At 42.9% G+C, this 144,179-nt stretch overlaps 3 protein-coding genes and 1 long non-coding RNA gene across 6 annotated transcripts; 3 read left to right on the forward strand and 1 right to left on the reverse strand.

Annotated features, from left to right (window-relative positions):
* Positions 1 to 7,116: 7,116 nt before the first annotated feature.
* Positions 7,117 to 24,993, reverse strand: LOC106562828 (TBC1 domain family member 13). Of its 2 annotated transcripts, XM_014127850.2 has the most exons (13): positions 24,590 to 24,857; positions 24,454 to 24,500; positions 21,964 to 22,037; positions 21,836 to 21,876; positions 13,755 to 13,816; positions 12,933 to 13,032; positions 12,679 to 12,761; positions 12,264 to 12,423; positions 10,977 to 11,187; positions 9,159 to 9,322; positions 8,713 to 8,873; positions 8,403 to 8,460; positions 7,117 to 8,291 (listed from the first exon to the last, which is right to left on the reverse strand). In XM_014127850.2, exons 2-13 carry the CDS (start codon positions 24,474 to 24,476, stop codon positions 8,226 to 8,228), a joined length of 1,203 nt encoding a protein of 400 aa, XP_013983325.1. In that variant the 5' UTR covers positions 24,477 to 24,500; positions 24,590 to 24,857; the 3' UTR covers positions 7,117 to 8,225. The 2 variants fall into 2 exon arrangements, with proteins under 2 accessions (XP_013983325.1, XP_045545775.1); XM_045689819.1 differs by lacking the exons at positions 24,454 to 24,500; positions 24,590 to 24,857 and adding an exon at positions 24,920 to 24,993.
* An 8,369-nt stretch (positions 24,994 to 33,362) lies between these two features.
* Positions 33,363 to 109,721, forward strand: LOC100195713 (protein zer-1 homolog). Of its 2 annotated transcripts, none has more exons than XM_014127846.2 (16): positions 33,363 to 33,512; positions 36,336 to 36,677; positions 36,993 to 37,143; positions 72,602 to 73,047; positions 73,423 to 73,590; positions 76,883 to 76,997; positions 81,202 to 81,348; positions 81,667 to 81,840; positions 86,586 to 86,801; positions 86,937 to 86,978; positions 87,283 to 87,402; positions 87,604 to 87,719; positions 88,041 to 88,229; positions 107,729 to 107,826; positions 108,091 to 108,193; positions 108,430 to 109,721. In XM_014127846.2, the coding sequence occupies exons 2-16, from the start codon at positions 36,511 to 36,513 to the stop codon at positions 108,485 to 108,487; spliced, it is 2,310 nt and encodes a 769-aa protein (XP_013983321.2). In that variant the 5' UTR covers positions 33,363 to 33,512; positions 36,336 to 36,510; the 3' UTR covers positions 108,488 to 109,721. The 2 variants fall into 2 exon arrangements, with proteins under 2 accessions (XP_013983321.2, XP_013983322.2); XM_014127847.2 differs by having other exon boundaries at positions 33,364 to 33,512; positions 36,339 to 36,677.
* LOC123725177 (uncharacterized) lies at positions 39,660 to 42,971 on the forward strand. The gene is made up of 4 exons (XR_006757595.1): positions 39,660 to 40,076; positions 40,253 to 40,357; positions 40,783 to 40,855; positions 42,631 to 42,971. It is a non-coding gene; the product is annotated as an uncharacterized lncRNA (long non-coding RNA).
* An 18,741-nt stretch (positions 109,722 to 128,462) lies between the features above and the next one.
* Positions 128,463 to 133,160, forward strand: LOC106562827 (glutathione S-transferase theta-3). The gene is made up of 5 exons (XM_014127845.2): positions 128,463 to 128,757; positions 131,111 to 131,198; positions 131,393 to 131,543; positions 132,043 to 132,219; positions 132,669 to 133,160. The coding sequence occupies exons 1-5, from the start codon at positions 128,646 to 128,648 to the stop codon at positions 132,864 to 132,866; spliced, it is 726 nt and encodes a 241-aa protein (XP_013983320.1). The 5' UTR covers positions 128,463 to 128,645; the 3' UTR covers positions 132,867 to 133,160.
* The last annotated feature ends 11,019 nt before the right edge of the window (positions 133,161 to 144,179 follow it).

A 144,179-nucleotide genomic window follows, 5' to 3' on the forward strand; every position in this document is an offset into this window, starting at 1 on the left:
ATGATTTCATTAACCTTATTTCTAAGGCTACATATATCATAATGGGCTATTTTGAGCCCTTTCCTGGGTAGCTTATCAGGGATAGACATCATATTGAAAAGAGCAGACAAAGCAAGATAAAAAAATCTATACATTCAGCAGTTGGTGTTGGTATTAATCAATTGGTGTGTGTGTGTGTGCTGCCGGGTTGAGGCTTCTGGGAGGGAGGGTGGACAATGAGCCTGTCGTAGCGGATGTACGCAATGTCCCCGCGCGAACTGGCTGCTTTCATGGCTGGAATCAGTTCTTTCCTCTTCTTGCGCACAGCTTCAGAATAGTCCTCGTTGAGGAAGATATACGTTCCTCTCAAGTTCTTCACTCTTTCTAGAACAGCTACCTTGCCCTTGAACCTCAGGAACTTTAGCACTATTGGCCTGGGCCTATCACCTGGGCCGGTGGTGGGTTTTCCAGTCCTGTGGGCGCGCTCCACCTCAATCTTCCTGTGGTCCATCTTCAATTTCTTGGAGATCATTTCCCTCACTTTGTCCTCAGACTCCATCCAGGTCTCATGTGGAGATTCTGCAATTCCGTCCACAACCATGTTGCTTCGCCTTGATTGTCCCTCGAGATAGTCTGATTTATCTGTCATTGTTATCATGGATTCACACACAGAACTGATGTCCTCTCTCAATGACTTAGAGATTGCTGTCATCTTGCCGTTCTCCTGTTTCAACTCGTCGAGCTGACCCTAGGAGAACTGCAAACTGTTCTTCAGGTCCTGGGTCAGGTCGTCCATTCTTTTATTAGTAGAATCCACAAGCATTTGGACAAAACACTTGAAACTATTTTCTTGTTGTTGTAACAACTGCTAATCTGTTTTTGTTTGTTTAAAAGATCCTTCACATGTGACAGAGACCATTGGCACTGTCCTCAACGGTACTCCCGCCGGCTTTGGTCTTTGTCATGGTAGCTAGCAACGTATGTTAGGCTGTTACTCCTCTCAGTTCCAGACAGGGCAGGTCAAGGGGAAAATTGAAAACAACAAACAGCAGGGATCTAGACAGCCACAAACCCGGAACAATCCGCGGTCCCAGCCACAACGGCTAACCGCGTTGCGGACTGCGTTCAAGAACACCTCACTAGCTTGATGTCCAGCTAGCTAGCAGCTAGGCTAGATGCGATGTCAAATAGCTCCTCAGACCCGACCTTGGTCAGCAAGATCACTGTAAAGATACAAGCAGTCCCAGCAACTGATGCCAACTGCGTCGTGGGATCCAACATAAGAAGCTAGGTTATAGTATGGGCAGGCATAAGCTACGGACAACGAACACAATTTAATTTTATCGATGGCAATTTGAAATGCACAGAGATACCGTGACGAGATCCTGAGGCCCATTGTGAGGTCCATTCTTTTTTAAGGTATCTGTGACCAACAGATGCATATCTGTATTCCCAGTCATGTGAAATCCATAGATTAGGGCCTAGTGAATATTTAAATTGACTGATTTCCTTATATGAACTGTAACTCAGTCAAATCTTTGAAATTGTTGCATGTTGCGTTTATATTTTTGTTCAGTGTGTGTGTGTATGTATATATACAGTTGAAGTCGGAAGTTTACATACACTTAGGTTGGAGTCATTAAAAATCTTTTTCAACCACTCCACAAATTTCTTGTTAACAAACTATAGTTTTGGTAAGTCGGTTAGGACATCTACTTCGTGCATGACACAAGTAATTTTTAATTTGGAGGTACACCTCCAATTGACTCATATTATGTCAATTAGCCTATCAGAAGCTTCTAAAGCCATTACATAATTTTCTGGAATTTTCCAAACTGTTTAAAGGCACAGTCAGTTTAGTGTATGGTAACTTCTGACCCACTGGAATTGTGATAGTGAATTATAAGTGAAATAATCTGTAAACAATTGTTGGGAAAAATACTTGTGTCATGCACAAAGTAGATGTCCTAACCGACTTGCCAAAACTATAGTATGTTAACAAGACAATTGTGGAGTGGTTGAAAAACAAGATTTAATGACTCCAACTTAAGTGTATGTAAATTTCCGACTTCAACTGTATACATGTATGTATGTATGTATGTATGTATGTATGTATGTATGTAACAGTGAAAATGTCAGGTAGACCTCACAAATATTTTATTTAAACTGTAAATTAAATATTTATTGTGCATTTGCAAACATTGTAAAAACATGTATAGAATTTCCACCAAAACTGTATAATCATGCAAGAATTTTTTTTGAGAACTGTCTTACAGACACAAGCATACACACACACACACACATAGAGCAGAGTACACATGAAAAAGAACAAACACTTATCAGGGGTGGACGCTTCTGATCCCTGCTTGAAAAAGCTACTTCAGTTTACGACATCCCTTCATCCAATGATGTCCAAGGCTCAAATTTATAACATGACAGCAATAAAAATAATTATTAGAAAGAGACAGAGTAAAGCTTGGTGTTAAGTAACCAGAGACGCTGGTGTTTTCCACCACACAAATACAAAACAAGTTAGACAATCAAGAAGAAAATGTATTTTTATGCTAGACATTCATTCCGACTCGCTTTCTCACTCATCCCATCCGCCTCCCTAAAAAAAACGTAAAAAACTGGGAAATGAAAAAAAAAAAGAAGACTAAAATCATTCTCTTGCAATTTTTGTTCAGGCACATGTGAGATGAGCACCAAAAAAAAAAGAAGCACCAAAAAAGTACTGCTACAAGTTTACAAGAGCCTGCATGATGTTTTTGAATTGAGTGAATTGAAATTCATGGTTTTGTCCTTTCAGCTCTGTGAACACAGACGAGGTAGGAGGTAAGGACAAAAAATGAATAATGCTGAAACAAACATAATGAGTGTTGACTTGCTTTGCCCTTCAATAAATTCCTCTACAACAATTTGAGGGTCTTAAACCACTTCTTTTATTCAGTTGCTTCCTTTATCTAATTTCCTTCATGTACGCTGATCTGAGGACTTCTTAGAAGAAACAATATTGTGGAAACCTATCCGGTCCGTTCACCAATCAGCATAAGGAAAGAAGACATTTCATGGCAAGGAAGGGATTTAAGTTCATTGGAACTCAGCCAATCCCTCCAGTTTGCCAGGGAAGATGCAGCTGGGATTAAGTCTCCCTTAGCTAAGAGCACTTCAAGCACAAATTATCAATCTAAACATGACGTCCCTCTCTTCTCCAGTCTCTCCAATTTCACGAGCTATTAAACGGAAGGGGTGGGAGGAAGGCGTTCGTTTCAGAAACATTAGTACAGAAACATTGGTTGTGCCAGGCAAGTAGACACATGCCACGATGCCATGCTGCTATCCACCATGGTCACCAACTAACCACAATGCACTCTGATAAATCTTGTTGTTGGGTGAGAGGAGTGGCCATTTTGTCTGCATCACCCAGTCAGTCAACCAATCAGAATGATCATGACTGTAAACAAAAATAAAGGTTGCTACGGTTTTTCACTGGAAACCCTTTTGACTGGTAGCGCTTCTCTTATGTAAAGGATTTTAAAGTTAGCAGGAGAGCAGCTGAACTTTCTGACCGGTCAGTTGTCTGCAAATGGGCCATAATGTCATGAAGTTATGATACCCATTACCAAGAACCAAATGGACAAAGTTCACATGGCTTTTTTAAAATAATTTTTATTGCGAAAGCAAATTACTCCCCAACACCAAAACCAACTTTGAAAATGGTTGAACTACTAGTGTTCTGCTTTTCCTAACCCACTTGTCTGCTATTCTTATACTTTGTATCGACTATGCATACTCTCCCTCTCTAGCCCTGTTATCCCACAATTATAGGAGCTTTTTGCCACATATAGGCTATACTGGCTCCCATCAAATAGTTGGCAGAGATGAGAGACCAGAGGCCGCGAGCTGCCTTCTGAAACAGTCTCCATATTGCTGTAAAACAGATTTTGTTTGAAGTCCAGAAAGGCGAGAGCCAAGGGAATGATGAAAGAAGGAAAAAAATAAATCCCAATGGAGCAAGATAAGAATGAGAAAAAGATGGAGAACGATAAATCATTAATCGTTGACAACAGACATTTGTGAATTACAGGAAGATGAGACTATCCTTCTTTGTCATTGGTGAGTCTCCAAGGGGGAATGTGTCACTGTTTATATACACAACGCCTTCAGAAAGTATGCACAGCCCTTTACTTTTTCAACCTTGTTTTGCTTGACAGCCTGAATTTAAAATAGATTCAATTTAGATTTTGTGTCACTGATCTACACACAACACCCCATAATTTCAAAGTGGAATTTTGTTAATAGAACACTAAATGAATCAGTCAATAAGTATTCAACCCCTTTGTTACGGCAAGCCTAAATAAGTCAGGAGTAAATGTGTGCTTAACAAATCACATAATAAGTAGCATGGACTCACTGTGTGCAATAATAGTGGTTAACATCATTTTTGAGTGACTACCTAATTTCTGTACCCCACACATACAATTAATTGTAAGGCCCCTCAAATCGAGTAGTTAATTTCAAGCACACATTCAACCACAAAGACCGGGGAGGTTTTTCAATGCCTCGCAAAAATGGGCTCCAATTTATATAAAAAATCTAAATAAATAACCAGATGCTGAATTTCCCTTTAAGCATATTAAGCTTTGGATGGTGTATCAACACACCCAGTCACTACAACGATACAGGCGTCCTTCCTAGCTCAGTTGCCGGAGAGGAAGGAAACGGCTCAGGGATTTCACCATGAGGCCAATGGGGATTTTAAAACAGTTACAGAATGTAATGGCTGCAATCATAGAAAACGGAGGATGGATCAACAACATTGTAGTTACTTCACAATACTAACCAAAATGACAGAGTGAAAAAAAGGAAGCCTGTACAGAATAAAAATATCCCAAAACATGTATCTTGTTTGCAACAAGGCACTTAAGTAATGCTGCAATAAATATGGCAAATAAATGAACTTTTTGTTCTGAATACAAAGAGTAATGTTTGGAGAAAATCCAACACAACACTGAAAGCCACTCTCAGCAAAGGGGAAGCCAACTCCATATTAATACCCATGATTTTGGAATGAGATGTTCGACGACCAGGTGTCCACATACATTTGGTCATGTAGTGTAGTATCCCTTAGCACCTCACTTTAGTACAATAATGCTACATTGAATTATAGCTAGTCACAGACTGTTAATTTGTACAAATTCCTGCCTAGGGGATTTGTCAGTTGGAGGATACCATCTTGCCAATGAAATAGCGTTAGAATGTATAGTGCCATCGGAAAGTATTCAGATCCCTTGACTTTTTCCACATCTTGTTACGTTACAGCCTTATTCTAAAATGGATTAAATAAAAATAAATCCTCAGCAATCTACACACAATACCCCATAATGACAAAGTCGAAAACAGGTTTTGCAAATGTATTACAAATAAAAAACAAATACATTATTTACTTAAGTATTCAGCCACTTTGCTATGAGACTTGAAATCCTGTTTCTATTGATCATCCTTGAGATGTTTCTACAACTTGATTGGAGTCCACCTGTGGTAAATTCAATTGATTGGATATGATTTGAAAAGGCACACACCTGTCTATATAACACTGTCCCACAGTTGACAGTGCACGTCAGAGCAAAAACCAAGCCATGAGGTCAAAGGAATTGTCCATAGAGCTCTGAGACAGGATTTTGTTGAGGCACTGATCTAGGGAAGGGTACCAAAAAAATGTCTGCAGCATTGAAGGTCTCCAAGAACACAGCGACTTCCATCATTAATAAAACGGAAGAAGTTTGACCACCAAGACTCTTCCTAGAGCTGTCCGCCCGGCCAAACTGAGCAATCATGGAGAAGGGACTTGGACAGGGAGATAACCAAGAACCCGATGGTCACTCTGGTAGAGCTCTAGAGTTCCTCTCTGGAGATGGGATAACCTTCCAGAAGGACAACCATCTCCACAGCACTCCACCAATCAGGCCTTTATGGTAGAGTGGCCAGACGGAAGCCACTCCTCAGTAAAAGGCACAACAGCCCACTTGGAGTTTACCAAAAGGCAACTAAAGACTCTCAGACCATGAGAAATAAGACTCTCTGGTCTGATGAAACCAAGATTGAACTCTTTGGCCTGAATGCCAAGCGTCACGTCTGGAGGAAACCTGGCACCATCTCTACGGTGAAGCATGATGGTGGCAGCATCATGCTGTGGGGATGTTTTTCAGCAGCAGGGACTGACTAGTCAGGATCGAGGCAAAGATGAACGGAGCAAAGTACAGAGAGATCCTTGATGAAAACGTGCTCCAGAGCGCTCAGGACCTCAGACTGGGCCGAAGGTTCACCTTCCACCCTAATCACACAGCCAAGACAACGCAGGAGTGACTTCGGGACAAGTCTCTGAATGTCTTTGAGTGGCCCAGCCAGAGCCCGGACTTGAACCCGATTGAACATCTCTGGAGAGACCTGAAAATAGCTATGCAGAAACGCTCCCCATCCAACCTGACAGAGCCTGAGAGGATCTGCAGAGAAGAAAGTGAGAAACTCCTCAAATACAAGTGTGCCAAGCTTGTAGCATCATACCCAAGAAGACTCGAGGCTGTAATCGCTGCCAAAGGCGCTTCAACAAAGTACTGAGAAAAGGGTCTGAATAGTTATGTAAATGTGATTCAACAAATGCATTTGCAAACATTTCTAAAAACCTGTTTTTGCTTTGTCATTATGGGGTATTGTGTGTTGATTGAGGGGGAAAAAAACATTTAATCAATTTTAGAATAAGGCTGGAACGTAACAAAATGTGGATAAAGTTAAGGGGTCTGAATACTTTCCGAATGTACTATAGACCGAAATGGATGGCAATACTTGGGAGTGCCAATAAAACTGAAACGCAAACAGTAAAAAGGTAACTGTTTTTTGAGCTGAATCATTCTCACAATAATGATTATCATTACAAAGCAAGCCATTCTCTGTGTACTTAACGAAGTATCACATTATTATGTAGGTCCTACAGTTTGAAAAGGTACATTTCAATGGTGTATTAACTTTGTGGTAACTGTTAGCGTTTTGAGAATTTATTTTTTATCAATAACACATTAAATGTTAGTGATTTTCAGTTGTCAACTGTAATCTGTCAATTCCATTATCTGAGTACAGAAATGTTATCGTAGCATTTTAATGTCATTAATTATACATATTTAGTTATTATTATCAATAATTTGTTCTCTAATTATCCAACAGTATGCAGAGCAAAATGTGTTATTCTTCACTTAACATGTCATTAATGTTCAACTTATTATGCTTTACATGTGAACCACTTTATTCTAATGCGACCAGAAATGACTAAAAATATATTAAGAAATTACTCAAAATATATTAAAAACTTGAATGCCCAATTGAATGACTGTTTTGTTTGCAAAGTAATGCCCTTACAATAAAATAGACCATCATTATCATCACTGTATCAATTTCCCCCTAAGGCTAGATTTAAGACAATCAAGGGTTAATTTAGCGTTTCCTTCCTGCCTGTTGCTTCATTAGCTTTTGGGCTAATGTATAAGCATGCACTTTGGATTAGTGAGTAAGGTACAGGTTTCACACCCCATTCATTTGATACCAACATTTGCGAAACACATTAATATTGGAGATTCAAGAGAGAGGATACAACTGTCTGGCTTTAAACTGGGCAGACTGAGTTTAACCGAAAACAAACAGAGGACCTTCACGTTTCAATTGCCCATTACCAAAGGCATATGATCCTAGTAACAATCTATACTTATTTTTTGTTGTGGTTAGACTTTACACGGTAGTATTATATTTCGTCTTTCGTACGAGCTACACAATAAAAAATAACCATATTCACATGTAAAAAAACAAAAAAACGGAAAAAAAATTAAAAAAACTTAGTTTTAAAATAACCTAGGAGTGTTATAATAGCACTGACACACTTTATAATGACGCTGTTGTATGGGTAACTGGTTTCTCTGCTTCATATATGTAGATTGTCATTTTTTCAAGTGTTCAGTGCAAAAATAAATAGATTGAGCCCACACACCCTCTCTGAGAGAGTGGAAATACTGTCGGGCTGTGAGAGTGAGACAAAAAGTCAAAGTATTGAGTTTGGTTGCTTTGACCAACCGTGCACCACACCGGCACCAGGTGGCTTCCTCTCCCTCCCAGGGTGCAATGGGGCCTTGTTGTCACCTAGGGTTACCAGTTTCAATGGTGCATCCCCAAAATCCAGGAGAGGGAGATAGGGGGAGGGGTGGCTATGAGCCACCCTGAAGCTCCTTGGCCTTGGCCAGGATGGTGTGGACATCTGAGATGGGGTAGTCCTGAAGAAGAACATGGACAATCAGTCAAACGTCAAATAAAACCTCCTTAGTTGCCCAAGCATGACCTATATTAGCCCCACTATTTGGATAGATGCTTTTAGATGATCTTACCTGCAGCAGTCTCATGTTGACCGTGAAGTCTCCTGCCAGCAACTGATCTCGAATCAGTCTGAAACCACACAGGACAAGCATGCCAATCAGGACAGAAATAACAAACATAATACATTATACGGTAAGATCAAATTCCTATCCAAATCCATCCAAATTCAAGTCAATTCAGGAATTGCATTGCATTCCTAAAAAAATAAAAATAAATAAACAGACTTGGGGAATTGGGTATGGGGTCAATCTGGGGTTATGGATGCGGGTTTGTCCAGGGGGTAGTGGTTCATTGCTGGGCAGGCCAGAAGGGGGAACTCACACGAGCATGGCGCAGCAGACCAGGATGAGGAAGTCGAAGCGGTCCTGGTCGGAGAAGAGCGTGTCCCAGATGCGGATGACGTCGGGCAGGAGGAACTCCTGGGACAGCAGCAGGGTTAGCCAGCGGAAGGTGAAGTACTGCGGCTTGATGTTCTGCTCCTGCTGTTAGAGAGAAGGAAAGAGGTTGAAAAATTTAACTAGCCTCCATCATTACTACAAACAAAACATTAGCCCACTAAATGAAGTCCTTTAACTAAATCCAACACACTTTTTGTAATTACATGAAAATAAATAAATGTGTGCACCTGTCACCTTTTGCAAAATCTAACCCCCTCACCTATCCATACGAACTTGTATCCTTTCAGAGCCGTGAAGGGCAGTCAACAAGGGCCTAGGGAAAGGGCCAAGGGATGGTTTTGGGACTGGGCCCAGGAGGCCTTTGCTCACCAGTTTCATATAGAGGTCCATGTCCTTCTCTTTGAGCATGGAGTAGACGCTCTCCATCTTGTAGGTGATGCCGCACTGCGAGTCGTCCAGGCTCTTGATGAACATGTCCCGGTTCTCTGACATCAGGTTGGTGAAACAGAAGAAGGTGTCTGCCTCGGCGTGCTCTGATTGGTTGGACAGGCAAATCAATCAGTCGATCAATCATGCCCTACCTAGTGTCAATTGTTTCTGTCTGTTCAACGACTGCCAGTCAATCAAATATATTATAGACAGTCACCATGTTTCCATCAACAGTTTTTATGCAAGTAAAGTCATACCATATAAAAACAAATCAAGACAGCTGTGATGGAAATAGGAAGTGTCGGTACAATTTAAAAAATGTCAGGCCTCCTGAGTGGCATAGTGGTCTAAGGCACTGCATCACAGTGCTAGCTGTGCCATTAGAGATCCTGGTTCGAGTCCAGGCTCTCTCACAGCCGGCCGCGACCGGGAGACCCATGGGGCGGTGCACAATTGGCCCAGTGTCGTCCGGGTTAGGGGAGGGTTTAGCAGGCAGGGATGTTTTTGTTCCATCATGCACTAGCAACTCCTGTGGCGGGCCGGGCGCAATGCACGCTGACACGGTCGCCAGGTGTACGGTGTTTCTTACGACACATTGGTGCGGCTGGCTTCCGGGTTAAGCGGGCGTTGTGTCAAGAAGCAGTGCGACTTGGCTGGGTTTCAGAGGACGCACGGCTCTCGACCTTCGCCTCTCCCGAGTCCGTATGGGAGTTGTAGCGATGGGACAAGACTGTAACTACCAATTGGATACCACGAAATTGGGGAGAAAAAGGGGTAAAAAATTTATAAAAAATAAATTAATAAAAAGCGCCAGATAATTTGTTCGTTCGACATTGTGGGATCTTTTTGTGTCTGTAAAATGAATTATGCGACAAATTGGGGTGAAAACGATTTCTTGTGCAATTGTTGATAGAATAACTATCATGTCGAGGTAGATTTGCAGTCACGCGATGCTAAGTTGTGTGGTGGTCCGACTACGACTTGAAAAAGCATTCCGTTTATAAGGCTACAGATGAACTAGTTATGATGAACTTCATAGGGTGGTGAAAGTACACAGTGATGAGCTTGATGCTCATTTCCAATAAATATCCTGGGTCTTAATTTGTATGTTAGTGACATGATGATCGGTGATTAGCATCCAATTAAGAAATAAGAATGATGTTGATCTTATCCATCTCATCATACAACCTAACCTGTCCACTTTATCGGTGAACTGTTGTCTAGAGAGAAGACTCGGCAAGTTTGCCATTTATTTGCCAACAGTTTGTGACAAAACCATAGATAGAGTGGAAACTGCAATGGAAACAAACCGATTTTTTCTCTCTCGTTGCATTAGAACTTTAGAGCAAAAGTGGTTTTTATGTGCATTACGTCATCACGCATAGCCTTTTTAATAATATTTGCATGAAAATCTGTCGCAAATTGGACTGAAATCTAGCTAGTAAAATACTTCTTTAGAGGTGGCACAATAAAAATCTGAAGATGAGATGGAAGCATATGAAATGTTGGCCATCCCTCATTTGTCCTGTAATGCTGACTCAGCTTGATCCATTCCATCACAGAACATTAGCCTTCTGATGCAGAATACAGTGGAATGGGACTAAAAGAAGGAAGTAGCAGCAGGCAGCAGCAGATTGGGCTGATGTTTGCGTTTAATACAATAGGAATTTATTTGTCCATCTGCACTAGTGACGAAAATGTGTCTTCTGCTATGCTCCTAAAATACACACGCACGCACACATCCCCTCCTGCACCCACCTTTCCACTCGTTGTTGGGGTCGGTGGCAAAGGTGTAGTAGATAGGGCCCACCACCTCGTTCATGCCCTGCACGTAGGCGATGCCCGGGTTGAGCTTGGCGTAGATGAACAGGATTCGCTCCACCACCTCCCAGTGGGCCTCGCAGCCGCTGGGCAGCACCTCGTACTCGTTGGACGGGTACAGGTTAAGGGCCTTGCCCGGGGAGCTCACCTGGAGATGGGGAGCGGAAGACAGAGGAAAGAATTAGGACCGGATGAGAAACAAGTCCTAGTTCTGAAAGGATTGGATTAGGTATACACAATATGGCCAAATTTCCACCACGCCTTTCAGAGGGTAACCTAACGTAGCATGAGTAAAATAAATGCCTGAAACTATATCCCCTAGATACTGGTCTTGATGAGAAAAAAAAACTGCTGGGGGAGGTTCTCTTCTGCACTGTTCAACCAATCCAGTAAATGTAGAAGAGGAGTTAAGATGGAGTGTCGCGGATGTCACGTCACAGGCTCATTCCATTTCCCCTGAAAACCGGAATATCCAGTTGTTGGGGTCTCAGCAGAGGCTAATCAGAGGGCAACATGGATCTACTACCATATTGCTTAGAATGACAAAACAGATTTAAGCCACTCTTGAGAGTTCTTAAAGCAGTTGAAGCATTACAGCTCTCGGCCATAGAAGACCATTGGAGGGGCATCGAGTCAATTGTTATGGGATGGAAATGGGAACAAACTGAAAACACCCATAAGTAAAATAAGGTTATCGACCCATCATCGTCAAGCCAATACACTCACCTGGACCTTGCAGTACACACGCACCACCGCGTGCACATCATGACTGCATTGCTTAAAGCAGGAGAGGGGGATTGAACATAACACAGGGTGGTAGAGTCAGCCCATCTGAATAGTGTTTCCCCTAGCATTACCAAAAGAAGGTCACCCTGCTGCCTCTGGAAGTGGAGGCATTATCATTGACTGACCAACAGCTTCCATCTCCATGCCATCAGACTATTAAATTGTCACCACTAGCCGGCCTCTGTCCAGGGCCTTCCCTGTGGCTCAGTTGGTAGAGCATGGTGTTTGCAACGCCAGCATGGTGTGTGCAATGCCAGGGTTGTGGGTTCGATTCCCACGGGGGGCCAGTACAAAAAAATGCATGAAATGAAATGTATGCATTCACTACTGTAAGTCGCTCTGGATAAGAGCGTCTGCTAAATGACTAAAATGAAATGAATATGTCTGTTCATACACATTAAAAAAAAAACGTACACGACTCTCCCCCCTCTCACTCACATTGGTGACCCCGCTGCGGTTGCGGTCCACAGTTTGGGCCTTGAGGGTAGTCTGTTCCACACGGCGCCTGAGTGTCTCGTAGTCGTTCTGGGGATCCAGGATCAGCTGGCAGGGGTAGTCTGTGGGCCGCTGGAAGAACGCCATGTCGGGGTACAAGCGCCTGCCGTCATGAAATACACTAGTTAGTGTATTCCTATGTGGAACATAAGGCTTCCACGAGAGAGCCACTGCTTCCAATCTTCTGCCTTTTTGGAGATGGTATTACATGACTGGGTACTGGAATACATTAATAGAATTTAACCATCAGTCAAGTTGCTCGCCCCTGCTCTAAAGGATGAGTGACTTAAAATACATGGAGATGAACTTCAGTCAGCCAAAGAAGTACCTAGCTTGTTGCCCAGGCAGTCAGACCTACCGGACATCTTTATCAATCTGTAGCAGCACCTCGTTGTCTCTGAAGTAGTTGTTCCACTTGCTGTCTGGGTTGGGGTTGAGAGGCTGAGAGAGCGAGAAAGACAGAAAGAGGGCATGAAAATGAATATATGGGAGACTGATCTGTGAAATCTGTGAAAAATCATATATGCATTAGCTCAGACAGTCCAGCAGTGTGTATTAGAGTAAGAAATGTTAATATTTTGAGGGCAAAAAATAGGGAGAGGGGAAACTCACGTGGTCCTCCATAGTCACGTCCTCTCTGGAGAGGCCCAGGTTGGCCTTAGCGATGCCTGGTTGGATGATCATCTCCTTTAGGAACTGGGAATACACCTCCCTGTGGCCCACAAATAAATACCATAATCTCTATGTCTGTGGGTAACCGCAAGAGACAGGGACCATCGGAGGTCTGAAACGCCTAGTAGTTTCCTTTAAGGAGCTCAATTTGACTTGATTTTGACTTAGAGGGAAAAGTCCTCAAAGATACAGCCATGATATCATGGAGATAGTAACATATTTCTTATACTGACCCAATCCTCTCTGGTTTACATGAATTGACTAGGGGCTAGGCATTGTTTCTTGACAGGGCCAGTAAAGGTACTTCAGGCAGGATCAACCAAACACTTGAAGTATTTTAAGTATTTGAATAATGTGAGGAGAGAGCCAATAGAAGCAGCAGACAAGCATGACTTATCACCATCGCTGTTTCCCAGTCCGAGCAGACCTGATATAGCTGTCCGGTGCTGGGTGTTGTGTTTTAGTATGAGATTTTAATGGGTCAGGTTCCATTATGACTCAGCTGTTTGTCTAGAAACACTTGGTAAAATCTGAAGGATTCAAAAGTAAACTCCAGTGGGACAGGAGGGATATACTTGACTAAGAACTGGTTAGTTACCAAGGTATAATTCAGGCATAGATGGAAGGACACACGCAGTGGCTAAGTCTTGAGCAGTAGATGTTTTCATGCACTTTATACACTGAGAGTACATAACATGTCCATTCATCTCCTCCTGTTGATAAAGAATTGATGTCCACCAGCACTGTTGGAAACATTTTTACCTCTGCTTTTTGAGGAAGGAGTCCCATATCATCTGGTCCAAAGGCAGGTAATTGAGCAGGACCTGGAAACATTGAAGCAAGTCATCAGAAATAAGAATCCCAACCATTCACAGATAAGATTAGAACAACAGGCTTAACCTGTTGGGTCTAGGGGGCAGCATTTGCACGTCTGGATAAAAAAAATGTACCCGATTTAATCTGGTTACTAATCCTACCCAGTAACTAGAATATGCATATACTTATTATATATGGATAGAAAACACTCTAAAGTTTCCAAAACTGTTTGAATGGTGTCTGTGAGTATAACAGAACTCATTTGGCAGGCAAAACCCTGAGACATTTTCTGACAGGAAGTGGATACCTGATGTGTTGTATTGACTTTAAAGCTATCCCATTGAAAAACACAGGGGTTTAGGAATATTTTGGCACTTCCTATTGCTTCCACTAGATGTCACCAGCCTTTACAAAGTGTTTTGAGTCTTCTGGAGGGAGATCTGACCGAACAAGAGCCATGGAACGGTGATGTCCCATTAGACACCTGGCGCGCTACTTCATGTTGGGTACCCTCGTTCCAATACGTTATAAAAGGCTATGCATTCGTCCACCTTGAATATTATTCATGTTCTGGTTAAAAAGGCCCTAATGATTTATGCTATACAACGTTTGACATGTTTGAACGAACGGAAATATATTTTTTCCCCTCGTTCACGACGAGAAGTCCGGCTGGCTTACATCATGTGCTAACGAGACGGAGATTTTTGGACATAAATGATGAGCTTTTTTGAACAAAACTACATTCGTTATGGACCTGTGATACCTGGAAGTGACATCTGATGAAGAGAATCAAAGGTAATGGATTATTTACATAGTATTTTCGATTTTAGATCTCCCCAACATGACGTCTAGTCTGTATCGCAACGCGTATTTTTCTGGGCACAGTGCTCAGATTATTGCAAAGTGTGATTTCCCAGTAAGGTTATTTTTAAATCTGGCAAGTTGATTGCGTTCAAAAGATGTAAATCTATAATTCTTTAAATGACAATATAATATTTTAACAATGTTTTCTAATTTTAATTATTTAATTTCTGACGCTGACTTGACTGCCGGTTATTGGAGGGAAACGATTTCCTCAACATCAATGCCATAGTAAAACGCTGTTTTTGTATATAAATATGAACTTGATAGAACTAAAAATGCATGCATTGTCTAACATAATGTCCTAGGAGTGTCATCTGATGGAGATTGTAAAAGGTTAGTGTATCATTTTAGCTGGTTTTATGGTTTTGGTGACCCTGTCTTTGACTTGACAAAACATTACACACAACTCTTGTAAATGTACTGTCCTAACATACTCTAAATTTATGCTTTCGCCGTAAAACCTTTTTGAAATCGTAAAACGTGGTTAGATTAAGGAGATGTTTATCTTTCAAATGGTGTAACATAGTTGTATTTTTGAAAAATTTGAATTTTGACATTTATTTGGATTCAAATTTGCCGCTCTTGAAATGCACCTGCTGTTGATGGAGTGCACCACAGGTGGCACGCTAGCGTCCCACCTAGCCCCAAGAGGTTAAACTATTACTAAAACTAAGGCTAATGCTACATACTGTAGATCACGTGTCAAACAAAAGGCCTGCAGGCTGAATCCGGCCCGTGACACATTTCCATCCTGCCCGCGCAATTTTTTGGGTTGTCAATTCATTTTGGCCCGCCTCCATACCACCCCCGATGCACTGCATTGCGAACGTGCTGCACGCCAAAGGCAGTGCATTGCCACAGACACACTCCTCCTCCCAGATCCACACACAAGCCAGTGCGCTGCATCATATCATCGCTAATGGCACTGATCAAAAAAAGTTATAAAATAAAACATTCACACATGGGTACACCTTACTACTAAAGGACAATAGGACACACACACACGTGTGTAAATGAGTCAACAGTTGAGTCAACAGTTGACAGAAAATTACAGCCTGATGCACTCGCATCTGTGAATTCAATGTCAATTGAGCTACTTTTGTGTGTCCCGTTTACAGCGGGCAGCGGAGGGAAAATGTACATAAACTGTACATACACATGCCACAGTCCTAGGCTACTAAAATGTTGCAGTCTGGCTTCGGTTTTTAAAGCTTGACAATGAATATCCAGAAAACTAAACTTGCAACAAAACACCATGCAAGGAGAAACATGTAGGCCTATTACAGCAACATTTGAACAGTAGCCTATACTAAATTACAAGTTGTCAATGTGCGGGTGTAGAGGTTAGTTAAGGTAATTTGTACATGTAGGTAGGGGTGAAGTGACTATGCATAGATAATAAACAGTGAGTAGCAGCAGTGTAAAAACAAATGGAGGGGGAGGGTGTCAATGTAAATAGTCTGGGTGGCCATCTGATTAATTGTTCAGCAGTCGTATGGCTTGGGGGTTGAAGCTGTTAAGGAGCCTTTTGGTCCTAGACTTGGCGCGCCGGTACCGCTTGCTGTGCGGAAGCAGAGAGAACAGTCTATAACTTGGTTGACTGTAACCTTTGACAATTTTTTGGACCTTCCTCTGACACCGCCTAGTATAGAGTCCCTGGATGGCAGGAAGCTTGGCCCCAGTGATGTACTGGGCCGTAGACACAACCCTCTGTACTGCCTTCCGGTCAGATGCTGATCAGTTGCCATACCAGGCGGAAATACAACCGGTCAGAATGCTTTCGATGGAGCAGCTGGAGAACTTTGAGGATCTGGGGACCATTGCCAAATCTTTTCAGTCTCCTGAGGGGGAAAAGGTGTTGTCGTGCCCTCTTCACAACTGTCTTGGTGTGTTTGGACCATGATAGTTTGTTGGTGATGTGGAATCCAAAGAACTTGAAACTCTCGACCCGTTCCACTTGAGTCCTGTCGATGTTAATGGTGGCCTGTACGGCCCTCCTTTTCTTATAGTCCACAATCAGCTCCATTGTCTTGCTCACATTGAGAGAGCGGTTGTTGTCTCCGGCCTCCTCCCTGTAGGCTGTCTCATCGTTGTTGGTGATCTGGCCTATGACTGTTATGTCATCAGCAAACTTAATGATTCGAATTTGGCCACACAGTCGTGGGTGAACAGGGAGTACAGGTGGGGACTAAGCACGCACCCGAGGGGCCCCAGTGTTGAGGATCAGCGTGGCAGATGTGTTGTTGCCTACCCTTACCACCTGGGGGTGGCGCGTCAGGAAGTCCAGGATCCAGTTGCAGAGGGAGGTGTTTAGTCCCAGTGTCCTTAGCATAGTGATGAGCTTTTTGGGCACTATGGTGTTGAACGCTGAGCTGTAGTCAACTAACAGCATTCTCACATAGGTGTTCCTTTTGTCCAGGTGGGAAAGGGCAGTGTGGAGTGCAATTGAGACATCTGTGGATCTGTTGGGGTGGTATGCGAATTGGAGTGGGTCTAGGGTTTCTGGCATGATGGTGTTGATATGGGCCATGACAAGCCTTTCAAACCACTTCATGGCTACCGAGGGGAGTGCTACGGGGCGGTAATCATTTAGGCAGGTTAGAGTCGCTATTTTGGGCACCTGGGACTATGGTGGTCTGTTTGAAACGTAGGTATTACAAACTTGGCCAGGGAGAGGTTGAAAATGTCAATGAAGACACTTGCCAGTTGGTCCACGCATACTTTGAGTACACATCCTGGTAATCCGTCTGGCCCCGCGAGCTTTGTGAATGTTGACCTGTTTAAAGGTCTTGCTCACATTGGCTACAGAGAGTGTGATCACACAGTCGTCCGGAACAGCTGATGCTCTCATGCATGCTTCAGTGTTGCTTGCCTCAAAGCGAGCATGAAAGGCATTTAGCTCGTCTGGTAGGCTCGCGTCACTGGGCAGCTCGCAGCTGGGTTTCCCTTTGTTGTCCGTAATAGTTTTCAAGCCCTGCCACATCCGACGACCGTCAGAGCCGCTGTAGCAGGATTCATACTTAGTCCTGTATTGACGGTTAGATGGTTTGTTTGAGGGCATAGCTGGTTTTCTTATAAGCATCCGGATTAGTGTCCCGCTCCTTGAAAGCGGCAGCTCTACACTTTAGCTCGGTGTGGATGTTGCCTGTAATCCATGGCTTCTGGTTGGGAAATGTACATACGGTCACTGTGGGCACGACATTGTCGATGCACTTATTGATGAAGCTGGCAACTGAGGTGGTATACTCCTTAATGCCATTGGATGAATCCCGGAACATATTCCAGTCTGTGCTAACAAAACAGTCCTGTAGCGTAGCATCTGTGTTAGAGGTTGACCGATTAATCGGCATGGCCGATTACATTGCAATCCACGAGGAGACTGCGTGGCAGGCTGACCATCTGTTACACGAGTACAGCAAGGAGCCAAGGTAAGTTGCTAGCTAGCATTAAACTTCTTATAAAAAAATAAATCTTAACATAATCACTAGTTAACTACACATGGTTGATGATATTACTAGTTTAAATAGCTTGTCCTGCGTTGCATATAATGAATGTGGTGCCTGTTAATTTATCATTGAATCACAGCCTACTTCGCCAAACGGGTGATGATTTAACAAAAGTGCATTTGCGAAAAAAAGCACATTCGTTGCACCAATGTACCTAACCCTCAATACCTTTCTTAAAATCAATACACAAGTATATTTTTTTAAACCTGCATATTTAGTTAAAAGAAATTCATGTTAGTGGGCAATATTATCTAGGGAAATTGTGTCACTTCTCTTGCGTTCCAGTGCAAGCAGTCAGGGGATATGGAACAGTTTAGGACACCTGGCTCGTTGCGAACTGTGTGAAGACCATTTCTTCCTAACAAAGACTGTAATTCATTTGCCAGAATTTTACAAAATGACATAACATTGAAGGTTGTGCAATGTAACAGCAATATTTAGACTTAGGGTTGCCACCCGTTCGATAAAAAACGGAACGGTTCTGTATTTCACTGAAAGAATAAATGTTTTGTTTTTGAAATGATAGTTTCTGGATTTTACCATATTAATGACCTAAGGCTCGTATTTCTGTGTTTATTATAATTAAGTCTATGATTTGATATAGCAGTCTGACTGAGCGTTGGTAGGCAGCAGCAGGCTCAAACAGCACTTTACTGCGTTTGCCAGCAGCTCTTCGCAATGCTTGAAGCATAGCGCTGTTATTGACTTCAAGCCTATCAACTCCCGAGATTAGGCTGTCAATACTATAGTGCCTATAAGAACATCCAATAGTCAAAGGTATATGAAATACAAATGGTATAGAGAGAAATAGTCCTATAATTCCTATAATAACTACAACCTAAAACTTCTTAAACTGGGATTATTGAAGAACTGGGAATATTGAACCACCAGCTTTCTTATGTTCCCATGTTCTGAGCAACGAACTTAAACGTTAGCTTTTTTACATGGCACATATTGCACTTTTACTTTCTTCTCCAACACTGTGTTTTTGCATTATTTAAACCAAATTGAACATGTTTCATTATTTATTTGAGACTGAATTGATTTTATGTATTATATTAAGTTAAAATAAAAGTGTTCATTCAGTATTGTTGTAATTGTCATTAATAAAACACACATATACATACATACATATATATATACATACATACATACATACATACATACATACATACATACATACATATATATATATATATATTTAAAAAAAATTGGCATCTGCTTTTTTTGGTCCTCCAATAAATCGGTATCGGCTTTGAAAAATCAGAATCGGTCGACTTCTAATCTGCGTCATCTGACCACTTCTGTATTGAGCGAGTCACTGGTACCTCCTTCTTTAGTTTTTGCTTGTAAGCCGGAATCAGGAGGTTAGAATTCTGGTCAGATTTGCCAAATGGAGGGCGAGGGAGAGCTTTTTATGCGTCTCGTGTGTGTGGAGTAAAGGTGGTCTAGAGTTGTATTTCTCCTCTGGTTACACGTGACATGCTGGTAGAAATTAGGTCAAATGGATTTAAGTTTGCCTGCACGGGACATTATAAACTGTATTATGTTTCGCCGAGACTTGGCTGAACGATGACACAGACAATAGAGCTGGCCGGCTTCTCCGTTTTTCGTCAGGACAGAGCAGCTTTGTCTGGTAAGACGAGGGGCGGGGGGTGTGTGTCTATTTGTCAGTAATTGCTGGTGGTGCCCAATGTCTAATATTAAAGAAGTCTCGAGGTATTGCTCGCCTGAGGTAGAATACCTCATGATAAGCTCTAGACCACACTATCTACCAAGAGAGTTCATGTCTATATTATTCGTAGCCATCTATTTACCACCACAAACCGCTTCTGGATGATCTTTTTCTTGTTTGCTTATGGCCTTATACAGCTCGTTGAGTGCGGTCTTAGTGCCAGCATCGGTTTGTGGTGGCAAATAGATAGCTACGAATAATATAGACTGTCTTGGTAGATAGTGTGGTCTAGAGCTTATCATGAGGTGTTCTACCCCAGCTCTGTATTGTCCGTGTCATCGTTGAGCCAGGTCTCGGTGAAACATAAGATACAGTTTATAATGTCCCGTTTGTAGGATAGTTTTAGTCGTAGATCGTCCAGTTTGTTTTCCAATGATTGCAAGTTGGCCAATAATACGGAGGGTAGTGGTGGTGTACTCACTCGCCGATTAATTCTCACAAGGCACCCAGACCTCCGCCCCCGGTATTTACATCTTTTCTTCACACGAATGATGGGGATTTGGGCCTTGTCTTGACAAAGCAGTATATCCTTCGCGTCAGAAATCTTCATCCAGTTTGAGGTGAGTAATCGCTGTTCTGATGCCCAGAAGCTCTTTTCGGTCATAAGAGACGGTAGCAGCAACATTATGAACAAAATGAGTTACAAGAAATTGGAAAAACAAACAAAATAGCACAGTTTGTTAGGACCCTGTAAAACGGCAGCCATCCCCTCCGGCGCCATTATCATCTACAAATTGAGCTCAGGTGCATCCTGTTTCCATTGATCATCCTTAAAATGTTTCTACAACTCGGAGTCCTGTGGTAAATCCAATTGATTGGACATGACTTGGAAAGGCACACACCTGTCTATATAAATCCGCAGTTTACAGTGCATGTCAGAGTAAAAACCAAGCCATGAGGTCAAAGGAATTGTCCGTAGAGCTCTGAGACAGGATTGTGTCGAGGCATAGATCTGGGGAAGGTACCAACATTTTTCTGCAGCATTGAAGGTCCCCAAAACACAGTGGCCTCCATCATTCTTAAACGGAAGAAGTTTGGAATCAAAAAGACTCTTCCTAGAGCTGGCCGCCCGGGCAAACTGAGGGGAGAAGTGCCTTGGTCAGGGAGGTGACCAAGAACCCAATGGTCACTCTGACAGAGGTCCAAAGTTCCTCTGTGGAGATGGGAGAACCTTCCAAAAGGACAATCTTCTCTGCAGTACTCCACTAATCAGGCCTTTATGGTAGAGTGGCCAGACGAAAGGCACATGACAGCCTGCTTGGAGTTGCCAAAAGGCACCTAAAGGACTCTCAGACCATGAGAATTAAGATTATTTGGTCTAATGAAACAAAGATTGAACTTTTGGGGCTGAATGCTAAGCGTCACGTCTGGAAGAAACCTGGCACCATCCCTACGGTGAAGCATGGTGGTGGCAGCATCCTGCTGTGGGGATGTTTTTCAGCGGCAGGGACTGCAAAGTACAGAGAGAGATCCTTGATGAATACTTGCTCCAGAGCGCTCAGGATCTCAGACTGGGGCGAAGGTTCACCTTCCAACAGCACAACGACCCTAAGCACACAGCCAAGATAACAAACATGTAGCTTCGGGACAAGTTTCTGAATGTCCTTGAGTGACCCAGCCAGAGCCAGGAGAAACTCCCCAAATTCAGGTGTCAAGCTTGTAGCATCTTACCCAAGTAGACTCAAGGCTGTAATCACTTCCAAAGGTGCTTCAATAAAGTACAGAGTAAAGGGTCTGAATACGTATGTAAATTTGATATCAGTTTTTTTGCTTTGTCATTATGGGGTATTGTGTGTAGATTGATGAAAAATTATTTCATCAATTTTAGAGTAAGGCTGTAGCGTAACAAAATGTGAAAAAAGTCAAGGGGTCTGAATACTTTCCGAATGCACTCTGTCTATTAAAAGGCTGGAGCAACTCACTTTCCAGCAAAGTGCACGGATGCCTCCTTCAAACGGGATACCTGGAGAGAGATAGGAAACATGAAAATGTGTTAATAAAATATGTAAAAATACATTTGTTTTATGGTGAAAGCAAAGTTCTTGCTTACCGCTGAAGCAAAGTTCCCGAAGCACCTTTAAGTCAAGCTTCTCTTCACTCAAGGCCACCTTGAAATCCTGGATCCTTCATTTGCACAAGAAAGGGAAAAATAACATCTCAAAGTAGGTTGTGTTGTAAGAGGCATATTGTTTGTTGCATTCATGGTAGATCATAAAATAATGCCTCCCATCAAGAAAGAGGAAGGTAACATTCCTATAATGCCTCATTCAGATTATTACACATGCAGCAGACAGACATAAACAATATAGGACTGGATGTTCTGAGTGGGTAGACTAATATGTTTACTGTGACAACCACAAATAAAGGAGGAGGAAAGGATCCAAAAGATTGCAAAACACATTATTTTGTGTCACAATCTACAAAGGGCTGCACAGTTCCATTTGTTTACCTTGTGCATTGACTGTGTGTGTGTGTGTGTGTGTGTGTGTGTGTGTGTGTGGGGGGGGGTCAAATCATGTGCCCAGAAAAGGAGGGGGGTGACCAAAATACCCTCCCCCTAACTTGGTACCTATAGCCATAGACCCCTATAGCAACATCGTTAAGTAGTTCAACTTCCACCCTAGAGAACTGCTAAGTATACGGTCTTTGACATTCTGATTTACCAACACAACCTGCTCCAACTGTTCTTATGGTACAACATAACATATTCAATGGAGGGACTTGGTCAAAGTGCCAATTTATTGTTTTTTAACACTGTTGAATTACTCATTCAAACTGGAGTTCTGCCACTAGCCTATTCACTGAAACATCCTTCTTTCAGCTGGACTGCATGGAGACAGTGACACCTATGTGCTCCCATGATCAATGCAGGCTGTCCTGCTGTTATGATCAGCTGAAGATCCAGCCAAATAACAGGACCCATTGATGTGGTGGTTAGGCTACATTACCACTACCAGGAAAAGAAGTATTGATTCTCCCAGAGGAACTCAAAATAGATCGGGCGGCCTGATTGTGAATGATTTAGCCCAAAAAACTCAAAGGCCTAGTCTATACAGCAGACCGTAGGTTATAGGTCTTATAGAAAGAAGTGTGTGTAGAACTGACAGGATTGGCTATTCAGTGATTCAACATCAGAGAGTTGTGTCCATTCTTCATACACCATATCTGTGATATTCAGATTTTGTTCTAACCTACTGAACAGAACCAACCTACTGAACAGAACCAAATAAAAAGTTATTTGATTTCAATCTAGTATGCCTTTCTCCTATAATAGCAATTTCTCTTTCCTATTCTCTTTCCTTGACTTCACCGGCAGCTACATCCTGTTTGTCATGGCTCTCTGGAAAACTGCAGATGATCAGCAAAGTTACTCGGCTTGGGGCAATTCAAAGGGAAAACAGTTCATCTGTTTTTTATCAAACACCAGCGCTCACGAGACACCAGCCCTGACCTCAGATCATTAACGAACACCAGGCAAAAGTGCTTTGCTGTCACAGTTAAACCATAACTTTGATTGCCCTTCATAACATAGGATCCAGTCTTTTCCTGGAACAAGAAAGTCCAGAAGCATGAGTGAATAGTAGCCTAAACGCCAGGAAAGCTTTATAATGAATAACCTTCAGCTTCTTGCAACTAAGCCTTGCAGCAAAATTTCAGCCATCAAAGAAAATAGGTTACTGTAGTAGGCATTTGAACCGTTTTATTTACAAAGAGTCTGCATTTTCTTGGCTACTGTTTGATACACTCCCGCTATTTGGCAGTAAATATATTTAATACAAGTGAATTAGTGCGTCCTGCTTTGAACTGCCCTTGTCTCGCAAGAATTTAAAAGGTTGTCCTGTTAGTATGCCCATTGCATAGGCCAAATGTTATTCAATAGGCTATATAGCAACATTGCATCTTGAGTAGACTAGTTTGTACTTCTCCCTGTATTTGGGGCTTATAATTAACATGAAGTCAAATACAATGCACAGGTTTGACTGTCTCGTTTAAAAGGGTCTCAAGTTTGTTTTGATAATTTCATCAGTGGAGAATGTGTGCATGATGTTAGCAACCTTGCTTAGTTGCATAATTGTATTTAAGGAATTAGGTAGCTAGCACCAGTTCTGCATTCTCTTAGTCCTTCCTAATGTTTGCCACTACATCGTTCATTAAAACCTCGAATTAAATGCTCCTTTAGGGGGTGGACTGCTTGAGTCTATGAATGAGCTAGCTAGCTAGAGCAGATAGCTAGGAAAAATGTTTTCCATTCAAGCGGATAGGAATTTAAAAACATTGTCTGCAGTGTAGTACAGTACAATGAAGCTGACATTTTCATCGATGTTGCTAGCAGATGATTTCCCATTTCCTCGAGACAACGCAACCGGCTGAGTTAGCTAGTTAACGTCAGCCTACAGGGCTTTCAGAGTCCACCACGTCATAATCCACGATCGGGAACGCATCACATGAGATTTACGATTGACAAACATAGCTATATCACATTTAATCGAATGTGTTATTATGGCCTACTTTCCATTTATAAATCAAATATGCATCTCACCTGATTCTGTAAGAACTAGACATGTTGGACGAATCCAAAAGCAAGACCTGTGTGCCACAAGAAAAATACTCCGATGGTGAAACATCCGCAACGACACTTGGGAAAGATTACTTTGCTGTTTGTTTTCTGATCTCACCTGCCTGTATTTCTCTTGAAATCAACCTTATAAAAGTTTGACTGAAAATATGAACATTAATATTTGAAAACCACTATTTCTGACTGTTCTCTCACTGTAAACTACATCAGCATTTGGCAGTGTGGGATCATTTTAGCTCTTAAGAACGCAAGGGGGCTGGCTCCACTGAGGTACAGGAATGGCTGGCTCCATGTGAACTACAATCCCGACGCTCTGTTTTAACGTTTAAAACGTTAATAATCCTCGCTTGCGATACGGTTTTGGAACCCTTTGGAACATAACTGTCATACCAGCGAGAGAAAAAAAATCAAATACAAAAGATACACTTACTGTACGCAGTTTAGCAAAGTTGCACCCAGGCTGTTTTTCAATTGGACCATTCCACATTTTCGGTCGGAAGTATGAGTTACTCAAAACACAACCTGTTGCAACTTCGCTAAACTGCATATAGCGTGCAGAAAAGGGCTAGAGAGGCCCAAATATATAAAAGTACTCATAATGTCTCTTATGCAGAGGCTGCAAGGCAGATTGGTGAACTATTAGGTTGAATGATGGAGATAATAGGGTTACTCCTGGAATAAGTGGAATAATAGGGTTACTCCAGGAATAAGTAGGACATTCTGCTTTTGTTGGTCCAGACACAGATACGAGACCTGGTCAGAAATCCTGCTCTCACAAATGTGTTGTTTCAAAGGACACCTTAATAGTTAATCAGATTGACTTAATAGCCTTCATTGGAAAGGTCGTCAACCTGACTGCGTCTATGGAAAGAAAAACAGCAGAGTTGAAAATCATTGTGGAAGCAGCAACAAGAGTTTTTAGGAGTAACAGATGCTACAGTCGCCATGATTGTTGACTCCTAATAGTACTAATGATGGAATGTCTAAATATGATATTAATTAGAGTTATGGTTTTTGTTATCCTTCAGTGGAATGCCAGAAGCCTTATTGCTAACAGTCAGGAGTTTAAGAAATATGTAATACATTTAAAGATCAAACCTGATGTGATATGTGTTCAAGAAACATGGCTTAGACCACATCTTGATTTTATTATTTGTGGTTATTGTTCAATAAGATGTGAAAGATCAATAGGACAGGGCGGTTGGTGTGCTATGTTCATAAAGGAAGGTATTGTATATTATGATATAACTGTCCCATCTGAATATGAATATGTGATGGTGGAAATCTACAGTGCAGGTGGTAATATTAAGTTACACAATTTGTACAACCCTCGTCATCAACTATCATTAACGATGTTTGATGAAATATCAGGAGAATTGGGCTCTAGAGAGATATGGTGCAGCGACTTTAATGCACATAGTAGTTTATGGGGAAGCACACATACAGATGCTAATAGTACTATTGTGGAAGATATGATGAAAACAAGCTTTACTATGTCTTAACAATGGATGTTGTACAAGAGTTGATGTTGTTAGAAGGGTTACGTCCTGCCTGGACTTCACACTGGCTTCTAACTCTATTGCATGTGTGAATGGAATGTAATGAATGATTCTACTGTTGGAAGTGATCATTTCCCGATTTCATGTACCAGGAACTTTGATGTTACTATTCCAGATAGGGTACCATTCAGAAGAAAAGTTTGGTGATCATTGCTTAAAGTCTGTTGGAGAGTTGTCTTTAGAGAGGCCGGTTGATATTTGTGCTTCCTCTGTGACCTCTCTGATTTTGAGTGCTGCGAATTTATACGTACCAGTGAATGAAGTGGGTGAGAAAAGGAAGGTGGTTCCACGGTGGATTGAAGAGTGCACTGCAGCTATTCAATAAAGAAATAGGGCTTACAGAGTGTTGCGTAGAAATATGACTCCTGAGAATCTACTTGATTTCCAAAGGAAGAGAGCTTTAATACGTAGGGTCATTAAGTCTGTCAAGAGAAATGCATGGAGACAGTTCTGCTCTGCAATAGGCAGGTGTATTGAGCTGTCGGATGTATGGTTTATGTTGAAGAAGATAACTGGAAGATGCAAGTTCACTTGAATTCCAGTTTTGGTTGTGGGTCAAAAAATGGCCGTAACTGATAAAGAAAAAGATTACTTGTTGGGGAAGACATTTGCTAGGGTACATAGTGGGGTTACTTTGGATGAAGTATATAAGCAACGCAGGTGTGAGATTTTAAATGCTCACGTTAATGTGTATAAGAAAAGGGACACTGTTGACTATTCTTTAGATGCTGTCTTTACCATACATGAGATGCGTTCATCCTTAATAGGCTGTGGATATATACAGCCCCAGGTCATGGTCAGTTGTGCTATGTAATGTTTAAGCATCTACCTGATGAGGTCATACATGTTCTCCTGGGATTATTTAATACGAGTTGGAGTGAGGGGGTTATACCTTCTGGTTGGAAACGTGCAGTAATATTACCTTTTGTAAAGCCTGGCAAGGCCTTTTCATGTGTTGATAGTTATAGACTAATAGCACTGACCTCTAACTTGTGTAAACTGATAGAAAATATGATAGTCAATAGATTGTAATATTTCCTGGAACATAGAGGTTTATTGATTCAATGGCAAAGGCTATTCCGTAAAGGTAGATCTACTTTGGATGCATTTGTAAAGGTGAGTAATGATGTTGAAAAACTCTGATAATAAAATAAGTAATGGCTACTGTCTTTTTTGACATTGAAAAGGCTTCTGACACTATGTGGAGAGAAGGTCTACTGATTAAGATGAAAGACTTGGTATTGGTGGGAGATTATATAACTGAGTTTTGGCCTTATTTAATCGCTCTTTTCGAGTTAAAATAGGATCCATTTTATCTGATGCCTATGGAGTTGACAATAGTATTCCTCAAGGCAGTGCTATCAGTCCTATTATGATTAACGATGTGTATATGCTGATGATGGAGCTATTTGGAAGAGGGGAAGGAATGTCTCTCGTGATCAAATCTATTCAACAAGCTATAGTGGATGTTGAAAGATGGTCGATTGTTGTATGTTCTTCTCAAAGAACAAAGTTGCTGATAATATACAGTTGTTTCTATATGGACAGCCTATGGGGAGGGTTTCTAAGTACAAATATTTGGGTCTATGGTTCAGTGAGCGATACACATGGAAAGATCATGTCATAAATGTTGAAACAAAGTGTAAGAAGGTGGTGAATCTTATGCGCTCGGTCTCTAGTTATGAATGGGGTGCTGACAGACAATCGTTGATGGATATTTATAGAGCTCTGATAAGGACGACAATTGATTACGGGTATATATTTTATGGAACAGCTGCAAAGACTTGTCTTCAGAAGCTGGACAGAATCCAGTATATAGCTTTAAGGATATGTATTGGTGCATTTAAATCAACATCTGGAGTTAGGTGAGATGCCTTTGGATATATGGCGTAAAAAAATGTCATTAGCTTATTGGGTTAGGTTGAAAGGCTATGAGGTTGAGCATCCCACTGCTACTGTTCTAGATGACTGTTGAGAATATACTACTAGACAAGGCAGTGGTTTTGGCTGGACAGTTGGAAAGCTTGCTGAAGAGAGTGGTTTGAAGGAGTTGGAGGTTGGCCCAGATAGTGGGCGCACAGGAGCAGGCATTTACGTTCCTGAATTTTATGTTTGCGATAATAGTTGTCCTCCAGTGGGTGGAGGACGTACAATCTGTTAGAATTATAGTATGCTCAGATTCTCTGTCTGTATTAAATAGTTTATAATCTAGTAAATCTAATAGGAGTGACCTACTATTAGAGGTATTAATGTTATTATGGAGAATTGAGAGAATGGGTGTAGTAGTGAGATTCTGCAGGGTCCCAGCACATTTGGGTGTGGAAGGGAATGAAATTGTAGACCAGTTAACCAAAAGAGCTTTGAAACGAGATATAATTGATATTAATGTTTCACTGGGTAGATTTGAGGCTAAATGTAAGATCAGAGCCATTTTGATAGATGTGTGGCAGAAGAGATGGGACTCTGAGCCCAAGGGCCGGCATTTATATGCCCTCCAAATAAAGGTCGGTGGACCAAGATTCAAAAGTCAAACTATGGAGGAAGTGGTGGTGTTTGTTCGATTGCGCTTAGGACATTGTACGTTGAACCCGTTATTACATCTGGTTGGCAAGTATGTGAATGCTTTGTGTCTGGATAATATGGTTGATGAAACGGTGGAGCATGTGTTGTTATATTGTTGTAAGTATGTTGAAGAGAGGTAAAGATTGAAGTGTAGGGTCATTGAAGTGGGACGGGGTTGGGGGCGTTTGGAAGGGATTTGGGGGATGGGGAGGGTCTATTAGAGGGCCTATAAGTTAGTTGGGCTCTTTTTGTTGAGTTGGGTAGGAGGATTTAGAAATGTTGTAAACCGTGATTGACCATACACTTCAGCACAGTAGGTGGCGGCATACACCTTTAACGTTGGTTTGCGGACCGCCATTATATCATAGAAGAAGAAGAAACTGCATAAAGTTTGTAAGTGTATCTTTTTTTGTATTTGAAAAATAATTTATCCTTCATATGAAAGTTATGTTCCAAACCATTACAAAACTGTATACCATGCAAGGCATATTTGCGTTTGGACAGAGCATTTGGGCAGTGTTGAAGTGTCACGGCAAAACTATATCCATCCTGCCCTGCCTTTCTAAAGTCTTCAAAAGCCAAGTGAACAAACAGATCACCGACCATCTCGAATCCCACCGTACCTTCTCCGCTATGCAATCCGGTTTCCGAGCTGGTCACAGGTGCACCTCAGCCACGCTCAAGGTCCTAAATCATATCATAACCACCATCGATAAAAAACAGTACTGTGCAGCTGTATTCATCGACGTGGCCAAGGCTTTCGACTCTGTCAATCACCGTATTCTTATCGGCAGACTCACCAGCCTTGGTTCCTCTAATGACTGTCTCGCCTGGTTCACTAACTACTTCTCAGACAGAGTTCAGTGTGTCAAATCGGAGGGCCTGTTGTCCGGACCTCTGGCAGTCTCTATGGGGGTGCCACAGGGTTCAATTCTCGGGCAGACTCTTTTCTCTGTATATATCAATGATGTCGCTCTTGCTGCAGGTGATTCTTTGATCCACCTCTACGCAGACAACACCATTCTGTATACATCTGGCCCTTCTTTGGACACTGTGTTACCAAACCTCCAAATGAGCTTCAATGCCATACAACTCTCCTTCCGTGGCCTCCAACTGCTCTTAAATGCTAGTAAAACTAAATGCATGCTCTTCAACCAATCGCTGCCCTCGGCCGACCGCCCGCCTAGCATCACTACTCTGGATGGTTCTGACTTAGAATATGTGGATAACTATAAATACCTAGGTTTCTGGCTAGACTGTAAACTCTCCTTCCAGACTCATATTATGCATCTCCAATCCAAAATTAAATCTAGAATCGGCTTCCTATTACGCTACAAAGCCTCCTTCACTCATTCTGCCAAACATACCCTCGTAAAACTGACTATCCTGCCGATTCTTGACTTCAGCGATGTCATTTACAAAATAGCCTTCAACACTCTACTCAGCAAATTGGATGCAATCTATCACAGTGCCATCCGTTTTGTCACCAAAGCCCCATATACTACCCACCATTGCAACCTGTATGCTCTCGTTGGCTGGTCCTCGCTACATATTCGTCGCCAAACCCAATGGCTCCAGGTCATCTATAAGTCTTTGCTAGGTAAAGCTCCGCCTTATCTCAGCTCACTGGTCACCATAGCAACACCCACCCGTAGCACGCGCTCCAGCAGGTATATTTCACTGGTCATCCCCAAAGCCAACACCTGGCCGTCTTTCCTTCCAGTTCTCTGCTGCCAATGACTGGAACTAATTGCAAAAATCACTGAAGTTGGAGACTTATATCTCCCTCACTAACTTCAAGCATCGGCTGTCAGAGCAGCTTACTGATCGCTGCAGCTGTACACAGCCCATCTGTAAATAGCCCATCCAACCAACTACCTACCTCATCCCCATTTTTGTTTTTTTTCTGCTCTTTTGCACACCAGTATTTCTACTTCCACATCTGCACATCTATCACTCCAGTGTACTTTTGGCGCCGACAGAGATGGCCGCCTCGCTTCGCGTTCTTAGGAAACTATGCAGTATTTTGAACCCTGTTCACCCACGACTGCGTGGCCATGCACGCCTCCAACTCAATCATTAAGTTTGCAGACGACACTACAGTGGTAGGCTTGATTACCAACAACGATGAGACGGCCTACAGGGAGGAGGTGAGGGCCCTCTGAGTGTGGTGTCAGGAAAATAACCTCACACTCAACGTCAACAAAACAAAGGAGATAATCGTGGACTTCAGGAAACAGCAGAGGGAGCACCCCCCTATCCACATCGACGGGACAGTAGTGGAGAGGGTAGAACGTTTTAAGTTCCTCGGCGTACACATCACGGACAAACTGAAATGGTCCAACCACACAGACAGCGTGGTGAAGAAGGCGCAGCAGCGCCTCTTCAACCTCAAGAGGCTGAAGAAATTCGGCTTGTCACCAAAAACACTCACAAACTTTTACAGATGCACAATCGAGAGCATCCTGTCGGGCTGTATCACCGCCTGGTACCACAACTGCTCCGCCCATAACCGTAAGGCTCTCCAGAGGGTAGTGAGGTCTGCACAACGCATCACCGGGGGCAAACTACCTGCCCTCCAGGACACCTACACCACCCGATGTCACAGGAAGGCCAAAAAAATAATCAAGGACAACAACCACCCGAGCCACTGCCTGTTCACCCCGCTATCATCCAGAAGGCGAGGTCAGTACAGGTGCATCAAAGCAGGGACCGAGAGACTGAAAAACAGATTATATTTCAAGGCCATCAGACTGTTAAACAGCCATCACTAACATTGAGAGGCTGCTGCCAACATACTGACTCAACTCCAGCCACTTTAATAATGGAAAAATGTATGTAATACATGTATCACTAGCCACTTTAAACAATACCACTTCATATAATGTTTACATATCCTACATTACTCATCTCATATGTATATACTGTACTCTATACCATCTACTGCATCTTGCCATCTTGATGTAATGTATCACTAGCCACTTTAAACAATGCCACTTTTATATGTTTACATATCCTACATTACTCATCTCATATGTATATACTGTACTCTATACCATTCACTGCATCTTGCCTATGCCGTTCTATACCATCACTCATTCATATATTTTTTTATGTACATATTCTTATTCATTCCTTTACACTTGTGTGTATAAGGTAATTGTTGTGAAATTGTTAGGTTAGATTACTTGTTAGATATTACTGCATTGTCGGAACTAGAAGCACAAGCATTTCGCTACACTCGCATTAACATCTGCTAACCATGTGTATGTGACAAATAAAATTTGATTTGTTAATTGCTAAATTGTAATTACTTCGTCACTATGGCCTTACCTCCTTACTTAATTTGCACACACTGTATACATATTTTCTATTGTGTTATTGACTGTACGTTTGTTTATCCCTTGTGTAACTCTATGTTGTTGTTTTTGTCGCACTGCTTTGCTTTATCTTGGCCAGGTCTCCGTTGTAAATGAGAACTTGCTCTCAATTAGCCTACCTGGTTAAATAAAGGTGAAATAAAAAAAAATATTAAAAAAAAACTGTACCAATGGCCTAACGGAATTTTACTTATGAATTAGGGCAAGGATTACCTCTGCTATTTTTTTTGTTATGCCATGTCACCATAATCAATCGTTACTCTTCTATTTTGCATTATTTTATGTAAATAATAATTAGAATAGCTTATTTCAGTAACTATGCACATATTTTGTGTAGTGTATGCTATGTCAGACCTGGCTACAAGTTCATTAAAACTCATCAGTTTGAGATAGCTAATAAAAACAAATTGTATTACCGTGAAATGCTTACTTAGGAGCCCTTAACCAACAATGCAGAGTTTAAAAAAAAGTAAGACAAATTTGCTAAATAAACAAAAGGAAACTAGTAACACAATAAAAATACATTCACTTAGATATTACCTCAATTAGCCCGACTAACCAGTGCCCCCCGCACATTGGCTACCCGGACTATTTGCATTGTGTCCCCCCCACCCGCCAACTCCCTCATTTATGCTGCTGCTACTCTCTGTTTATCATCTATGCATAGTCATTTTAACTATATCTACATGTACATGTTACCTCAATTAGTCCGACTAACCGATGCCCCCGCACATTGACTCTGTACCGGTACCACCTGTATATAGCCATGCTAATGTTATTTTCACTGTCATTTATTTTATTTTGTATTTCTTTACTCATCTATTGTTTACCTAATACCTATTTTTTTACTTAAAAATTGCACTGTTGGTTAGGGCTTGTAAATAACAAATAAACTTTGATTTGAAATAACAATAACGAGGCTATATAGAAGTGGTACCTGTACCGAGTCAATGTGCAGGAGTACAGGGTAGTCGAGGTAATTGTTCATGTAGGTAGGGGTAAATTGACTATGCATAGATAATAAACAGAGTGCGCGTGTGTCTGTGTTTCCGTGGAGGCTGCTGAGGGGAGGAATGGTATCAAACACATCAAAGATGTGGTTGATACCACTCCATTGACTCCATTCCAGCCATTACTATGAGCCGTCCTCCTCTCAGCAGCCTCCACTGGACAGTGTGTGTGGTTAGAGTCAAGTGAGTGTACATCAAGCCAGTGCAAAAAATAATAATAGATAAGAATAAAATAAGGGTGTCAATGCAAATAGTCCGCTACCTTCCTTATCCAAAATGTGGAGAGGATTTAACTAACAGTGATCATGCAATAATATGCTTTCTTAAAATTCGATGGGAAATAATTAACATAACCTTCCCCTGAAGCAGGAAGCAATTCATAACAACACAGATGAACCGGAAGAGGAGGTTGTTTTGTTGACATCAGACGAACACAAGAAACAGGAGAATATAAATGATAAAACAATAAATTAATTGAATCAACCAAAGAACTACCCGTGTGCAAAGCTAAGGTATGACAGTGTCCGATAAACTGCAAATGAGCAATGTTGACAAATCCTGTATAAAGTAGGTAGATCGCCAAACATTTATTCACTAACTAGCTAATGAATCTAATTAACGCGAGTTATAGTAGCTGCGCTAGCCAGCAATGGATTTGATGTAGCTAACTAACGTTATTTAGCAAATAGCTATATGTCATGGTTGCAGGTTACACTACATAAATATACATTCGTACTTGACACTTTTGATACAGCTAACGTTACAGTAGTTAGTTAGCCGGCCATAGCGCACTGTACGCTCATCTAGGTGAGGTCAGGACCGAACTCTCAACTCCGTTGCGCGATTTGCTAGCAACAACATTGAGTCCCTAGTCGATACTTGTAAGCGTTTTCAGAATTGTAATTTTTACATGTACTTATTTTGGTCCTGTACAACTGAGGCCGTTTTGCGGGTTGCTGCAATTCATACTTCTAATAAGATATTTTATCGAATACAAGCACCGACTTTGTCCTAATTGGTTTTGCTCAAATGGAGACATAACGGCTTGAAAGTACTATGTAAGCTGAGATTCAATTGGCGCCGAGTTGAACAACACAAATGAGGAAAAAGTTATCAATAACGTTACTCAACTCCGCCTCGATATACGAGAATTGAGTTGAGCGTTCCTCAGCTAGCTCATATACACTGCTAAAAAAAATAAAGGGAACACTTAAACAACACAATGTAACTCCAAGTCATTCACACTTCTGTGAAATCAAACTGTCCACTTATGAAGCAACACTGATTGACAATAAATTTCACATGCTGTTGTGCAAATGGAATAGACAACAGGTGGAAATTATAGGCAATTAGCAAGACACCCCCAATAAAGGAGTGGTTCTGCAGGTGGTGACCACAGATCACTTCTCAGTTCCTATGCTTCCTGGCTGATGTTTTGGTCACTTTTGAATGCTGGCGGTGCTTTCACTCTAGTGGTAGCATGAGACGGAGTCTACAACCCACACAAGTGGCTCAGGTAGTGCAGCTCATCCAGGATGGCACATCAATGCGAGCTGTGGCAAGAAGGTTTGCTGTGTCTGTCAGCGTAGTGTCCAGAGCATGGAGGCGCTACCAGCAGACAGGCCAGTACATCAGGAGACGTGGAGGAGGCCGTAGGAGGGCAACAACCCAGCAGCAGGACCGCTACCTCCGCCTTTGTGCAAGGAGGAGCAGGAGGAGCACTGCCAGAGCCCTGCAAAATGACCTCCAGCAGGCCACAAATGTGCATGTGTCTGCTCAAACGGTCAGAAACAGACTCCATGAGGGCCCGACGTCCACAGGTGGGGGTTGTGCTTACAGCCCAACACCGTGCAGGACGTTTGGCATTAGCCAGAGAACACCAAGAATGGCAAATTCGCCACTGGCGCCCTGTGCTCTTCACAGATGAAAGCAGGTGTGCACATGTGACATACGTGACAGAGTCTGGAGACGCGGTGGAGAATGTTCTGCTGCCTGCAACATCCTCCAGCATGACCGGTTTGGCGGTGGGTCAGTCATGGTGTGGGGTGGCATTTCTTTGGGGGGCCGCACAGCCCTCCATGTTCTCGCCAGAGGTAGCCTGACTGCCATTAGGTACCGACATGAGATCCTCAGACCCCTTGTGAGACCATATGCTGGTGCGGTTGGCCCTGGGTTCCTCCTAATGCAAGACAATGCTAGACCTCATGTGGCTGGAGTGTCAGCAGTTCCTGCAAGAGGAAGGCATTGATGCTATGGACCACCCGTTCCCCAGACCTGAATCCAATTGAGCACATCTGGGACATCATGTCTCGCTCCATCCACCAACGCCACGTTGCACCACAGACTGTCCAGGAGTTGGCGGATGCTTTAGTCCAGGTCTGGGAGGAGATCCCTCAGGAGACCATCCGCCACCTCATCAGGAGCATGCCCAGGCGTTGTAGGGAGGTCATACAGGCACGTGGAGGCCACACACACTACTGAGCCTCATTTTGACTTGTTTTAAGGACATTACATCAAAGTTGGATCAGCCTGTAGTGTGGTTTTCCACTTTAATTTTGAGTGTGACTCCAAATCCAGACCTCCATGGGTTGATAAATTGGATTTCCATTGATTATTTTTGTGTGATTTTGTTGTCAGCACATTCAACTATGTAAAGAAAAAAGTATTTAATAAGATTATTTAATTCATTCAAATCTTGGATGTGTTATTTTAGTGTTCCCTTTATTTTTTTGAGCAGTGTAGTTGCCTTAGCAAAAATGTTTTGACTTCACCCCTTCCATGACGTGGCTAGCTGACATACTCATTTGAACTTGATCAATTTGTCGGTGTTTGTAGTTCGGTAACTTAGTTAAGTACTGCCATCAAATGTAGCTAGCTAACGTTAATGATTCAGAAGTAGCTAAGCAGTTAGCTATCTAGCTAAATATTTAAGCTTGTTACCGCAAACATTCTTAATTGAAAGAACCACGTTAATGTTATGGAAGCGAAGCTTGTCATTACATGTGTTGCCATTTGGATTTTCCTAAATCCATTTAGTTTGGCCATGTAGCAGACAAACTGGTACGAATTTCACCTGCCAAGTCCCACTTGTTTAGGTGTTGCTCAAATGGAAACGCTTGCTTTATTTAGCGAACTATCTAGCCAAATACTTTGTTTACAGTCTTAATCATACATTTTTATGACACGATTTACAGTGTTAACAATGAGTTTATGATAATAACGTGCATCGTTAGACTGTAATTGCCATTTCCCTAAACATGAAGTATATACTTTTTGATATTTCTATCAAAGCAATGTCAAGTCTCCTAATGAGAACAACTTGTCTTTGTCTCCAGCAGCTTCTTGTAGACCTAACCCCGGAGTTGGGGAGGTCTTGAGCACACTGCCTCTTCTGTGACCACCTCATCTATCCCGATGCTTACCCTTTGAGAGCTGCCCGGCACCTACCTCCTGAGGCCACCTGCTTTGCCCTGTTGTCAAACAGAGGGGAAGTGAGAAGCAGCAGCCGACATGGCAGCCAAGGCAGGGGACAACCCCGACAGCCTCATGGCACTGACCACAGCCTTCTGCCTGAGGAACCTGAGGAGGACCATGTGCTACCTGGGAGAGAGGAACAAGCTCTGCCTGTGCTCAGACATCTTCCTGCCCAGCGAGATCTGTGACAAGCTGGTCAACACGTACGTATAATTGGGATTTGTAATGGGTGCTAATCCTAATGTTCAATTAAGCAATGTCAGACTGGTTTTGCTTGTTGGTTTGTCTAATTTTTCACATTATGTTGCTATGGTCTTATGAGGTGTCAAGGGTGCTTTCACGATCAATCACTTTATTAGCAGCAGCTCATGAGCACTGATTTATGACTTGCTTCAAATCTCAATGTATAATGTATGTAAATGAATTGTCAAATGCCAACCATAGTTTGATACTGTATATCAATTTGATCTTATGTCTTGAATAATTATTTTTCTGCTGTTTTATGTATTCATCTTCAGATACATGGAGCTGGTCCATATGGACAGTAACTTTGAGCCGCAGGACGGCTTCTTCCAGCTGTTCTCGGACCCGCACAGCACCAGGCTCACCCGGGTACAGCTGAGGGAGGACTTTGTGCGTGACAGGGACCTGGAGGGCATTGGGAAACAGGTGGGACATTGTGGAGGTAGATTAGTCTGGTCCCAGTTCTGTTTGTTCTGTATAGCCCCTGTGGACCATAGGAGTTGGCTATACAGTACAAATAGATCTGAGAGCAGGCTATAGGTAGAATAATGGTGAATAAAAAAAATACATTGAAATCCCACAAGTGCCCCTGCTGTGTTTTTCATGCATGAAACAGGTGGGGTGGCAGTGTTTCCTTCTGGAGGGCATTGGAATGGTTTCTCCAAGTACCTTAGGCGTAAGCTAACCTCTAAACAAATAAGCCATGACAATACCTTCTTTCTAATCAGGACCAAAACAACAGCCAGGCGCACTGATGCAGAAAAAGTATAATTATGTCCAATGACAAAATTTTACTAATTCAAAAAAAAGCACATACAATGAGTGAACAAAGCATTAAGAACACCTGCTCTTTCTATGACAGACTCACCAGGTGAATCCGGGTGAAAGCTATGATCCCTTATTGATGTCGCCTGTTAAATCCACTTTCATCAGTGTAGATGAAGGGGAGGAGACAGGTTAAAGACATGGTTTGTGTATTCATCCATTCAGAGGGTGGATGGGCAAAACAAAATATTTAAATGCCTTTGAATGGGGTATGGTACAGTGGTTCCTCCTTTAAACGTTGCGAAACACCTTGCATGCTGCCACAGAATTCTGTGGCACGTCATTAAATTGTCAGCCATTTTTTTATTACTGCAAGTTATTTCTAGTTTGACCACCAGAGGGCATCTTTGAGAAGCATTTGATACTATTCCGTATTGGCATTACCGGAGAATTTAAAACCTTTTTTGTAATAACATAGTATATGGGATTGATTTGAAGAAATTTGGCTTAATTAATTTGATTAACATTATGGTGTTTCTATTCAGAGAAAAACGAAACCCTCAGGGTTTCCGTTAGGATGGAATGGAAAATATGGCGCTGTACAACGTGACGGTAGGGAGTAGGCTACAGGATTGGAGGATTCTAAATTGTTTACCTTCAAGAGACAACTTTGTTCCAATATTTCTGTAAATCAGTGATATTTATTCCCATAGTAATTCGTTTTGGATCCATAACTAAATAAACATCTGCAATTTGAAAGAGTTTTTTTTTTTTTTTACGAAATGTGTTTATTTGTTTATTAGGCTACTCTGCAGTCTACAATGCATACTGTAGTAAACATGGGAAAGTACCTAATTCCTTACATAAGGGAGAGCAGGCCATGTCTGTACTACAGAATGCAGGGCACACGGGAGACCGGTGTTTTCATAGTTGTGATGTCTTCACTATTATTCTACAATGTAGAAAATAGTAAAAATACTGGAATGAGTAGGCGTGTCCAAACTTTTGACTGGTACTTGCTTAATTAATTTGATTAATATTACGGTGATTCTATTCTATGAAAAACCCTCTGCGTTACCGTTAGGATGGAACAGAAAATATGGCGCTGTACAACGTGACGCTCATAAATTCTGAGCGTTGTCAGTTTGTAAATTCAGACTGTTGAGCTCTCGGTGCGCGCACTGGACGTTCAGGCCGAGGAGTAGGGTTGATTTGAGCATTCTGGCCTTACAATGGCAGTCAAGCACCCAAGCTAACGTTGGCTAGCTACTTCCAGACACAAATTTACTCGCCCTAGCAGAGCTAGTCAGGCAGTTTTCGTGTTAACCGGAGCGTTGGTGACTGTGCTGCTGGAAACAATGCTTTTTTGCCGACTTTACTGACACCGGCCATATTCAACCGGTGTTGAGTAAGTTCATTATCCTGTGCTCTGGTACACTCAGATGAGAGTGCTCTGAAATTAGTGTAGATAGCCAGAGCAAATTTACGAAAGCACCCAAATGTCCATTGAGAACGCACACCGACTATACCATTTAGCTAGACTAAGAATGACGGGAATAATCAAGTCAATAAACGTTGGGTAGTCAGATAGCCTATAGTTAATTTTCTGTCAAGTTTGTATAACTACTAACGTTAGGTAGGTAGCTAACATACCGGTACATACTGCTGTAATGATATGCTATGTGGTTCGTAAGGACAGTGTAGCTAACAAATTGTCAGCCAACATAACGTGTAAGGTAACTTATTTGAAAAGTCATTACTTTATTACATTGAGTAGCAAGCTATCCCTTGGTCATTAGGGCAAATCTGGTCTGTGACAGGAGTTTTTTTTTCACACCTACCTCGGCTATTAGACTAGACTATGCAACCTTCACTAAAGAATATTGTTCAGCTATTAGCCAACTTGCAACAAATTGTTGTTGTTCCCATCTAGTTCCTTTGCCTCTTCCACCCGTCATCATTCTGTGGCTCAGTTGTGGGCATGCTGGCAGGATATGGCAGCATCTTCGGTTGTGCGTCAAAAATTCTGCATACAGTAGCACGTTTGTATGAAGGTGTGGTTATTCACAGGCAAATTGTTATATGCTATGGAGGTACAGTTGTCTTTTTGTCGAGAGCAAAACTTTATTTTCAATCAAAAATAATTATTCTGAAAGCAACTTTTTTCCGACACAAAGGAAGTCATAGCGGACACCTACGAAGAAGGACTGTGTGATGATGGCATCTCAGGTAAGCAGCACTGGGCGTTCTTCTGTCTAACTTTTACATAGCTAGTAGTTAGCTCCTATGATTCAGTATATGTTCATAACATTCTACTATATTACATACATGCATACCATAGAATCATAAACCATGCAATTATTATTCTCAAGCTAATCAGGCGTTCGTAGCTAAATGCTTTTGTTCTCGCCATTTTCAATTGAATTATTTTAACTTTCTTTCATGGCAACTCATAAGCAGGCCATGTCCTATTTGTTTCATAGTCAATATATAATCATATTTCATGACAGTGTAACGGTTAGCTTTTTTTTACAGATGGATGAAAGAACACTATGTCTGTCACAAAGAGTTTTTGCAGCGTGTAGATGGTGCAGGTATCATTGCATTTTTCCCACCACCTCATGAACAACCACAATACTAGTCTGATGTTAAGCTTTCTGTGCTGCGTTGATGTATCCTGAAAATGACATCTGCTGCTTTATATTGAACGGTCATATCTCAGCTTATTTTTTGTAGATATGAAAACAATAACTATTTTCTTTACTTTCAGAGAGCGAGCTGATCAAGGGGTCAAAAATGTAGATATTTCCAGAGGTTCACTGTCCGAGGAACAGGCCGTGGAAGCTTTATTGCTGGCAAGTGTCCACAACCAGAGGTAAATAAACTGTTCTGTGTTCTTTTTCTCTCTCCATCTCTGCCTGTCTTGTTGTACATGGAACCTGTCTCACATGCATTAATAAAAAACCCTTAAGATGTCAGCTGCTAATTTTCAGATTTACACCACAAAAACACAACCATTTTCACAGGACTATCTGTTGCTGCCAAGTCATGATTTCCCTGGGGTTAGCCTTGCAATAACCAAGTGGGGAGACACATAGCCCTCTATTTAAATGTTTCACGTACACTCCGATAGGTGTCTGCGTCACATACAGTATCTTCTATTGTTTGTCCTCGTGTGTCTTTTTCAGCATAAAGTACTCTGTAGCCACTTAGTGTGGACACCAGGTGAGACCACACACACACAATAACAGTCTCTCTAATTCACTTCATCCCTCTCCCCCTTCTCCCTAAATCCTCTAGGTTATATCAGCTGTTTTGGTGAACCCCTCCTGCATCTGAACTGGCTGACACAGAGGGCACAGCATGATCATAGGTGAGGTCACTTGGTCGGGTCAACAGGAAGTATTACACTGCTCAAAAAAATAAAGGGAACACTTAAACAACACAATGTAACTCCAAGTCAATCACACTTCTGTGAAATCAAACTGTCCACTTAGGAAGCAACACTGATTGACAATAAATTTCACATGCTGTTGTGCAAATGGAATAGACAACAGGTGGAAATTATAGGCAATTAGCAAGACACCCCCAATAAAGGAGTGGTTCTGCAGGTGGGGACCACTTCTCAGTTCCTATGCTTCCTGGCAGATGTTTTGGTCACTTTTGAATGCTGGCGGTGCTTTCACTCTAGTGGTAGCATGAGACGGAGTCTACAACCCACACAAGTGGCTCAGGTAGTGCAGCTCATCCAGGATGGCACATCAATGCGAGCTGTGGAAAGAAGGTTTGCTGTGTCTGTCAGCGTAGTGTCCAGAGCATGAAGGCGCTGCCAGGAGACAGGCCAGTACATCAGGAGACTTGGAGGAGGCCGTAGGAAGGCAACAACCCAGCAGCAGGACCGCTACCTCTGCCTTTGTGCAAGGAGGAGCAGGAGGAGCACTGCCAGAGCTCTGCAAAATGACCTCCAGCAGGCCACAAATGTGCATGTCTGCTCAAACGGTCAGAAACAGACTCCATGAGGGTGGTATGAGGGCCCGACGTCCACAGGTGGGGGTTGTGCTTACAGCCCAACACCGTGCAGGACGTTTGGCATTAGCCAGAGAACACCAAGATTGTCAAATTCGCCACTGGCGCCCTGTGCTCTTCACAGATGAAAGCAGGTTCACACTGAGCACATGTGACAGACGTGACAGAGTCTGGAGACGCGGTGGAGAACGTTCTGCTGCCTGCAACATCCTCCAGCATGACCGGTTTGGCGGTGGGTCAGTCATGGTGTGGGGTGGCATTTCTTTGGGGGGCCGCACAGCTCTCCATGGGCTCGCCAGAGGTAGCCTGACTGCCATTAGATACCGAGATGAGATCCTCAGACCCCTTGTGAGACCATATGCTGGTGCGGTTGGCCCTGTGTTCCTCCTAATGCAAGACAATGCTAGACCTCATGTGGCTGGAGTGTGTCAGCAGTTCCTGCAAGAGGAAGGCATTGATGCTATGGACTGGCCCGCCCGTTCCCCAGACCTGAATCCAATTGAGCACATCTGGGACATCATGTCTCGCTCCATCCACCAACGCCACGTTGCACCACAGACTGTCCAGGAGTTGGCGGATGCTTTAGTCCAGGTCTGGGAGGAGATCCCTCAGGAGACCATCCGCCACCTCATCAGGAGCATGCCCAGGCGTTGTAGGGAGGTCATACAGGCACGTGGAGGCCACACACACTACTGAGCCTCATTTTGACTTGTTTTAAGGACATTACATCAAAGTTGGATCAGTCTGTAGTGTGGTTTTCCACTTTAATTTTGAGTGTGACTCCAAATCCAGACCTCCATGGGTTGATAAATTGGATTTCCATTGATTATTTTTGTGATTTTGTTGTCAGCACATTCAACTATGTAAAGAAAAAAGTATTTATTAAGATTATTTAATTCATTCAGATCTAGGATGTGTTATTTTAGTGTTCCCTTTATTTTTTTGAGCAGTGTATTAAGGAGATGCTTTACATTGAAATACAGACAGAGATGTAGTAGTCCCAGAGTTAATGATCCAAGGTCAGTTTTGCATTTCACCTGATGATTATGATGACTGACCGTGTTAGAATAAAAACAAGGCTTAATCATGCTCTCTCTCTATCCACCTGTCTCTCGTCTGCAGGTATGTTTTGATGTGAGAGAGGAAGCCAGTCCGGTCATTGCCACCTCACCCGCTCTTAAGATAACCTTTGGGCCAACTGGGTGCCCAAGGCTGGTTATGAACTGAGAGAATATTAGGGTAGCACTGTAATTCATTAATCGTATGCCGTCTGCCGCTGTTCTTACCTATTTCCCTTTCTGTCTTCTACACCTCTCTCTTCCTCGTTTTATAATACACACCATATGTGCATTGAAGTACAGATTGAACTTGTATTTATAATATTACAATTATCATAATTATAATGCATGTATTTATAACACCTGGATCATGAACTTCTTTCAATAAAGCGTTTCACATTCTCCACTGGTTGAAATTAAGTATCTCATTGAAATACTATCCTGTGTCCTCAGATTAATGCAAATGGAGTTAGATATGCATAGTTTTTATTCTGTATATATGAATTACAAATCAGCCTTTACTTAAATCATGTTTCCAGTCTATTGCATAGTTACAATGTGTAATCATTGATGTCCCAGGAGCAGGAGTGGTAAACACTGTTGAAGTGTATAATTGTAATACATACAGTGCCTTGCGACGTATTCGGCCCCCTTGAACTTTTCGACCTTTTGCCACATTTCAGGCTTCAAACATAAAGATATAAAACTAATTTTTTGTGAAGAAACAACAACAAGTGGGACACACTCATGAAGTGGAACAAAATTTATTGGACATTTCAAACCTTTTTAACAAATAAAAAAACTGCAAAATTGGGCGTGCAAAATTATTCAGCCCCCTTATTAAGTTAATACTTTGTAGCGCCACCTTTTGCTGCGATTACAGCTGTAAGTCGCTTGGGGTATGTCTCTATCAGTTTTGCACATCGAGAGACTGAAATTTTTGCCCATTCCTCCTTGCAAAACAGCTCGAGCTCAGTGAGGTTGGATGGAGAGCGTTTGTGAACAGCAGTTTTCAGTTCTTTCCACAGATTCTCGATTGGATTCAGGTCTGGACTTTGACTTGGCCATTCTAACACCTGGATATGTTTATTTGTGAACCATTCCATTGTAGATTTTGCTTTATGTTTTGGATCATTGTCTTGTTGGAAGACAAATCTCCGTCCCAGTCTCAGGTCTTTTGCAGACTCCATCAGGTTTTCTTCCAGAATGGTCCTGTATTTGGCTCCATCCATCTTCCCATCAATTTTAACCATCTTCCCTGCCCCTGCTGAAGAAAAGCAGGCCCAAACCATGATGCTGCCACCACCATGTTTGACAGTGGGGATGGTGTGTTCAGGGTGATGAGCTGTGTTGCTTTTACGCCAAACATAACGTTTTGCATTCTTGCCAAAAAGTTCGATTTTGGTTTCATCTGACCAGAGCACCTTCTTCCACATGTTTGGTGTGTCTCCCAGGTGGCTAGTGGCAAACTTTAAATTACACTTTTTATGGATAGCTTTAAGAAATGGCTTTCTTCTTGCCACTCTTCCATAAAGGCCAGATTTGTGCAGTATACGACTTATTGTTGTCCTATGGACAGAGTCTCCCTCAGCTGTAGATCTCTGCAGTTCATCCAGAGTGATCATGGGCCTCTTGGCTGCATCTCTGATCAGTCTTCTCCTTGTATGAGTGGACATTTTAGAGGGACGGCCGGGTCTTCGTAGATTTGCAGTGGTCTGATACGCCTTCCATTTCAATATTATCGCTTGCACAGTGCTCCTTGGGATGTTTAAAGCTTGGGAAATCTTTTTGTATCCAAATCCGGCTTTAAACTTCTCCACAACAGTATCTCGGACCTGCCTGGTGTTCCTTGTTCTTCATGATGCTCTCTGCGCTTTAAACGGACCTCTGAGACTATCACAGAGCAGGTGCATTTATACGGAGACTTGATTACACACAGGTGGATTCTATTTATCATCATTAGTCATTTAGGTCAACATTGGATCATTCAGAGATCCTCACTGAACTTCTGGAGAGAGTTTGCTGCACTGAAAGTAAAGGGGCTGAATAATTTTGCACGGCCAATTTTTCAGTTTTTTATTTGTTAAAAAAGTTTGAAATATCCAATAAATTTCGTTCCACTTCATAATTGTGTCTCACTTGTTGTTGATTCTCCACAAAAAATTACAGTTTTATATCTTTGTTTGAAGCCTGAAATGTGGCAAAAGGTCAAAGTTCAAGGGGGCCGAATACTTTCGCAAGGCACTGTACATGCAGACACGGCATCATTCAAATAATGGAGTTTGAAATGACTGAAAAAGAATGTCTCAGAGATTCACACCTTTATTTGCCAAGGAAGAGTACATTATCAGTGAATATATTCAATGTACAGGCTACAATGTGGGAATCTCATGCGTGGTAATAACTACAGTACATGTATATAGGACTTGCATCCTTGGCACAATAAAGTTATTATATTATACTCTATCCATAGGCTTCATTAATGCCATTCAGACTTGAAGTTGATACAACAACTATGATAGCTGAGGTTCATAGGTTCTGAACTAATATTCATACCAAACGTTTTAGGGTCCATATACAGATCGGCTACTTACTGTAGCTAGCTACACATCCATTGGTATACAGTTATTTTATCCTTCACTACATAATAAGCAAGTAAATAGTTAGCTATGTTACTTCAGCTGCATTGCAAGGCAAGCTTACACAATTGTATATTCAATTTGCAGTAAATCTTTAGCTAGCTAGATTCTTTACATCTACTGTTTCACATGACGACAGCCTGGTTTGCTGGTTTTCTCAGGAGTCCCTAAAACATTAAACAACACAAATTATAAATGAATTCTCCTGTCATAACACTAGCTAGCTAGCTGGCTAATGTTAGCTAGTCAGCTAACTTGCTAAATAGCGATTTCCGTAAATTAACTTTGTGACAAAAAAAATATGCACAAACGTTTGTCTCTACATTAACTAACCTTTTCCTCTCAATTGTTAATTTTTTTTGCTTGACTCGTTATGACATAACTACTTACATTAGGTTCCACCGTAATGTTTTGTCAGCCATCTTCACCCAGGGATGGGTGGCCCGCGTCAAATTCGTCTTTGGAACCACTCGATATGATTGGTCATATAAAAACCTTGGGACCCAAATGCATAATGAGTGCTCTAACTCCCCTTGTGGTGGTCTGGAGCAATGAAGCCGTGACGCTGGGTACATCTCAGTCCGGCGGTGCAAGCTCGCAACTTTTAAAGGAGGAACCACTGTAGTAGGTACCAGGCGCACCGGTTTGAGTGTGTCAAGAAATGCAATGCTGTTCCAAAGGACATCCAGCCAGCTTGACACAACTGTGAGAAGCATTGGAGTCAACATGGGCCAGCATCCCTGTGGAACACTTGTAGAGTCCATGCTGTTCAGAGGACAAAAGGGTGCAATTATTAGGAAGGCGTTCCTAATGTTTTGTACATTGTACATAGTGAGAAAAATACTAATGCTAATAATTCAACTGTCATGTTAATAAGGATAATTCATTAGCAAAAATACATTAATTCATAACAAAATGTAGTGCAAAACGAGTCACTGTATAATAACTTGTATGCAAAGATTCAAACCAACTGTCCAGTGTTGACACAGTTTATATAGTAATAGACCTTGACATGAAGGCCTATACATCGTATATAATGGTTGGGGGAGACCTTGGTAAAGGACACCTGTCACCTTGTGTAGGATATCCGCTGCCATTGTGTCATCCAACCCTCCCAATTGGAGGACAGGGACCAAGTGGTGTCCTGCTTTCACTAATCACCCTGTATTCAGAGTTTAGTTTGTCATGGTGTACAACGTTGGCAGCTGAAAACTGAATTGCAGTGTACAGTCCATGCCTAAATAAATAAACAAATAATTAAATAAACAAATCAAAATGCTAAATGTTCTTGGGAGAGAGCATCACGGTCATAACCAAGGGGTAAGCCTCGGGAGCCTCAATCAGGGTCAGTCTGGTCTTGGAGCAATGATGACTGTGGTCCAGAGCCGTTAAACAGGGCAGTTTGGTCTCTGTAGCTAGAAAGCACGCAGCACCCACCTAGGTGATGCCCCAGCAGCCAATTGGGCCGCAGGAAGGCTCACCGCACCTCAGTGGTATTCTAAAGCAGCCTGTAGTCTTCCCGAGCATTTGTCCACATCTCTGCTGTCCTCTTGCTTAGGGCTTCTCCACTCTAAAAACATAACATGCTAGCCAGTTAGCTAGCTTGCGAAACCAACCATCCTTCTGATCTTACTTGACAGTTTTATAATGAAATACACTGTTAATAATACTAATTTAAAAAATGCAATCAAAAACAACACAATATTACTAATATTTACAGAATTTACCGGAGTGATTATGCTATGCTGCCTTTACGGTGTCACTCTGTAGTAGGTTAATTCCTTAATTCTTTGACATTCATGCACCATTTTGTAAAATGTATTTAACCTTTATTTTGACAGGGAGGAAATGTTGAGACCAAGGTCTCTTTTCCAGATGAGCCCTGTATATCACAACAATACATATCAAAATACTATGGTGTCAAATCAGCCTCTAAAGTTCATTGCACGCGAGATGGCGCTGTCGAGCAAGATGAAACAACGTTGAGCAAGCAAACGCTGAGTCGAGAGCACAGAGGGAGAGCGCAGAAATTTGGTCTGCGAGCAGACATGCCAAACTTGAGCTTGCAAGTGTGACTCTGGGCGATCAGAACATCATTGCCGCAGATCAAAAAGAAAAATGCCTGAATCCAAAAATATAAACTGCAAGCAAAGAAACATGCACATTTTTTTTATTTGAAAGCATCAAATTGTTGAACAATAATCACGTCTTTGTCAAGTTTTCACTCTCAATTTCTTAAGTTGCTCTCTCAAGTCTTGGTATCTTTGGGTCTTTTTTTTCCGATTGGATTTCAGGCTTGTGGGGGACGGGCTTAGAGGCGGTGCGTGTCTAGAATGGTCACTTACACTGGAGTGATGGACGAACTAACAAATGCTTGCCCTTGACCTGTCCAGTGGGTCATCAATCGTTACCACACCCACAAAGTCAGAAGGCCCGCCTACTCGACCAATCAGATGAGAGAGTGTCATGACACATATGCCGACCGGCTTGCAGGGGCAGACTAAAGACATGCATTTATTGTATCTATTACTCCATCAATGATTCGGTTATTTATTAGATATAGTAAAACCAACTGTTATAAATGCAATGTTTTAATCGGATGTCTTATTCAAACACAGCTTTCAAGCTTATGTTTGCCCTTAATCATAGTTACTTGTCTTAACCCGTAATAGGTTTACTCCAATATCTGCATTGTTTTTAAAATGGCAGCATGTAGACAAACACATTGACATAGCTTGAGTTAATTTTTTATTTTCAAAATCCACAAGTAAAACGTACACAGTTTCACAGAATTGTTTACAGAAATGTACATTTTAGAAATTGGCAGATTTTTTGGGGGGGCTGATTTAAGATACTTTTGGCCATGCAGTGTAAGTGGACACCTCCTTGTCAAATATCTCATTCCAAAATCATTGGCATTAATATGGAGTTGGTCCCCCTTTGCTGCTATAACAGCCTCCACTGTTCTGGGAAGGCTTTCCACAAGATGATGGAACATTGTTGCTGGGACTTGCTTCCATTCAACCACAAGAGCATTGGTGAGGTCGGGCACTGATGTTGGGCGATTAGGCCTGGCTCACAGTCGGTATTCCAATTCTTCCCAAAGGTGTTCGATGGGGTATGGACTTCGCTTTGTGCACGGGTCCATTGTCATGCTGAAACAGGAAAGGGCATTCCCCAAACTGTTGCCACAAAGTTGGAAGCACAATATTGTCTAGAATGTGATTGTATGCTGTAGAGTTAAGATTTCTCCGGGGCCATGAAAAAGGGCCCGGATCATTATTCCTTCTCCACCAAACTTTACAGTTGTCACTGCATTCGGGCAGGTAGCATTCTCCTGGCATCCGCCAAACCCAGATTAATCCGTCGGACTGGTAAAGCATGATTCATCACTCCGGAGAACGCGGTTTCCACTGCTCCAGAGTCCAATAACGGCGAGCTTTGCACCACTCCAGCCGATGCTTGGCATTACGCATGGTGGTCTTATGCTTGTATGTGGCCGCTCGGCCATGGAAACCCATTTCATGAGTTCTTGTGCTGACGTTGCTTCCAGAGGCAGTTTGGAACTCGGTAGTGTTACAACCGAGGACAGATGATTTTACGCACTACGCGCTTCAACACTCGGTGGTCCCATTCTGTGAGCTTGTATGGCCTACCACTTTGCGACTGAGCCGTTGTTGCTCCTAGACATTTCCATGTCACCATAACAGCACTTATAATTGACCGGGGCAGCTCTAGAAGGGCAGAAATATGACGAACTGATTTGTTGGAAAGGTGGCACCCTATGACACTGCCACGTTGAAAGTCACTAAGCTCTTCAGTAAGGCCATTCTAATGCCAATTTTTCTTTATGGAGGTTGCATGGCTGTGTGCTCAATTTTGTACACCTGTCAGCAACGGGTTTGGCTAAAATAGCCAAATCCACTAATTTGAAGGAGTGTCCACATACTTTTGTGCTGTGTATATGTAGTGTATACGTGCAAAAAAAAATACAAATGTATCATTCACATAAGATTCCACCTAAAATTACATGAACTTCCTCGCTACTCGCCTCCTTCTCAAAACCCATTGGAGGTCTGAGGGGAGGAACCTTGGGTCCTCTCCGATGGGGTTTTAGGAGGAGGCACAAAAAAAGGCAAGGAATCGAGGAAAGAAAATGGCACAGAGCTGTTGCATGTTTGCCTCAATATGAAATGGCAGACGTCACTGTGTGTTAAGGCAGGTTGCTTATTTAAGAATGCACTGGGTGACGTAGGAGCTGATACAGGTTGCAGGTGTCCCTTTCAATAAGAGAACAAGGATAGGGAGAGAGACTTTAGGTTCCAGTTTAGAGAGATTTAGCTCCCATTTATTTGTCCCAAACAATGATCCATTGCATTTCCATATGTTTGTGGTTGGATATTGGACACACAGATAAAGGGGTAAATGCTGGAGAGTTCTTCCAAGGCATGGCTTGTTTGACACTGAACTAAAAGACAAAGAACTTTGGTATTTATTAAGGGAATTGGCTACAGGTGCGTTTAGAGCGTGGAGATGTATAGAGGTCTCTAGTGCCCAAAAGCATATCTTGACATGGGCAGCGTTGATACCATGCGATCTCTATACATCTCTATGGCTCAGAGGTGCCTGCATTTAAAGGTAAAGTTAACCAAAAAGTCTAATTAAAGTGACAGTTTCCTAAAAAGTATAAGAAAAATTAGAGCCTTTTCTACAGCCGCCTCCAAAGAAAACGGTCTTTGCTGGTTTTGCTCTTACTCCTCAAAGACTCAAAGCGGCCTGGTTTAATGCGCGTCATCCTTGACCTCAGGCAAGGGAATCAGACGGGCCTCTGGTCTGAGGTGAGTATGAAGTTGTCCCAAAAGTGGATTTGGCTATGGCGCCAGTGCATTCGGAAAGTATTCGGAACCCTTTCCTTTTTCCATATTATGTTACATTACAGCCTTATTCTAAAATGGATTAGTTATTACATTATAATTTCTTCACATTGTTAGGTTTTAATTCCCAGAGTAAAAACTCAGCGGACATTATGAAAGCTCAAACCAAGTTTATTCCTCCCAGAGGATCAATACAGCTGCATTAGACAAAAACATTTTAACACAAGCACTGATATTTATCCCTTTCTCCTAGGCTGAGTCTCCTCCTACACATCTGAACAATCATTGTATCTTTACTGCTAGGCAGGAAACTAAGTGATACAGCCATCAACTTTTCTTTCTCCCTTAACGTGACCGACCTGACCTCGACCCCCTTCATCACTAATCCATGGCTCTCTCCCCTTATCAATGCCTGCCACGTGATCGTTTTCCCTGCACTCAGCACATTCCAAGCTTAATTGCACCCACCATATACCTTCCTCCTACAGATAACCATTATCTTCTAGTGTAGACCCTCTAAACCTTTGCACTCAATATTTCAATAGAATACCTGATAATTAACCCTATCCCAGTTTAGGAGTTGGTATCCAGAATCCATCAACATCAATCTACACACAATACCCCATAATGACTAAGTGAACACATTTTTTTGGAAATTTTTGCAAATGTATTAAAAATAAAAAACAGATACCTTATTTACCTTAGTATTCAGACCCTTTGCTATGATACTTCAAATTGAGCTCAGGTGCATCCTGTTCCCATTGATCATCCTTGATGTTTCTACAACTTGATTGGAGTCCACTGTGGTAAATTCAGTTGATTGGACATGATTTGGAAAGGCACACACCTGTCTATATAAGGTCCCACAGCATGGCAGTGCAAAAACCAAGCCATGAGGTCGAAGGAATTGTCCGTAGAGCTCAGAGAAAGGATTGTGTCAAGGCACAGATCAGAAGAAAAACATTTATGTTGCATTGAAGGTCCCCACCACCAAGACTCTAACTAGAGCTGGCAGCCTGGCCAAACTGAGCAATCGTGGAAGAAGGGCCTTGGTCAGGGAGGTGACAAAGACCACGATTGTCACTGACAGAGCTCTAGAGTTCCTCTGTGGAAATGGGAGAACCTTCTAGAAGGACAACCATTTCTGCAGCACTCCACCAATCAGGGCTTTATGGTAGAGTGGCCAGACTGCAGCCACTCCTCTGTAAAAGGCACATGACAGCCCACTTGGAGTTTATCAAAAGGCACCTAAAGGACTCTTGACCATGAGAAACAAGATTCTCTGGTCTGATGAAGCCAATATTGAACTCTTTGGCTTGAATGCCAAGCCTCACGTCTGGAGGAAACCTGGCACCATCCCTATGGTGAAGCATGGTGGTGGCAGCATCAAGCTGTGGGGATGTTTTCCAGCGGCAGGGACTGGGAGACTAGTCAGGATCATGGGGAAGATGTACAGAGATCCTTGATGAAAACCTGCTCCAGAGCGCTCAGGTTCACCTTCCAACAGGACAACGACCCTAAGCACACAGCCAAGACAATGCAGGAGTGGCTTTCTAAAAAACTGTTTTGCTTTGTCATTATGGGGTATTGTGTGTAGATTGAGGGGGTAAAAAAACTATTTTAACCATTTTAGAATGAGGCTGTAACATAACAAAATGTAGGAAACGTCATGGGGTCTGAATACTTTCCAAATGCCCTGTAGATTGCTTGAGGCAGAGAGCACCATGGGGTGGTGGTTCTGGAGGACGGCGGCAAGCCTGAATGGCAATTGGAGGATGTGGCTATGGTTTGCCATTGGTTGGAACAGCACTATGAGTGTCTGACCTCCCTGTCACTGGAAGATGATGTGAAGTTAGCTTGCAAGCTACAGGAAGGGGCCTTGGAGGTCCCTCTTCTCTAGGAGCCCGGTTGAACTCAGGTGAAAGAGTGAGATTACTTTTTGGAGATGTGTTTTCCTGATTTTAGAGCACTGTGTTTCAGCCCTGGTGCCAGCTGCCTCGTCAACCACTTTCTCTGTGGCTTTTAGGCGGTCCTGCCAGGTCTGGAATTGGGTGGCATCAGGAAGCTTGGTGCTGGGAGATTCTGTGACAGAGGCAGTAGGTTACCTTCTTCATCTCCTATGTTGCCTCATCCAGCATTGGAGTTGATGGCCAGGTTATGCATGCTGGCAGCTCAGAGCCAGGGACAGACTGGGCCCCCTGGCAATTTTTTATGTTGGGTGTGGCCCAGAAGGCTGAGATTGGTTAGGTTACAAACCAGACTGTGAAGGCTGGTGTGGGTATTGGGTCTGGACCCCGGTGGTAAACAGTGGAAGTTGAGTTGGAATTTGGGACTGATTTTGCAGTTCTGTCTGAGGTGGGTTCAGCAACATACTTCGACAACGTCGGCTGAGTGGCTTGTTTGTAGACCCCACTGGTGCAGAGGTTGGTTCGGAACCTTGCTGGCAGGTAAATTCAAACGGTGCCATCGGAAAGTATTCAGACCCCTTGACATTTTTCACATTTTGTTACGTTACAGCCTTAATCTAAAGTGGATGAAATCGTTTTTCCATCATCAATCTACACACAATACCTCATAACGACAAAGCAAAAACAGGTTTTTAGAAATCTTTGCAATGTATAAAAAAAAAAATATATATATATATATATATATATATATGACATTTACATAAGTATTCAGACCCTTTACTTAGTACTTTGTTGAAGCACCTTTGGCAGCGATTACAGCCTCGAGTCATCTTGGGTATGACGCTACAAGCTTGGCACACCTGTATTTGGGGAGTTTCTCCCATTCTTCTCTGAAGATCCCCTCAAGCTCTGTCAGGTTGGATGGGGAGCGTCGCTGCACAGCTATTTTCAGGTCTCTCCAGAGATGTTCGATCAGGTTCAGTCCAGACTCTGTATTTATATTTTGTATTTATTATGGATCCCCATTAGCTGCTGCTAAACATTACAATTAATTCATTACAGAATTCACAACACACTGAGTGGCTGGGTCACTCAAGGACATTCAGAGACTTGTCCCGAAGCCACTCCTGCGTTGTCTTGGCTGTGTGCTTAGTGTCGTTGTCCTGTTTGAAGGTGAACCTCCTCCTCAGTCTGAGGTCCTGAGGGCTCTGAAGCAGGTTTTCATCAAGGATCTCTCTGTACTTTGTTCATCTTTCCCTCGAACCTGACTAGTCTGCCAGTCCCTGCTGCTGAAAAACATGATGCTGCCACCCATGCTTCACCGTAGGGATGGTATTGACCAGGTGATGGACTACCGTAAAGGCCTGATTGGTGGAGTGCTGCAGAGATGGTTGTGTTTCTGAAAGGTTTTCCCATCTCCACAGAGGAGCTCTGTCAGAGTGACCATTGGGTACTTGGTCACCTCCCTGACCAAGGCCCTTCTCCCTCCGATTGCTCAGTTTGCCGGGCGGCCAGCTCTAGGAAGAGTCTTGGTGGTTCCAAACCATGATGGAGGCCACTGTGTTCTGCAGCATTGAAAGTCCCCTAGAAATTTTAGGTAGCCTTCCCTAGATCTGTGCCTCGACACAATCCTGTCTCGGAGCTCTACAGACAATTCCTTTCAACCTCTTGGCTTGGTTTTTGCTCTGACATGCACTGTCAACTGTGGAACCTTATATAGACAGGTGTGTGCCTTTCCAAATCATGTCCAATCAATTTAATTTTACCACAGGTGGACTCCAATCAAGTTGTAGAAACATCTCACGGATGATCAATGGAAACAGAATGAACCTGAGGTCAATTTTGAGTCTCATAGCAAAAGGTCTGAATACTAAATAAAGTATTTCTGTTTTATTTTTATACATTTGCAAAAATGACAACAGGTTTTTGCTTTGTCATTATTGGGTGTTGTGTGTAGAATGATGTTTTAAAAAAAATCAATTTTATATTAAGGATATAACGTAACAAAGTGTAGAAAAAGGAAAGGGGTCTGAATACTTTCTGAATGCACTCTAGGTGGGGTTTGAGTTTGGGCCCCACTGGTCTGTGGAGGTGATTTTGGTCATAGTGTAGGAAGAGGCCGATAAGGTTATGGTGAAGTGAGACAGTGGTGATGGTGACTGATCTTGTGATCCATCCTGATCTCGAACCTGCAACTCCTTTTCTGACTCCAGATCTTGAACCAGCAACTTGATCCTGTGACTCACTCTCTGACTTTTCGCTGGCAGAAGGGAATTACAACAGCAGAGGTTGTGGCTGTAAGCCCCTCTTCTAGCTGTTGAAGAGGGTCATGAGCTCTATGGTGGGGCGAGGCTTAACCCTCTGTTGTTGCCCTGAGGGCGGGGGGTTATACAATTTTTAAAACATTAAAATACATTTCAGAACAGATTTCATAACACATTAAGTGTGTGCTCTCAGGCCACTACTCTACTACCACAAAATCCATGTGTACATGTGTGTATAGTGCGAATGTTATCGTGTGTGTATGCATGTGCCTGTGTTTGTCTCGTCACGGTCCCCGCTGTTCCATAAGTTGTATTTTTATCTGTTTTTTAAAAATCTGATTGTACTGCTTGCATGAATTACTTGATGCGAAATAGAGTTCCATGTCAAATCAAATCATAAAATCAAATTTTATTGGTCACATACACGTGGTTAGCAGATGTTATTGCGGGTGTAGCAAAATGTTTGTGTTTATAGCTCCGACAGTGCAGTAATATCTAACAAGTAATCTCTAACAATTTCACAACATATACCCAATGGACATAAATCTAAGTAATGGAATGGAATTAAGAATATATAAATATATGGACAAGCAATGTAGTCATGGCTCAATGTAGTACTGTCTGCCTCCCATAATTTGTTTCGGACTTGGGGACTGTGAAGAGACCTCTAGTCGCATGTCTTGTGGGGTATTCATGGGTGTCCAAGTTCAAATGTTCATAGTTGACCACCACAGTCAAATAATAATCAGTGGTTGTAGAGGGTGCACAGGTCAGTACCTCAAGAGTAAATATCAGTTGGCTTTTCATAGCCGAACATTCAGAGGTCGAGACAGCAGGTGCGGTAGAGAGAGAGAGTTGGAAACAGCAGGTCCGGGATAAGGTAGCACGTCAGGTGAACAGGTCAGGGTTCCCTAGCCACAGGCAAAACAGTTGAAACTGGAGCAGCAGCACAACCAGGTGGACTGGGGACAGCCAGGATCTTCAGGCCAGGTAGTCCTGAGGCATGATCCTTGGGCTCAGGTCCTCCGGGATGGGAGGGAGAGAGAATTAGAGGGATCATATTTAAATTCACACAGGACATCATATAAAATAGGACAATTACACCAGATATAACAGACTGGTCCTAAAACGGAACCTTGATGAATGCCAGCATTTACAATTGATTTGTCAGAGGACAAACCATCCACAGAGACAAACTGATATCTTTCCGACAGATAAGATCTAAACCAGGCGAGAACTTGTCCGTGTAGACCAATTAGGTTTTCCAATATCTCCAAAAGTATGTGGTGATTGATGGTTTCAAAAGCAGCACTAAGGTCTAGGAGCATGAGGACAGATGCAGAGCCTTGGTCTGACGCCATTAAAATGTGATTTACCACCTTCACGAGTGCAGTCTCAGTGCTATGATGGGGACTAAAACCAGACTGAAGCGTTTCGTATAGATTGTCTTCAGGAAGGCAGTGAGCTGCTACGCAACAGCTTTTAAAAAAATGTTTCGAGAGGAATGGGAGATTCTAGTTGGAATAGGGTCCAGTATGCAGCTTGACGGTTTAGAGGCCATGACTATTTTGATGAATGTGTCAAGAGATACAGGATAAAAAAAACTTGTGTCTCCATTGATCCTAGGTCCTGGCAGTTCTGTTTTACTCAGGAAACTTGAGCTTTGGAGAAATATGCAGATTCAAATTTGCTTTCTAATGATCATGATCTTTTCATCGAAGAAGTTCACTGCTGAAGTGAAAGCTATCCTCTCTTGTTGAATGCTGCTTTTAGTTAGCTTTGCGACAGTATCAAAAATAATTTTAGGATTGTTCTTATTCTCCTCAATTAGGTTGGAAAAATAGGATGATCGAGCAGCAGTGAGGGCTCTTTGATATTGCGTGGTACTGTCTTTCCAAGCTAGTTGGAAGACTTCCAGTTTGGTGGAGCGCCATTTCCGTTCCAATTTTCTGGAGGCTCGCTTCAGGGCTCGGGTATTTTCTGTATAGCAAGGAGCAAATTTCTTGTGACAAATGTTTTTGGTTTTTAGGGGTGCGTCTGCATCTAAGGTATTACGCAAGGTTACATTTAGATCCTCAGTTTGTGGTTAAACGATTTTTGTACTCTGACGTCCTTGGGTAGGTGGAGGGAGTCTTGAAGGGCATCTATGAATCTTTGGGTGGTCTGATATCACAGCTTTCAATGATCCTTGGTTGGGGTCTGAGCAGATTATTTGTTGCGATGCAGATGTAGGACTAAACCCACTGAGTCGGTGGCTCCAAAAGCCTTTTGGCGTGGGTCTGTGGACTTTTGCATGTTAATATTAAAGTCACCAAAAATTTGAATATTATTTGCCCTGACTACAAGGTCCAATAGGAATTCAGGGAACTCAGTGAGGAACGCTGTATACGGCCCAGGAGGCCTGTAAACAGTAGCTATAAAAAGTGTTTGAGTAGGCTGCATAGATTTCATGACTAGAAGCTCGAAAGATGAAAACAGTATTACATTTTTTTTTTGGTGTACATTTTAAGTTGCTGTCATAAATGTTAGCAATACCTCCGCCTTTGCGGGATGCGCAGGGGATATGGTCACTAGTGTAACCAGGAGGAGAGCCCTCATTTAACACAGTAAATTCATCAGGCTTAAGCCATGTTTCAGTCAGGCCAATCACATCAAGATTATGATCAGTGATTAGTTCATTGACTATGACTGCCTTAGAAGTGAAGGATGTAACATTAAATAGCCCTATTTTGAGATGTGAGATATCACAATCTCTTTCAATAATGACAGGAATGGAGGAGGTCTTTATTGCAGTGAGATTTCTAAGGCGAACACCGCCATGTTTTGTTTTGCTCAACCTAGATCGAGGCACAGTCACGGGTTCAACGGGGATAGCTGAGCTGACTACACTGACTGTGTTAGTGGCAGACTCCACTACGCTGGCAAGCTGGCTAACGCCCTGCTGCCTGCACCTTATCTCATTGTGGAGCTAGAGGAGTTAGAGCCCTGTCTATGTTCGTAGATAAGATGAGAGCACCCCTCCAGCTAGGATGGAATCCGTCAATCCGCAGCATGCAAGGCTTGGTTCTGTTTGTAGGTGAGTCCCAGAAAGAGGACCAATTACAGTGCCTTGCGAAAGTATTCGGCCCCCTTGAACTTTTCGACCTTTTGCCACATTTCAGGCTTCAAACATAAAGATATAAAACTGTAATTTTTTGTGAAGAATCAACAACAAGTGGGACACAATTATGAAGTGGAACGAAATTTATTGGATATTTCAAACTTTTTTAACAAATAAAAAACTGAAAAATTGTCTGTGCAAAATTATTCAGCCCCTTTACTTTCAGTGCAGCAAACTCTCTCCAGAAGTTCAGTGAGGATCTCTGAATGATCCAATGTTGACCTAAATGACTAATGATGATAAATAGAATCCACCTGTGTGTAATCAAGTCTCCGTATAAATGCACCTGCTCTGTGATAGTCTCAGAGGTCCGTTTAAAGCGCAGAGATCATCATGAAGAACAAGGAACACACCAGGCAGGTCCGAGATACTGTTGTGGAGAAGTTTAAAGCCGGATTTGGATACAAAAAGATTTCCCAAGCTTTAAACATCCCAAGGAGCACTGTGCAAGCGATAATATTGAAATGGAAGGAGTATCAGACCACTGCAAATCTACGAAGACCCGTCCGTCCCTCTAAACTTTCAGCTCATACAAGGAGAAGACTGATCAGAGATGCAGCCAAGAGGCCCATGATCACTCTGGATGAACTGCAGAGATCTACAGCTGAGGTGGGAGACTCTGTCCATAGGACAACAATAAGTCGTATACTGCACAAATCTGGCCTTTATGGAAGAGTGGCAAGAAGAAAGCCATTTCTTAAAGCTATCCATAAAAAGTGTCGTTTAAAGTTTGCCACTAGCCACCTGGGAGACACACCAAACATGTGGAAGAAGGTGCTCTGGTCAGATGAAACCATAATCAAACTTTTTGGCAACAATGCAAAACGTTATGTTTGGCGTAAAAGCAACACAGCTCATCACCCTGAACACACCATCCCCACTGTCAAACATGGTGGTGGCAGCATCATGGTTTGGGCCTGCTTTTCTTCAGCAGGGGCAGGGAAGATGGTTCAAATTGATGGGAAGATGGATGGAGCCAAATACAGGACCATTCTGGAAGAAAACCTGATGGAGTATGTAAAAGACCTGAGACTGGGACGGAGATTTGTCTTCCAACAAGAAAATGATCCAAAACATAAAGCAAAATCTACAATGGAATGGTTCACAAATAAACATATCCAGGTGTTAGAATGGCCAAGTCAAAGTCCAGACCTGAATCCAATCGAGAATCTGTGGAAAGAACTGAAAACTGCTGTTCACAAACGCTCTCCCTCCAACCTCACTGAGCTCGAGCTGTTTTGCAAGGGCAAAAACTTCAGTCTCTCGATGTGAAAAACTCAGAGACAAGCGACTTACAGCTGTAATCGCAGCAAAAGGTGGCGCTACAAAGTATTAACTTAAGGGGGCTGAATAATTTTGCACGCCCAATTTTTCAGTTTTTTATTTGTTAAAAAAGTTTGAAATATCCAATAAATTTTGTTCCACTTCATGATTGTGTGCCACTTGTTGTTGATTCTTCACAAAAAAATACAGTTTTATATCTTTATGTTTGAAGCCTGAAATGTGGCAAAAGGTCGAAAAGTTGAAGGGGGCCGAATACTTTCGCAAGGCACTGTATATACAAATTCTATATTTTGGGGAGGGGCAGAAAACAGTTTTCAACCAATGATTGAGTTGTGAGACTCTGCTGTAGAGCTCATCACTCCCTCTAACTGGGAGGGGGCTAGAGACAATTACTTGATGCCGACACATCTTTCTAGCTGATTTACACGCTGATGCTATGTTGCGCTTGGTGACCTCTGACTTTTTCATCCTAACATCGTTGATGCCAACGTGGATAACAATATCCCTATACTCTCTACACTCACCAGTTTTAGCCTTAGCCAGCACCATCTTCTGATAAGCCTTAACGTCGGTAGCCCTGCCCCCTGGTAAACACTGTATGATCGCTGTATGATTATTTTTAAGCAGCTCAGACCCCGTAACGGTTGGAGGAGAGACCTGAGAAAGCTAGGCCTCTGACTCCGATTCGTTGCTTAATGGGGAGAACCGGATGAAAGTTTCTGTCGGCTGAATGAGCGACACCAGTTGAGCATGTCAAGCTTTCTTTCCAGAAGAGGCTGCGGGGACTGTGTGGGGGGGGGGATTTGTACTTACTGGTGGCACAGACGCTGTTTCATCCTTTCTTACACTTAAATTAACCTTGCCTAACAATTGCAACACGGCTATCCTCACCATAAGACCATAGTTCTCCTGGATATTATGTGTACAGCGACTGCAATTATTAGAATAGTAAAGTGTTTATGTTGCTACTTAGCTTTTTTGGGTGGTGGAGGTCCTGTCGAACCATGTCCAGATTTATTTATTTATTTATTTAACCTTTATTTAACTAGGAAAGTCAGTTAAGAACTTAAGAACAAATTCTTATTTACAATGATGGCCTACCCCGGCCAAACCCTAACCCGGACGACCCTATGGGACTCCCGATCGTGGCCGGTTGTGATACAGCCTGGAATCGAACCAGGGTCTGTAGTGACGCCTCTAGCACTGAGATGTAGTGCCTTAGACCGCTGCACCACTTGGGAGCCCAGATAAAGCGTCCGGGGTGAGAAAGTTGAATGAAAGTTTTTTCATCGCTAAAGTTTTAAGATGTAGGTAAATGTATTAAAAGTAAAAAATGAAAAGTTTGGCAGATAGCCAAGTAACAACAAACAGAACGGAGACAAGTCCGGAACTAGTGATAAAGTCAATCTCTCTACTACTTTGAGCCAGGAGAGATTGACATGCATATTGTTAGCTCTGCGTGTACATTTAAATCAAATCCCAAATCAAATTTTATTGGTCACATAGACATGGTTAGCAGATGTTATTGCGAGTGTAGCGAACTGCTTGTGCTTCTAGTTCCGACAGTGCAGCAATATCTAACATGTAATCTAACAATTCCACAACAACTACCTACTACACACAAATCTAAGTAAAGGAATGGAATAAGAATATATACATGTAAATATATGGATGAGCAATGACAGAGCAGCATAGGCAAGATGCAATAGATGGTAAAAAATACTATATATACACATATGAGATGAGTAATGCAAGATATGTAAACATTATTAAAGTGGCATTAAAGTGACTAGTGATCCATTTATTAAAGTGGCCAATGATTTCAAGTCTGTTTGTAGTCAGCAGCCTCTCTATGTTAGTGATGGCTGTTTAACAGTCTGATGGCCTTGAGATAGAAGCTGTTTTTCAGTCTCTCGGTCCCAGCGTTGATGCACAAGTACTGACCTCGCCTTCTGGATGGTAGCGGGGTGAACAGGCAGTGGCTCGGGTGGTTGTTGTCCTTGATGATCATTTTGGCCTTCCTGTGACATCGGGTGGTGTAGGTGTCCTGGAGGGCAGGTAGTTTGCCCCCGGTGATGCGTTGTGCAGACCTCATTACCCTCTGGAGAGCCTTGCAGTTGAAGACGGTGCAGTTGCCGTACCAGGCGGTGATACAGCCCGACAGGATGCTCTCGATTGCGATCTGTAAAAGTTTGTGAGTGTTTTATGTAACAAGCCACATTTCTTCAACCTCCTGAGGTTGAAGACGCTGTTGCGCCTTTTTCACCACGCTGTCTGTGTGGGTGGACCATTTCAGTTTGTCCGTGATGTGTATGCCGAGGAACTTAAAACTTTCCTCCACTATTGTCCCGTTGATGGGGGGGAGTTCCATGATCATCTCCTTTGTTTTGTTGACGTTGAGTGAGAGGCTATTGTCCTGACACTACACTCCGAGGGCCCGAAAAATAACCTCTCACTCAACGTCAACAAAACAAAGGAGATGATCGTGGACTTCAGGAAGCAGCAGAGGGAGCACCCCCCCATCCACATTGATGGGACTGTAATGCAGAAGGTGGAAAGTTTTAAGTTCCTCGGTGTATACATCACGGACAAACTGAAATGGTCCACCCACACAGACAGCGTTCAAAATGATAATCAGCTAGCTAGCTAGTTATCTAGCTATGTTGGCGCGCTAGTCTCTTCCTCCCAATGAGTCTCTCGCGCCAGACGACTTACTTCTGCACGTGAGACTAGATCTGCTTTATCAGGTACAGATGGCCCTAAAGCAAAAAAGTCACTGTCAATTCATCCATTTCTCAATACTGCTCCTTTCTGTTGGAGAATGAGCTAGCTAGCTTGCCTCTGCTGATGAAGATTTTGTGCAGTGCTTGTGGCTCAGGGGTTGAGGGGCGGCTGTCATAGCAGCTTCTTTGCTATGTAGAGGCCGATAGAGAAGGGCCGATAGATAGAGAAAAGGCCAATATCGGCCTGATATCTTGGCTTGGCCAATTTATCGGTCGTTCTCTATTTCAAATGTCTCTAATGGTCCCCCCAGAGTGAGGATTCTAATGCGTGTAATGTTAGAATTAATTTACTGTATGCAAACATTTGCACATCTCCAGTCAGAACAGAACCTGCTCAAACGTTTTCCCCCTGGTGCCCGCATTGCCTCATTGTTGTTTTCCTTACTAATAATTCCTGTGTGCGTTCGTGTCAAAGTAAGTGCATTATTACCTTGTTATCCAATTTCTGTATATCGTGTTATGTAATTTCTACTGTAGCACATCGTATTTATGTGTGGAACATAATGTATTCTGTGTCCCTTTATAACCACGGCCACACAAGGTACTGATTTCATAACCTCTTTGGTGTTATACTCAATTGCGCTTATGTAGTTAAGTTTTTCTATTAGTTCTGTAAAACAATGTTAATGCTAATGGCATCAAATAAGTATTAGCTTATGTTGTATCCTGAAGCTGCCCAGGCTGGCCTTATCATGACCATTGCATTGGCCTGTATTTGGCCTACATAGCTCTGCCCTGCCCCCTTGTGGAGCTCTTCAAGTATAACGTTACTTGTAATATTGTTTTATTGCTATATCCTGATATTGTATTCTAATTGCTAATAAGTCCTGTTTTATTCTGTACTTTCAGAAACCACACTCACACGGTATTGAACATAACTTGCCAACATCATAAGTGGAACTGGACATATTTTGTGCCGAAGATTGAAGACAGCTTTTGTATGCTGGCAACATACTGTTTGGAGGGGGAGTAGGGAGTGGAGAGGATGATTGGGGAGTGAGGAAGTGGATAAGATATTGTCAATATAATTGCATAATGGAACTGGTTTTAATTTATGTGAACTGTCTGTCCAATTACAAAAAAGGGGGCTTTGCACTCCAGACTGGGACTCATCAAAGCCAACAGCAGGGCCAGGATGGATGAAATGGCTAGAGGTCTTCCAGCTACCGCCAACCTACTGTACTTCACCGACTGTTGATCTGCCTACATCAACACCAGCATCTTCAGAAGGACCTGGGACTTTGTCAGTGGGCTATGGGTCCTCAGATTCAGGATGCTCAATGGCCACAAGCTTGGGGGGCAACTCCTCACTGTCAGAATCTCCCGAATTGCCGCATTTATGAGTTGTCTCCTTTTGAAAGACTTTGCTAATGCTACAGCTTAGCCAACTAGCTACATACATAAACAACAACACTGAATGGCTCCAAGTGAGTGTCGGGTGACATGATTGGCAGCCGGTGTGGTGATTAGGGTTGTCCCCGACAAAACAACAAAAATGGATTGGTCAAATTTTCTTCATATATAGACACACCCTATGTTTTAATAAAATCAACTATATGTAGGCTACTGAGCTTGTCTGCATTTTTTTTTTAAGCACTGCAATTAAAAATTAAGACACAAATTACTAGAGGGAGCCAGAGATCAATATAGCCTAACTAGAAGAAAAAAACCTGTTCCCGGTACCGGAGAGCCAAGTTTAGGTCCAAGACACTTCTAAACAGCTTCTACCCCCAAGCCATAAGACTCCTGAACAGCTATTTGCATTGCCAAGCCCCCTCCCCCCTCTACACTGCTGCTACTCTCTGTTATTATCTATGCATAGTCACTTTAATAACTACCTACATGTACATATTACCTCAATTACTTCGACACCAGTCCTCCCGCACATTGACTCTGTACCGGTACCCCCTGTATATAGCCTCCACATTGACTCTGTACCGGTACCCCCTGTATATAGTCACCACATTGACTCTGTACCAGTACCCCCCTGTATATAGCCTCCACATTGACTCTGTACCGGTACCCCCTGTATATAGCCTCCACATTGACTCTATACCGGTTCCCCTGTATATAGCTTCCACATTGATTCTGTACCAGTACCCCCTGTATATAGCCTCCACATTGACTCTGTACCAGTACCCCCTGTATATAGCCTCCACATTGACTCTGTACCGGTACCCCCTGTATATAGCCTCCACATTGACTCTGTACCGGTACCCCCTGTATATAGCCTCCACATTGACTCTGTACCGGTACCCCCTGTATATAGCCTCCACATTGATTCTGTACCAGTACCCCCTGTATATAGCCTCCACATTGACTCTGTACCAGTACCCCCTGTATATAGCCTCCACATTGACTCTGTACCGGTACCCCCTGTATATAGCCTCCACATTGACTCTGTACCGGTACCCCCTGTATATAGCCTCCACATTGACTCTGTACCAGTACCCCCTGTATATAGCCCCGCTATTGATGTTTACTGCTGCTCTTTCATTATTTGTTGTTCTTATCTCATACTTTTTTTGTTGGTATTTCCTTAACACTGCGTTGTTGGTTAATTAAGGGCTTGTAAGTAAACATTTCACTGTAAGGTCTACACCTGTTGTATTCGGCGCATGTGACAAATACAATTTGATTTGATTTACACTTCAGCTACTACAGCACCTGAAATGACTGCAACACTTAACAAAGAGCATTGTATTTTTGGACAAATCATTCTCCAAACCCCAACTACATTTTGTAATAAATAATGTGGAAATTGAGCAAGTTGAGTCTAAACTGCTTGGTATAACCCTGGATTGTAAACTGTCATGGTCAAAACATATTGATACAACAGTAGCTAAGATGGGGAGAAGTCTGCCCATAATAAAGCGCTGCTCTACCTTCTTAACAACACTATCACCAAGACAGGTCCTACAGGCTCTAGTTTTGTCACACCTGGACTATTTGTCGCACCTGGACTATCAGTCGTGTGGTCAGGTGCCAAAAAGAGGGACTTACAAAAATTGCAATTGGCTCAGAACAGTGCGGCACGGCTGTCCCTTGGATGAACACAGAGAGCAAAAGTTAATAATATGCATGTCAATCACTCCTGGCTCAAAGTGGAAGAGAGATTGACTTCATCACTACTTGTATTTGTGAGAGGTATTGACATGTTGAAAGCATCGAGCTGTCTGTTTAAACGACTAGCACACAGCTCAGACACCCATGCATACCCCACAAGACATGTCATCAGAGGTTTTTTCACAGTCCCCAAGTCCAGAACAGACTATGGGAGGTGCACAGTACTACATAGAGCCATGAAGAGATGGAACTCTATTCCACATCAGGTAACTGAGGCAAGCAGCAGAATCAGATTTAAAAAACAGATACAAATACACCTTATGGAACAGCGGGGACTGTGAAGCAACATAAACATAGGCACAAACATGCATACACACACATAACATACAGTGGGGCAAAAAAGTATTTAGTCAGCCACCAATTGTGCAAGTTGTCCCACTTAAAAAGATGAGAGAGGCCTGTAATTTTCATCATAGGTACACTTCAACTATGACAGACAAAATTAGAAAAAAAAATCCAGGAAATCACATTGTAGGATTTTTAATGAATTTATTTGCAAATTATGGTGGAAAATAAGTATTTGGTCAATAACAAAAGTTTATCTCAATACTTTGTTATATACCCTTTGTTGGCAATGACACAGGTCAAACGTTTTCTGTAAGTCTTCACAAGGTTTTCACACACTGTTGCTGGTATTTTGGCCCATTCCTCCATGCAGATCTCCTCTAGAGCAGTGATGTTTTGGGGCTGTTGCTGGGCAACACGGACTTTCAACACCCTCCAAAGATTTTCTATGGGGTTGAGATCTGGAGACTGGCTAGGCCACTCCAGGACCTTGAAATGCTTCTTACGAAGCCACTCCTTCGTTGCCCGGGCGGTGTGTTTGGGATCATTGTCATGCTGAAAGACCCAGCCACGTTTCATCTTCAATGCCCTTGCTGATGGAAGGAGGTTTTCACTCAAAATCTCACGATACATGGCCCCATTCATTCTTTCCTTTACACGGATCAGTCGTCCTGATCCCTTTGCAGAAAAACAGCCCCAAAGCATGATGTTTCCACCCCCATGCTTCACAGTAGGTATGGTGTTCTTTGGATGCAACTCAGCATTCTTTGTCCTCCAAACACGACGAGTTGAGTTTTTACCAAAAAGTTATATTTTGGTTTCATCTGACCATATGACATTCTCCCAATCCTCTTCTGGATCATCCAAATGCTCTCTAGCTAACTTCAGACGGGCCTGGACATGTACTGGCTTAAGCAGGGGGACACGTCTGGCATTGCAGGATTTGAGTCCCTGGCGGCATAGTGTGTTACTGATGGTAGGCTTTGTTACTTTGTCCCAGCTCTCTGCAGGTCATTCACTAGGTCCCCCCGTGTGCTTCTGGGATTTTTGCTCACCGTTCTTGTGATCATTTTGACCCCACGGGGTGAGATCTTAAGTGGAGCCCCAGATCGAGGGAGATTATCAGTGGTCTTGTATGTCTTCCATTTCCTAATAATTGCTCCCACAGTTGATTTCTTCAAACCAAGCTGCTTACCTATTGCAGATTCAGTCTTCTCAGCCTGGTGCAGGTCTACAATTTTGTTTCTGGTGTCCTTTGACAGCTCTTTGGTCTTGGCCATAGTGGAGTTTGGAGTGTGACTGTTTGAGGTTATGGACAGGTGTCTTTAATACTGATAACAAGTTCAAATAGGTGCCATTAATACAGGTAACAAGTGGAGGACAGAGGAGCCTCTTAAAGAAGAAGTTACAGGTCTGTGAGAGCCAGAAATCTTGCTTGATGTAGGTGACCAAATACTTATTTTCCACCATAATTTACAAATAAATTCATAAAAAATCCTACAATGTGATTTTCTGGATTTTTTTTCTCATTTTGTCTGACATAGTTGATGTGTACCTATGATGAAAATTACAGGCCTCTCTCATCTTTTTAAGTGGGAGAACTTGCACAATTGGTGGCTGACTAAATACTTTTTTGCCCCACTGTATGCACTATACTTGTACACACGTACACATGGATTTTGTGTTGTAGATATATTGTAGTGGAGTATGTGTCTGAGGGCACATATTTAGTGTGTTGTGAATTATGTAATGAATGTATTTTAATGTTTTAAAATGTTTATATTTGCCTGGTCTGTGCACTCGTTGCACTCATCCTCTGCTTGCGGGACACATCCGCAGTGCTTTCTCAACGGTGTTTGCTTGCTCAGTGATGCTTCATCCTGCTCGACAGTGCCACCTCGCTTTGGTGGACTTTCGAGGGTGATTTGATACCATAAAATAAAATATACACATCCATATATGTATATACACATTAAAATGCACATCTATATAAACAACAAGGCATGAAAAGCAAAATACAATCATAAAAAGGACACATTCTTCAGTAAAAAGATCCCAGCTATCTGAAATGCCCTAGAGGCACCAATTCCTCCAATTCTAAAGCGCATTGGCGATCATTCCGTGTGTAAGGTGCAATTTCTTTTTAAGCAGATCTACCCAACTCGGTGGAGATAGAAAGGATCTCCAGTTAGCCATCCCTGAGACCGGGTCTGGTATCTCATAAGTCTGTAAGTTAACAATGAAGTAAGGTATGGCGGAAGTTTATGCAGGAGGGCTTTATACAAAAAAATACAAAACAAATGAGCGCATTGCATCCATCTACAACACTTCTAAGAGGGCCAGCCTACTTTCTGAATGCAGTGATGTGTACTGAACCTATCGCCGATAATAAAGTGTAGAGTGCTATTATAAACTGTGTCCAATGGCTTCAGTACAGTGGCAGCTGCATTCACATAGACAATATCCCCATAGTCTATAACCATTATGAATGTCAACTGCATGATTTTGTTTTCTGCTATTTAATGAAAGACATGGCCTATTCCTATAAAATAAGCACATTTCAATTCTTAATTTCATGACTAACTCATCAACATGAATTTTTTTAAGATACCTTTTTGTTAATCCAGATGTCTAGATATTAATAAGCGGGGACACGATCAATGAGGGCATAAATCATCAAATACATTTTTATGTGATTTGGAGAATAACATGTGTCACGTGTGCTCCCTCTCCGGCCTCTAGGCTGCTCGTTAGGGCGCACACCTGTCACCATCGTTAGGCGCACCTGCGCATCATCAGACTCACCTGGACTCATCACTTCCCTGATTACCTTCCCTATATATGTCACTCCCTTTGGTTCCTTACCCAGGTGCCATTGCTTCTGTTTCAGTTTCATGTCTGTATTATGTTCCATTTATTTTATTAAAACACTCTCTCCCTGAACTTGCTTCCTGACTCTCAGCGCACAACGTTACATATACTGTGTTTTACTTGCATTAAGTACCAATTTTATTTCAACAAAGGCTTTCTGCAAAACAATGAAGGCAGATTAAATCTCCAAAAGAGCCTGGTCAACCACAGTGGCAATAGCATGCACAACAGTGTCATCTGCATACAGGTGTATGTCAAAAACAAAACAAATGGTGTGTTTATATAAACCGAAAAAAGAACAGGACCTAAAATCGATCCCTCTGGGACACCTTTTGTAATGTCAAAACCTGATTTAACACCACCACAAAAACACATTGTGTCCTGTCTGTCAAGTCTTTTTCTGATCCATACGGATTGCAGACAATCTTTGAATCAATATAGTGGTCAGCAATGTCAAAAGCTTTCAGTAAATCAATAAACAGGGCAGCACATTGCTTCCTCCGATCCATACTCTTTACTACATAATTTAACAGCCAAGGTTGTAACATAGATGGTGCTATGACCTGGCCTGAAACCAGACTGGTTTAATAACACTTAGAATACATCTTGTGGCTAGGAAGGATCTAAGCTGACAGTTGATTAATGATTTAAAAACATTGCTAGCCAAGATAATTTCGAGGTAGGGCGATAATTATTTAGGTCGGAGGGGTCACCACCTTTGTGGAGAGAGAGGACATGGTCTGCCTTTCAATCCCTGGGGAAAGTACCCAAGATTATCGTCAGATAAAAAAATGTCAATGACTCTACAGTCAGGGGAGCAGAAAGCTGCAGCATGAAAGGATCAAATAAAAAGCTGCAGAGATAAAATGTTGACTAAAAGGATCACTTATCTCCTTTTTCTCAGTAATGATGCGAGAGTCTGACACAACTTGCTTAGTCAGGAATGGAATTTCCACGTCTAAGTGCGTTAACTGATTTCCCAAATTTAGACGGATCACTTTCTTAAATGAGGAAGTACATCTATTTCTCAATTGCCTGAAACACTGCCAATCAGCTATCGAGTCAGTTTTTCTAGCCTTGGCCCAGGCCTGATTTTTTGCATCATAATGAGATCTGAAAGTTCTATAGAGAACCAATGAATTGTTCTATTTTTAACTCGAAGGGGTTTAAGGGGGTGTGTTTGTCTGCCAGAGATCAAAATAGATTAAGTTCTAGAGCCAATTCAGGGTCCAGCATGCAGCTGATAAAGGAAAGCTTAGAGCAATAAAACATTTAAAAAACATTATGCGAGGAACAATGTTTTTCTGTTTGGTATCTTGAATACATAGAATAGGACAGTGATCACTGATGTCATTAGCAAAGACACCACTCAGTAAGTACTTGTGGAGGCAAATAAGTACTTGTTTGTCAAAATTAGTGAGGAGTTTGCTGGGTTTCTTACATTAACCTAAGTCAGGTTAAAGCCAAGACGACAAATATTCTTCAAATGATCAGTGGCCTTGGTAAAACAATCCAGGTTAAAATCTCCTAAAATAATTAATTCAGATGACAGAAAGGTTTTAAATATTCAGAAATATTATCAACAGCATCTGTTATTGCAGCAGGGGGTGGGAAATCCCCGCTACAAACACATGCGTATAACCTATAACCAAACACTCAAACTTTTTAGGGATAGTGACACTTATAGATTATGATGCCACATCATGCATCCAGAAATCAAGAAGGTCCATTTTTGACGTCAAGCTTTGCACGTTTACGTTCAACAGCCCAAGCCCTCTACGTGATTTGAAAACCTAGCTAGTCTCCATATTTGTGAAATTCACAATAGAACTAATAGCACTTGTTGAGAGAACCACTAGCAGCTGGATTGACAGAGGTATTCCTGGATTGACAGACATTCAGGGGAGTTACAGAAACATAAATGAGGGTACTTTGCTGCACTTCTGCGGGACATAACATCTTTCTCATGTCTGCTGTTGCTAATTATGATAGGGAGGACTGGAGCACTAACAGACCCGGACCATCAGTCTTTAAAACAGTTTGCAATGTTGCTGGAATTAATGCTGGAACCCCTTCGATTAGGTGAATCCTGTCTCTTTTTCCACTGTTTATTTGGAAGTTCAGCTACGGGTGTTAACAGGCTAATGAAGTAGTGTTTCCACTGCTTAAATTGACAGTAACACAACTATGAGGGGAATAGCAGGGTCAAGGCTGGAAGGTCTCGGTTCACAAACCTCTTAATGTCCGACAGCGTTAGTTCACCTGGTACTGTAAGGCCAGATGTGATAATTGATACCAAAGGGTTTTGTCTTGTACAGTACACCCCACCAGCAGAAGGGAAATTCATAACATAACGCAACTCAAAAAGATCATATGTAAACCCATTTTCAAATTGCCCCTGTAACCGATGTGAAATGGCTAGTTAGTTAGCGGTGGTGCGCGCTAATAGCGTTTCAATCGGTGACGTCACCCGCTTTGAGACTTGAAGTAGGGTTGCCCCTTGCGTTGCAAGGGCCGCGGCTTTTGTGGCGCGATGGGTAACGATGCTTCGTGGGGTGTCAGTTGTTGATGTGTGCAAGGGTCCCTGGTTCGAGCCCGGGTTGAGGCGAAGAGAGGGACGGAACCTACACTGTTACATTGATGCTGTTGACCCGGATCGTTGGTTGCTGCGGAAAAGGAGGAGGTCAAAGGGGGGGTGAGTGTAACCGATGTGAAATGGCTAGTTAGTTAGCGGTGGTGCGCGCTAATAGCGTTTCAATCGGTGACGTCACCCGCTCTGAGACTTGAAGTAGGGTTGCCCCTTGCGTTGCAAGGGCCGCGGCTTTTGTGGCGCGATGGGTAATGATGCTTCGTGGGGTGTCAGTTGTTGATGTGTGCAAGGGTTCCTGGTTCGAGCCCAGGTTGGGGCGAAGAGAGGGACGGAACCTACACTGTTACACCCCTATATAATTAAACCAATCAAATTGCGGCCATATAATTCAACTATTCTGGGCCTTTCAGATCTTCGTGAGGGATCAAGTGGGGTTAGGCCATTTATAAGAGCCATACACTCACAACCGTTTTAAAAGGTACACACACACACACACTGCTTGGGTTAAAAGCTGTGTGTGTCACTCGCTCACGCACACACTCACAGGTACTCATAAAAGGTCAATTGGCCCTTCACCAGTGTATGGTATGATGCAGTTATAATGTATTTTAAGACTTGTCATGAGCATGCATGACCTCCCTTATCATCTTATTATTAACTCAAATTAATGATCCTGAAATGCCATATTTACATAAGTATTCAGACACTTTACTCACTACTTTGTTGAAGCACCTTTGGCAGCGATTACAGCCTCGTCTGCTTGGGTATGACGCTACAAGCTTGGCACACCTGTATTTGGGGAATTCCTCTCATTCTTCTCTGCAGATCCTCTCAAGCTCTGTCAGTTTAGATGGGGAGCGACACTGCACAGCTATTTTCAGGTCTCTCCAGAGCTGTTCGATTGGGTTCAAGTCCGGGGTCTGGCTGGGCTTCTCAAGGATATTCAGAGACTTGTCCCGAAGCCACTCCTGCATTGTCTTGGCTGTGTGGTTATGGTCGTTGTTGGAAGGTGAACCTTCGCCCCAGTCTGAGGTCCTGAGCGCTCTGGAGCAGGTTTTCATCAAGGATCTCTCTGTACTTTGCTCCGTTCATCTTTGCCTCAATCCTGACTAGTCTTTCAGTCCTTGCCGCTGAAAAACATATCCACACCATGATGCTGCCACCATCATGCTTCACCTTAGGGATGGTACCAGGTTTGACGTGGCGCATGGCATTCAGGCCAAAGACTTCAATCTTGGTTTCATCAGATCAGAGAATCTTGTTTCTCGTTGTCTGAGAGTCTTTAGGTGCCTTTTGGCAAACTCCAAACAGGTTGTCATGTACAGTACCTTTTACTGAGGAGTGGCTTCCACCTGGCCACTCTACCGTAAATACCTGATTGGTGGAGTGCGGCAGAGATGGTTGTCCTCCCAGAAGGTTTTCGCATCTCCACAGAGGAACTCTGGAGCTCTGTTAGTGACCATTGGGTTCTTGGTCACCTCCCTGACCAAGGTCCTTCTCCCCCGATTGCTCAGTTTGGCCGGGTGGCCAGCTCTAGGAAGAGTCTTGGTGGTTCCAAACTTCTTCCATTTAAGAATGATGGAGGCCACTGTGTTCTTGGTGACCTTCAGTGCTGCAGACATTTTTGGTACCATTCCTCAGATCTGTGCCTCGACACAATCCTGTCTCAGAGCTCTACGTGCAATTCCTTTGACCTCATGGCTTGGTTTTTGCTCTGACATGCGCTGCCAATTGTGGGACCTTATAAAGACAGGTGTGTGCCTTTTCAAATCATGTCCAATCAATTGAATTTACCACAGGTGGACTCCAATGAAGTTGTAGAAACCTCTCAAGGATGATCAATGGAATTTGGATGCACCTGAGCTCAATTTCGAGTCTAATAGCTAAGGGTCTGAATACTTATGTAAATAAGGTATTTCTGTTTTTATTTTTAATAGATTTGCGAAAAATGTCTAAACCTGTTTTCGCTTTGTCATTATGGGTATTGTGTGTAAATTGATGACGCTTTTTTTTTATTTAATCCATTTTAGAATAAAGCTGTAACGTAACAATGTGGAAAAAGTAAAGTGGTCTGAATACTTTCCGAAGGCACTGTATAAAGAATTATACCTGCAGGCTTTAGGAAAAGTGTTACCAAAACAGGTCAATGTTGCCTTTCTACATCACCAATTCAGGAAACATAGGCTAAACAATGAAACAGTGACATTCAACGTTTGTTTTGAACTAACACAGCCACTCTTCGCCCCAACCAGGACTTGATAGAGCTCCACCTCACCTACTGCAACAACCTATCAGCTCACAGCCTCAGGACTTTAACCAGATTCCGCCAGACCCTGGTCTCCCTTAGCCTGTTCGGCTGCAGCCGCATCTTCTATCGCAAGGGTGGTGCCCCACTGGCATGCGACGAGGAAGATGAGGAAGAGAGGCCGGCCTCCAGACAGGCACCGGACACAGACTTCAGCTTCCAGGGCTTCAACCGGCTGCGGCTGCTCAACCTCGGGGGTCTGCCTGAGGAGGTGGACGCTGAGGCTCTGCTCAAGCCCCTGCCGGCCCTCACCTCCCTAGACCTGTCCGGGGTGCCGCTGCCCAAGGCTGCCTTCCTGGCCCACTGGAAGGAGAGGCTGGCCTCACTAGTGCTCTACAATGTGGACCTCTCCGAGGAGATAATCAACACAGTGGTGGAGCTGGGACACCTCAGGTGAGCTGGGAAGGGTGAGGTAAAGGGTTTAATCTTGATAACTGCCTCAAAATTGTTTCTTTTTCGGGCACCTTGGTTCTGGAATAACCATCAGAATTTGCTTGATTTAGAGAGTTCAAGTTGAGAGTTCAAGATATGCTGCAGGATACTGTGTGTGTGTCATTGTTTGTTTTAAGTCCTAGATCATGGCTAGGTGATGATTATAGATGTAGGGTTTTGAGCAATAATGAATCAACAAGAACTGTTTATCATGATGATGAATTTATTATCTTGAACTCTCAGCTTCTCAAATTGAATTATCTAAATCAAGCAAACATCACTCGTTGTGCAGTAGACTTGTACAATTTTTTGTACCCTTCTTTCTATGTTCCCTAGGCACCTGGATATCTCCAGAGAGTGCACCTCCAAGTTCAAGATGACCCGTAAGATCCTGACGGCCATTGTGCAGGGCCTAGTCAACCTGGTATCACTGGACATCTCAGGTCATATCATGCTGGACAACTGCACAGTCCCACACTTCGAGGAGGCCATGGGACGTCCAAGGTGAGCTGCTTCTATGACACTAGCTTATAAACTCAACAAAAAAAGAAACGTCCTCTCACTGTCAACTGCGTTTATTTTCAACAAACTTAACATGTGTAAATATTTCTATGTACATCACAACATTCAATAACTGAGACATAAACTGAACAAGTTACACAGACATGTGACTAACAGAAATGGAAAAATGTGTCCCTGAACAAAGGGGGGTCAAAATCAAAAGTAACAGTCAGTATCTGGTGTGGCCACCAGCTGCATTAAGTACTGCAGTGCTTCTCCTCCTCATGGACTGCACCAGATTTGCCAGGTCTTGTTGTGAGATGTTACCCCTCTCTTCCACCAAGGCACCTGCAAGTTCCCGGACATTTTTGGGGGGAATGGCTCTAGCCCTCACCCTCCGATCCAACAGGTCCCAGATGTGCTCAATGGGATTGAGATCCGGGCTCTTTGCTGGCCATGGCAGAACACTGACATTCCTGTCTTGCAGGAAATCATGCACAGAACTAGCAGTATGGCTGGTGGCATTGTCATGCTGGAGGGTCATGTCAGGATGAGCCTGCAGGAAGGGTACCACATGAGGGAGGAGGATGTCTTCCCTGTAACGCACAGCGTTGAGATTGCCTGCAATGACAACAAGCTCAGTCCGATGATGCTGTGACACACCGCCCCAGACCATGACAGACCCTCGGTGTAACGCTCATTCCTTCGACGATAAACGCGAATCCGACCATCACCCCTGGTGAGACAAAACCGTGACTCGTCAGTGAAGAGCACATTTTGTCAGTCTTGTCTGGTCCAGTGACGGTGGGTTTGTGCCCATAGGCAATGTTGTTGCTGGTGATGTCTGGTGACGACATGCCTTATAACAGGCCTACAAGCCCTCAGTCCAGCCTCTCTCAGCCTATTGCGGACAGTCTGAGCACTGATGGAGGGATTGTGCGTTCCTGGTGTAACTCGGGCAGTTGTTGTTGCCATCCTGTACCTGTCCCGCAGGTGTGATGTTCGGATGTACCGATCCTTTGCAGGTGTTGCTACACGTGGTCTGCCACTGCAAGAACGATCAGTTGTCCGTCCTGTCTCCCTGTAGCGCTGTCTTAGGCGTCTCACAGTACGCACATTGCAATTTATTGCCCTGGCCACATCTGCAGTCCTCGTGCCTCCTTGCAGCATGCCTAAGGCACGTTCACGCAGATGAGCAGGGACCCTGGGCATCTTTCTTTTGGTGTTTTTCAGAGTCAGTAGAAAGGCCTCTTTAGTGTCCTAAGTTTTCCTAACTGTGACCTTAATTGCCTACTGTCTGTAAGCTGTTAGTGTCTTAACAACTGTTTAACAGGTGCATGTTCATTAATTGTTTATGGTTCATTGAACAAGCATGGGAAACAGTGTTTAAACCCTTTACAATGAAGATCTGTGAAGTTTGAATTTTTACAAATGATCTTTGAAAGACAGGGTCCTGAAAAAGGGATGTTTCTTTTTTTACTGAGTTTAGATGACTCGCAAAGCATCTACATTTGATGTCGGAAGTTGACATACACCATAGCCAAATACATTTAAATTCAGTTTTTCACAATTCCTGACATTTAATCCTAGTAAAAATTCCCTGTCTTAGGTCAGTTAGAATCGCCACTTCATTTTAAGAATGTGAAATGTCAGAATAATAGTAGAGAGAATGATTTATTTCAGCTTTTTTTTTTCATCACATTCCCAGTGGGTCAGAAGTTTACATCCACTCAATTAGTATTTGGTAGCATTGCCTTTAAATTGTGTAACTTGGGTCAAACGTTTTGGGTAGCCTTCTACAAGCTTCCCACAATAAGTTTGGTGAATTTTGGCCCATTCCTCCTGATAGAGCTGGTGTAACTGAGTCAGGTTTGTAGGCCTCCTTGCTTGCACATGCTTTTTCAGTTCTGCCCACACATGTAGGATTGAGGTCAGAACTTTGTGATGGCCACTCCAATACCTTGACTTTGTTGCCCTTAAGACATTTGCCACAACTTTGGAAGTATGCTTGGGGTCATTGTCCATTTGGAAGACCCATTTGCGACCAAGCTTTAACTTCCTGACTGATGTTTTGAGATGTTGCTTCAATATATCCACATAATTTTCTTTCCTCATGATGCCATCTATTTTGTCAAGTGCATCAGTCCCTCCTGCAGCAAAGCACCCCCATAACATGATGCTGCCACTCCCGTGCTTCACGGTTGGGATGGTGTTCTTCTGCTTGCAAGCCTCCCCTTTCTCCTCCAAACATAACGATGGTCATTATGGCCAAACAGTTCTATTTTTGTTTCATCAGACCAGAGGACATTTCTCCAAAAAGTACGATCTTTGTCCCCATGTGTAGTTGCAAACCGTAGTCTGGCTTTTTTAAGGCGGTTTTGGAGCAGTGGCTTCTTCCTTGCTGAGCGGCCTTTCAGGTTATGTCGATATAGAACACATTTTACTGTGGATATAGATACTTTTGTACCTGTTTCCTCCAGCATCTTCACAAGGTCCTTTGCTGTTGTTCTGGGATTGATTTGCACTTCTTTCACCTAAGTACATTCATCTCTAGGAGACAGAACGCGTCTCCTTCCTGAGCGGTATGACGGCTGCATGGTCCCATGGTGTTTATACTTGCGTACTATTGTTTGTGCAGATGAACGTGGTACCTTCAGGCTTTTGGAAATTTCTCCCAAGGATGAACCAGACTTGTGGATGTCTACAAATTTATTTCTGATGTCTTTGCTGATTTATTTTGATTTTCCCATGATGTCAAGCAAAGAGGCACTGAGTTTGAAGGTAGGCCTTGAAATACATCCACAGGTACACCTCCAATTGACTCAAATGATGTCAATTAGCCTATCAGAAGCTTCTAAAGCCATGACATCATTTTATGGAATTTTCTAAGCTGTTTAAAGGCACAGTCAACTTAATGTATGTAAACTTCTAACCCACTGGAATTGTGATACAGTGAATGATAAGTTAAATAATCTGTCTGTAAACAATTGTTGGAAAAATTACTTGTGTCATGCACAAAGTAGATGTCCTAACCGACTTACCAAAACTATAGTTTGTTAACAAGAAATTTGTGGAGTGCTTGAAAAGCGAGTTTTAATGACTCCAACCTAAGTGTATGTAAACTTCCGACTTCAACTGTATGTAGTGCTTATGAAGAGTTTATGTTTGCTCTATGTTCATGTGGATTTCAGCATCATCCTTTGTCATGTAAATAGTAGGACTGGTTGATGTATTCTCTGTACGTTTTCCATGTTATGTAAATATGACGGACTCATGTCTTCTTTTTCTTTTTTAGTATCGAGCCCTGCAAGAGCAGCATCTACCCTTTCCAGGAGCTAAAGAGGCCTCTGCAGTTTCTGGGGCTCTACAACACCACCCTTTGTAATGTGACACACATCCCTGCTTACAAGGTAAAGTTTGACCAACTCTGGTCCTGGAGAACTACTGGGTGCATAGGCTTTTGCTCCAGCTCATCACTAACACCCCTAATTCAAATATGTTCTTATCAAGGTCTTCGTTCAGGTACATGATTAGCCAAATTAGCTGTGTTACTACAGAGCTGGAACAAATGCTAGAGGAGGGTTGAACCAAAAACCTGCACATCCAGTCAGTCTCTAAGAGGGTTGGCTACACCAGTAGTTTTGCATGATGTCTACTTTAGACATCATCAATCTGCTATTGTGAAGTGGAACATCTAGGAGCAACAACAGCTCAGCCGCAAAGTGGTATGCCGCACAAGCACACAGAACGGAACCGGCGAGCGCTGAAATGTGTAGCACATAAAAATTGTCTGTTCTCGGTTGCAACACTCACTACCGAGTTCCAAACTGCCTCTGGAAGCAACGTCAGCACATAATGGTTTGTTAGGAGCTTCATGAAATGGGTTTCCATGGCCGAGTAACCACACACAAGCCTAAGATCACCATGCGCAATGCAAATGCAGGGTCCATACAGAAATGGTTTGTCGAGATTGGTGTGGAAGAACTTGACTGGGCTGCACCGGTCCCTGACCTCAACCCCATCAAACACCTTTGGGATGAATTGGAACGCCCACTGCGAGCCAGGCCTAATCGCCCAACATCAGTGCCCGACATCACTAATGCTCTTGTGACTGAATGGACGCAGCAATGTTCCAACATCTAGTGGACAGCCTTCCCAGAAGTGTGGAGGCTGTTACAGCAGCAAATGTTGGACCAACTCCATATCAACTTCATATTAACCCATGATTTTGGAATGAAATGTTTGACGAACAGATGTCCACATACATTTGGTCATGTAGTTTATTTAGCAGATGTTATTGCGGGTGTCGCAAAATCAATAGTAACTCTTGAACCGTTCAAGCTAGAGACACCAAACCAACTTTCTCATGTTCAGGCTATCCTAACTTCAAATTCTAGAACATGTATCAACTATAACGATATACACTTTGTATACATTTGCATAAAATAACCCACCAACATTGTCTGGAACCGTTCAAGCTATGGCACCAAACAAAGTTTCACGTGTTCAGGCAATCTGTCACGTCCTGGCCAGTATAAGGTTAATTGTTTTTGTAGTTTGGTCAGGACGTGGCAGAGGGTATTTGTTTTATGTGGTTCGGGGTGGTGTGTTTGTGTAAAGGGTGTTTGATTTAGTATTTCCGGGTTTTTGGTTGATGGTCTATGTGTTTGTATTCTATGGTTAGTCTGGTGTGTGTGTTTCTATGTTTGGTTAATTGGGGTTGGGACTCTCAGTTGAAGGCAGGTGTTGTCTATCTGCCTTTGATTGAGAGTCCCATATATTAGGGTGTGTTGGTGTGTGTGATTTGTGGGTGATTGTTCTGTGTTGAGCTTTGCTTTGCCAGACTGTTTGTTAGTTGTTCGTTTTTCGTTTTTGTTATTTTGTATGTTCATTTTTGAAGATAATTAAAAATCAAGATGAGCATTCACGTACCTGCTGCGTTTTGGTCCTCCATTTCTACCAACGACAACCGTGACAGAATCACCCACCACTCAAGGACCAAGCAGCAGAAGAAGGAGCAGAGGGAATTCGAGTTGGACTGGCGGGAGAAGTGGACCTGGGAGGAAGTTCTGGACGGGGCCGGACCTTGGCACCAGGCTGAGGATTATCGCCGCCCGCAGTGGGAAATTGAGGCAGCCAAGGCAGAGAGGCGGAGGTACGAGGCCAAGTACGCGCTGAGGGAGAAGCACGAGAGGCACCCCCAATAATTTTTTTGGGGGGGCACACGGGTAGTTTGGCTAGGCGTAAGAAGAGCCGGAAGCCAGCTACCCGTGGTTATATGGAGGAGCGTATGGGGTGGAGAGCGCTATGTTTCGCTGAGGAGCGCACTATTTCACCCATACGCACGCACAGTCCGGTGCGCGTTATTCCAGCCCCTCGCAGGTGCCGTGCTAGAGCGGGCATCCAGCCTGGTAGGAGGATGCCTGCGCAGCGCATCTGGTCGCCGGTACGCCTCCGAGGACCAGGCTACCCAACTCCCGCTCACGCACGGCTACCATCAGGCCCCTGCACAGCCCAGTCTGCCCTGTACGAGCACCCCGCTCGTACAGGGCTACTAGTTCCATCCAGCCAAGACGGGTTGTGCAGGAGGTAAGATCGAGACCGACTGTGCGCCTCCATAGCCCTGGGTTTCCAGCTCCTGTCTCTCGTGCGGACCCGGAAGTGCGTCAACCCAGTCCGACTCGTCCTGTTCCCGCTCCCCGCACTAGCCTGGAGGTGCGTGTACATAATCTGGTAAGCCCAGTACCAGCACCACGCACCAGGCTACAAGTGCGCCACGCCAGTCAACAGTCACCAGAGCTGCCCGCCAGTCAACAGTCGTCACCAGAGCTGCCCGCCAGTCAACAGTCGTCACCAGAGCTGCCCGCCAGTCAACAGTCGTCACCAGAGCTGCCCGCCAGTCAACAGTCGTCACCAGAGCTGCCCGCCAGTCAACAGTCGTCACCAGAGCTGCCCGCCAGTCAACAGTCGTCACCAGAGCTGCCCGCCAGTCAACAGTCGTCACCAGAGCTGCCCGCCAGTCAACAGTCGTCACCAGAGCTGCCCGCCAGTCAACAGTCGTCACCAGAGCTGCCCGCCAGTCAACAGTCGTCACCAGAGCTGCCCGCCAGTCAACAGTCGTCACCAGAGCTGCCCGCCAGTCAACAGTCGTCACCAGAGCTGCCCGCCAGTCAACAGTCGTCACCAGAGCTGCCCGCCAGTCAACAGTCGTCACCAGAGCTGCCCGCCAGTCAACAGTCGTCACCAGAGCTGCCCGCCAGTCAACAGTCGTCAGAGCTGCCCGCCAGTCAACAGTCGTCAGAGCTGCCCGCCAGTCAACAGTCGTCAGAGCTGCCCGCCAGTCAACAGTCGTCAGAGCTGCCCGCCAGTCAACAGTCGCCAGAGAGGTCAGACTGCGCTGAACTGCCGGAGTGGCCAGACTGCGCTGAACTGCCGGAGTGGCCAGACTGCGCTGAACTGCCGGAGTGGCCAGACTGCGCTGAACTGCCGGAGTGGCCAGACTGCGCTGAACTGCCGGAGTGGCCAGACTGCCCAGAACTGCCGGAGTGGCCAGACTGCCCAGACTGTCCCGAGTTGCCAGACTGCCCAGACTGTCCCGAGTTGCCAGACTGCCCAGACTGCCCCGAGTTGCCAGACTGCCCCGAGTTGCCAGACTGTCCCGAGCTGCCAGACTGCCCAGACTGTACCGAGCTGCCAGACTGCCCCGACAGCCTGGAACGGCCTGAGCCGGAGCCACCTCCAGAAATAGGTGGGTTGGGGAGGGGGGGTGTAGCACAGTGCCGTCGTTGACGGCAGCCACCCTCCCTTCCCTCCCTTTAGAAAAGGGGAATTTTTTTTGGTGTTGCTTGGTGTTATTTTTTGTTAAGGTGCTTCTGGGGTAGCACCTTTAAGGCGGGGGTACTGTCACGTCCTGGCCAGTATAAGGTTAATTGTTTTTGTAGTTTGGTCAGGACGTCGCAGAGGGTATTTGTTTTATGTGGTTCGGGGTGGTGTGTTTGTGTAAAGGGTGTTTGATTTAGTATTTCCGGGTTTTTGGTTGATGGTCTATGTGTTTGTATTCTATGGTTAGTCTGGTGTGTGTGTTTCTATGTTTGGTTAATTGGGGTTGGGACTCTCAGTTGAAGGCAGGTGTTGTCTATCTGCCTTTGATTGAGAGTCCCATATATTAGGGTGTGTTTGTGTGTGTGATTTGTGGGTGATTGTTCTGTGTTGAGCTTTGCTTTGCCAGACTGTTTGTTAGTTGTTCGTTTTTCGGTTTTGTTATTTTGTATGTTCATTTTTGAAGATAATTAAAAATCAAGATGAGCATTCACGTACCTGCTGCGTTTTGGTCCTCCATTTCTACCAACGACAACCGTGACACAATCCTATCAATCAATCAATCCCTCACAAGCTAGTATGCACACAACATTTTATTCAGGAAATGTACTTCTAGTTTTAACCATGTTAATTTTTTGGGTTCTGATGGGGTAGGACAGTTGAACTAAGCTCATGAGGCATGCATAATTATATTTTTCAAGAATCAATGGGTATATATCATAAGTCAAAATAATATATGTAGCAGTTGATGATTGCCCCTTAAGTACATCATCTGTCTATCATGTCTGTGTTCAGGTCACAGGCTCTAAGAATGAAGACCAGGTCCTGAATGCCATCGAGGTCTACACAGAGTTCCGCCCGGAGCTGGCCCACCGAGCGATCAACCAGCTGTTTGATATCGCCAGGATACAGCATTGCAGCCAGCTATTGCGGGCACTGCAGGTTAGGGGCCTTTTTGGTTTAAATTGAAGTAGGGTGTCTCAGCATTTCTCTTCAAATAAATGCTTCTTTAATGCTTTAGATAGCATAAGAGCCCGGACATTTGTTTACTTATCACACCTCTGTGGTTTTCTGCTTTATAAATGAAAGTCGCACACTCCTTTATAATTTTGCAGTGAACGTCAAAGAATAATGGAGTGTGCGGCTTTCTTTTATATTTCTCAGTTACCTGTATTCCTATTCAGCACCTCAAGGGTTTGCGTTCTTTATTCCTAAACCCCCCTTGTGCTATAACCCTTCTGTCTTGTCGTGATCAACCAGCTGGTGATCGCTGCACTGAAGTGCCACAAGTACGACAAGAGCGTCCAGGTGACGGGCAGCGCGGCCCTCTTCTACCTGACCAACACAGAGTACCGCAGTGACCAGAGTGTGCGGTTGCGCCGGCAGGTCATCCAGGTGGTGCTCAACGGCATGGAGCAGTACCAGGAGGTCACGGTAAGGTCACAGGGAAGGGTCCAGACCTGGGTTCATTACATGTGTATTTGAGAATCTGGTATTTAAAATGCTATTTCTGTGTATTGGAGTTTTTTAAAAATATATATACACAGCTCAAAACAAGTAAATTTATTTGAGTATTTGAATGGTTATTTGTAAAAACCAAATAATCTGCCAAATTGTATTTCACAAAACCTTTGTTATAAGCAGAGTTTGAAGGAAAAATATTAATTGGCAAAGAAACTACAGGCCATGAGTAACTTGGTCAAAAGAATGGCACTGATTGGCCTATAGGTGGCGCTGTTATAAGCAGTCTCACTTAAACCCTCATCCATCACCTGTTTGACCGAGACACTTCAAACTTTGCATGTAGGTGTCTCATCATGCTGAACAAATTAAATGTACCTCTGGTATATCTCTTAACTTATGAACCATAGGGCCAAAAGACACCAAATGTGGAATGTACAGTGCATTTGGAAAGAATTCAGACCCCTTGACTTTTTCCACATTTTGTTACGTTACAGCCTCATTCAAAAATGTATTTAAAAAATATATATATTACTCATCAATCGACACACAATACCCCATAATGACAAAGCAATTTTTGGGGCAAAAAATACAATTTAAAAAATGAAATATCACATTTACAAAAGTGTTCAGACCCTTTACTTAGTACTTTGTTGAAGCACCTTTGGCACCAATTACAGCATCAAGTCTTCTTGGGTATGACGCTACAAGATTGGCACAACTGTATTTGGGGAGTTTTTCCTATTCTCTGCAGATCCTCTCAAGCTCTGTCAGGTTGGATGGGGAGTGTCGCTGCACAGCATTTTTCCAGGTCTCTCCAGAGATGTTCGATCAGGTTCAAGTCCGGGCTTTGGCTGGGCCGTCTAAGGATATTATGACTTGTCGCGAAGGCACTCCTTCGTTGTCTTGGCTGTGTGCTTTTGGTCGTTGTCCTGCTGGAAGGTGAACTTTTGCCCCAGTCTGAGATCCTGCTCCAGAGCGCTCAGTGTAACGACGGTCGTCAGGAATGGACCAAGGCTCAGCGGGTTGAGTGCTCATAATTAACTTTAATGAAAACACTACTACAAACAAAACAAAACGATGGACGACGAAGACAGACTTGAAGGCACAAGACAGCAATTCAAGTGACAACCTCCCACAAATTACAAACACAAACACACCCTAATATATCGGACTCTCAATCAAAGGCAACACCTGCCTTTAATTGAGAGTCCACACCCCAATTAACTAAACATAGAAACAGACTAACTAGAAAGAACATAGACTAACAGAGCAGTGACCAAAAAACCCCGGAATACATAAATCAACTACCCTCTACATAATACACACACCCCGAACCACATAAACCAAATACCCTCTGCCACGTCCTGACCAGCCTACACTAACAAAATAACCCTCATACTGGTCAGAACGTGACACTCAGGACTTCATCAAGGATCTCTCTGTATTTTGCTCTGTTCATCTTTGCCTCAATCCTGACTAGTCTCACGGTCCCTGCCACTGAAAAACATCCCCACAGCATGATGCTGCCACCACGCCACCACCATGCTTCACCGTAGGGATGGTGCCAGGTTTCCTCCAGACGTGACGCTTGGCATTGAGGCCAAAGAGTTCAATGTTGGTTTCATCAGACCAGAGAATCTTGTTTCTCATTGTCTGAGAGTCTTTAGATGCCTTTTGGAAAACTCCAAGCGGGCTGTCATGTGCCTTTTACTGAGGAGTGGCTTCCGTCTGGCAACTCTACCATAAAGGCCTGATTTGGTGGAATGCTGCAGAGATGGTTATCCTTCTGGAAGGTTCTCCCATCTCCACAGAGGAACTCTGAAGCTCTGTCAGAGTGACCATCGGATTCTTGGTCACCCTCCTGACCAAGGCCCTTCTCTCCCCACTGTTCAGTTTGGCTGGGCGGCCAGCTCTAGGAAGAGTCTTGTTGGATCCAATAATAATGGAAGCCACTGTGGTCTTGGGGACCTTCAATGCTGCAGACATTTTTTTTGTACCCTTCCCCAGATCTGTGCCTCGACACAGTCCTGGCTATGGGGCTCTACATACAATTTCTTCGACCTCATGGCTTTGTTTTTGCTCTGACATTCACTGTCAACTGTGGGACCTTATAGACAGGTGTGTGCCTTTCCAAATCATGTCCAATCAATTGAATTTATCACAGGTAGACTTCAAACAAGTAGTAGAAACATCTGAAGGATGATCAATGGAAACAGGATACACCTGAGCTAAATTTTTCGTGTCTCATAGCAAAGGGGCTGAATACTTATATAAATAAGGTTTTTCTGTTTATGTTAAATACATTTGCTAAAAATGTCTAAAAATGTTTTTTGCTTTGTCATTATTTGGTATTGTTTGTAGATTGATGAGGGGGGGAAAAAACTATTTTAATCAATTTTAGAATAAGGCTGTAACGTAATAAAAATGTGGAAAAAGTCAAGGGGTCTGAATACTTTCCGAAGGAACTGTATACATTTTACAGACCCTACTGAGTATTCCCTACAAGTATTTTATTTCTGCACCCAGAATAGTTCTTGCTCTAAGCCAATATGTATTCCATATACAATGATTTGCTTTGGGGCATTTATTTGGCATTGGAACAGGTTTTAAAACCCCAATTTAATTAAAATGTCACTTAAATATGAACAAATGTTGACATTTTTCTACTATTACTTGGGTAACTTTTATTTGGAAAATATCCATAATTCCATGACCCGGGAAGTTATTTTTTTGTGTTGCTGACGAGACGCTGATCATGTGACGAGTTCGCAAATCAAATGCCCCACTTGTGCTGCCACAGGACAGCGAAAAACAAGTAAGTGAACTTTTATTTATTACAATTTAAGTTAGTTTGTATTAGTTAGATTACATTACAAACTCAATCGTTATTTCAATAAATTCGGTGACTTTACAGCAATTGCTAGCTAGCTGAAATTTAGTTAGCTAGTAGGATCAGCTAAATACAAATCCCCCTAAATACAGCCATGTCTCATAGTCACGTCATGAGATTTTTAAATGAAAGAGGAATGGAATAATACGAATGGAATGCAGTTTCCCATATTCCCGTTTAGAGTTTCTGTCGCAGCATAGAAATGCCCTTATCCGGATGATGTGACAAAGGCATTTCCTAACAGACCTAACTTTCTTTGTTATTACTTTAAGGTTGGAACCAACATGCAGCACCTTCAGCAGGAAGAGAGGCAAGAACCGTTTGTCCGCCAGCTCAGAGACAAGCTACACTATTCACAGCCCTGTCTAATGTTCAATGTAATTAATTGCATTTCTGGACTTTATAAAACTTCATGTATTTGTATTGTTTAAACATTTTGCAAATTAAAGGAAATGCATGGCTTAATAAACATGTATTTAATGTTTATTTGTTTTAGCTGTTAGTGATAATCCCTAAATGTTAATACATTTGTTTACATCATTAAGCCTTTTTGTATGCGTTATGAACGACCAAAGGTGTCTGATCTTATAGTAAGTACAGCGTCATATGATACAAGGCATTTAGGTATGTGTTATAAATGATCAAAGGGGTCTGACTTCAAATTAAGTACAGCGTCATGCCTTAGTCTTTGTGGATGTGTTATGAATGAATGAAGGTGTCTCACTTCAAACTAAGTATTGCTGCATAAAAGTGTCAATAAATAGGTTATTAACATTCTGCTGATTTATGAAGGTTCTCTCATGATCGACAGGTGTGAAAGGTATTTAAATGGGTTGATGGACCTGCAAAGATTGTGTTTGCGCGCCAAAACCAAGATGATTTGGAGTAGTCCAACCTGAGATTACCGCACCAGGTATTCATTCCTCTTCTGTTCCCATGCTGGCGACCAGGGCTTGATTACAACCTGTTGCAATGGTGCCAACATTTTGTGGCTGATCTTTCAGTGGGGGAGTGGGTGATTGTGTCAAAGACTGCACATATAAGCCTGGATATCAGAGTGACCTTACTGAGTAAATTATTTGTCATCGTCACTACTTAACAAGGTCAAAAAGTCATAGTTATGGCAAAACCCTGCCCATTTCCACAATGTATCTTCTTAAAATGTGATTTTAAACCTAACACTAACTAATGAAGACCAAGTTTGATGTGTTGGTCCACCAGACCTTCCACGCATTAGGGTGGAAGTGTCTGGGAACGGGATTAGGTCTAATGTGACTAACATGACATTACTTTAGAGCATTTCCCATCCTTTTGCACAACATGTCACCCTTTATAAAGCACATGTTTATATCATATTCAACATAGTGGGTTATGTCACATTTGACATTGGAGATTGTCACAGTTATGCCACATTTATGAAGCATGCATACGCTTATATATGCTTTTTAACACATTTATGTAGTGCTTATGAAGGGATTATAAAGGCTTTATGAAGCCTTTATAAGGTGAAAGTCATTTAAAGCGGGACCAAACATTCAAATACTTGTCTTTTCAAATAAAAGACATCTGAATACTTACTTCGAATGTACGTGAAATTGAGATATTTTAAAGAGTATCTGAACCCTGGTCTGGAGGGGTCAACTGACCCATCACGCCAACCAACATGTCACCCTAGTAGTCTCTTCCCTTCTCAAGTTAAAGCAAAGTTTATTCCCTTCACAAATTTTAAAGGAATGGATTGGTATAAACTAAGGCTGAAGGAGTTTCCACCATATCCCTCAACTCAGCTCCCCCTTTCCCCCCTCCTCACCAATCTCCTACCCAGGTCCAGAGGAACTGCTGCCTGACACTGTGTAACTTCAGCATCCCTGAGGAGCTGGAGTTCCAGTACGGCCGGGTCAACCTGCTGCTGCTGAAGATCCTGGAGCCAGCCCGGCAGGATGAGTCCATCCAGCGCATCGCCGTGCACCTCTGCAACGCCCTGGTCTGCCAGGTGGACAACCACCACAAGGAGGCTGTGGGCAAGATGGGCTTCGTCAAGGTAGGGAAGACTGATGTATCCATATACTTATACACAGATTCATAGATTCTCTCTCTCAAACACACCCCGCAGTAGGTTATTGATGCTTCGTGAAGTTGTCACGTATGATTTTCATGCTCACTTTTCTTTTCTCAGACAATGTTGAATCTCATCCAGAAAAAGCTACAGGACAGGATGGTGAGTCTCATTTGGATTATTTCTTGTGAATCAAAAATCCATATTTTAGGCATCCCTACCATTCTACAAGTCTGAAATGACCTGGCAGAACCTGTAAAACTGGATTGAACCACATCACATTTGGATTGTGATGAGTCTTAGCTCATTCCAGACCTAATAGTATTTTTACATGCAATCCTTAAGGAAACATTGCGTGTTAAGCCAATTCAAGTGAATTGTGTCGAATGGCATTGCCTGGCAGGCTACCTAGAGTTCACTTTGGATAAAAACAAATACCAACCACATTTTTTTGCTCTTTCTACAGTGTGACCAGGTGATGGAGTTCTCCTGGAGTGCCCTGTGGAACATCACTGACGAGACGCCAGACAACTGTCAGATGTTCCTTAACTGCAAGGGCATGGGCCTCTTCCTGGACTGCCTGAAGGTTAGCACACCTCAGGGATTTGTTTAAATCTGCAACATAAACTCAATCTCTCATCTCTCTTTTTTCTTCACCTGAAGGGTTCTGTTCTGTCAGGGAATGCTAGGTTTTGCCCCTCAAACAGTCTTTTCCACTGAAGATTCTCGGTCTCATCATCCTGTGTGTTGCTTTTGAATGTCCTCTTTGTCCTCCCCTGGCTCTCAGGAGTTTCCAGACAAGCAGGAGCTCCACCGTAACATGCTGGGCCTGCTGGGTAATGTGGCAGAAGTGAGAGCTCTGCGACCACAACTCCTCACCCCACAGTTCATCTCTGTCTTCAGGTAAGAGAAGGTCCTTTGTCTATATTAAATGGTTAAATGCAGTCTTGTCTGATCCTGCTGCTATCTTGGACCAGAGGCCGTATGTATCAAGCATCTCAGAGTAGGAGTGCTGATTTAGGATCCGTTTTTCCTTTTGGATCACAGTGAATAAGATTACATTGATAGGGGGGACCCAATCCTAGATCAGCACTTCTACTATGAGTCGCTTGATGCATACGGACCCAGGTTCGTCTTGCAATAGAGATTGCAATACTATTGACACTAACCTGGATAAATAAAGCTGGATTCTGCTTTGCTACTGTGAATGTTCTCTGGTGACAGTAACCTGCTGGACAGCAAGGCAGATGGGATTGAGGTGTCCTATAATGCGTGCGGGGTGCTGTCCCACATCGTGTTTGATGGGCCAGAGGCGTGGGCCATGGAAGAGCCACTGAGGGACACGGTCATGGACAAGATGATGGACGCTATCCAGAGCTGGGACGTCACCTCCCGCCGGAATATCAACTACAGGTAAACAGAGAGCTCAATTGAGATGGGCCTCTTGAGACACAGCGGTGGCCGCTGATTGGCTGAATACCCAAGGTGGTTGGAGTTGTCAACAAAGCAGCATGACAGAAATATGATGCCAAGTTTTCGAGCTACCGATAGTTTCTTTGAGAAGATATATAAAGCAATCTTTGCATTTGAATAACAGCATAAATACACCTATTTCACGTTGCATGTTAAAAACCGAATTACCACTGCTGCACCTGCTGCCACTGTTTCGAACAGATTAGATTATGCTATTTAGAAAGAGCAGCCAGCTCACGAAAGAATGAATGCACCAGGATAGCTAGCTAACATAATGTCACAAAGCATAATGCGCTAGCCAGTTAACTTTCATTCTGAAATAACTTCTAATTTCCGAGTTAGTCAGATATTAGTTTTGAAAGACTTGAGTATGACATGAGAGCTAACTAGCAAGGAGCTAGCTAGCTAGCTGCTTATCAAAAGTAGATAGCTAACTGGTTAATTTGACCAATAAATCAACCAAACTATTTCAAAAATGTTCTGTAGCTGGCTAATTCATTTGGTAATGCTTTGTGATACACCTGGTTTATGCTGTTTTAGTCCACACAACATGTCGCCCTGTCACCTACAGTAAAACCTTATAAACAACATCAGGGGGAAACAATAACATTGGCCATGCTTTTTGTTCTACCAGATCCACGATGAGAAGGTTCTAGCTAGTGTATCCCCTGTCCTTGGACTCTGCTTGGATGTAGTTGATCCGTTTATCAGGTCCCAAGCTCTCATGACTGTTATGATTATTTATTTACAAGTTACTTACAATTATCTTTTTGCTTTAGGGCCATCTGTACCTGATAAAGCAGATCTAGTCTTACGTGCAGAAGTAAGTCATCTGGCGCGAGAGACTCATTGGGAGGAAGAGAGTAGCGCAGACCCAGAAGTTCTGACTGAACGGATGCACATTTGAGCACCCCGGACGGTCCATTTACTTTGTGCTGTTATAATTTATGCTATGATATCCTGCGATTTCATTGGGGCAGTTCCCCCTCATAGCAAATAGCTGGCAAATCAAATCAAATGTATTTATATAGCCCTTCTTACATCAGCTGATATCTCAAAGTGCTGTACAGAAACCCAGCCTAAAACCCCAAACAGCAAGCAATGCAGGTGTAGAAGCACAGTGGCTAGGAAAAACTCCCTAGAAAGGCCAAAACCTAGGAAGAAACCTAGAGAGGAACCAGGCTATGAGGGGTGGCCAGTCCTCTTCTGGCTGTGCCGGGTGGAGATTATAACAGCACATGGCCAAGATGTTCAAATGTTCATAAATGACCAGCATGGTCAAATAATAATAATGATAGTAGTTGTCGAGGGTGCAACAAGTCAGTAACACAAGAGTAAGTGTCAGTTGGCTTTTTCATAGCCGATCTTTGAGAGTATCTCTACCGCTCCTGCTGTCTCTAGAGAGTTGAAAACAGCAGGTCTGGGACAGGTAGCACATCCGGTGAACAGGTCAGGGTTCCAGCAGTTCTGGGACAGCAGGTCTGTGACAGGTAGCACGTCCGGTGAACAGGTCAGGGTTCCATAGCTGCAGGCAGAACAGTTGGAACTGGAGCAGCAGCACGGCCAGGTGAACTGGGGACAGCAAGGAGTCATCAAGCCAGGTAGTCCTGAGGCATGGTCCTAGGGCTCAGGTCCTCCGAGAGAGAGAGAGAAAGAAAGAAAGAGAGAAAGAGAGAATTAGAGAGAGCATATTTAAATTCACACAGGACACCGGAAAAGACAAGAGAAATACTCCAGATGTGACAGACTGACCCTAGCCCCCCGACACATAAACTACTGCAGCATAAATACTGGAGGCTGAGACAGGAGGGGTCAGGAGACACTGTGGCCCCATCCGATGAAACCCCCGGACAGGGCCAAACAGGTAGGATATAACCCCACCCACTTTGCCAACGCACAGCCTCCACACCACTGGAGGGATACCTCCAACCACCAACATACCATCCCGGGACAAAACAATGGAAGCAATGTTCGCATGACCTATGTGCCCACGGAGGCGGAGCTGGCTGTCACTGAGGGGCAGAGTAGTACAGTGCATTGGGAAAGTATTAAGACCCCTTCACTTTTTCCACCCGTTGCTTTGGGAATCGAAATTGAGCTCAGGTGCATCCTGTTTCCATTGATCATCCTTGAGATGTTTCTACAACTTGATTGGAGTCCACCTGTGGTAAATTCAATTGATTGGACATGATTTGGAAAGGCACATACCTGTCTATACAGTACATTCGGTAAGGGAAGACCCCCATGAAATGGACAAAAATGAATGGCATCTTATTGGCATTGGGCGAACCATATGCACAATCACAAATACCACTCAAATGGACGGCAGTTCATCAAAACCATATTTTAAGCGGAACATGGCAAATGCCAAGTGTCATACTCCAAAAATCCCAAAGATGGCGAGCGTGTTCCACCGCAGATTTTCATATGGGAAATGGTCACAAAGTCAGGTCCCAAAGGTGAAATTTTCAAAATCTCATTTTCTTCTCCAACATTTTTAAACCTCATAAAAAGTGTGGTTTTTTTGCACAATTTTTTGAAATGTTTGATTTTTATGGATATACATTGGCAATGGACACTGTCAACTTGCAGAAGAGCATGTTCACACTGACAATATAGCATATGTGTAATGAACACTGTCCATTTGGTGATGGAAAATCCCTCATTAAATACATTGGAAATGTACAAACATAAACTGTCCATTTGCAATGGCTTACAATGGGCATTTACCATCATGAATTGGACATGCTCTAAAATATTGCAGAAATGCCCAATAGACTGGCTCTTTGAACTCGGGATGGCCGAGCAGTTATAGTGGTTCCTCTCCATCGCTCGTTGGTGTTGATTTCAGCCTGTCCATTTGCTGATGGAAAATCCATCATTAAATCCATTGGAAATGTACACTGTCCATTTGCAATATAAAATGTACAATGCCAATATATTATACTGCCATCAAGTCAACCATCAGTCAATAAGATATCATACTGACACCAAACTCACTTTGTCCAACTCTTTTAGAAGCCAACTATCACATATTTCAGAGCCGACCCATAATTCATAGCGCCTTCTGTTAAAACCATAAAAAAAAACTTCAAAAAGATAGTTACATTCGAGCTGCGGGTCCAGTTCTGACATTATGTGTAGACCTAGCTGAGGCAACCCCGAATCCTGAGTCGATAGGTCATTCGGAGACCGAGCAGTGACCTTAATTAGTGCTGAAAATTTACTTTTTCCAGGCGTTGCTACGGGGTCCCTGAAAGCGCTATCAGACAGAAACTTTAGGGACTGTCTCTATAGGCCGAGGCTGTTTCAATGCACCTAATCTTGTGATTCTGGGACTTTTCTAAATCTTGTCATTTTCGCGAAGTTCAAAATGAATTGAAGTTATTGCAAATGGACGAGGCTGTTTCTCGGCCTGAGAACCTTCTAGAGCCACATAACTCACCCTGTTTTCACTGTTAATTCCACACGGCCAAGGTTAGGCTTGCATAGATCGGGAAGACCTTAGGAACGTTCCTGTGGTTGAATTGTGCTTCTAGCCTTAACAGTTCTGCCACTGTCACCCAAAAGTACCTCAAATGTAGGTCAGGCTTCATTTTGGGCCTCATGCTAAGACCTTTCTGGATGTCAATATCTTACCCCAAAAACATCAGAGACAGCTGCTCTTCACACATGCGTCTCTTTATATGCCCCCCAACCATTATCTGGAAATATATTAAATTCAGACTATACATGGATACATAGCACTACCTAGATGGAACTTGAAAGTCTTCCAAAAAGGGCAACAAAAAAAACAGATAATAACCTTGTTTTCTAATATGTACCGGTTCATGAGGGTTGCCTAATCACACACATGACATTTTTGAAAGATGTGACCTTTTTAACCCTTCGAAATAGCCCCTGTGACACCAATTGAAGGCACTTCCAGTTGTCACAGGAAGCTGAACGTAAACACATATCCTCATTGGGGCAGGCTTTTACAGAATCCTAAGTTTCAATATTTAAGTTAACCTCTATGGGCTAGGTGGGACGCAAGCGTCCCACCCGTGGTGCACTCCATCAACAGCAGGTGCATTTCAAGAGCGGCAAATTTGAATCCAAATAAATGTCAAAATTCAAATTTTTCAAACATACAACTATTTTACACCCTTTGAAAGATAAACATCTCCTTAATCTAACCACGTTTTACGATTTCAAAAAGGTTTTACGGGGAAAGCATAAATTTAGAGTATGTTAGGACAGTACATTTACAAGAGTTGTGTGTAATGTTGTGCCAATTCAAAGACAGGCGTCACCAAAACCATAAATCAGCTAAAATTATGCACTAACCTTTTACAATCTCCAACAGATGACACTCCTAGGACATTGTGTTAGACAATGCATGCATTTTTAGTTCTATCAAGTTCATATTTATATCCAAAAACAGCGTTTTACTGTGGCGTTGATGTTCAGGAAATCGTTTCCCTCCAATAACCGGCATTCAAGTCAGCACCACAAATTAAATAATTAAAATTAGAAAACATTGGTAAAATATTATATTGTCATTTAAAGAATTATAGATTTACATCTCTTGAACGCAATCAACTTGCCAGATTTAAATATAACCTTACTGGGAAATCACACTTTGCAATAATCTGAGCACTGCGCCCAGAAAAATACGCGTTGCGATACAGACTAGCCGCCATGTTGGGGAGATCTAAAATCGAAAATACTATTACCTTTGATTCTCTTCATCAGATGTCACTTCCAGGTATCACAGGTCCATAACGAATGTAGTTTTGTTCAAAAAAGCTCATCATTTATGTCCAAAAATCTCCGTCTTGTTAGCACATGATCTAAGCCCGCCGGACTTCACTTCATGAACGAGGGGAAAAAATATATTTACGTTCGTTCAAACATGTCAAACGTTGTATAGCATAAATCATTAGGGCCTTTTTTAACCAGAACATGAATAATATTCAAGGTGGACGAATGCATTCTCTTTTATAACGTATTGGAACGAGGGTACGCAACATGAACTCACGCGCCAGGTGTCTAATGGGCCATCATCGTTCCATGGCTCTTGTTCGGTCAGATCTCCCTCCAGAAGACTCAAAACACTTTGTAAAGGCTGGTGACATCTAGTGGAAGCAATAGGAAGTGCCAAAATATTCCTCAGCCCCTGTGTTTTTCAATGGCATAGGTTTAAAGGTAATACAACACATCAGGTATCCACTTCCTGTCAGAAAATGTCTCAGGGTTTTGCCTGCCAAATTAGTTCTGTTATACTCACAGACACCATTCAAACAGTTTTAGAAACTTTAGGGTGTTTTCTATCCATATGTAATAAGTATATGCATATTCTAGTTACTGGGTAGGATTAGTAACCAGATTAAATCGGGTACATTTTTTTATCCAGCCGTGCAAATACTGCCCCCTAGCCCCAACAGGTTAAGAACTGACTGATTTATAGAGGGTTGAATGCAGTGTTTCTCCACTAACTCCAGGTTGCGAAATCAAAACTCCTTTTAGGGTCAATTACACCAGTTCCGGTTGCTCCAGGAAGCTTAGAATCAGCACAGGTAGTTCTCATAGTGGCCTGATGGATTGTCATCAAAGACAGTGTGATATGGCAATCATAACCCACATAGGCATCAGGTTGAAGTTAGGACAGCAGGCAATGTATTTCAATGGGGAGAGATGTCATTGTAAACTGTTAGAAGAAAACACCCTGTTTTCACTGTTAAGGGTTAATTCCACACGGTCAAGGTTAAACTTGAACAGATCGGGAGGACCTTAGGAACGTTCCTGTGGTTGAATTGTGTTTCTAGCCTCAATGGTTCTGCCACTGTCACCCAAAAGCACCTCAAATTTAGGTCAGGCTTCATTTTGGGCCTACTTTTTTGAACGGTCGCTGCGGTCAGACCAAGCGAGCTACGGTCAAGTGGGGCATCTCGTTGAACTCGGCACGGCCTAGAGACTATGTTGATGGCGTTTGTTTCTCTTTCTTTGATGATTTAAGCCTCCCAATTTTGGGATTTCAGCCCTATTTGATGGTAAAGTTCACATTTCCCCCTTTAGGATATGATGGGGACCATTCAATCGGTTTGTGTTGATATCTGTAGAGGTACAGGTGACCCTCAACATGTGGCAAAAGGAATTTTGAAAATGACTTTCACTGAAGCAGAGTTAGAGCATAAATAACCTGTAAACCCATGCTATCTTTAGGGAGAAACTCGTGTTGTGTCTTTACTATGGATTAAATGATATGACATGCTATTTTATCAAATCAATTCTCTGTAATTAATATTACCTGATTGAACTAATCATGTAAATGTAATTAACTAGGACGTTGGGGCACCACGGAAGAATGTTTATAGAGCTGTTGTCTTCCGAATAAACTCTTAAGACCTGGTAATCTTTTATATCAATAGCAGTCAATTATTAATCGTCACCTTATTGAGTCTCATCTGAATGTCATAAAATTCTTGGTTATCTTCACAAACCCTGGCTAACAAGTTGAATCAGCAACACAAAATTTTGTTTAATTATTTATTTACTAAATACCTAAATAATCACAGAGATTTACATATACACAGGATGGATCATACATTGATTACTAATCATGTCATAGAAGAAAACATCCCTAGTGGATGAAACCGATATGACGGCTGGTTACACAAAGAAAGGGGGTTGGGTTTGAATGAAAGAGCGGGAAGACTGAGGAATGAAGGTCCGATATGAAAGACTTTTTGCACGGTCGCTGTGGTCAGACCGAGCGAGCTACGGTCAAGTGGGGCACCTCGTTGAACTCGGCACGGCTTAGAGACTACGGTGATGCCATTTGCCAACACTCTCAGTGTTGATTTCAGCCTGTCCATTTGGTGATGGTTTATAACTGTTTAAACTAATTGGAAATGGACAAAAGTCAGCCATCTAGTCAGCGTCCAGCAGTCAATAAGATATCATTCTGACACCAAACTGATACATACTGACACCAAACCCACATTGTCCAACTCGTTTAGAAGCCAACTATCAAAATTCACAGCGCCTTCCGTTAAAACCATAAAAAAATATTCAACACGTAGTTACGTTCTAGCTGCGGGTCCAGTTCTGACATTATGTGTAGGCCTAGCTTAGGCGACCCCGAATCCCAAGTTTCGGCTCGATAGGTCATTCGGAGCCCGAGCAGCGACCTTAATTACTGCTGGAAATTAACTTTTTCCAGCCGTTGCTACGGGGTACCCGAAAGAGCTATCGGACAAATGTTAGGGTCCGTCTCTATGGGCCGAGGCAGTTTCAGTGCACCTAGTCGTGTGATTCTGGGACTTTTCTAAATGTCGTTATTTTCGCGACGTTCAAAATGAAGTGAAGTTATTGCAAATGGACAAGGCTTTTTCTCGGCCTGAGAACCTTCTAGAGTCACATAACTCACCGTGCACTACCGACCACATTGACTATGTGTGTGTGTGTGAGTACAGAAAATCACAGAAATAACGTAGAGCTCCGAAACCCGCCTTAACGGTTTCGCCTTAACACATCGCAACTGGATATATAACTGTTTGGGGGGGAAAACACATTTGTTTAACCATCATCAAACGGACATTGTACGATTTCACGTAAATTACAATAGATAAATGTCTGGTTCTATTTTTCCTTACACTGTAGGATTATGTACTTTGACGTGAAGTGGTCAAATTAGTGCTGTATTACCGTTTTCAACCTTTAACCTCTCTGGGGTAGGTGGGACGTTACCGTCCCATCAGGCCAACATCCGGTGAAAATGCATAGCTCTAAAATTCTAAATACACCATTCGTAATATTAAACATTTATGTAAATACATGTATCTTACATCATTTAAAAGATTAACTTCTTGTTTATCCAGCCGCTGTGTCAGATTTCAAAAAGGCTTTACGGCAAAAGCATACCATGCGATTTTCTGGGGACAGCGCCCCGCACACACAAGTATTACTAGCATTTTCCAACCAAGCATTAGCGTCACAAAAGTCAGAAATAACTATAAAATAAATCGCTTACCTTTGAAGATCTTCCTCTGGTGGCAATGCCAAGTGTCCTAACTACTTAGTGAATGTTCGTTTTGTTTGATAAAATCCATTTTTATAGCCTAACACGAAACATTTGTAAACCACTTGCGTCGTGATTTCCGTCTCGTTCAACTTTGGACGAAACATTTGTGGTAATTACACACACAAAGCAAACGTTTATCCAGTCATGGTTGGTTTCATTGCAATCCTCTGGTTGTTACTAACACAACTATACTTGATGGTTCTTTTCCCGGGACGTATTGACCGAAACAAACCGATTTAAAGACAGCAATCAATGACCTCATTGCGCACCAATGGTAGGACCGGTCTATCGTTGATTGACTGTATTTTGGCCCAATAACCACTGATCATCTTGAAATATAGCTTGGAAGATAGCCAATGAGCTAAGGTAAACGCCAATATGTAATGCTTATACGTTCGAAGACCAGCCTTTGTCATAAACTCTGGCGTAAAAGAGGCTCATTCGCCATTGCAAATCCTACTTGATGGAGCCACGAGTGTTACGCATAGCAGTACATAGTCAATAGCATTTTCAGCAAGTTAATATATTTAAATTATGGCTAATAAATCAGTAAAAGCTAAAACAAAGTCTAGGTATACAGATTTAACCCAAATTATAGAGGAAATTGATAGAGAAAGCGAGACCGAGTTGCTTGAGGAAGATGAATCTTTCAGCAAAGCTAGTTTTGACTCCCAGGCGGAAGACATGTTTCTGCATGGAGAGGAAGCCATGCTGGACTGGTAAGTTCTAATGCTAATGTCGTTGTTTGAAATTAATAATATCAAATATTATTCATTTGAGATTTTGTTTTAGATTTTCTTATTTTATTTGCAATATATAAAAATATAATCAGTAATGAAATGTGTAAAGTACACATTGGCTATACTGTGTGTGTGTGTGTGTGTGTGTGTGTGTGTGTGTTATATATTTTTTACATGTAATTTACATAAACATGGAATGGAACAGCACTTCACCATAGTGATTATGTTCCCTGTACTCTATATAATACATATCTGTTTATTTTACGTGTTGATACAGGGCTCATACGTAAAAGTATTCTTACTGATTTTTGTCTTTCATTCACAATGGCAGTGATTCTGATTATGAGCCACCAATGTCTAGGTGTTCATCCCCCTCTGAAGCTGGTTCATCCAGCCGGACCCCTGCTGTCTCCGGCTCCACACCTACCCGGCCATCTAGAGGTGTGAAGTCAGTGACAAAGAAGCGGAGGTGGGGAAGAGAGAAACCTGCAGACAGAGGGCCAGAGGGTCGTTGGCACTCTGTGTTAGAAGACGATGTGGAACCAATTCCACCAGTTTTTAGACCAAAAAGGCAGCCAGGACCTCAACTCGGCATGACCGCAAAGTACAGCCCCCTTCAACTTTTTCAACTGTTTTTCACCTCGTCAGTTGTTGATTCCCTGGTGTCGAACACCAATAAGTACGGGGCTAAGAAGCAGGCAGGAAAAAAAGAGGCATGTCAGACCTTTTCTGCTACCTTTCAATGGTCATTTACATGGGGCTGGTGAAGTTGAAAACTCTAAGGAACTACTGGAAAACCTCAACTCTCTATCAACTGCCTTTCCCCATGACTGTCATGTCTTGTAAAAGGTTTCTGACTATCTCACATGCGCTTCACATCAGTGACCCAAAAGTTGATGGGGAGAATGACAAGAAGAGAGGCACACCAAGGTTTGATAGGCTCTGCAAAATCAAACCTCTCTACCCCAACATCGTTGAGGCCTGCAAGACCTATTTTCAGCCTGCCCAGAACCTGTCCATTGATGAGAGGATGGTAGCCTCAAAGGCCAGAATCAGCCTCAAACAATACATGCGTAACAAACCAACCAAATGGGGTTACAAACTGTTTGTTTTGGCTGATTCTGTGTGTGCCTACACTTGCAATTTTTTTGTTTATGAATGGAAAAACAGTTTTGCTACCAGTAATGGACTGAGTTATGATTCCGTTATGGAGTTATTGGATTTTCAACTGCTGGGGAAGGGCAACAAACTGTTTGTGGACAACTTCTACACAAGCCCTACCCTGTTTACAGAGCTGAGGAAGCGGGATGTGTGGGCTTGTGGCACCATTCGGACCAACAGAGTGGGCTTTCCAAAAACAAAGGTGAACGACATGCCTAAGCGGGCTGAGTGGGGTTCGATGCGATGGATTCGTGAAGATGGCCTGTTCTTTGTAAAGTGGATGGATACCAGAGAGGTGGTCATGTGCAGTACTATCCACAAGTCCTTCAGTGGTGATCACGTCGTCAGGCGTGTGAAGGACGGTAGCAGGGCATGGACCACAAAGAATGTCCCCTTTCCAGCTGCTGTGAAGGACTACAACAAGGGCATGGGAGGTGTGGACCTGTCAGACGCACTGATAGGATACTACAATGTTGTCCACAAGACCATGAAATGGTACAACATTTACATTTACATTTTTGTCATTTAGCAGACACTCTTATCCAGAGCGACTTACAGTAGTGAATGCATACATTTCATTAAAAAAAAATCCCCGTACTGGTCCCCCGTGGGAATCGAACCCACAACCCTGGCGTTGCAAACACCATGCTCTACCAACTGAGCCATCATTTCATTGACATTGCTGTGGTGAATGCCTTCATCCTCCAGAAGGAAATGGCCAAGAGCTGTGGACAGCCCCCCATCTCACAGCTAGCCTTCAGGGAGCTGCTCATCCAGGAGCTTGCTTGCTACAGCAAGTCCACTGCAGCACCTTCTGTCCCCTCTACCTCTGTCCCTTCTGCTCCAACCAGTGGTGTTCACCTGCCCAGATTCATCATTGCAAGCATGAATGTGCCTCAGGGCTAAAAGGGCACAGTAGGGAAATGTCGTTGTGCCCTTTGTCACAGGAAATGCCCCATCACCTGCACCACCTGTTCAGTAACCCTCTGCTTTAAAGCAGAAAGAGACTGCTATGGGCCATGGCACCAGCAGCACAATATTGTGTAGAGGACTGAGGGTCTTCACAATATTGTAAATAGAAAATGTGTAAATAGTTACCCTTGTTATTTTTGATTTTAAAATATATATTTTAGAATTTATTTTTAAAAATATTTTTAATAATAGTTTTTTTGGGGTGTGTTAGAATAGCATTTATGTATTTTGTATATAGTTATTTCCTTCAAAATGTATCACTGTACCAATTCGGCCACTTGGGTACATTTGGGTACATTTGTGTGGGACACCTGGGTGACTTCATGCTCAAGGTCATGTAGCTTGCTCATTTTTGAAGTTATCTGTCTAAAACTTTGCTCAGCTATTGCTGCATTCTTATGTTCTTCATTCAAATCATCCCCAGCACCCTATCTGTATGTTTGGCTGTTCTTGTTCATTTGAAAGATGATGCAGCAACAATAAAAAACTGAAAACGTATGTTTATTTCCTTGTATTTTCTTCTACCAGACCTATTGTGTTATATTCTCCTACATTCAATTCACATTTCCACAAAATTCAGAGTGTTTCCTTTCAAATGATACCAAGAATATGCATATCCTTGCTTCTGGGCCTGAGCTATAGGCAGTTAGATTAGGGTATGTCTTTAGGCGGAAATTGAGAAGAAGGGGGGCTACCCCGAAGAAGTTAATCCCAGAAAATGGGCATTAACTCAAAGAGCGTTGAGGCCTCGACGCCATCTTGTTTCTGGGCTAAAAGTACATTTGGCCAAACCTGTGCTCACCGGGTTTCGTCTTCGAAGTCTTTTCCATTTACGAGAAACGGCCATGTCCATTTGGTGATGTTTTGTCCATTTGCAATAAGCAGCCAGTCTCCATCTGGTGGAATTTTCCAGTACATCTGAAAAATGTCCAAAAAGTAAAAATGTTATAAAGTGGAAACCAAATGTCCGAGATACTTTATTTGATGACTTCCCGGAAGACCGGGCCCTGGGGGATGACCTGAGGCCGTCGGCCTATTTTAATAACACGCGCGGACGTCTAGTAAAGGGACCGTACATTTGCAATATGGAGATCCTCATCAACAATACGGGAAATTCCACATACAAATTCCTTATGTAGAAAAGTATTCAGACCCCTTCACTTTTTCCACATTTTGTTACGTTACAGTCATATTCTAAAATGAATTACATTGTTTTTTTCCCCTCATCAATCTACACACAATACCCCATAATGACAAAGCAAAAACAGGTTTTTCGTAGTTTTAGCAAATGTATTCATAAGTAATCACACCATTTACTCAGTAATTTGTTGAAACACCTTTAGCAGCAATTGCAGCCTTGAGTCTTCAAATCAAATGTTATTGGTCACATACACATATTTAGCAGATGTTACTGCGGGTGAAGGGAAAAGCTTGTGTTCCTAGTTCCAACAGTGCAGTAATATCGAACAATACACAAAAATATAAAGTAAAAGAATGGAGTTAAGAAATATATAAATATTAGGACAAGCCATGTCAGAGTGGCATTGACTAAAATACAGTATATACAGTTGAAGTCGGAATTTACATACACTTAGGTTGGAGTCATTAAAACTCGTTTTTCAACCACTCCACAAATTTCTTGTTAACAAACTATAGTTTTGGCAAGTTGGTTAGGACATCTACTTTGTGCTTGACACAAGTACTTTTTCCAACAGTTGTTTACAAACAGATTATTTCACTTATAATTCACTGTATCACAATTCCAGTGAGTCAGAGGTTTACGTACACTAAGTTGACTGTGCTTTTAAACAGCTTGGAAAATTCCAGAAAACAGGTACAAAAGTTTCTATATCCTCAGTAAAATGAGTCCTATATCGACGTAACCTGAAAGGCCGCTCAGCAAGGAAGAAGCCACTGCTCCAAAACCGCCATAAAAAAGCCAGACTAAGGTTTGCAACTGCACATGGGGACAATGATCGCACTTTTTTGGGAGAAATGTCCTCTGGTCTGATGAAACAAAAATAGAACTGTTTGGCCATAATTACCATCGTTATGTTTGGAGGAAAAATTGTATTCTTCAGCTTGCAAGCTGAAGAACACCATCCCGACCTTGAAGCATGGAGGTGGCAGCATCATGTTGCGGGGGTGCTTTGCTGCAGGAGTCACTGATGCACTTCACAAAATAGATGGCATCATGAGGCAAGAAAATTATGTGTCACGACTTCCGCCGAAGTTGGTGCCTCTCCTTGTTCAGGCGGGTTCGGCGGTCGTCGTCACCGGCCCTCTAGCTGCCACCGATCCACGTTTCTTTTTCCATTTGTTATGTCTTGATTGTTCACACCTGGTTCCCATTATGTTATGATTATTTCCCTATTTATCCCTCTGGTTCTCATTATGTCTTGTGCGTGATTGTTTCATGTTTTGTGTTGGTCGGTTGTGTTAGTGTTGTTATCCCTGCGTGGATTTTTGCAATATTCATTTTTCAGAGTAAATTACGTTATTTTTACTCAGTTCTGTGCCCTGCGTCTGACTCCATCCTCACCTCCACACAACTGACTTGTGACATTATGTGGATATATTGAAGCAACATCTCAAGACATCAGTCAGGAGGTTATAGCTTGGTCGCAAATGGGTCTTCCAAATGGACAATGACTCCAAGCATACTCCCAAAGTTGTGGCAAAATGGCTTAACCTGTTGGGTCTAGGGGGCAGCATTTGCACGTCTGGATAAAAAAAATGTACCCGATTTAATCTGGTTACTAATCCTACCCAGTAACTAGAATATGCATATACTTATTATATATGGATAGAAAACACTCTAAAGTTTCCAAAACTGTTTGAATGGTGTCTGTGAGTATAACAGAACTCATTTGGCAGGCAAAACCCTGAGACATTTTCTGACAGGAAGTGGATACCTGATGTGTTGTATTGACTTTAAACCTATCCCATTGAAAAACACAGGGGTTTAGGAATATTTTGGCACTTCCTATTGCTTCCACTAGATGTCACCAGCCTTTACAAAGTGTTTTGAGTCTTCTGGAGGGAGATCTGACCGAACAAGAGCCATGGAACGGTGATGTCCCATTAGACACCTGGCGCGCTACTTCATGTTGGGTACCCTCGTTCCAATACGTTATAAAAGAGTATGCATTCGTCCACCTTGAATATTATTCATGTTCTGGTTAAAAAGGCCCTAATGATTTATGCTATACAACGTTTGACATGTTTGAACGAACGGAAATATATTTTTTCCCCTCGTTCATGACGAGAAGTCCGGCTGGCTTACATCATGTGCTAACGAGACGGAGATTTTTGGACATAAATGATGAGCTTTTTTGAACAAAACTACATTCGTTATGGACCTGTGATACCTGGAAGTGACATCTGATGAAGAGAATCAAAGGTAATGGATTATTTACATAGTATTTTCGATTTTAGATCTCCCCAACATGACGTCTAGTCTGTATCGCAACGCGTATTTTTCTGGTCGCAGTGCTCAGATTATTGCAAAGTGTGATTTCCCAGTAAGGTTATTTTTAAATCTGGCAAGTTGATTGCGTTCAAGAGATGTAAATCTATAATTCTTTAAATGACAATATAATATTTTACCAATGTTTTCTAATTTTAATTATTTAATTTCTGACGCTGACTTGACTGCCGGTTATTGGAGGGAAACGATTTCCTCAACATCAATGCCATAGTAAAACGCTGTTTTTGTATATAAATATGAACTTGATAGAACTAAAAATGCATGCATTGTCTAACATAATGTCCTAGGAGTGTCATCTGATGGAGATTGTAAAAGGTTAGTGCATCATTTTAGCTGGTTTTATGGTTTTGGTGACCCTGTCTTTGACTTGACAAAACATTACACACAACTCTTGTAAATGTACTGTCCTAACATACTCTAAATTTATGCTTTCGCCGTAAAACCTTTTTGAAATCGTAAAACGTGGTTAGATTTAGGAGATGTTTATCTTTCAAATGGTGTAACATAGTTGTATTTTTGAAAAATTTGAATTTTGACATTTATTTGGATTCAAATTTGCCGCTCTTGAAATGCACCTGCTGTTGATGGAGTGCACCACGGGTGGCACGCTAGCGTCCCACCTAGCCCCAAGAGGTTAAGGACAACAAAGTCAAGGTATTGAAGGCCATCACAAAGCCCTGACCTCAATCCTATAGAAAATTTGTGGGCAGAACTGAAAAAGCGTGTGCGAGCAAGGAGGCCTAGAAAACTGACTCAGTTACACCAGCTCTGTCAGGAGGAATGGGCCAGAATTCACACAACTTATTGTGGGAAGCTTGTAGAAGGCTACCTGAAACGTTTGACCCAAGTTAAACAATTTAAAGGCAATGCTATCAAATACTAATTGAGTGTATGTAAACTTCTGACCCACTGGGAATGTGATGAAAGAAATAAAAGCTGAAATAAATCATTCTCTCAACTATTATTTCACATTCTTAAAATGAAGTGGTAATCCTAACTGACCTGAGACAGGGAATTTGTACTAGGATTAAATGTCAGGAATCGTGAAAAACTGAGTTTAAATGTATTTGGCTAAGGTGTATGTAAACTTCCGACTTCAACTGTACATATGAATTGAGAAAAGCAGTATGTAAACATTTTTAAAGTGACCAGTGATTCCATGTCTATGTATATATAGGGCAGCAGCCTCGACAGGGTAGGGTTGAGTAACCGGGTGGCAGCCGGCTAGTGATGACTATTTAACAGTCTGATGGCCTTGAGATAGAAGCTGTTTTTCAGTCTCTGTCCCAGCTTTGGTGCACCTATACTGACCTCGCCTTCTGGATGGTAGCGGGGTGAACAGGCAGTGGCTCGGGTGGTTGATGTCCTTGATGATCTGTTTGGCCTTCCTGTGTCAACGGCTGCTGTAGGTGACCTGGGGGGCAGGTAGTGTGCCCCTGGTGATGCGTTGGGCAGACTGCACTACCCTCTGGAGAGCCCTGCGGTTACGGGCAGTGCAGTTGCCGTACCAGGCGGTGATACAGCCCGACAGGATGCTATCAATTGTGCGTCTGTAAAAGTTTGTGAGGGTCTTAGGGCCCAAGCCAAATTTCCTCAGCCTTGGGTATGACGCTACAAGCTTGTCACACCTTTATTTGGGGAGTTTCTTCCATTATTCTCTGAAGATCCTCTCAAGCTCTGTCAGGTTGGGTGAGGAGCGTCAATGCACAGCTATTTTCAGGTCAATCTTTTCGATCGGTTTCAGGTCTAGGCTCTGGCTGGGCCACTCAAGGACATTTAGAGACGTGTCGCGAAGCCACTCCTGCATTCTCTTTGCTGTGGTCTTAGGGTTGTTGTCCTGTTGGAAGTTGAACCTTAGACCCAGTCTGAGGTCCTGAGCACTCTGGAGCAGCTTTCCATTAAGGATCTCGCTCTACTTTTCTCTGTTCATCTTTCCCTCGATCCTGACAGGTCTGCCAGTCCTTGCTGCTGAAAAACATCCCCACAGCATGATGATGCTGCCACCACCATGCTTCACTGTAGGGATGGTGCCAGGTTTCCTCCAGACATGTCGTTTGGCATTCAGGACAAAGAGTTCGATCTTGGTTTCATCAGACCAGAGAATCTTTAATATTTTTGAAAAAGGATAATGTACACATTTACCACATTTAAAACATAATCCATCAATTATATAATATATACAGAGTCCTTCTGAAAGTATTCACACCCATTGACTTTTCCCACATTTTGTGGTGTTACAACCTGATATTTAAATGTATTAAATATAGATTTGTTGTCACTGACCTACACGCAATACCACATAATGTCAAAGTGGAATTATGAAAAGCTGAAATGTCTTGAGTCACTAAGTATTCAATCCCTTTGTTATGGCAAGGCTAAATAAATTCAGGAGTAACAATTTGCTCAACAAGTCACACAATTAGTTGCGTGGACTCACTCTGTGTGTAATAATAGTGTTTAACATTATTTTTGAATGACTGCATCATCTCTGTACCCAACACATACAATTATCTGTAAGGTCCCTCAGTCGAGCAGTGAATTTCAAACACAGATTCAAACACAAAGACCAGGGAGGTTTTCCATTAACTTGCAAAGTAGGCCACCTACAGTATTGGTAGAAGCAGACATTCAATATCCCTTTGAGCATGGTGAAGTTATGTATTACACTTTGGATGGTGTATCAATATTCCCAGTCACTACAAAGATACAGGTGTCCTTCCTAACTCACTTGCCGGAGAGGAAGGAAATCACTCAGGAATTTCACCATGAGGTCAATGGTGTCTTTTTAAAACAGGTACAGAGTTTAATGGCTGTGATAGGAGAAAACCGAGGATTGATCAACAACCTAGTTTCTCCACAGTACTAACCTAATTGACAGAGTGAAAAGGAAGCAAAACTGTACAGAATAAAAATATTCCAAAACATTCATCCTGTTTGAAACAAGCCACTAAAGTAATACTGCATAAAATGTGGCAAAGTAATTCACTTTTTGTCCTGAGTACAAAGTTTTATGTTTGGCGGAAATCCAATACAACACATTACTGAGTACCACTCTCCATGTTTTTAAGCATAGTGGTGGCTGCATCATGTTATGGGTATGCATGTGTCATGACTGTCCTGTGAGGATCAAATGGCTCAGATCAGCTTGGCAATGGTTGACAATAGTAGTTCTTAGGAAAAACCCCAATGGAGACCGGACAACTAAGGACATTGTGACATTTTGTGGACAATCAAACCCCTTTCCAAGAAGGCTTGGTTTCGACAGAGATAGACGACGAACGAAGGCATTCACACGTAAATACATTCATGATTTCTAACTCCAAATGGGCAGTGGTTCGTGTGCCAAGTTAATGATTACTGTGAATAGTTTCCAAATGTATCAATGATAAGTGTCTCTTTCTCTCCCTCTTTTGGTAAACAAGCAGTCATGTTGTTGTTAGTCCGCTAGGGACTTTTTCTCATGTATTATGTGTGTATGTTTATTCTGTGTTATTATTTAGTTAACTGGTAAATAAGTGATTAAACCAATTTGTGTAGTACTGAATCATGAGTAAGGCTGGGGTTTTTGCAGATCCAAGAAGGTTATGACTGTTCAGAATGATGATATGATAAGAGGTTATGGCTAATATGTTGACTGTTTTATGGATGTTATAGGTAAAGATCTTAGAGTTTAATTCGGCACATGGTAACTCTTTAAACAAATTCTAATGAGTTCATTGTAACATCATTCATTTAATTGGGTAAGAATTAAACATAGTTAGTGGATTAAATAAATAACAGTCATCAGATCAATGAAAGTAAAGTCATGACAAATGTTACCATCAAGGACTGGGGAGTTTTTCAGGATACAAAATAAACGAATGGAGCTAAGCACATATAATATCCTAGAGGAAAACCTGGTTCAGTTTGTTTTCCACCAGACATTGGGAGATTAATTCACCTTTCAGCAGGACAACAATCTAAAAAGACAAATGTACACTGGAGTTGCTTACCAAGAAGACCGTGAATGTTACTGACTGGCCAAGTTACAGTTTTGACTTAAATCTGCTTGTAAATCAATGGCAAGACCTGAAATTGTTGTCTAGTAAAGATCAACAACCAATTTGACAGAGCTTGATCATTTTGAAAAAATAATGGGCAAATGTTGCACAATCCAGGTGTGGAAAGCTCTAAAGGCGTCCGCATGCTTCCCAGCTGAAACATTTTGTGACTTTTTTGTTTGTTTTGGACTTGGTTTTTTCGGCTTTTCGGGCACACATTTTTTCTGAAGGCCAACTGAAGTTGGTAGCCGAAGTCTACGCCCCCTTCGTCAGTGATTGGTCCACAGTAGGGATTTTTCAGTGCACATTTTTTCATTGAGAAATACTGCACCAAACATCTTAGTTAGATATACAATTGTGTGACTAAGATCTCCCCGGTAAAACGTAAAAATGTATGACAGATTTCTTGAGTTTGGACGAAGTGTATACTGGCTACGGCATTTCGAAATGGACAAATGGTACTATTGCCGCATTTTCTCTTTTAAGGAAGTATGCGAGCACACTCTTTCGACTAGGCGCCAGACGAACTGAAGCATGCTGATGCCTTTAGACTTACCCAGCAAGACTCACAGCTGTAATCGCTGGTAAAGGTGCTTCTACAAAGTGTTGACTCAGGGGTGTGAACTCAGGGGTGTGAAAACATGTTTTCACTTTGTCATTACGGGGTATTGTGTGTAGATGGGTGAGGAAAAAATTATATTTAATTCATTTTGATTTTAGGATGTAACACGAAAATTAGGAATAAGTCAAGGGGTAGGAATACTTTCTGAAGGCACTATGCATTTTTAATACAATTACTTTCTTGATCACAATCTCAATAAAATGCCTGTATAGGCAAGCCACCGCTGTTAAGGTTACAAATATCACCCTGATTCCAACTACAAGATGTGCGAGTGGATTTCACTTTTCAGATTTTTTTTAATGAATTAACACTTACCTGGCTTTCTCCCTCCCTTTTTTCTGTTCAGATCCTTTGAACCCATCTTGCGCCTGCTTCCCCAGAGCATTGCCCCAGTCAGTCAGCACTGGGCCACGTGGGCACTCTTCAACCTGGTGTCGGTCTACCGTGAGTATTGCTGGGTAAACTTGCTTATTGGTGTCAGTGGTGGGATCCATCTTTGCCTCACTGTATCAATTTGAGAGGCCTCTGGCCTGGGGTCAGTTATTTCTTTATATTGTTATATTAATAATAAAATAAATGTGGATTAACTTTTGGAGTATCTATTTTAAGAGAATACAGCCCAGTGCCCACACTTTGTCACTCATCAGGGAAATATGTCTGCTTTCGAGAAATGTTTTTCTCACTTATTTTCTTCCTCTCTTCCCTCAGCGAGTAAGTACTGCCCTCTGCTGATAAAAGATGGAGGGATTGTTCTCCTGGAGAAGGTGCTGGAGCTCCAGACATCACATGAAGAGACCAAGGACATGGCACGGTATGAACTCACCTATTAACCCATCCAAATTTTATAACCAATGCGATATTTGTGGAGGGATTGTTGATCAGTTTGGGGTCTATCACATTGCATTTACTTTCATTTCAAGCAATGAGTTGAAATTTTGTTCATAAATTGAGGACTGCCATGTATGTATTGACTTGAATTTGAATGGAATGGAGCCCAACCCTGGTGAATGAAATTAAAATGCTGAAGCCTCCCTCTCTCTGTTTCAGGAAGGTGATGGAGCAGTGTGAGAACTTCAAAGAAGATCCCATGGAAACGACGAGGTAGACAACGGCCAACAGAGGACGACGTCAGGAGAGCAGTACCACTAGACGAACAAAAAGGCAAAACTTCATAGGAACCCTTCACTATCTTCTCACCACAAGTGTCAATTGTGTGCATCAATTTACTGTAGAGCAGAACAACTGTTCTTTGCCTCTCAGCCAGGCTTTCTGGACAGAACCTTGTTATGCGACACTATTAGGAAGTTGAGATGTGGTGCACGGAGTTGGTGTGTCTGTGTGTGTGTGTGTGTGTGTGTGTGTGTGTGCGCGCGCATGTGTGTGTGTTGCACACACATGATAAGCATAATTTGTATAATGTATTTGTGTTCATTTATTGATTTGTTTTGCTTTTTGGTGGGTGTGCTTGTCCTCGTTTGGGTGTGAGTGTGCTAGAGTGTGTTTGCGTGTGTAATGAGTGTGTGTAATAAGAGTGTGTGTGTGTGTGTGTGTGTGTGGAAGGACGTATGTGTGTTATAATAAGGATCAAAACACCAGGGAGATGTTTGCCTCTGAAAAATAGGAAACAAAAATGGAGGTTGTTATGGTATTTTTCCCACCTTAGTCTGTTATATTGGGTCTCCGTTGTATAAGCTTAATTTCCAACACAGCGCCGTCAACGCCCATCATGCTCCTTCTCAGAATCCTCAGTCCACAGCAATTTCTGATGCAGAAATTTCAAATGGATGACGCCATGAGGTGTGGACGGTCGATTAGTTTTATCCCAAACAGCACTGATCTGTGGACAGTTGTTATTGAGCAGTGAAGTTGCCATGTCTGTGGATGCATCTCTATCCCACACTGATCGAGAGCGTGACCGTGGAGGTGTGTAGCCGTGACAAGGACCCCAGTAGAAGTCTTCCTAGATCCTGTGGCATGGGGAAGGACTTTTTGTTTTTCGTTGTACGTATTTGGAGTTGCCATCTGTCCCATCATTGTTTATGTCAGTTTTTTTGCTATATAATTATAAACATTCCTATGATTTAATCTGTAAATCTAGGCTTTGTTCCCCATTCCTTAGATATATAACCCACAAAGGAGCTGAATGATGAGAAACAAATCAGGAAGGACTATACTATTAGGGGTTTTGGAATCTCAACCAAAAAATGCCCATGTTCTTAAATGTTAAGGAAAATCTGAAGGTGGATGATTTTAGCTTTGTGTCTTTCATGTATATGGATACAATGCCCTCAACCATAAAGTCTTAGTGTCATATATTTAGATTTGACACATTTAGGAAAGCCTGTATCTTATTTCTGAACATTTAGTTGCCATGTAAGGAATCTTTAGCCTAACATTTGCACATGATTTGGTAAGGTGGTATACTTGGTCTCCAAAAGCTAACATCAAATGTGAAGATTAGTTCATAAAATGCTGACCTCAGATTTTTACGCAACATTAATTCAAGAATTCATGCTGTATTGTAATATTCAGTGGGGTCAGAAATTATTGACACCCTTGATAAAGATGAGCATAAATGACTGTAAAATAAATAATAAAAATACTGAGCTATATTTTATGCAAAAAAAAAAGGGAAATTATATTTTATACCAATACAATTACTTAAAGAAATAGATATTGTTTAACAAGTAATATTTTTTTTCTCAAAGGTAGGGGTCAAGATTGACACCCCTGTTTTCAATACCTTGCGAGGATAACGGTACAGAGACTTTTTCTAAAATGTTTTATGAGTTGGAGAACACAATGGGAGGGATCTTATCCCCATCCTAAATACAGAATTTACTATTGTAAAGTGGTTGTTCCACTGGATATTATAGGTGAATGCACCAATTTGTAAGTCGCTCTGGATAAGAGCGTCTGCTAAATGACTAAAATGTAAATGTAAATGTAGAATCCTTCCAGATCCTTGATATCCTTCATCTGCGCTGATGGACTGCCCTCTTCAATGCAAACCACAGGTTTTCAATGGGTTTCAAGTCCAGAGACGGAGATAGCTATTCCAAAATGTTGATTTTGAGGCCAATTAACAATTTCTTTGTGGATTTTGATGTCTTGCTGGAAGTTCCACTTGCGGCCATGTTTCAGTTGCTCCATCTTAAAATGGATGACATCCATGGGTCTTTGTTCAGAACTAATCACTAATTTCCCCCTACAGACCTTGATGTCAGTAGAGATAAATAGCCTATCATTAGAAGGAATATGTTCCACACTACACTTACTGTTCATAGATTGATCATTAGTTGTATTATTATTTTGATATTTCACATGAAGTCCCAACACATTCAAACATGGATTTTTCCTTCGCTTCTTGAACAGCAATCGCCTCTGGTCCATTAGATATATAATTAATTAATCTTTGCTTTTCCATGTACATTGTCTTAATACTTTTTCATGTGATTTTGTATGTTTGTATGGTGCATTCAGAAAGTATTCAGACCCCTTGACTTTTTCCACATTTTGTTACGTTACAGCCTTATTCTAAAATTGATAAAATATTTTTTTCCCCTCATCAATCTACACACACTACCCCATAATGACAAAGCAAAAACAGGTTTTTAGAAATTGTTGCAAATGTATTTAACATAAAAAATAAAATACCTTATTTACATAAGTATTCAGCCCCTTTGCTATGAGACTCAAAATTGAGCTCAGGTGCATCCTGTTTCCAATGATCATCCTTGAGATGTTTCTACAACTTGATTGAGTCCACCTGTGGTAAGTTCAATTGATTGGATGCGATTTGGAAAGGCACACACCTGTATATATAAGGTATTGTGTGTAGTTTGATGAGGTGGAAAAGAACAATTGAATCCATTTTAAAATAAGGCTGTAAAGATTTTTTTGGGGGAAAAGTATTGGGGTCTGAATACTTTCCGAATGCACTGTATGCCTCATTCAACCATATTTATATTGTTATTTTACAATTATGGTGGGAGGTTATTTCCAAATGGGAGGCTGAATTGGGCAAGGCCTGTAGAAATGGAAAACATATTATTGTTGTTAGAACCTCACTTCATAAGAATTTTGCTGATGTTTGATTCTCTAATATTCAATAAAAGGGTAGAGTTACATAGCACCAAAGGGAGGATGGATCTTGGTTGATTTGTATAGGTCTTTCAGGCTGCAGCATCAGCTCTTTAGCACTTAATGAACATATCACATACTGTAAAGTAAATTAATAAAAAGGAGACAATTCAGTTGTAAATGTGGGGCATCTGAGGAAAATGTAGGTAACCCTTAATTGACATCACTCTTCTAAGTCTTCATAAGAGCTATGTATTCAGAAAAATAGTGAAATTAGGGCTATATTATGTTCAGTGCCTTCAGAAAGTATTCACACCCCTTGACTTTTTCCACATTTTGTTGTTTCAAAGTGGGATTAAAATAGATTTAATTGTAATATTTTTTGTCAACGATCTACACAAAATACGAATGTCCAAGCAAAGTGAAAAGAAATTCAATAAAATAAATAATTATGGAAAATGAAACACTATCTTGGTTAGATAAGTGTTCAACCCCCTGAGTCAAATACATGTTAGAATCACCTTTGGCAGCGATTACAGCTGTGAGTCTTTCTGGGTAAAAGGCTCTGCATGGTCAAGCTGATGACTGCAATGCGGCCTCCACAGAAGTCATGACATTCATACTTCTTGTGCTTCTGGGAGCTGTCAAATGCATCCAATAAATGGCTTTGCACTGCACCACTCAGTGCTTCAGGGCTCACATACAGTGCCTTCGGAAAGTATTCAGACCCCTTGACTTTTTCCACATTTTGTTACGTTACAGCCTTATTAAAAAATGTATTCAATTGTTTTTTTTCCTCAACAATCTACACACAATTCCCCATAATGACAAGGCAAAAACAGGTTTTTAGAAATGTTTGCTAATTTATTAACATTTACATTTTTGTAATTTAGCAGACGCTCTTATCCAGAGCAATTTACAGTAGTGACTGAATACATTTTTGTCCTTTTTCATACTAATATTAGGTAGGTGTTAATGTTTTTTACCCTCGTCTGATGAAATTACATATATTTAGCCTACTAGTCAGCCATGCATGTCTTTGCACTGATGATGACAGAGGAGTTGTTCAGTTGCTGATAAACAGGCAAGTAAAGGAAGAGGGTTTTATTCAACTAAATTGAAAAAATGTTATTTTCTAAAAATATTTTGAAATAGCATTTTGCTTAAAGTTTGTAAAGCTTACCACACTTTCTTTCCCCTCCATATGGATGGACATCTTTTGGTACTCTGACAAGCATTTGATCGCATGATAGTGTTGACTTCCACAACCTTATATGGCAAACCATAGTAGTCGAGGAATGCTCACATTTTGCTGCAGTTTGAACAGGTCTTGTACTGATATATACAGTAAACTTCAAGTCGTTGGCAAACGTCAGATCAGAGCCCAAGTTTGAGGGGATGCCCTATTGGGGAGCTGTGCGTAAATATGAGAGTGCGCACAGTGGTTGTCCCCATGTATCTTTATTTCTAAACCGTTGCATTAAAACTTGAGACATAATTAAAAAAGTGTAGCAGCAAGTTGTTTTGTGCACATCCAGGGAAATGCTGATGACTGTTACAGAGAGAGACACATACTGTAGCCATAAAGGAATGGATGTCCCACAATGAATGAGAGATTGCACAATGAATGATGTGACATCAGTGGCGGTCGGTGCCATTTAAGATGAGGGAGGGCGATTCATTTTTAATGAGCATGGCCTTATTTCTATTACAGCATATTGGATGGCTGTCATTCATGTTCCATTCACCCAGATCAATATAGCATCGATAGGTTTAGGCTACTTCATGATACTAAAATGTTCCTTATACACAATGACAAGGTTGCTACAACCTAGCCTACAAGTTAAAGTTACGACGTACACTACCGTTCAAAAGTTTGGGGTCACTTAGAAATGTCCTTGTTTTTGAAAGAAGGGAACATTTTTTGTCTATTAAAATAACGTCAAATTGATCAGAAATACACTGTAGACATTGTTAATGTTGTAAATTACTATTGTAGCTGGAAACGGCATGCTGGCCTTCTAGGCAGAGTTGCAAAGAAAAAGCCATATCTCAGACTGGCCAATAAAAATAAAAGATTAAGATGGGCAAAAGAACACAGACACTGGACAGAGGAACTCTGCCTAGAAGGCCAGCATCCCGGAGTCGCCTGTTCACTGTTGACGTTGAGACCGGTGTTTTGTGGGTACTATTTAATGAAGCTGCCAGTTGAGGACTTGTGAGGCATCTGTTTCTCAAACTAGACACTAATGTACTTGTCCTCTTGCTCAGTTGTGCACCGTGGCCTCCCACTCCTCTTTCTATTCTGATTAGGGCCAGTTTGTGTGTGTTCTGTGAAGGGAGTAGTACACAGCGTTGTACGAGATCTTCAGTTTCTTGGCAATTTCTCGCATGGACTAGCCTTCATTTCTCAGAACAAGAATAGACTGATGAGTTTCAGAAGAAAGTCTTTGTTTCTGGCCATTTTGAGCCAGTAATCAAACCCACAAATGCTGATGCTCCAGATACTCAACTCGTCCAAAGGCCAGTTGTATTGCTTCTTTAATCAGAACCACCGTTTTCAGCTGTGCTAACATAATTGCAAAAGGGTTTTCTAATGATCAATTAACCTTTTAAAATGATAAACTTGGATTAGCTAACACAACGTGCCATTGGAACACAGGAGTGAATGTTGCTGATAATGGGCCTCTGTACACCTATGTAGATATTCCATAAAAAATCTGCTGTTTCCAGCTTCAATAGTCATTTACAACATTAACAATGTCTACACTGTGTTTCTGATCAAATTTATGTTATTTCAATGGACAAAATAATAGCTTTTCTTTCAAAAACAAGGACATTTCTAAGTGACCACAAACTTTTGAACGGTAGTGTAGGTGCACAGGTCGAGAGAGAATTTGAGTTATCAAGGTGACAGTGACACATTCAATACTGCCTTGCACACTCTTGAATACTAGCTGACCAGGTATGTTTATCCCTGTTTCATTTCGTTTGCTTCTATTTAAGAAAAGTTTTTCAACAAAATTTGGCGGAATGAGAACACACCTGATCACCCGCAAGAACAGTTCACTTTTAAAGCAGCCACATACAAACAGCAGGATCACTTTTCTCATTGTATAATTCCTTCTTGCATCTATGCTCTCTCCAATCACTTTTTCCCTTCGCTGGTGGACTTTTTTTTTCTTTATTTTTACTATTTTCTACATTGTAGAATAATAGTGAAGACATCAAAACTATGAAATAACACATATGGAATCATGTAGTAACCAAAAAAAGTGTTCAACAAATCTAAATATATTTTATATTTTACAATCTTCAAAGTAGCCACCCTTTGCCTTGATGACAGCTTTGCACACTCTTGGCATTTTCTTAACCAGCTTAATGAGGAATGATTTTCCAACTGTCTTGAAGGAGTTCCTGTAACGGTCTGGGCGGAGTGGGTGCACCTCCTTCACCGCGGTTGGAGTTGGCCAATTACGCACGGCCTTAACGCGGTCACACTCCATCACCACCCCCGAGGTGGATATGCGATAACCCAGGAAGGAGACGGCTTGTTTGGAGAACTCACACTTCTCAGCCTTGACGTATAGGTCATGCTCCAGCAGTCTACCAAGCACTCTGCGCACCAGAGACACATGCGCGGCGAGTGTGGCGGAGTAGATATACACAATCACGCCCTGCCCGTGCAGGTCCCTGAGAATCTCGTCCACAAAGGATTTAAAGATGGCTGGAGCATTCTTCAACCCATACGGCATGACGAGGTACTCATAGTGGCCCGATGTGGTACTAAACGCGGTTTTCCACTCGTCTCCCTCCCGAATACGCACCAGATTATACGCGCTCCTGAGGTCCAGTTTCGTGAAAAACCTTGCTCCGTGACATTATTCCACCGCCGTAGCGATGAGAGGTAGCGGGTAACTAAACCCCACTGTAATGGAATTGAGACCTCTATAATCAATGCACGGATGCAGACCTCCCTCCTTTTTCTTCATGAAAAAGAAACTCGAGGAGACGGGTGAAATGGAGGGCCGAATGTACCCCTGTCCCAGAGATTCCGTGACATATTTCTCCATAGCCAACGTCTCCTCCTGAGACAATGGGTACACGTGACTCCTGGGAAGCGCTGCGTTTACCTGGAGGTTTATCGCACAATCCCCCTGTCGATGGGGTGGTAATTTAGTCGCCCTCTTCTTACAGAAGGCGAGAGCCAAATCGGCATACTCAAGGGGAATGCACACAGTGGAACCCTGGTCTGGACTTTCCACTGATGTGGCACCGATGGAAACTCCCATACACCTACCTGAACACTCCTCTGACCACCCCTGGAGAACCCCCTGTTTCCACGAAATACTGGGATTGTGACTGGCCAGCCAGGGCACCCCCAGCACCACATGAAACGCAGGTGAATCTATAAGGAAGAGACTAATCCGCTCCTTATGATTCCCCTGCGTTACCATGTCCAGTGGAACCGTGGCCTCCCTGACCAGCCCTGACCCTAATGGCCGGCTATCTAAGGAGTGCTCGGGGAAGGGGGGGATCTATCGGCACCAGCGGAATCCCCAGCTTGAGGGCGAGTCCGCGATCCATAAAGTTCCCAGCTGCGCCTGAATCGACTAGCGCCTTATGCTGGGAAGAGGGAGAAAAGTCAAGATTTTATTTTATACCAACACGGGGTTCTGGTTGAGTTTGATGCTGACTCACCTGGAATGACCGAGAAGTGTTCTGCCTGCCCTCTCGACTCCCAGAGGGGCCCCCCCAGCACCGGTCGGCCGTGTGTCCTCTCCGACCACAGCTGGTGCAGGAGGAGCGCCCTCCTCCAGTTCCCCTCGATGCGGCCCCCCCCTAACTCCATAGGAATGGGCACGGGAGGGCTAGGAGGTGGAACTGACAGGACCCTTTCTGAACGCCCGCAGGCAGCCAGCAGATTGTTCAGTCGGATTGACATGTCTATCATTTCGTCGAGGGAAAGAGTGGTGTCCCGACACGCTAGCTCCCTGCGGACGTCCTCCCGGAGGCTACACCGGCAGTGGTCCATTAGGGCCCTGTCGTTCCACCCGGCCCCAGCGGCCAAGGTCCGGAACTCCAACGCAAAGTCTTGCGAGCTCCTCGTCTCCTGCCTAAGGTGGAATAGTCGCTCACCCGCCGCTCGGCCCTCTGGAGGTGGTCGAATACGGCCCGGAAACTGCGGGCGAACTCTGGATAGTGGTCACTCGCCGAGTCTGGGCATTCCAGACAGCGTTGGCCCACTCCAGAGCTCGACCCGTCAGGCAGGAGACGAGGAGGCTCACACTCTCCTCCCCCGAGGGAGTCGGCTTCACGGTAGCCAGGTACAACTCGAGCTGGAGTAGAAATCCCTGGCACCCAGCTTGTCTTATATTATCTCCAATGTATCGTCCCTGTAAAAAACCTGGTCCGACTGCAATCTATCCCTTTTCAACACTTTTTAAAAACTTTTGGTGCCAACGAGAATGACATAAGAGAGTAGTCAAGACGACTAGCTTTATTGAGTCTCCGCCATGTATATCTCACTAGGGTAGGATATTAAACCTCCATGTATATCTCACTAGGTCAGGATATTAAACCTCCTCCATGTAGATCTCACTAGGTTAGGAAATTAAACCTCCTCCATGTATATCTCACTAGGTCAGGATATTAAACCTCCATGTATATCTCACTAGGTCAGGATGTTAAACCTCCATGTATATTTCCCTAGGTCAGGATGTTAAACCTCCATATATATCTCACTAGGTCAGGATATTAAACCTCCTCCATGAATATCTCACTAGGTCAGGATATTAAACCTCCATGTATATCTCAACAAATTGACAACTAGAATGCCAAAGGTCTGCAAGGCTGTAATTGCTGCAAATGGAAGATTCTTTGATGAAAGCACAGTTTGAAGGACACAATTATTATTTCAATTAAAAATCATTATTTATAACCTTGTCAACATCTTGACTATATTTCCTATTCATTTTGCATCTCATTTCATGTATGTTTTCATGGAAAACAAGGACATTTCTAAGTGACCCCAAACTTTCGAACGGTAGTGTATATTTTCAAAGAAGCGTGGTTCATCGTTATTTGGTCCGTAAAGGTTAATGAGCCATATCTGTTTATGGTTGTAACGGCGTTGGTAGTCGTGGTTTAGGAATGAGGTGCAGGAAGCAACGAGCACAGGGAGTGTTGTTTTTTAATAACACTTTGAGAAACAAAAACAAAGTTCCCAAACACAGGGGAATAAATAAGGTGTGACAATGCCAAGCCGAACATGAACAAGACAGTCGGAAACAACAATTAATCCCGCACGAAAAGGAGCGGGCCAGCTAACCTGAATAGCCCCTCTAATGGCTAATTGACCACAGGTGTCTTAAATAAAAAAAAGGGAAAAGCAAAGGGAATCGGTGGCAGCTAATAGGCCGGTGACGACGACCGCCGAGCGCCACCCGAGCAGGAGGGGGCGCCACCGTCCGTGGGAATCGTGACAGTACCCCCCTCCTGACGCGCGGCTCCTGCAGCGCGCCGACACCGGCCTCGAGGTCGACCCGGAAGGCGAGGTGCAGGGTGATCCGGACGGAGGTGGTGGAAATCCCTCAACATAGATGGGTCCAGGACGTCCTCCGCCGGCACCCAGCACCTCTCCTCCGGGCCGTACCCCTCCCAGTCCACGAGGTACTGCAGGCCCCTCGCCCGGCTGTGGTAATCCATGTTTCCGTCAGTGCCAAGAAGTCGAGGTGCTGGAGGGTAGCATAGGCTGAGATGAACTCTGCCTTGTTGGCCGCAGACCGGCAGTTCCAGAGGCTGCCGGAGACCTGGAACTCCACGTGGGTCGTGCGCGCTGGGACCACCAGGTTAGAGTGGCAGCGGCCACGCGGTGTGAAGCGTTTGTGTGGCCTGTGCAGAGGGGAGAGAACAGGGATAGACAGACACATAGTTGACAGGCTACAGAAGATGCTACGCTAATGCAAAGGAGATTGGAATGACAAGTGGACTACACTTCTCGAATGTTCAGAAAGATAAGCTTACGTTGCAAAAATTTTATTGACTAAAATGACGAAGATGATACAGTACTGCTGGCTGGTGAAGTAGGCTAGCTAGCAGTGGCTGCGTTGTTGACTTTGTTTGAACGTGTAGCTGGCTAGGTAACCTCGATAGTTTCAGTACTACACCTTATCATGATACAAAAGCAACTATGTAGCTAGCTAACATAGCAGTAATCAAGACGTTCCTTTGTAATGTATTTAGTTTCTACAATTCTGCTCGTCGGTAATAGTTGGCTAGGTTTGGAAAAATGGCGTCGCGGGGGACGAAAATAGCTGGCTAGCTAACCTCGATAATTACTCTAAACTACACAATTATCAAACTATGACAAAGACAACTAACACTGCACTAGTCAAATCGTTCCGTTGTAATGTATTAGTTTCTACAGTGCTGCTAGTCAGTAAAGGTTGGCTAGCTAGCAGTGGGTTTGATGATGACTAGGTGTGTTGACTAAGTCTGGAGTCTGGACAACGGCATCGCGTCGCGGCGCGGCTGGCTAGTTAACCTCGATAATTACTCTAAACTACACAATTATCTTAGATACAAAGACAGCAAAGACAGCTATGTAGCTAGCTAGCACTACACTAATCAAGTCGTTCCGTTGTAATGTAATAGTTTCTACAGTGCTGCTAGTCAGTAAAGGTTGGCTAGCTAGCAGTGGGTTTGATGATGACTAGGTGTGTTGACTAAGTCTGGAGTCTGGACAACGGCGTCGCGGCTGGCTAGCTAACCTCGATAATTACTCTAAACTACACAATTATCTTAGATACTAAGACAGCAAAGACAGCTATGTAGCTAGCTAGCACTACACTAATCAAGTCGTTCCGTTGTAATGTAATAGTTTCTACAGTGCTGCTAGTCGGTAGAAGTTGGCTAGTTGGCTAGCTAGCAGTGTTGACTAAGTTAGGAGGACGAAAACAGCTGGCTGGCTAGCTAACCTCGATAATTACTCTAAACTACACAATTATCTTTGATACAAAGACGGCTATGTAGCTAGCTAAGAAAAAATTGCTCAGATCAAACAAATCAAACCGTTGAAATGTAATATTACCTGTGGAGCGAAGCGTAAAAGCAGAGCCCCCTTCATTATCAACGCATTGTGCCGACAACATCAAAGAGCCATTCCAGACTGAGGTCAGGAGGACTTTGAGAGTTAGGTGTTGGCGAGACTAATGATTAACTGCAATGGAAAAGTAAATGTCTGTTTTACTACAGATTGCTCAGGACTTTTCTATTTTAAACCTGGACTACTCAGGGAAACCCACTGAGAACTGGATCGTGGTCTTCAAGGACAAAACAAATTGCTTCACCAGCCAAGAGAAGCAGGACTAAGATCTTGTCTTTGAAGTGCAGATATAGTTTTAAATGACCCTTCTGGTGGTGCCTCATTCATCATTTTTAGCATGAAACAATAAAATTATTCACTAAACATTCTTCACTCCAGATACACAGGGTGACACTTTTAGACTTCTGCCAGTGGTCCTCCCAACACCAATCTACAAGATTGTCAGGAAGACATTCCGACCAAGCTTCGAAGAGACCTGAAAGTCCTTCATTGACTTGCAGCCTGTAAGTTTAAATAGTGGATAGGCATAGGGAGATTGATGGGGAAATTAGATGATAGCGTTTGTAACCTTAAATGAAAGGCACATCATTCCAAAATATTTTATGCATAACTGCACACTCCAAGACTTTGTTGTGTAAATGAATTTATGAGCTTCAGCCCCAAATGAGTGGAAGATGGAGGCATCATACAGGGATTGGGTGTCTAAATTGATGTGTAAATGGCTATATTGTATACAACATAAATTGTGTATGATGTTATTGTCAGTGCACCTCCATGCTTTGCACAAGTCCTCATATTCTAAAATGTAATGATTTCTGTTTTAACAGGTTTGGACAAACATGGTTGAGTATCTGCACCAGGTGGAGGTAACCAGACCCTACCCATTTGTGTTTGCTCTTGGGGATTGCTCACAGGTGTTTACAGTCATTAATGGACAGGCATTAGGGCAAAGTACACTGCTTGGGGCACTGGATGTGTGCTTCAAGTCCTATTATGTGTTTGATATCAACTTTCCTAGACTGTGTGCCCCAGCATGGTAATTCCTACAGAGCACAGTGTATCAGCTGCCAGGAACAGAATCCCCCACAGTAAGACTGTTGCTAGTATGTCTTTTTTCTACTGAACAATAGTGGAGAAGCATCTACTCTTGTATGTAGTGTAAGAAGTGACAGACCTCGAGATGATGTGTTTGTGTTCCTGTGAATTAATTGATCGATGATTCAGAGGGGTTGGGTTAAATGCGTAAGACACATTTTGGTTGAAAGCATTCAGTTGTGCAACTGACTATGTATGCGCTTTCCCCCTTAATTTTCCAACGCTAATAAGGCACTATTTATAGCTCTGTTAAATTGAATTTGTGTTTGTTTTAATGAATTTTTGCCTGCTTTTTGCATGATTAATATTTAATGACATTATTTGTTCAAGCTGGGCAGAAGTGCGTTTGTGATAGAATTAAAAGTGCCTTTATAATAATTAATAAGCTATTCGTTTATCAAAATGTTGATTAAACGATATGTGTGCTCTTTTGATGTCTGATCTGAGTTTGATTGGTTAAACCTATGAATTTCTATAGGGGCGTACCTACCGGGCGTCTCAGCTCACTTATTACAAGTGACTTGAAGGCGGAGTGGGATCTTTGTGTGATTTATTTATATACACTGCTCAAAAAAATAAAGGGCACACTTAAACAACACAATGTAACTCCAAGTCAATCACACTTCTGTGAAATCAAACTGTCCACTTAGGAAGCAACACTGATTGACAATAAATTTCACATGCTGTTGTGCAAATGGAATAGACAACAGGTGGAAATTATAGGCAATTAGCAAGACACCCCGAATAAAGGAGTGGTTCTGCAGGTGGGGACCACAGACCACTTCTCAGTTCCTATGCTTCCTGGCTGATGTTTTGGTCACTTTTGAATGCTGGCGGTGCTTTCACTCTAGTGGTAGCATGAGACGGAGTCTACAACCCACACAAGTGGCTCAGGTAGTGCAGCTCATCCAGGATTGCACATCAATGCGAGCTGTGGCAAGAAGGTTTGCTGTGTCTGTCAGCGTAGTGTCCAGAGCATGGAGTCGCTACCAGGAGACAGGCCAGTACATTAGGAGACGTGGAGGAGGCCGTAGGAGGGCAACAACCCAGCAGCAGGACCGCTACCTCCGCCTTTGTGCAAGGAGGAGCAGGAGAAGCACTGCCAGAGCCCTGCAAAATGACCTCCAGCAGGCCACAAATGTGCATGTGTCTGCTCAAACGGTCAGAAACAGACTCCATGAGGGTGGTATGAGGGCCCGACGTCCACAGGTGGGGGTTGTGCTTACAGCCCAACACCGTGCAGGACGTTTGGCATTTGCCAGAGAACACCAAGATTGGCAAATTCGCCACTGGCGCCTTGTGCTCTTCACAGATGAAAGCAGGTTCACACTGAGCACGTGACAGACGTGACAGAGTCTGGAGATGCCGTGGAGAACGTTCTGCTGCCTGCAACATCCTCCAGCATGACCGGTTTGGCGGTGGGTCAGTCATGGTGTGGGGTGGCATTTCTTTGGGGGGCCGCACAGCCTTCCATGTGCTCGCCAGAGGTAGCCTGACTGCCATTAGGTACCGAGATGAGATCCTCAGACCCCTTGTGAGACCATATGCTGGTGTGGTTGGCCCTGGGTTCCTCCTAATGCAAGACAATGCTAGACCTCATGTGGCTGGAGTGTCAGCAGTTCCTGCAAGAGGAAGGCATTGATGCTATGGACTGGCCCGCCCGTTCCCCAGACCTGAATCCAATTGAGCACATCTGGGACATCATGTCTCACTCCATCCACCAACGCCACGTTGCACCACAGACTGTCCAGGAGTTGGCGGATGCTTTAGTCCAGGTCTGGGAGGAGATCCCTCAGGAGACCATCCGCCACCTCATCAGGAGCATGCCCAGGCGTTGTAGGGAGGTCATACAGGCACGTGGAGGCCACACACACTACTGAGCCTCATTTTGACTTGTTTTAAGGACATTAAATCAAAGTTGGATCAGCCTGTAGTGTGGTTTTCCACTTTAATTTTGAGTGTGACTGCAAATCCAGACCTCCATGGGTTGATAAATTGGATTTCCATTGATTATTTTTGTGTGATTTTGTTGTCAGCACATTCAACTATGTAAAGAAAAAAGTATTTAATACGATTATTTCATTCATTCAGATCTAGGATGTGTTATTTTAGTGTTCCCTTTATTTTTTGGAGCAGTATATTTAAGCTTGTATTTCTTTCATCACATTCCCAGTGGGTCAGAAGTTTACATCCACTCAATTAGTATTTGGTAGCATTGCCTTTAAATTGTTTAACTTGGGTCAAACGTTTTGGGTAGCCTTCCACAAGCTTCCCACAATAGGTTGGATGAATTTTGGTCCATTCCTCCTGACAGAGCTGGTGTAACTGAGTAACAAATATTTTAAGTCTCCTGAGGGGGAATAGGCTTCACGACTGTCTTGGTGTGTTTGGACCATCATAGTTTGTTGGTAATATGGACACCAAGGAACTTGATGCTCTCAACCTGCTTTGCTGCATCCCCGTTGATGAGAATGGGGGAGTGCTCGGTCCTCCTTTTCCTGTAGTCCACAATCATCTCCTTTGTCTTGATCACGTTGAGGGATAGGGTGTTATCCTGGCATTACACAGCCTATAGGGAGGAAGTTAGAGACCTGGCCATCTCATCATTGTCGGTGATCAGGCCTACCACTGATGTGTCGTCGGGAAAATTTAATGATGATGTTGGAGTCGTGCCTGGCCATGCAGTCATGTGTGAATAGGGAGTACAGAAGGGGACTGAGCACGCACCGCTGAGGGGCCCCAGTGTTCAGGATCAGCGTGGCAGATGTTGTTACCTACCCTTACCACATGGGGGCGGCCCGTCAGGAATCATCAAATCAAATGTATTTATATAGCCCTTCTTACATCAGCTGATATCTCAAAGTGCTGTACAGAAACCCAGCCTAAAACCCCGAACAGCAAGTAATGCAGGTGTAGAAGCACGGAAGGAAGTCCAGGATCCAGTTGCAGAGGGAAGTGTTTAGTCCCTGGGTCCTTAACTTAGTGATGAGCTGTGAGGGCACTATGGTGTTGAATGGTGAGCTGTAGTCAATGAATAGCATTCTCACATAGGTTTTCATTTTGTCCAGGTGGGAAAGGGCAGTATGGAGTGCAATGAGATTGCATCATCTGTACACTTCCTGGTAATCTGTGTGGCCCCACAGCCTTACTCACATCGGCTACGGAGTGCGTGATCACACAGTTGTCCGGAACATCTGATGCTCATGCATGCTTCAGTGTTGCTTACAATTTAGCTCGTCTGGTAGGCTCGGGCAGACACTGGGCAGCTCGCAGCTGTGCTTCCCTTTGTAGTCTGTAATAGTTTGCAAGCACTGCCTAATCCGATGAGCGTCTGAGCCGGTGTAGTACGATTCAATCTTTGTCCTGTATTGATGCTTTGCCTGTTTGATGGTTCGTCTGATTTCTTATAAGCGTCCGGATTAGAGTCCCACTCCTTGAAAGCGGCAGCTCTTCCCTTTAGCTCAGAACTGATGTTGTCTGTAATCCATGGCTTCTGGTTGGGTTATGTACGTACGGTCACTGTGGGGACGACGTTGTCAATGCACTTATTGCTGAAGCCAGTGACTGATGTGATGTACTCCTCAATGTCATTGGAAGAATCCCAGAACACATTCCAGTCTCTGCTAGCAAAACAGCCCTGTAGCTTAGCATCTGCGTCATTTGACCACATCTTTATTGACCGAGTCACTTGTGCTTCCTGCTTTGGTTTTTGCTTGTAAGCAGGAATCAGTAGGATAGAGTTATGGTCAGATTTGCCAAATGGAGGGTGAGGGAGAGCTTTGTATGTGTCTCTGTGTGTGTAGTAAAGGTGGTCTAGAGTTTTTTTTCCCACACTGGTTGCACATTTAACATGTTGGTAGAAATGAGGTAAAACGGATTTAAGTTTGACTGCATTAAAGTCCCCGGCCACTAGGAGCACCTCTGGATGAGCATTTTCCTGTTTGCTTATGGCCTTATACAGCTCATTGAGTGCGGACTTAGTGTCAGCATCGGTTTGTGGTGGTAACTAAACAGCTACGAAATATATAGATAAAACTCTCTTGGTAAATAGTGTGGTCTACAGCTTATCATGAGATACTCTACCTCAGATGAGCACAACCTCAAGACTTCCTTAATATTAGACACAGACCGCCACCCCTTGCCTTACTGGAGGCAGCTGTTCTATCTTGCTGCTGAAGCGTAAACCACGCCAGCTGTATTTTATCCATGTCGTTGTTCAGCCACGACTCGGTGAAACATAAGATATTACAGTTTTTAACGTCCCGTTGGTAGGATATTCGAGTTTGTAGCTCGTCTATTTTTTGTTATCCAATGATTGCACGTTGGCTAATAGGACTGATGGTAGAGGCAGATTACCCATTCGCTGTCGGATCCTTACAAGGCACCCCGACCTACATCCCTGATATTGTGAAACCCAGAAGCAATGATGAAGATGGTACATGACAGCTATTTGACAAGTCCAAAAGCCTCTTCAACAATTTTTTTGGTATGAAGTATAATAAACTGAAATGTTGTATAGACCTTTATCTTTTGTTCGGTAAAAGTACATGAATGTGTGAGAAACGGATGAGCAAAAAATGTGGGATTTTATCATATATGCAAAAACTTGCCCTTTTGAATTTTGTCTAACGTTAGTAGTTAGTAGCGTAGTCAAGGGTGCATCATGCAATATTGGCACTCTACACTTGAGACAGACCAAGCGGAACAAAAGTAAACCTTGAATTTTGAGGTTTGAAATATCCTTCTGGTGGCCAAGTTTACATATTTTAAGAAATGCCATTCATTGGTGGTTTTAAAGTTTAAGATATTTGATAGGCTGATGCAGAATTTGTTACAGGAAATAATCACTGTCACCTGCTCAGGTTAACAGGGCATAATGTGCCAGGTTATGTAATGAAAACAGCTAACGTGTAGCATTTCATCATGTGCAACGACGTCAACAATTTTAATTGGCACATTTTAGGACTGAGAAAAAAGAATTATGGGCCCTTAGTGTCATCCTCAGTGGTGTAAAGTACTTAAGTTTAAAAAAAATTTTAAGTTCTTAAGTAGTTTTTCGGGGTATCTGTACTTTACTTTACTATTTATATTTTTACATTTACATTCCTAAAGAAAATTATGTGCCTTTTATTCCATACATTTTCCCTGACACCCAAAAGTACTTGTTACATTTTGAATGCTTAGCAGGACAGGAAAATTATCAAATTCACACACTTATCAAGAGAACATCCCTGGTCATCCCTACTGCCTCTGATCTGATCTGGCGAACTCACTAAACACAAATGCTTTGTTTGTAAATTATGTCTGAAGGTTGGAGTGTGCCCCTGGCTATCTGTAAATAAAAAAGCAAGAAAATGGTGCCATCTGGTCGATTTAATGTAGGGAATTTGAAATGATTTATACTTTTATTTTTGATACTTAAGTATATTTAAAACCAGATACTTTGACTTTTTGACTCAAGTAGTATTTTACTGGGTGACTTCATTTTTACTTGAGTAATTTTCTATTAAAGGTATCTTTACTTTTTACTTTGGTCATCCTAAAGACAGATTCTCATTCAAACAGGGTCACATAAGACAAACAACTTTAAAGTTGTTTGTCTTATCATAATTTCATAGCTACCCAACCTACTGAGACTTTCTGCAGCTTGATATATGGGTGATTTTCCAAATACGGGATTTTTTCTGTCTCAGGGTTAGATTTTTAAGATCAAATGTTAATTTATTCCACGCTACAGCATACAATGACATTCTAGATGATTCTGTGCATCCACAGTGTGTTTGCTGCAGCTTGTTCCAGTCGCTCATGAGTCTGACTCAGTAGACTGCAGCCAGTGAATAATAATTTGTTTAATGTCAACCAGTGTTTCCAACCCTGAACATGTATTTCTGCCTAATGCATTGAAGCCCTGTCATACTCGTGTGTGTGTTTGTGTGTGTGTGTGTGTGTGTGTGTGTGTGTGTGTGTGTGTGTGTGTGTGTGTGTGTGTGTGTGTGTGTGTGTGTGTGTGTGTGTGTGTGTGTGTGTGTGTGTGTGTGTGTGTGTGTGTGTGTGTGTGTGTGTGTGTGTGTGTAGGTGGCAGGGAAGTCAGGCGCTGGAGAAACCAACGTGGTGTAACTGGAGTAGTTTAATTATTATTAAACAAACTCCAAAAAACCAATGTACATAAAAATAAACATGGGTACACATACTCATCGCACACCTATACAAATACACAAACACAATAACCACAAACAATCTCCGACAAGGACATGAGGGGAAACAGAGGGTTAAATACACAGCATGTAATTAATGGGATTGGAACCAGGTGTGTAGGAAGACAAGACAAAACCAATGGAAAATGAAAAATGGATCAATGATGGCTAGAAGACCGGTGACGTCGACCGCCGAGCACCACCAGAACAAGGAGGGGCATCGACTTCGGTAGAAGTCGTGACAAGCCCAAAATTGTTCTAAAAGACACTTAAGTTATTGAGGCATGTATCTTTGTTTTTCTGAGGTTTTGAATAGTGTGTTCTATGTCTTCAATCAAATTAAACATGTACAACTGTGACATTAAAATATTGAATGGTATTTTTCATCAGTTGTTTTATATGAAATGTAATTTCCGACACACTCTGTCGTTACCACAACGCTAAGTAATTACCATCACGGTACATAGTTCTGATATTGATGATTTTTCCCATATGTGAACCTTTTATATGCTTGTTATTAAGATAATTCCTAAAATAATTTAACATATTGAAATGTTTCTGAGTATCACCAAGGCATATATGGACATTTAGACAGGACAAATACATATAATTAAGAAAACTTCAAAATAGTAAAAAATAAATAAAAAAAACATGACTAATAATTAATGTGAAATGTTATATAAAATACCTTAGACACAATTTCTGTTATTTCCTTTTCAACTAAAATAGCATATTTTATGACTTGGAGGTAATGACATTTCCCCTCGGGTATTTGTGGAAACCGATAAAAATCTTTATATAGCTTAAATAGCATTTTCAATAACATTCAATATCCAAAAGTGCCCGTATTTGCGAAATCAACCATACATAGCCTGATGTTGTGCGGAGAAGAGGCTGCAGAGCTGTAGGGAAGTCAGGCTGTTGCTCCCCTAGTTGGCCAGCAGATGTAGCCAACAAGCAGCCACACTGTATTTTAGGGCAACCCCAACTAAAAGGGTAACCGAACAATTGTATTTTAGTTTAATTCTTGTAACGTTTTTCATAGTAGGTCACAATAAATTACACATCACCTTGAAATGCATTTGTTGTAAGAAATGTTCTATAGAAATAAAGTTTGATTTTATCAATGTTACATAGATCATGAGCTAACTGTCTGCATGTAGCCTACTTAAGTTATACGGAAGTCCATGCAACATTAGAGTTACGCAATCATTTCAATTGATGAAAATCTTGTTTCGTGTTACGTGTGCATTTTTAACCACTCAGTCACCAGTGGCGGTTCTAGACCATTTTAACTGGGGGGGGGGGGGCAAGCTGGGGCAAGTTGTACTGTTAGAGGGGCCAGTTACATTAGACATTATTGTTGTCATATCGTTTTCTTCACTGCATTGCAGGCATTAGCAGGCAAAAGACCATGTTCATAATCATCATCGTTGCCACTGTCTAATAACGGATGTAAAAAAAGAACGATAGCAAAAATGTGTTATGTAAAAATGGTTTCATACTCCACATTTAGGGGGGCCACAAGGGGGTCCAACATTGTTGTCACAGGGGCACTGCCCCCCCCCCCCCAGAACCGCTAGTTTTAGTCACATATTATAATTTTCTATGCGTTCTGGGAAGTGGGCTTGCACCAGAGTTCCAGTGAGAAGAGTCGGGGATCCGCCTCACGCTCCAGGGGTGTGGTATATAGTTCCTGAATAGAAGTAGAACGGTTCCATAAATTCTAGAATTTTAGAAAACGTGACCGTGAAGACTATCTTTTTCTTTGCTTTGTATTAAAGATGGCTTTAGAAATGTATTTAGACCTTTTCTCACAGCCATGTCGCTCGGTGTATATCTTTGCCAAGAAAAACAACATTTCTTTTGATTTTATGAAGGTTTCACTTTTGGAAGGTAGGTTATTGTTTTTATTTTAGAGACTGTGCTTTTAGAGTAGCCAACTTCATTCGATAATTTTCACTGTTAATAGAAGGTTATCTAAAGTTCAGTAGAAAGTCACTTACAGAAGTAGCCTGAAAAGGTATTTTTCTGAAGTTGGAAGTTTAAGTCAGGTAGGCATCTATTCTTGCTTGCACACAAGTAGTCTAGTCTGTTGTAGGTCTAGTCTACCCTAACCCTGTCCTGGGTTTCTCAACTCCACGATACAGCTTGCACTCCCAAGCCATAAGACCGCTGAACAATTAATCAAATGGCTACCCGCACTATTTACATTGACCCCCTATCCCCTTTTGTTTTTGCACTGCTGCTACTTGCTGTTTATTATCTATGCAGAGTCACTTTACTCCTACCTATACAATACCAGTCAAAAGTTTGGACACACCTACTCATTCAAGGGTTTTTCTTTATTTTGTATTATTTTCTACATTGTAGAATAATAGTGATGACATCAAAACTATTAAATAACACATATGGGATCATGTAGTAACCAAAAAGTGTTAAACAAATCAAAATATATTTGAGATTCTTCAGAGTAGCCACCCTTTGCCTTGATGACAGCTTTGCACACTATTGGCATTCTCTCAACCAGCTTCACCTGGAATGTTTTTCCAACAGTCTTGAAGGAGTTCCCACATATGCTGAGCACTTGTTGGCTGCTTTCCCTTCACTCTGAGGTCCAACTCATCCCAAACCATCTCAATTGGGTTGAAGTCGGGTGATTGTGGAGGTCAGGTCATCTGATGCAGCACTCCATCACTCTCCTTCTTGGTCAAATGGCCCTTACACAGCCAGGAGGTGTTTTAGGTCATTGTCCTGTTGAAAAACAAATGATAGTCCCACTAAGCACAAACCAGATGGGATGGCGTATCGCTGCAGAATGCTGTTGTAGCCATGCTGGTTAAGTGTGCCTTGAATTCGAAATAAATCACTGACAGTGTCACCAGCAAAGCACCATCACACCTGCTCCTCCATGCTTCACCATGGGAATCACACATGCAGAGATCATCCGTTCATCTACTCTGCGTCTCACAAAGATACAGCGGTTAGAACCAAAAATCGCAAATTTGGACTCATCAGACTAAAGGTCAGATTTCCACCGGTCTAATGTCCATTGTTCATGTTTCTTGGCCCAAGCAAGTCTCTTATTATTATTAGTGTCCTTTAGTAGTGGTTTCTTTGCAGGAATTCGACCATGAATGCCTTATTTACGCAGTCTCCCCTGAATAATTAATGTTGAGATGTGTCTGTTACTTGAACTCTATGAAGCATTTATTTGGGCTGCAATTTCTGAGGCTGGTAACTCTAATGAACGTATCCTCTGCAGCAGAGGTAACTGGGTCTTCCTTTCCTGTGGTGTTCCTCATGAGAGCCAGTTTCATCATAGCGCTTGATGTTTTTGCGATTGCACTTGAAGAAATGTAAAGTAATGATGGACTGTTGTTTCTCTTTGCTTATTTGAGCTGTTCTTTCCATAATATGGACTTTGTCTTTTCCCAAATAGGGCTATCTTCTGTATACCACCCCTACCTTGTCACAACACAACTGATTGGCTCAATCGCATTAAGAAGGAAAGAAATTCCACAAATTAACTTTTAACAATGCACACCTGTTAATTGAAATTCATTCATGAAATAAGCTGGTTGAGAGGATGGCAACAGTGTGCAAAGCTGGTACCCCTTGTATATAGCCTCGTTATTGTTATTTTATTGTAACCTTTTTTATTTTTTACTTTAGTTTATTTAGTCAATATTTTCTTAACTTTGTTGTTGGTTAAGGGCTTGTAACGGTATTTGGCGCATGTGAGAAATACAATTTGATTTGATTGGTTTAAGGGGAGGAGACAGGTTAAAGAAGGATTTTTAAGCCTTGAGACAACTGAGACATGGATTGTGTATGTGTACCATTCAGCGGGTGAATGGGCAAGACAAAATATTGAAGTGCCTTTGAACAGGGTATGATAGTAAGTGGCAGGTGCAGCGGTTTGTGTCAAGAACTGCAACGCTGCTAGGTTTTTCATGCTCAACAGTTTCCCGTGTGTATTAAGAATGGTCCAACCCCCAAAGGACATCCAGCCAACTGGACACAACTATGGGAAGCATTGGAGTCAGCATGGGCCAGCATCCCGGTGGAATGCTTTCGACACCTTGTAGAGTCCATGCCCCTACAAATTGAGGCTGATCTGAGGGCAAAAGGGGGTGACACTTAATATTAGGAAGGTGTTCCTAATGGTTTGTACAGTACACTCAGTGTAGGTGGCTTATTACAGAAGTAAGTCTGTCATGTATCTCTGTCATTCACTACATTTCAGGAGAGCAGTATGGAGAAGAGTTTGGGAAGATCAACATGATCAGGAAAGCTCCTGCAATCCGAGATGGAGACTTCTGCTTGGCTGAAAGGTTGGAATGACAACATTGAGTGTAGATCAACCATCTCTACCTTATCTGATGAGGCAATGTAATAAGACTACTTAACAAATCCTTTGTGATCCCTGGAGTAGCTAAACATATTCTCATTCTGATTTTAGTAATGATGCTAATACAGTGGTGAGGTAAAGAGTTTCAATGACTAAACGGGCCAATCATCTCTGCAGCATTGCCATCCTGAAGTATCTGGCAGAAAAGTACCAGACCTCAGACCACTGGTATCCAGCCGATCTGCAAAAGCGTGCCCGTGTCAATGAATACCTGTCCTGGCAGCACATGGGCATACGTATGCATGGCTCAAAGATGTTTTGGCTCAGGGTAAGTGATGCTACTACATGATTTGATTTAGAATTGTTTTCAAATTGTTCTTTGGACTTTGTTCAGTCCAACCTAGATAGCAATGTTTACTCAGTAGCATATTAACATCCTTTTTTCCTGTGGTCAAATAAAGTCACACACCAAGAAGATTTAGGTAATAATAATGGTATTATAAACCGGTAAATGTTTCCAGTGTTCCATGTTAGATGTGTGTGCGCGGGCAGTAGTTTGTGAAGAAATAGACTACAGCGTACACATTGCCAAAGCATGAGACTGTGGCTCTTTGAGTTTCACTGACGGAAAACAAATCCCACTACAAGCATTGTTATAAGAATTTGCTGCAGAGCTGTTTTGTACCTCTGTGTCCAAATACCTGTTATGTTAGATTTTGAGAGATGAGGTTGATCTCATGCCTTCTCGTTTTTCATGGCATAATATCAAGTTTCGGCAAATCAACACGTTTGTGTTTTACATTATAAAAAGGCTGCCTGTGTTGTAGCTCTTGATTCCAAAGATCATGGGTGTGGAGGTCCCCAAAGACAAGATGGATGGAGCCCTGGAGGACCTAGAAGGCTCTCTGAAACTCATTGAAGAAAAGTTCATTGGGGACAAGCCCTTTATCGCAGGAGAGCAGATCTCCTTGGCCGACCTGGTGGCCATTGTTGAGATCATGCAGGTGAATTTTTTGCAGATCTTGTCTCTTCTTGCTTCACTGTAGTAGATTAGACCAAGTACGTTTTACATTGACATTCTTTGTCATTTACCAGACACTCTTATCCAGAGTAACTTACAGGCGAAATTCGGGTTTAGTGCCTTGCTCAGGAGAACATTGACAGATTTTTCACCTAGTCGTCTCGGGGATTCGAACCAGTGACCTTTCGGTTCTTGGAAAAACACTCTTAAAACCCCTTAGCTACCTGCAGTGAAATGTCCAAATCAATGACTAAATCTGTGTCTTAGGTCTTTGGTTTGGAGCTGCTTGTTTCCACAAGTGTTAACTAGAACAATTATCGATATATGAAACAAGTATGAATCATCACAAACCTAACAACAATCAATTTTGTTGTAATATATTGTTATATTGTGGGCCTTCTGAGTGTATTTCTGTGTTTTGGTATCCCACAGCCTGTCGGTTCCGGCTTGGATGTGTTTGAGGGGAGACTTAAGCTAAGTGCCTGGCGAGACAGGGTTCAGGCGGAGATCGGGAAGGAGCTGTTCGATGAGGCTCACCAGGGGATTCTTGCATCCCAGGAAATGGTCAAGAATATGGACAGCAGCAAGATGCAGGTCTTCAAACCCAAGATCTTGAGATTCTTCCTCTGAATGCTCCAATGACAGTGCAGAGTAATTCAAATTAAGCTGGTCCTCAGAGAAATAATCAAACTTGATCTGTTATTTAGCCACTATGCACCATGTAACATAACAGTGCAACATAATAACAAAAACAGCTACATTTCCTCTATGGAAAACATTTCCTGTTAGTGCCAATTACATACATTATGTTTTATTCTAATGTTCTAAAAAGCTTTCACTGTTTTTGATTGACTGAACAACGTATTGAATTCAGACAACCAGGTTTAACGTTTGCAAACAATATATTATCTGTTTCAAAGTTGACTGGGTGGGTGTCCATTTTTTGCTGTCTACATTCTTATGAATCTGTGTGCAATTTACTCATACTGGCTCTTCTTTCGCAACAATTGACCATAGACTAGAGAAGTCTGGCACGCAATAGTGCCTTGTTAGCTGTTGCGTAAAACTATCATGCACCCCAATGGGGAGCTGAAATATGAGATACCTTTTCCTCTCACTCCCTGTGTGGAATTCCTGCAAGTTATGGTGCGTGGGCCATTCTGTGAAATGTTGGCAGGGATAATTCCTTATCTCATGGGAGAGAGGGAAGGAATCAACAGCTGGTATTGACCTTCTCCCGACCTCATGAAGTTGTACCCATAGCCCTATAGCACATGCATTTGTGTTAGGGGAAGAGTTAAGTATTGTGTCTTATGTGTCTTCTAAACAATGTTCTGTGTGTTGACACTCCACTAACTTTAACACCATAAGGCCAGTGTGGTTGGTCTTCTATAATTAAACAGTCTTATTGTTTCCTTGCTATGTTGTGAAATGTGCTTATGATTGTGTAGTATTCCAGAGTGGGGATTGCCCTATCTGTGCCAAAAAGGTCAATATGCCTTGGTTGAGGTATAGCACATGAGTTTTGTCACTGACACTATACTTCTGACCTGGGACATGAACCCAAGGCTATTCCCTTTCTCTCAATAAATTCCCCATGCAAAAGCCAGCCTCACAGACTGGGGGGATTATCCCACCGCTACCACCAGTGTTGCAGTTGAGGTGGAGTAACTTGAGTGGGGCTTGACCTTGCAAATTGCAATTATGGGTAATCATCACTCTACCACATGTACCATAAGGTTTAGATATCTTGGTAGAGGTGGTACACTTTCCCCTTATATCTGAAAAGCGCCTTGTGTCAATTCTGATTTGGTCGTCAAGAGACCAACATTATTTGATTCTAAGAGCCTGGCATAATGTGATGTAGCAACCATGCACATTGTATGTCGACTAACTAGACAGATGTAATTCAGTAAATTGTAATTTGTATGTAACAGATTGGTGTGCAGTAAGCCTACTCACCTACCACCACCCACAGTTTGTCCAAAGCAAATTGGTTATTGCCTATACCAAATCTATGATGGACCTGTCAATCTTTGAGTCAGAATTTTACTGCGCTGTGAACTCATTTGACATTTGCCATGCTAGATGGTAGGCCATATGAAACATTGTGTCTGCTCAAAGTAGCCACTTTCATTATTGGGAAATAAAACTGAGCCGCTACAATCCAAATGTATGCGGAAGACAAAGGCACTGGGAACTTCCAGTGGGAGTGAAAGTTCAGCTGAATGTTCAATTGTTCCAAAACGTCTGACATGCAGGAATGATATAAAAAATGGTCGGGCTATCCTGGTTCTGTCTAAGGATACAAAATAGCGTTTTGAATCCTATGAGGCAGCAAACATGATGAAGAGAGGGGATGTTGTGCGTCCCTCTGTCAATGTTTTTTTAAATATTCAACGCTGAGAATTATTGTCATAAGGAGCTTCAAGGTTGGAACCCTCAACAGAATCACGCAGGCTTTAGTGATTGCATATGTGATCAGGTAAGTGTCGCATAAGGACTAATAATACCAGATTTTAAAATCATTTCTTAAAGCTAGAATCCTTAATTGAAAAATAAAGCTGTCAACCACCTCTGTTTTGGTAAAAAGTTGAAGAATGGGCTTAGAGAAATGTAATCACTCAAATGCATAGACAGAGCTATGAATGCAAGGAGTGACCGACTATTCCATGATATCAAAATTATAGTTTTAACCATGTTTTTGGGCTATACAGTGTTTGTTTATATTTACTTTGTTTACAAACATTGGAGTAAAACAAGCTTACATTTCAGGTTCTGATGGTGTACGACCGTTGAACTAATCTCATGAGACATTTACAGGATATATTCTTTCAGAATAAATGGGTATATATCATTAATATATTAGTCCAAAAATGGATTTAGCAACTAAGGACTCTAGCTTTAAATACCACTTAACATATTGACTTTTGTTTACTTATCAAGCTAAATGTTTGCTCAGTGCCCCGTCACCAAACTGGCATTTCCATCACAAGTATAGCCACAGCTGTCACAATATAGATCCTTTGGAATTACTGCAACTTTTTTCTAGGAGTGGTCTCCTCTCTCCACCTCCGGTTCCTCCGACGAGTCCACCTCCTCCTCCCCCTGCGTCCGGCTCCGGCGCGCTTCGTCTTGCGCTCCCGAGGGAGTACGATGGAGCGGCGGCTGGGTGCCAGGGGTTTCTGCTCCAGCTCGAGCTGTACCTGGCTACCGTGAGACCTACTCCCTCGGGGGAGGAGAGTGTGAGTGTCCTCGTCTCCTGCCTGACGGGTCGAGCTCTGGAGTGGGCCAACGCGGTTTGGAATGGCCCAGACTCGGCGAGGGATCATTATCCAGAGTTCAGCGGGTGAGCGACTATTCCATCTTAGGCAGGAGACGAGGAGCGCGCAGGACTTCGCGTTGGATTTCCGGACCTTGGCCGCTGGGGCTGGGTGGAACGACAGGGCCCTGATAGACCATTACCGGTGTAGTATCCGGTAGGATGTCCGCAGGGAGCTAGCGTGTCGGGACACCGCTCTCTCCCTCGACAAACTGATAGACATGTCTCTCTGGCTGGACAATCTGCTGGCTGCCCGCGGGCGTTCGGAAAGGGTCCTGTCTGTTCCACCTCCTAGCACTCCCGCCCCTATTCCTATGGAGTTAGGGGGGACCGTGCCGAGGGGGTACCGGAGGAGGAGGCAGTTTGGGAGTCGAGAGGGCAGGCAGAACACTTCTCGGTCACCCCAGGTGAGTCAGCATCAAACTCACCCAGAACCCCCTGTTGGTCACATGTTTGTATTTATTTGTTTATGTGACTTTTCTCCCTCTTCCCAGCATAAGGCGCTAGTCGATTCAGGCGCAGCTGGGAACTTTATGGATTGCGGACTCGCCATCAAGTTGGGAATTCCGCTAGTGCCGATAAATCCCCCCTTCCCCGAGCACTCCTTAGATAGCCGGCCATTAGGGTCAGGGTTGGTCAGGGAGGCCACGGTTCCACTGGACATGGTAACGCAGGGGAATCATAAGGAACGGATTAGTCTCCCCCTTATCTATTCGCCTGCATTTCCGGTGGTGCTGGGGGTTCCCTGGCTGACTAGTCACAATCCCAGGATTTCGTAGAGACAGGGGGTTCTCCAGGGGTGGTCAGAGGAGTGTTCAGGGAGGTGTATGGAAGTACGCATTCCCCCTGTATATGCCGATTTTGCTATTGCTTTCTGTAAGAACAGCGCGACTAAATTACCACCTCATCGACAGGGGGATTGTGCGATAAATCTCCAGGTAAACGCTGCGCTTCCCAAGAGTCACGTGTACCCATTGTCACAGGAGGAGACGTTGGCTATGGAGACATATGTCACGGAATCTCTGGGACAGGGGTACATTCGGCCCTCCATTTCACCCATCTCCTTGAGTTTCTTTTTGGTGAAAAAAAAGGTCTGCGTCTGTGCATTGATTATAGAGGCCTAAAGGCCATCACGGTGGGGTTTAGTTACCCGCTACCTCTCATCGCTACGCCGGTGGAATCATTTCACGGAGCAAGTTTTTTCACAAAACTGGACCTCAGGAGCGTGTATAATCTGGTGTATATTTGGGATGGAGACGAGTGGAAAACAGCGTTTAGTACCACATCAGGTCATTATGAGTACCTCGTCATGCCGTATGGGTTAAAGAATGCTCCAGCCGTCTTTAAATCCTTTGTAGACGAGATTCTCAGGGACCTGCATGGGCAGGGCGTGGTTGTCTATATCGATGATATTCTGATATATTCCGCCACCTGCGCCGCGCATGTGTCTCTGGTGCGCAAGGTGCTTGGTAGACTGCTGGAGCATGACCTATACGTCAAGGCTGAGAAGTGTGAGTTCTCCAAACGAGCCGTCTCCTTCCTGGGTTATCGCATTTCCACCTCGGGGGTGGTGATGGAGTGTGACCGCGTTAAGGCCGTGCATAATTGGCCGACTCCAACCACGGTGAAGGAAGTGCAGCGGTTCTTAAGGTTTGCCAATTACTACCGGAGGTTTATCCGTGGTTTTGGCCAGGTTGCGGCTCCCATTACCTCACTGCTGAAGGGTGGGCCAGTGCGTTTGCGGTGGTCGACAGAGGCTGACAGAGCCTTCAATAGGTTGAAGGCGCTGTTCACCGATGCACCCGTGTTGGCGCACCCGGACCCCTCTCTAGCATTCATAGTGGAGGAGGCTGGGGTGGGTGCCGTGCTATCACAGCGCTCGGGTACGCCACAGAAACTCCACTCCTGCACTTTCTTTTCGAAGAAGCTCGGTCTGGCGGAGCGTAACTATGATGTAGGGGACCGGGAGTTGTTAGCGGTGGTAAAGGCCCTGAAGGTGTGGAGACACTGGCTTGAGGGGGCTAGGCACCCTTTTCTCATCTGGACCGACCACCAGAATCTAGAGTATATCCGGGCAGTTAGGAGACTGAATCCGCGTCAGGCAAGGTGGGCCATGTTCTTCACCCGATTCAGGTTCACCATTTCTTACAGACCAGGCTCCCTGAACACGAAGGCCGACACACTGTCCCGTCTCTATGACACGGAGGACCGGCCCATCGATCCTACTCCCATCATTCCAGCCTCTAGGCTGGTGGCACTGGTAGTATGGGAGGTGGACTCGGACATCGAGCGGGCGTTACGGGTGGAACCTGCGCCTCCACAGTGTCCCACGGGTCGCAAGTACGTGCCGCTTGGTGTTCGTGATCAATTGATTTGGTGGGCTCACACACTACCCTCTTCGGGTCATCCTGGTGTGGCGAGGACAGTGCGGGGTCTCAGGGGGAAGTACTGGTGGCCTACCTTGGCTAGGTACGTTAGGTTCTACGTCTCTTCCTGTTCGGTATGCGCCCAGAGTAAGGCTCCTAGGCACCTTCCTAGAGGGAAGCTACAGCCCCTCCCCGTTCCACAACAGCCATGGTCTCACCTGTCAGTGGACTTCCTGACCGATCTCCCCCGTCTCAGGGGAGCACTACTGTCCTGGTTGTTGTGGATCGGTTTTCTAAGCCCTGCCGGAGGCTGGGGCCGCAGTGTGTGGGGCCCTTCAAAGTCCTGAGGAGGATAAACAAGGTGTGTTATAGATTACAACTCCCTTCCTATTACGTCATTATCCCCTCGTTTCATGTGTCTCTCCTCAGGCCGGTGGTAGCTGGTCCCCTGCAAGAAGGTGAGGTGCCGGAGGTCCCTCCGCCCCCTCTGGACATCGGGGTCCCCGGCGTACACTATACGGGCCATTCTGGACTCGAGACGCCGGGTGAGGGGCCTGCAGTACCTCGTGGACTGGGAGGGGTATGGCCCGGCGGAGAGGTGCTGGGTACCGGTGGGGGACATCTTGGACCCGTCACTGTTGAGGGATTTCCATCGCCTCCACCCAGATCGCCCTGCGCCTCGCCCTCCGGGTCGTCCTCGAGGCCGGTGTCTGCGCGCTGCGGAGGCTGCGCGTCAGGAGGGGGTACTGTCACGACTCCTACTGAAGGTAGCTCCCCTTCCTGCTCGGGTGGTGCTCGGCGGTTGTCGTCACCGGCCTACTAGCTGCCACTGATTCCCTTTTTTCCCCTTTCTGTTTATTGGTTTCACCAGTTTTGTGTTAGGCCGATTAGTCGGGTTATTTTAGCCAGTAGGCCCGCCTGCTTTGTGTGCGGGATTGTTTGTGTATTGCTACTGTGCACGCTTGTGTCTGACGTGTTTTCGGTCATGGGGTTTTCTCCGGACTGTTACAGTCCCCAGTGTTTCGGGCATTTGTTTTGTGTGCGCCCTGTATTTTTGTGGGGTGGCTTATGTTCGCTGTTTGTGCAAAGAAAGCACTACCCTGTACTCTCTGCTTCCTGCGCCTGACTTCGCACCCACTACACCCAGAGCCTTACATTTCTACACACAATACCCCATAATGACAAAGCAAAAACAGGTTTTTAGAAATGTTGCAAATGTCTAAAAATAAAAAACTGAAAAATTATGTTTACATGAGTATTCAGACCCTTTACTCAGTACTTTGTTGAAGCACCATTGGCAGCGATTACAGCCTCAAGTCTTCTTGGGGAGTTTCTACCATTCTTCTCTGCAGATCCTGTCAAGCTCTGTCGGGTTGGATGGGGAGCATTGCTGCACAGCTATTTTCACGTCTCTACAGAGCTGTTTGATCAGGTTTAAGTCAGGGCTCTGTCTGGGTTCAGTCAAGGACATTCAGAGACTTGTCCCGAAGCCACTCCTGTGTTGTCTTGGCTGTGTGCTTAGGGTCGTTGGAAGGTGAACCTTCGCCCCAGTCTGAGGTCCTGAGAGCTCCGGAGCAGATTTTCATTAAGAATCTCTTTGTACTTTACTCCGTTCATCTTTTCCTCAATCCTGACTAGTCTCCCAGTCCCTGCCGCTGAAAAACATACCCACAGCATGATTCTGCCACCACCATGCTTCACTGTAGGGATGGTGCCAGGTTTCCTTCAGACGTGACACTTGGCATTCAGGCCAAAGAGTTCAATCTTTGTTTTATCAGACCAGAGAATCTTGTTTCTCATGGTCTGAGAGTATTTAGGTGCCTTTTGGCAAACGTGTTCTTGGTCATCTCCCTGACCAAGGCCCTTCTCCCCCAATTGCTTAGTTTGGCTGGGCGGCCAGCTCTAGGAAGAGTCTTGGTGGTTGCAAACTTCTTCCATTTAAGAATGATGGAGGCCACTGTGTTCTTAGGGACCTTCAATGCTGCAGAAATATTTTGGTACCCTTCCTCAGATCTCTGCCTCGACACAATCCTGTCTCAGAGCTCTACGGACAAGCTCTACGGACAATTCCTTCGACCTCATGGCTTGATTTCTGCTCGGTCTGAATACTTACGTAAATAAGATATTTCAGTTTTTTATTTTTAATACATTTGCAAGAATTTCTAAAAACCTGTTTTCGCTTGGTCATTATCGGGTATTGTGTGTAGATTGCTGAGGATTTAAAAAAAATCTATTTTAGAAAAAGGCTGTATCGTAATAAAATATGGAAAAGGTTAAGGGGTCTGAATATTTCCGAAGGCACTGTATGTCTGTCATTGGAGTTACAAAGGAGCCGGATAAACGTAAAGTTGCTCTCTTTCTTACTATAGCGGGACCACAGACAATCGATATATTCAATACCTTCATGTCTGCAAATGAGGAGGATAAAGACGAGTTTGAATCAGTTTGATACATATAGGTCACCTGTGTCGTGTCTTTGGCTATGCCGGATTAAGTGATATGACATGCTATTCTATCAAATCCTTTCTCTGTAATTAATATTACCTGATTAAGCTAATCATGTAAACATAATTAACTAGAAAGTCGGGGCAGCACGGAAGAACGTTTATAGAGCTGTTATCTTCCGAATAAACTCTTATAAGACTTACATATACACAGAATGCAAATTATGTCATACAGAAAACGACCCTGGTGGACGGAGCCGACATGGCGGCTTGTTACACAAAGAAAGGGGGTTGGATGAAAGAGCGGGAAGACTGAGGAACAAAGAAACAGCAGCTATGCTATCGTAAATACAGTATCTTATGCATTCTAAATTACCGCCTATTTGGAAAAGTAAAATGCAATAAATATTTACTCTGAGCTGCGCTTCGGTAGGTTGGTCGTAGATGCTGGCCGGCTTGGCCAACAGAGATCTTCTTGTCCTTGGAAGAATGTATTTGTTGGTAAATTGGATACGTTGTAGTATCTTCGTCTGCGTTAGACTGGATCCGTCGTCCGTCCTTTCCTAGCCCACGTCTAAAGCGGCCGCTGCTAACTCAATGGCTAGGAAGTATCACTTCTGTAGTGAATAAGTTCAAAGTTCATACCATTCACAACCAAAGCTCACGCCGAGGTTGGCTTAGTTCTGTACTTGACATGTGTGTCCTTTAACGCAGAGGCTGCAGACCTCACGTAGTGGAACTCTGGTTACATTGTGTCATTGTCTTATATAGTGGTGAGGGAGAAGGGTGTGTCTCATTGTTTATAACCCCTGTCTCTTCACAGGGGCGGGCCACTGATCAAGCAGGGCACTTTCCTTATGAAAACCCAATTCTCTCAATTGGAAGCTAAAATTCAATTTAATCTCCTAACAAACAATTTCAATATCAAACATTTCAATTGCTTAACAATTCCATGTGACTCTGATAACTAGAGGGTGTAGACTTTCCCAGGTACAGTTTATGTCATCCTGTCATCAGTCATAATGTCTCTGATGACAACCGAACTGACATCCATACTCATTAAGTTCCAATTCATATTTCCAACTGGTTCTATTACCAAAATATGGTTCCTTTTCCCCATTTGTTTGATGTTCCCAGACTATCTATATTTAACAAAGGCTATTCAACAGTCCTTCAGTAGGGTCAGAAAGAGAGGGGAAGGGAGAAAGGTATTTATGGGGGGTCATAAACCTTACCCACAGGCCAACGTCATGACACCTGAGATGAACGTGATATATGAACGTTATGTGTGTCGCTTTTGTGTACAACAGCAAGGTGAAAAGTTTGACGTCTTTCTTACGGACTTGAAATTAAAAGCACAGATGTGTAATTTTGTAGACCTAACCTATGCTTAAAGATCAGATTGTGTTTGGTATAAATTACTCCAGAGTTAGAGAAAGATTGCTGTGGGAAGGTGAGTTACATTTGACAACTGCAGTAAAAATATGTCAGGTGAATGAACTGACACAATTGCATATTAAAACCTTTAGCTCCACAGCAGCAAACACTGCAGTGGAGGTGGAAAGCACAGCAGTGGATTTTGTGGACAAGGACACAAGGGGGCGCTTTGACCAAAGGAGCCACAAGCAGTATGGCTTTGACCAAAGGAGCCACAAGTAATATGACTTTGACCAAAGGAGTCTCAAGCAATATGACTGTAATAGTTGTGGCACCAGGCCAGGAAGTGCCCAGCCTTTGAAAAATGTTGCAACAAGTGCAAGGGGAAAAATCTTTCTTGAAAAATGTGTTTTGCAAAGGACAAGTATGAGAGACAAAATGTTCACACCATTGAAATGGAGGAGAATGAACAAAGTGATTTGTTTGTGGGCACTGTGGATTGCATGGAGGACGGACAAGAATCCTCACAGGTCCATACTGTAGCTAGTGACCACTGGGTTTTAGTACTTGTGGTCAATGAGAGGGATTTTCATGAATTAAAGCACAAACCAGCCGTCATGCAAAAGCATGTGGCTCTGAAAGCGTACAATGGCCAAGCAATTGAGACTAAAGGTTTATGTCGGCTAACTGTAAAGGGGAAAACAAGAAGCCACACACTTACGTTTGTGATTGTACCAGAGGGGCATGATTCTCTTTTGGGAGATACAGCATGTGAGTCGTTAGGACTGGTTAAGCGAGTGTACACCATTAATGACTTTGACTGGCTGCACAGTGTTCAACGGGTGACAAGTAATCAAAATGGTGAGGAGATTGCTCAAAGATATTCTGATGTGTTCACAGGATTTGGAGCATTGCCTCTCATTCACTCTATTACTCTCACAGAGAATGCCAAGCCAGTGATTCATGCACCACGCAGAGTTCCGGTGCCACTACGGAAGGATCTAAAGAATGAGTTGGGAAGAATGGTAAAACTCAATGTGCTTGTGAAAACAGAGGAGCTAACAGACTGGGTCAATTCCATGGTGTGTGTTCGGAAAAGGAATGGAGATCTGAGAGTCTGTATGGACCCCAAGGGCCTTAAGAAATGTATCAAAAGGGAGCATTTTCAGATTCCTAAGAGGGAGGAGATAGTTGGTGAAATGGCTGGCGCACACTATTTCTCCAAGTTGGATGCTTCAAATGGATTCAGGCAGGGGAAGTTGGATGCAGTCAGCACCAAACTGTGGACAGTTAATACTGTGGACAGTCAAGATATTCCTATGAGACGTTACCTTTTGGCATAAGTTCTGACCCTGAGCTCTTTCACAAGGCCATCCATGGTCCATGGTCCGTGGTCTGGGGTCCACCATTCAGGAACACAATGAGCGGCTGAAAAATAATCTGCAGAGGGTTCAGAAGCATGGTTTGAAGCTAAATCGAGTTAAATGCCAGTCCTGTGTGAAGGAAATCACATTTCTTGGGGATAAGCTGTCCTCGGAGGGTGTGTAGCCTGATCATGCCAAGGTCAAAGCAGGGAGGGCGATGGCTAATCCCACACATAGGAAAGGCATTCAGCGTGTTTTGGGCATGGTCAATTATTTAGGGGAGTTTGTACCAAATCTGTCAGCTAAAACAGTGAACTTAAGGACACTTATTCACGAGAAGCCAGAGTTCATGGAACAGAGAACATGAAAAAGAGTGGAACGATGTAAAGAACATTTTGGCTGAAGATCCAGTACTAACTTTTTTCGAACCTGACAGGTGTCCACGGACGCCTCCAAAGATGCCATTGGAGCAGTGCTGCTTCTTCAGGAGCATCAAGGTATGTGGAAACATGTGGCTTATGTGGCCCGTTCTTTGACTGATGCTGAAAAGTGTTATGTTCAAATAGAAAAGGAGTCCCTAGGGTTGGTCGTTGGCTGTTTTCATTTATGGCTTACCAAAGGTGATCCTAGAAACAGACCTTTATCCAATCTCTCTAAAAAATCTGAATGACATGCCCCCTCATCGTCAAAGGATGATGATGAGGTTGCAATGCTATGATTTTGTTCTAACCAGTGGAGGCTCCTCAGAGGAGGAAGCGGAGGACCATTCTCCTCAGTGAATTTCAGAAAAAAATATATAGTAATTATTTTTTAGAAAACTATACTAAATATATTCACGTCACCAAATAATATATTAAAACACACTGTTTTGCAATGGTCTACAGCAGCCTCAGCGACACCTAGTTTCTGTCCTCCTCTGGGTACATTGACTTCAATACAAAACCTAGGAGGCTCTTGGTTATCACCCCCTTCCATAGACATACACAGTAAATATGACAACTTCCGGAGCATGTCCTCCAACCTATCAGAGCTCTTGCAGCATGAACTGACATGTTGTTCACCAAATCGAA

The sequence above is a fragment of the Salmo salar genome, chromosome ssa11, assembly GCF_905237065.1.
Source record: "Salmo salar chromosome ssa11, Ssal_v3.1, whole genome shotgun sequence".
Taxonomy (NCBI): Eukaryota; Metazoa; Chordata; class Actinopteri; order Salmoniformes; family Salmonidae; genus Salmo; species Salmo salar.

Coding starts and splice junctions, on each gene's coding strand:
- LOC106562827 (XM_014127845.2), top strand. CDS start 128,646: ATGGCTTTAGAAATGTATTTAGACCTTTTCTCACAGCCATGTCGCTCG. Junction 131,199..131,392: donor GACTTCTGCTTGGCTGAAAG/GTTGGAATGACA, acceptor TCATCTCTGCAG/CATTGCCATCCTGAAGTATC. Junction 131,544..132,042: donor CAAAGATGTTTTGGCTCAGG/GTAAGTGATGCT, acceptor CCTGTGTTGTAG/CTCTTGATTCCAAAGATCAT.
- LOC100195713 (XM_014127846.2), top strand. CDS start 36,511: ATGGCAGCCAAGGCAGGGGACAACCCCGACAGCCTCATGGCACTGACC. Junction 37,144..72,601: donor TGGAGGGCATTGGGAAACAG/GTGGGACATTGT, acceptor CGCCCCAACCAG/GACTTGATAGAGCTCCACCT. Junction 73,591..76,882: donor GAGGCCATGGGACGTCCAAG/GTGAGCTGCTTC, acceptor TTTCTTTTTTAG/TATCGAGCCCTGCAAGAGCA.
- LOC106562828 (XM_045689819.1), bottom strand. CDS start 24,969: ATGGTCCAATTGAAAAACAGCCTGGGTGCAACTTTGCTAAACTGCGTA. Junction 22,038..24,919: donor ACTTTGCTAAACTGCGTACA/GTAAGTGTATCT, acceptor GTGCAAATGAAG/GATCCAGGATTTCAAGGTGG. Junction 8,292..8,402: donor TCAACATGAGACTGCTGCAG/GTAAGATCATCT, acceptor GTTCTTCTTCAG/GACTACCCCATCTCAGATGT.